This window comes from Punica granatum, chromosome 2 (genome assembly GCF_007655135.1).
Source record: "Punica granatum isolate Tunisia-2019 chromosome 2, ASM765513v2, whole genome shotgun sequence".
Classification (NCBI taxonomy): Eukaryota; Viridiplantae; Streptophyta; class Magnoliopsida; order Myrtales; family Lythraceae; genus Punica; species Punica granatum.
The window spans coordinates 8,949,691-9,080,018 of NC_045128.1; the positions used below are offsets into that span (position 1 = coordinate 8,949,691).

The following is a 130,328-nucleotide window of genomic DNA, read 5'->3' on the forward strand; positions in this document are numbered from 1 at the left end:
AAGTCGGCGAGATCACGTTTATTTGAAATTTGCGCGGCTAATTGTTGGAAACCGCCGACGTTTGATTGCTGCAAAGAGGATGGACCGGGTCACTTGAAGATGTAAGTTGGTGATTTTTTATGATATCTTCTACTACTCACGCCCAATCTTGTTTTCCTGGAATGAGATTTTATATGGAAATCCAAGTTCAATCATTGTATGATGTCAATGAGTTCAATCATTTTATAGGGAATCGTCTGATTTTATACGACTATATGCCATACTGAACATAGCCTAAGTGATTTTTATTTACTCTCTGTAATTGTTGTAATCTTTGCAGGTTTACATATATGGTGGTTATTGAGATAGAAGAATCGCCCCAGCTGCTCGTGGAGTGCTACGGGGAGCCAAGGTCGAAGAAGAAAGCAGCTGCCGAGCACGCTGCAGAAGGGGTACTTTGGTACTTGAAGCATGAAGGATACCTGCTCAAGGGCGGATGAGAAGACAAGGGAACGTAGTGAGAAGTACTCTCCCTCGAGATCTCTATTTTAGTATGGTCTCGGAGGTGAAGGGACGGGCAAGTGCTGTTAGTCGTGTAAGTGATTCGCAGTTTGTTGGGCGGGCAGAGTGTCTAGCGAATATTGGATTTGCATTTTGGGGGAGAAGCAAGCAGCAGCATTAGGATGGATTTGGTACAAGTTGTAATTACTACATTAATGAATCATTTTCTGGGATGTTGGTATATATAATTATATAACCGTATAAATAAAGATAAACTTGTTTGACTCGGATTCTGGCATTCTCAAAAATTTAGGCTGAAAGAAAGAGTTTAGTTGTAAGAGGTTGAGAACGGATTACATCTATTGGAAAGATTTTTTAAGTTGAATCTATCTGATACGTTTCAATCATATATATTTTTTATTGGAAGATTTTTGAAGCTGCATTTGTCTATTTGATATGCTTTAGCCATATGTATTTTTTTTTTTTACAGTGATCTTAATGGATCTGTTGTATTTTTATTTTTGTAATATACCATTTTGAACATTTTTTTTATTATCAATGAACATTTATTGATTTGTCAAAAAAATTAAGTGAGAGTATTCTCCTTTTCATGACATGTGATGTGACATCAATTTATAGGTTGGTAAAATCTTTATGTCATTTCAAAAATCTTTCAACTCTACTCCCTGATATGGCAAAAGTAGATGTTTGATATATATATATACGAGAAATTTTAATATGACTGTGTGTCCCTACAATATGAGATCTTTTCATCGTTGGATACTTAATGCACTGCAGAGTCCACATGCATTCAATGCAGAAGAAATCATGTTTTCATAATACGGAGTCATGCTAGCCGAATCGATATATAGAATATAATATATGATAAATTTATTATTTAGAAAATTAATTGTAATAATAACTAAGAAAGAATATATGGAAAATTTATTATAAAATGGGGAAAATAGACAAAAAAATGTATATATATTGATGTAAAAGTAGATGATGAATTTATTATTAAAAGATATATGTGAGAATTTATATTAAATGGAGAAAAAATTTTAAAAAAATAATGATTATTGAAAGAAAAATGAAATGGGGGTGGAGTGGGATTTGTATTCCACAACCAAACAAGACTATTATTTTCTTAATTCAAATTACATGATTTGTGAGATGGAAAAAAATAAAAATAATAATGTTCTATTATATTTTAAATTAAGTAGAGAAAATAATTCCTAAACAAAGATAAGAACAACAACAATAATAATAATATTGAGTAAATTATCTGGTTATATTTAAAATTAAAAAATGATATATATCGACAAAAAATTGATACTAATAAAACAATCATATAGCTAATTTTCGATATTGACTCTTGAAATATTGAATTGTTCCTCAAATAATATAAACTTAACTCATGAACTTAGAAAGAATTAGAACTATTCATTTTTTTTTATGTAAATACGCGATTGTTCATCAAAATAAAATAACAAATTGCGCGTAAATATAAGCTTGACAATAATAGAATATAAAGGGATAGAAGAACCTAAAGAGAGCTTGGATACATAGGAAACATAACATGAAATTTGTAATTATATATATGATATGATTTTATACTATTAATTTAAGAAAACGTAATAGAAAACGCCATATGAATTATTTCATTCTTAATCTCAAATTAGTAGATAACATTATATCGTACGTATTTCAAAATTTTCTTATAATATAATATTTTCTAGGTAAGATATGTATATATATATAGATAGGGTTAAAGGCCAAAAAATCATCAATTTTTCACTTTTTCTTAAATCTAGATGCGTATATATGTAAATTATTTCCTTAATGATTAATTTAAAATATTAATTTCTTTTTTGTTAAAAATATTCTATTATAACATCTACTAGTAATAAACCGGCGCTTCATTGCGGACTATACCTCTTTTTTCCTAACTCAATATTTTTTGGTGAATTCAATCTTAAAATTTTACTAAATATATCTCTTGCTATATATCCAAAAAGCACATGTGATTTTTCAGAACAACCATATATTGCGAAAAAATGATGACAGCAATATTATATCTGGTCGTATATTATTTATTATGGACTGTGTAGATATATACCTTTTTAGGCTAATTTTAAATTCTTTGGCACATTGTTGCGATTTCACTTGCAGGTACAACATTAGATCTTATGACTTTATATAAATAATTATATTATATTTGAAATTTAACTTTTCCTTTTAGATAAATCGTAATATATAACTTACATTAGTTTGAACAACTTTAAAACATAACTTTTCTACAGTAGTTTTTTTTCTTATTTTTACTTCTTACAATATCTTCTTTGGTTTACGTTATTCATAAAAAAAGTTATTTTAGCATTCTTGTAAAGTTCCATATATAGATCTGATAATTATATATAGTAAATATTTTTCTTCCATACTTGCAACTTAAAAAAGAATGAGAGAACAAAAAATAATATAATGAAAATGAGTGGAATGCATAAGAGGATTTCATGGGATAGTGTAGGTGCTAAAAGCATTGTTATCAGAACCGGATCGACCAGTCGGATCGGGACTCGACACCATGATCGGTTTGATCCACCTTCTGACCGGATATGCACAATTGAACCGTTGAATTCATAGAACCAACCGATTTGAATCTAAAAATTCACTAAATTGCCCATGAGTTTAATGGTTGAACAAATATATAAGAAAAATTATTGATGATGAAAGCTTTTAAAGCTCCAACCTCCCCCTCTATGTGCACGCCCACTAATCAACTAGGCAACAACTGCTTGTTGCTTTATTTCTTCCTCCATTACTTTAGTTGTTGCTTTATTTCTTCCTCAATTACTTTTGTTCCCTAGATATTATGCACTGTAAATGAATTTAGATAAATATTATGCATTTAATTATCATTAATACTACTTTAAATAATAAAATATTATGATTAATTAAATTTACGGTTCGACCCATCGAACTCTCGATTGAACCAATGAACCCATATTTTATCCGGTTCGATATTCAGTCCGGTTCTGATAACACTGTCTAAAAGGTCAAAGAAAAACTATAAATTTATTGATAGGATAGATAGATTAGAGGGTTATTTTCATTTTTTTTTTGTGTGAGTGAGAAAAAGTTCCTTTTACATTGGAGCTCTTACCCACATGTAGTTTTTATTATTGAAAAAATAATATAAAATTATAATATAAACTATTCAGAGTTTCTCTTCTTCTTTTTTGCGTGAAAGAGAGAAAAGTTCCTTTTACATTGGAGCTCATTACTACTTGTAGTTTTTACTATTGAAAAAATAATATAAAATTTGAATATAAACTATTGAGAGTTATTTCTGTTGGACCGGTTTCTCTCCTATATGGAGAATGGTGAGGGCGGGTGTTGGAAGTAATCCCATATGGAAAAGTTGAGAGAAAATCCATAGGTTTATAAGAGATAATGGTCTAGCAACCCATAGGCTTAAGCTTTTGGGTTGCGGATGAACCCGAGTCCAAGTAGGCCTGTGGATTTTACCCAACAAGTGGTATCAGAGCCTCGAGTTGGAGAAGTTTGAGTTTTTTCGGTGTTTTCGAGATGGAGGAGTCTAGAGGATCTATGTTCAAGTTGAATGCAACCAACTACTCTATATGGAAGTCTCGGATGGAGGATCTTCTATTTTGCAGGGATTTGTACGATCCCATTGAAGGGGATTCCGCGAAACCCAAAGATAAGGATGACAAGGCTTGGGAACGCACAAATCGGAAGACTATTGGTTTGATTCGGCAGTGGATAGACAATAGTATTTATCATCATGTTGCTCAGGAGACAAATGCAAAAGCTTTGTGGGATAAATTGACAAATCTCTATGCGAGGAAGACACCGCAAAATAAGGCATTTCTCGTGAAGAAGCTGGTTCATCTTCGTTTCCAGGATGTAGGTGATATGGCTGTGCACATGAGTAATTTCCAGGATATTATTAACCAATTGACGAACCTGGAGATAATATTACCCGATGAGTTGCAGGCTTGTCTACTTTTAGGGACTCTACCGGATAATTGGGACACACTTGTGGTTGCATTAAGCAATTCTGCGCCAAATGGGAAGCTATCGTTGGCCACGGTGACAGACAGTTTATTTAATGAGGAGACTAGAATGAAAGGCTCGAAGATTTCCATTCAGTCTGAAGCTTTGTTACTGAACAACGGGGGCGAAGTCAAAGCATAAATTTCTCTTCCAAGCATAGTAACTCACGTGGCAAATCGAGGGGTAGATCAAAGTCGAAGATAAGAAAAGGGGTCACTTGCTATCACTGTGGAAAAGAGAGACACTACAAAAGGGAGTGTAGAGCTCTGAAGAAAAATCAAAATGGCAACGGTGAGAGTAAGAAGGAAGAAGGCACTACAGCAGTGGCATCTGATTGAGAGACCTACATCATTTGTGATGAAGCTTATGTGAATTTCACTTGTCAGGACTCTACCTGGGTTGCAGATACAGGTGCCTCGTTTCATGTCACTCCACAGCGGGATTTCTTCTCATCTTACACTACCGGGGACTATGGTTATGTGAGAATGGGGAATGGACAATCATGCAAGATTGTCGGTATTGGTGATGTCTGTCTAGAGACCGAGCTTGGCTGCAAGTTGTTTCTGAAGAAGGTGAGGCATGTTCCATAAATTCGCCTTAACCTAATCTCGACGGGTCAACTTGATGATGAAGGCTACAGTAACGAATTTAGCAATGGGAGATGGAAGCTCTCCAAGGGTTCGTTGATTGTGGCACAAGGTCAGAAGACCGACACTCTCTACAGGTTGCGTGCCAGACACAACTCCGGTCAAATTAATGTTGTTGAGGATTATCCTATCGAGCTATGGCACAGGAGACTTGGGTATATCAGCGAGAAAGGTATTCAAATTCTTGCCAAAAAAGCAGTCTTTGCCCGTTAAAGGTATGCACTTGAGCACTTGTGATCACTGTTTAGCTGGTAAGCAGAGGAGAGTTTCTTTTGTTGGAAGTCGTCCCTCTAGATGCGATCATATACTTGATCTTGTGCATACTGATGTTTGTCATGTCGGATAGATCTCTTGGTGTGTGCTCTCTATTTTGTGACCTTATAGATGATCATTCCAGGAAGGTTTGGGCTTACCCTATGAGAACTAAAGATCAAGTGACTGAGATTTTCAAGAACTTCCATGTAGCAATGGAAAGAGAAACGGGCATGAAGTTGAAATGTGTTAGAGCTGATAATGGTGGTGAGTATAGGGGTCCTTTCGAGAACTATTGCAGGACTCGCGATATCAAACTTGAGAAGACGGTACTGAAGACACCACAGCAGAACGAGCTTGCAGAGAGGATGAACCGCACAATTGTTGAGAGAGTTCGTTGTATGCTTTCTCAGGCAAAACTATCTAAGTCTTTTTGGGGCGAGGCAATGAGGTCAGCGGTTGATCTTATTAATCTTACACCGTTAGTTGCACTTGATGGAGATGTACCCCAGTAGTTGGGACCGGCAAGAAAGTATCATACAAGCATCTCAGAGTCTGCGGTGAGGGCTTGTTCTTAAGAAGCACTCGATGGACAAAAAATGCTCTTCTGTTAGCCATGAAGACAACTCGATCAGGTTTTGACCCGATGGTGATTTTATCATTTTAGTTAGGGATGTTGTCTTGTTTCAGATAGAGCAAGATTGCAAGTTAAGAAAGAGCTCAGAGTCCTTTCCTGAAGGTTTGGGACCGGCAAAGATCCTGGGATGCATACTTATGACATCAAGTGGAAAAATTTGGCTTTTCAAGAGAAGTACATCGAGAAGATTTGGATCGGTTCAACATGGGTAATGCTAAACTAGTTTCATCACCACTTGCTTCTCATTTCAAACTTAGCTCGAAGCAATGTCCTACAAGTGAGAAGGAGAAAGAAGAGATGAAGAAAGTTCCTTACTCATCAGCTGTAGGAAGTTTAATGTATGCTATGGTCTGTACAAGGCCAGATATCGCTCATTCTATTGGTGTGGTTAGTCGTTTTCTCTCCAATCCGGGGAAAAAGCATTGGAATGCAGTTAAGTGGATCCTGAGGTATCTCAGAGGAACATTCAAGGTGTGTTTACACTTTGGCACTGGTAAGCCGGAGTTAGTGGGCTACACGAATGCGGATATGGCAGGAGATATCGATTCCCGAAAATTCACTTCGGGATACTTGATGACTTTTGCAGGGGGAGCTATCTCATGGCAATCAAGGCTTCAAAAGTGCATCGCTTTGTCTACAACGGAAGCCGAATACATTGCGGTGACCGAAGGTTGCAAGGAGATGTTGTGGTTGCAAAAGTTTTTGCAGGAGTTGAGCTTGAAGCAAGAAAGGTATGTTCTACACTGTGATAGTCAAAGCGCTATTCATCTTTGCAAGAATCCCACTTTCCATTCGAGGTCGAAGCATATCAATATCAAGTTTCATTGGATTAGAGATGTGTTGGAATCCAAACTGGTGAAACTAGACAAAGTGCACACTGATGATAATTGAGCTGATATGATGACAAAACCTCTCGCTAGGGAGAAACTTCATGTTTGCCGAAGTATAGCCGGTATGCTCGAAGCCTCCAAATAGTCGGGAGGGGGAGTTTGTTGGGTATCCCTCCAATTTGGAGGAAGTTTGGCTCAAATTGTATTGGGCTTTTATCGGGCTTTAATAGGCCCAAGGACCCACTTTTGTTAGGGTTTATTTTTCAGCAAACCAGCTGAGAAATAGTAGTAGCAAATCAGCACAGAATAACAGAGAGGAACAGAGCAGAATTCGGATCAATAGGGGCAGCGCGCAGCTGGAGATCAAACCTCGATCGGGACGTCAAACGAACTCCGATTGGGACGAAATTTTGACAGCAGCTTCACAACACGTGGGGCTAAGTTCTGAACGGTCAGAATTTCTATTCGAGCTCTATAGGTGCTGTTTCAGCTGACTTTATGAACCACCCGGTGTGGGTGACGAATTTAGTGTTTGGGTGATCCAAGAGAGTGTTTCTCTTGAGTTTGGTGATCCAAGGGTTTACCCTTGATGAAAGACATTGTATAACCTTCATTCATAGTGGATCGTTGATTCGGAGTTGGTCCCGTGGTTTTTCCCCACATCGGGGTTTTCCACGTAAAATTCTTGGTGTTCTTTTACTTTACTGCTTGTTAGTTGATTTGATTAGTTCCTATCTCGATTACACTAGTAGGGGAGGAAGATTAATTGCTGCGTTATTGTTTGGTTGAGTACATCCCTTCCCTAGGATTGTTAACCTGGCTCTGATACCACTTGTTAGGTAAAATCCACAGGCCTACTTGGACTCGGGCCCATCCGCAACCCAAAAGCTTAAGCCTATGGGTTGCTAGACCATTATCTCTTATAAACCTATGGATTTCCTCTCAACTTTTCCATATGGGATTACTTCCAACATCCGCCCTCACCATTCTCCATATAGGAGAGAAACCGGCCCAACAATTCCCCCCCTTCTCGACTATATGGAGGACTTCGAGCCGGGCTTCCACTTCCGGACTCGAATACCAATTGTCGAGAATGAGGGGGAATTGTTGGGCCGGTTTCTCTCCTATATGGAGAATGATGAGGGCAAGTGTTGGAAGTAATCCCATATGGAAAAGTTGAGAGGAAATCCATATGTTTATAAGAGGTAATGGTCTAGCAACCCATAGGCTTAAGCTTTTGGGTTGCGGATGGGCCCAAGTCCAAATAGGCATGTGAATTTTACCTAACAATTTCTACTCCTTAGTATATAGTATATCTATAGATAGATAGATAGCATGGATATGGATATAGATAATAGATAGATATAGAGATAGATAGATAGATATAAATAGATTAGTAAACTAATAATTTATCCTCAAGATATCAATATTCCGTTAAATTTAATTTTAAATAATTTTTTATATTAATTTTGGCCATGATTGATTAAATATAGATCACATTGCTCATTCCGTCGGTTCATCATTAATTAAAAAGTGCTGGAAAACAAAATATCAGTTTTGATTCATTTTATGAGTTTTTAAAATTCCATTATAATGTATTATCGTATTTAATCATATAAATTTTAAAAAGTGATGAGGTCGACGGCGGGGCAACGCCGCTGGCCCTCCAACTTGAACAGCCACTGAGCTCAGATCCGTGGCAATAACCTTCAGGCAGCCGCTGGTCCCTAGAGCTCTCGCAATTCCTATGGCAATAGCCCTAATGCCAGTCCCCAAATCAGCCCACACTCTGTCTTCGTCGTCGTCCAATCCTCCTCCTGGGGTCGACCAGCTTGGCGGCATCTGCGACCAAATCAACGAGGATCTTGATTTCAGGCCTTGGGATCAAGACCCCCTCTTAGACGGAAAGAGACAAATCTCCCCAATGCTCGCGCCCAACTATGTACTGGAGGGGCCTCCTCTCGTCAATCCTCTGCCTCCATAGGCTGTAGAGATCCTCGATGCCAACCTTGAGCTTAACTGGATCTGTCGGGGCGCCCGTCTGCATCTTCGTCTAGCGAAGTAGTGAAGAAAGGCCGGTAGTGCCTTCTAGGAGGGCGTCCTCTAGAAGTCACTCGAGTTCTCCGCAGAGGAGGGAGGAGTCGGGGCCCTTGTTAGAGTGGAGGAAGGTAGAACCCACCGAGGCGGCCAGGGACATGGCCCAATCGTGTCAGTTCTGGAGGTCGGAGAGCGGGGCAGCATAGTTGGGGCCTGAGGAATATGGGAAGTTGTAGTAACAGGGACTGAGAGTGAGAGTGAGAAGTCGGGGGGGAAGGGGAGGAGGAGGACAGCCAAAGTCAGGGGACTGGAGCAGAGGAAAAGTCGTTGCATTTCCTCTCCTTTCCTTTCTCTCTTTTTTTTTTTTTACAATTTTTTTGATAAATATATCCTTAAAGAATTAAAACAAAATCTTTGTTGTATCTAAGGCATATGCCTTCCTTTCCTACCAAAAAAAAAAAGAGTAAAACAAACTTATAACATGGAAAGAAGCAGACAGAAGAAAAGAATAAAATAATGAAGAAATAATAAAATAATGTCACATTGGACGATTTCGTCAAATTATTGACGGAAGATAGACGGAGGGGTCAATTCGACGTATATTTAATCGCTTAGGGTCAAAATTGATGTAAAACATTACTTGAGGTAAGATTTAATGGGACATCGATTTCTCTAGGGGTAAATTGTTAGTGTACGAGTAAATAGGCAATTTAGTCTATGATTTTCGCATGTTACGTTAATAAGATCTCTAACTTATTTTTTGCATCACTTTGATCCTTGAGTTTGTCTATTTGCATCAATTTGATCCCTACTTTTTCAATTTACATCAAATAGATTATTTTTACATCAATTACATCCCCAGCTAAAGGAAGTTACACCAATTACATCATCGGCTAAATAAGTTGACTCCTTATGACACAATATACATCAAACAACTTTTTTGCGGTACATCAATTAGGTCCTTCTGTCAAAATTCGCCTGATATTGTTAATTAAAGATTAATTGTTTAGATTCTTACTTTCTTTTTTTTCATTCTTTTTTTTTCTTTTTATAACAATTAAAAAAAAATGGGGGTCGGTGGGGGCTCTCTCGCCGACGACCTCGCCTTGGGGGAGGTCATCAGAGGCTCCAGTACCCAATAGGCAGGTTGCCGGCGGAAAGCACCCCATCGAAGATTCTCACCTCTATTCCCTCTGTTTTTCCTCTATTTCGAAAAATAGAGAGAACGGGGGCAAACTCCAATGGGGGTTCCCTTCAATTTTTTTTAAAAGACGACAAAACAATATCATTTTGAGTGGTGGACTCAATATGACGTCATATTAACCTTTTTTAAAATGACAAAACGACGTCGCCTGGTTCATTCCTCAAAATGAAGCCATTTTGTCGTCTTTTTAAAGCCTCAATTTTTCATTTTTTTTCTATTAAATAGGAATAAAGAACAACTAAAAAAACAAAGAAATAATCTAAATGATGTAACATGCTCCATAATTAACGTTATATTTAACTCCATGATTACGGAAGGACCTAATTGATGTACCAAAAGAATCTCTTTATGTATTTTGTGTAAAAAAAGACACAATTGATGTAGCGATAACTTAATTGATATAATTTTTTAGTAGATGATGTAATTGATGTAATTTCCTTTAATGGGGGATGTAATTGATGTACAGGGACCAAATTGATGCAAATTGACAAACGCAAGGACTAAATTGATGCAAAAAATAAATTCAAGGACCCGATTGACGTAACTTGCAAAAGTCAAGGATTAAATTGCCAATTTACTCATTATCAAACGACACCGAAAATTTTATGTCCTCTGCAACACAAGCTGCACGCGCCACGCGCCACCTTAACATTTCCCGCCAAATATTCCCGCCAAAATCCCCTCCTTCAACCCTCCGTCGCCGCAATGAAAGAGAGAGAGGAACCCATCATTTCTCTGCAACTGACAGAGAGCGGGGGAGAGGGAGAGAAGAAATTGATTTGACTAAAGCTTTTGGGTTTCAGCAATGTCTGGGTGGGACGAAGGGGCGGTATATTACAGCGACCAGGCGGCGGTGCTCGGCGATGGGTCGGCCGACAACCCCAACTCGGCCGCCGGGACCGCCACCCGTGACTCCGTCAGGACCCTCTTCAAGGAGTTCATCCGGAACAACGATTTCCGTTACAGGGAGAGCCTCCTCCAAAACCCTAAGTTCCTCCTCGTCCACATGGAGGACCTCTACGCGTTCAATCGTGATCTTGCCCTCGCCGACCTCCTCCGCTCCGCCCCTGCTGATTATTTGCCCCTCGTAAGTGTATAAAATTGGAGAAATCAGAGGTTTTGCTGCTGAAATTGAGAACGGTGATGTCATTTTTGAGGATTGTATTCACTGAATATGAGGTTGTATGTTTGTAGTTTGAGTCCGCAGCAGCCGAGGTTTTGGTGAGCTTGAGGTCGAAGAAGTCAGGGGAGACCGGTGAAATGGAGGAGCCCGAGGTCCCGCCAGTTCAGATCTTGCTGACTTCCAAGGAAGATCCCGTGTCTCTGCGGTCTCTCGGGGTTAGCATTTTCTCATCTCGCTGTTTGATTTTCTGGCACATATATCAGTGGGACTTTATGAATATGGTACTGAAGTCTCGTTTCCCAGTTAGATGGCTTTGGTTGAGAAGGATATTCTATGTTGTCGGACAATTCATGACAAGCAAAATTAACGTACTTTACATGTTTACTTCACAATGCCCTGAAGCTCGAGTTTGTTTTCTTGCTCTTTATATGATAGGCACAATACATATCGAAGCTGGTCAAAATATCAGGGATTACCATAGCTGCTTCCAGGACCAAAGCCAAAGCCATCACAGTGAAGCTAGTATGTAAAAACTGTAGAAATGTGAAGGAGGTCCCGTGTCGTCCAGGTCTTGGTGGCGCCATTGTTCCTAGATCGTGCGACCATATCCCACAGGTTCATAATATTTCCATTTCTCTGGACTCCTTGCGTTTTTTGTTTTCATTTTTAGTCTTGTTTATGATCTAACAGTGTATAGTGATTATAGTCTAATGCTTGTAATTCCTCTGTAGCCTGGAGAGGAGCCATGTCCACTTGATCCATGGCTTGTGGTCCCTGACCAGAGCATGTATGTGGACCAACAGACCCTCAAGTTGCAAGAGAATCCCGAGGTAGTATCTTCGTTGATATTTTGTAGTTTGAGATGAGTTACGAGTTTCTTCTGAACTGTTGGGCGGTCTTGCTATCTCAGGATGTGCCCACTGGTGAGCTTCCAAGAAATATGCTTCTCTCAGTGGACCGCCATCTTGTCCAAACAATTGTGCCTGGCACGAGATTGACCATCATGGGGATATACAGCATCTTCCAGTCTTCCAATTCATCAGCCTCGTAAGAATTTTTCATTTCAATTTTTTTAAATCAGTAAATAAATAAATAAATTGCCTGATTCTCGTAGTATTCTTGTGTGAAGTTTTGGGTGAGTTTTTATGTCTCATTATGTGCAGCCACCGAGGAGCAGTCGCGGTAAGACAGCCTTATATTAGGGTTGTTGGGCAAGAGGAGACAAATGAAGCCAGCTCCAGAGGTCCTGCTTCTTTCACTTCTGAGGAGGTAATATACAATAAACCAAATAGCTAAATCATCAATTGGCTTACCTAGATAGAAAAAATTAATGATGTCCTGGTATGTCATGCACCAGTTTGGTTTATTCATCAGATGCTAAAATAGATTGGACCAGTCAAAAGACTCGGCAGGAATGTCATTAATCTGAGATACAATGAGGAGCTCATTTTGCTAATCAAGTTTTTGAGGCAATAAATAATTTTGAGCCGGGTACAGCCTGTCTAAACTTGGGTATGGTTTCTAGGTTGAAGAATTTAAAAAGTTTGCATCAGAACCCGACGCATACAAACGCATATGCTCCAAAATTGCCCCATCCATATTCGGTCATGAGGATGTGAAAAAGGCCGTGTCCTGTCTTTTGTTTGGAGGATCAAGGAAGGTATGTCATCAGCTTTGATATTGAGAGCATCTCAAAGACACATCTAGATATTATACATGTTTCTGTAGTAGGGGACAGTGGCACTTACACTTTTCTTTTTTTTTTTTGCAAGTGCAGATTTTGCCTGATGGTGTGAGGCTCAGGGGTGATATAAATGTGCTGCTTCTTGGGGATCCATCCACAGCCAAGTCACAGGTTATGCCTTGCTTTGCTTCATTCTATTGAGTGCTCCGAATAATTGATAGGCTAGTAAATTCTTGACATGGATGCTTATCATTTGATTTGCTGACCTGATAGTTTATATGCAGTTTCTGAAATTTGTTGAAAAGACAGCGCCAATTGCTGTTTATACTTCGGGAAAGGGTTCATCAGCAGCTGGTCTTACGGCTTCTGTGATTCGAGATGGCAGCTCAGTAAGTTCCTCATCTCCTACTCTGAGAGGGCCTATTCTCTCTTTGATGTTATGAACAACTTTTTCGCATTATCTGACTTCAAATTTGTACTCTTTAGCGTGAGTTCTATCTTGAAGGAGGAGCCATGGTTTTGGCTGATGGAGGAGTAGTATGTATCGATGAGTTCGACAAAATGAGACCTGAGGATAGGTAACTGGAACTTAATCCTGTTAGCTTTCTATGTTGGTTTTTTCTAAGCAGTTTAATAGTGCTACTCAAAAACTTAATTTGGACTTCCTTGTGGGCTATAGGGTTGCTATTCATGAAGCCATGGAGCAGCAAACTATCTCTATTGCCAAAGCCGGCATAACTACAGTCCTGAACTCCAGAACCTCTGTGCTTGCTGCTGCTAATCCTCCATCAGGACGCTACGATGATCTTAAGGTCTGTGGCATGTTTGCAGTTCCATCTTGTTGCTATTCTGAGGTTTCAATGACATTTTTCTTGAATTCATGAGTACATTTCATGCTGCAGACTGCACAGGATAACATTGATCTGCAAACAACAATTCTTTCTAGATTCGATCTGATCTTTATTGTCAAAGATATTAGGATGTACAGTCAAGATAAGGTAATTCACAATCATCTCTCAGTTGATTATACCTCTTGAATAGACTAATGAGCATGAAAGGACCCTCCCATTCTCTGTAGAATTTCAGAATAGCATTTGTTTTCGCTTAAATATTTGGAGTTTGGTTTTCAAGAACTCAATAGGGAACCCTGGCTCAAAAATTCTCTTGTTCTAGATTATAGCAAGCCATATCATAAAAGTGCATGCATCAGCTGATGCAATCTCAGCAGACAGCAGACCTTCTAAGGAAGAAAATTGGCTGAAAAGGTACTCAACTGTGAAGGATCTCCATGTAATTCTGTTTTGTCAAATAATTGGTAGGTCAACTTACTCTTGCAGCGGAATCTTAACAGGTATATTCAGTATTGTCGAGCTCAGTGTCATCCCCGTCTTTCGGAATCTGCATCTACGATGCTGCAGAACAGTTATGTTACAATTAGACAGGTACATTTATTGGCTTAACGATGGACAAGTGATATCATGCCATACTCAGTTAATTATCTGAAAAATACTGAAAAAATAGATTGAAAGAAGCTCAATAATTTGTGCAAAGTCAAAGTAGTGAATGAGTTTGCAGCTGCATGGATTTGGATATATTAAATTACGTTGACGAATGGATTGTGCGAACATACAAATTGAGCAACAGAAAATGGTCACATGTGCCGTTGCTTTGTGTTGCTTCAGGGAACTAATTGTTTTGTTATACCTAGAATTTGCGAAGCATATGTAGCCAGGGAACTTTTCTTCCTGGCAAACTAAATTCAGAAGCCTAATTTGTGTTGATATTTACCCCGACGGTTTGTTTCTTTGGCAGGACATGAGGCAGCAGGCTAATGATACAGGTGAAGCTGCAGCTATTCCCATCACCGTAAGACAGTTGGAGGCAATTGTTAGGCTAAGTGAGGCACTAGCAAAAATGAAACTGTATGTTCAAATCCCTGAACTTCTGTCGCATCTTATAACTGTTTCATTAGCTCAAATCTTTAATATTGAGCAGTGAGCGTTAGGGGTCTTTTTCGTTAGATTACATGCTCCATATGCAGATGGTTCTGTCGGATTTGAGGAAAGTGATGAATGTTCTGAAACTTGTATTATAGATATCCCAGTAGCATTGCATGTGCGTAGACGAAAATAGCAGAGGAATAGAAAAATGATTTCTATCAAAAGAGGGTGTAGTGCAGTGGCGCATACCCTTGCCTGTTGACTTAGAAGTCGCAGGTTTCGATACCTAGTGGGACTATCCGTGCCCTTTATTAGTACATTAGGATTTCTCTTTCATTGTATTAGGCATTGGGCCTCCTTTGTAACCAAAAAAAGAAAGAAAAGGGATTTCTAATTCGCTTAGTGTTTACTTTCATATGATAGTTCTTAGTGTAAATATTGTGGAGGGTATGTTGTCATTTACATTTTTCCTCCTATTCATAACTATTCCCACTTCTATCTTAGTAGATTAAATACAAGCATTTTACTTCCTTATCATTTTATTCTCCATTGCTTGTTTCCATTCTTCATGTTTCTTCAAACATATGGAGAGCTTGCATCGCTGTTTGGAGTTGCTGAATGTGGCTTCCTCAATCATATAACTTTGGAGTAAGTCCTTAGAACTGGCAATGACACCACTCTGCTGTTCTCCATTGAACAATATTTTTCAGGTCCCACATCGCTACTGAGGAGAACGTGCAGGAAGCAATTAGACTCTTTACCGTATCTACAATGGATGCAGCTCGCTCTGGGATAAACCAGCAATTGAATCTTACTCCTGAAATGGCAAATGAGATAAAGGTTCATTTTGATGTTTTATCAAACCCCCCGGTCTATGTATCCTTATGTGATTGTATCTGCCACTAGATAACCCTTTTTCCTATTTTTCTGGCAATGAACAGCAAGCAGAGACCCAAATAAAGAGAAGGGTTGGGATTGGGAACCACATATCAGAAAGGAAGCTGATCGATGAGCTCGTCAGGATGGGGATGAATGAGTCAATAGTAAGTACTTGCTTCGACTTTTTTACATCCTTTCTTGTAAGTGTCACCTCGTCAATTTTTGCACATTTGCTTTCCAGAAATAAAGATCTATTTTCAGCATGGCTGTTGTTACCATGAAATGCTTCATCCTAATCTCTGCCAGTAAAAACCTGCATATCTTCCAAGAATATTACATTTTTTCAAGCAGATTCTCGTACGTAATTTCAATGCGTAAAGGAATCACGACTGACAGATTTACATCTGAGTAGTTCACAATTTCACATGACCTATCCAAGTTTCTTGCCTTGTAAGATCGACGTTGATCATTTTTATGATTGGTGTGACAGGTGAGAAGGGCTCTTATAATCATGCACCAGAGGGATGAGGTTGAGTATAAGCGGGAAAGGCGTATCATCCTTCGAAAAGCTTGATGCAATTCATTATTGGGAAATGACGAGGGATCCGAGGAAACCCTCTACATGCCTGCCATTCTAATTTGGAACAAACGGTGTTAGATACTGTCAAACTGGCCTTTACATGTACATGAGACGAGTCCTTCAAAAAATTATGTATTTCGAGAGATGCCAATGAGAAGGGCTGGAAGGGTTCATAAGGGCTGATATGATGAGATTATGTAGCTGAAGAGATCTTGGATTAGGTGATTTTAGGTGAGAAGTTTGGGAGGCTCTTAGAAGCCGATGAGATTAGGTTGCTATCTGAATTTATATGTACGCGAGGTTGCCAATCGGAAAAATTATGCAGTTTTCGAGCTCTCTGTGATCTGAAAATTGCTACATCAGCGCTCGCTTGCCATTTATTATTGTCGCAAATTTAGTCAAACAGCTCAACTAATAAATTCAACTGATGGAAGTTGAAATAATTTCTGGCAGAGCTCAATTAATAGATTTAATTGATGGAAAGTGGCGACTCCATGAAGGGCTCATTCAACAATGTCGAATCAGAGAGCCATTCTAGTCCATCACAATGTTCACAATTTTCCAATTGCGTAACTTTCGGGGTGCTGTGGCGTCACGTCGATCCCTTCCCTGTTGCCAGAAATCATATTCCCACTGCCATTCTTCCTTCTCATAATCGGACGCGCTGAACTTCCTAGTACTAAAATTGGCCTAAAGAAATAAATCAAATAAAAAGGGTCATAAAAATAATGATATTTCTAACATCACAAATAAAAAGAGGACTATTTAAACTAATGATAAATTGAAATAGGTTTTCTATCATTGTAGGTTGGTTTAAGATGATTCGGCATTTATGAGAAAATATTAAATGATCCTACTTCACACTGACATGGCGATAAAGAACCAATAAGAATTATTTAGTGAAAAATATTTATGGCAATTATCTGAGTAATTAGCACAAATTCCTCTATTTCATGCAATTTAATCGGTGCTTCTTATCGCCACATAATGAGGTAGGATCATCCAATAACTTCTCGGCATTTATCCTCCTAGAACAGAGTCCCAAATGCAAGTCTTTTTAATGCGTTGACATCACTCAAATTCAAATTAATCGAACCTATTAAACTTTTAAATATTAGACAATACACCAAAAAAAGAGAGCATTATTTGATTTTACCAAATATATAAATTAAAAAGTGAAATTATTTAAAATTTTAAAAAATGTGGGGTGGTTCCGTGCGAGTGGGGAAATCCCACCCCACTCTTTGTGGCGGGGATAAACCCACTTTCATATCTCGTGTAAGCGTTTCCCGTTTGGCTTTAAAAATTTTTTAATTCAATTTCGTTTATCTTCAATTCAATAACACAATTATTACTTTTCCCTTTTTTCTTCAATTTTTTTAACCATTTAATTCAATTTTTAATACTAAATTCTCTCAATTGTTCATTACTTTTTCCATAATTTAACAACACAATCATTAATTTTTCTCATTTATTCATTACCTTTTCACACTTTTCTTACAATTCAACAACACAATCATTATAAATCAATTAAAACCAAAACTCAAATCTAAAACCAAACACAATAATGTTTAATTTTAAGACAATAAATATAGGAAGTTCTTACTATATTATATCTTGAGGATACTTCCTAATACACAGCAGAGCTAACTTTAAGGAATAAATTTCAGCTGGAAGTAAATCTACCAAAGAGGAAGGAAGTAAATCCGTGTTGGCATGTTCCCATGGTAAATAACAGAATTTTCATATCAAAGCTTTATAAGAGTGAGTTCCTCTCTTCACCTCATCCCTCCCGTCAATTGATGGTGGAAGAGCATTGGATTGCATGGATTTTATATATATACCACTCCCTCATTAAATTGGAAGCATTATTATAATATGTGATTACTAGTGCCAAGCTTACCGGAATTTTTATTTTAAATACCCTTGCATGCATTTCACAAATTTTGTTGTTCCATAGACATCCAAACGAGATTAGAATCACGAGAAATTAAAAAATAATAATACTAAATATACGTGGTAAAACCCTAAAACGGAGAGAAACATCCACGAACAGAGCAAGAGTATCAACTAGATCGAAAAAATCGGATATTATAACCGAGATATCACTCGTGTTTCCCAAACCCCTTAATAACATGAACCTCACTTAGAAGAGTCTTTCCCGACCTCTCAATCCTCTCACCTTTTTTTTTTTCTCTAAAACCCTAGAGTTATAGAGAAAATATTCCCGAAAAAATTCCCAAAATATCTCACCCAACATTCACCATCTCTCGCAACGTTGTTCGCTTGAGTACAAAACTCATTCCCTATATGTAGATACAATACCACTCATATTTTAAAGATACCCTAAATCCTTTTAGAATAATCTACCCTTTGAGATATAGATATTTCGCCTTTTAAATAATCTAAAGATATCTTAGAAAAATCCCTAATTTCTCATATGAATATTTCACTATTCAAATATTCAAAAGATACAACGAAATCCCCAGATAATAAGAAATATATCACACATTCCTCTTTTTGACCAATCTTGTCGTCGCCTACCGGGTCTTCGATTCTTCGAGTCTTTTTCTGGCTTGATGCAAGACATCTCAAACATATCTCCACCTTGGCTCGCACTCAGCCAAGCACGATCAGCCTCCTACTTGACTGCTCTCTCATAGCCCTTACCGGGCTCCACCTCACCTTGCATGTGTGCCGCTCCTGTCCAAGCCACCGTTGGACTCCTTTGAGGTGCCAAGCTTCCTCAACTCTCCTTTTGTGCGCACTCCAAAGTTGACTTGTGTACAAGTCGTATCCCCGACTTCAGCATTACTTGAGACCACCAACTATGCGAACCCAAAACTATCCCGCGGTCTCACATGCTCCCTTTGCCTGTCTCTTGTTCGCGAACTAATCCATAGAGATTGTTGTCTTCCCTAAAAACTTCCCATCTGAACATCCTCTACCATCACAAGCTGAGTCTCAAGAGTTTTTAAGTCTTCCACCATGAACTCAACCTTCTTCACATGTTTCTCCACCTGTCCTTCAACTGCTGTTCTTATACTGCTCCACCAAAACAGGTTTATCAAAAGTAATAACTCGATTGAAAATGAATTTCGAGGACTTATTGATCGAGCGCAATGATCTGCACTCATCCACCTTGTCAAGGTCGAGATCACCCAAGTACTTTTCTTTCGGAGTTGACCTCTCGAACGTTGTCATAGTACTAGCTTTACCTTGCAAAACATATAACTCGTACCGCAACACCCTCTTCATCACCACGAGAGCTCCTTTCGAGACCTTCAAAGTTCCACCTTGGCCCATGTACTTATAACCAAGTGCATAAAGACTTCCTAACGAGATCAAATTTTTCGTTATACTTGGGGCATGTCTAACATCTGACAATATTATCTCACTACTATTATACATCTCAATTCCAACTCTACCTACCCCAATAATATTACATGACTATCCATTCTCCATGAGAATTCTACCACCCTCTGTCGATCGATAAGTGGTAAGCAACTCTCTATCATGACAAATATGATAAGAGCTATTCGAATCGAGAATCCTCGGTGTACCTGACCGACTCAATGTAATGAGAGTCCTTGTCCCTATCCACTGTTACTGAGAGAATGTCTCATTCTCTACAGCTTTGCTCTGCCACCCCTATATTTGTCGATGCCTTGACTTTTTACCTTTGACAGTCCTGCTTGAGATGGCCTTCCTCATTGCAAATCCATCAAGTCCTTTTTTGGCACCTTGACTTGCTTATGCAATGGGACCCCTTCTCGATCGACTTGCCCCCTGCAATAAGCCCTTCACCATCGCTCCACCGGTAACTGGTCATCTTCTTCTGCAACTCCTTCGAGTTCAACGACGCCTTGATGTCTTCCAAGGTGATATGTGTCATCTCGTAGAGCATGGTGTCGACAAAGCTCTTATAGGACTCCGACGGAGAGTTGGACATACAAAGTTAAATAGACATCGCTTACACAACATTATATGTATATAAATAGATGTCCTTTACACAGAAATTTAACAATATATTTCCTTTTACAAAGACGTGTTAGTGTCTGTGCGGACTTTATATGTATATTGTGTTGTATGTGCATCCACTATCAACACCGATCTATATCAATTTGATTGTTTCAAAAAGGTTTCTTTAGGTTTTTCTCTTCCTTTACTTTATTATGATATTTTGCTCAGAGAGATTATTATTTTCTTTTGGTTGATATATATGCTCACATGTTTTCATTAAATTCATCTTTTCACACATTTGTATGAGAATTTTTATTTTCTTTTTCTTGATATATATTTACTCATATATTTTAATTCAATTCTATTCTTTTCACGTAATCTATCAAAATAATTAACGTGATGTTTGATTCATAGGAATCGGAATTCCCATTCCGAGCCGGTTCCCATTCCCATGTTCCTCAGTGTAAATGGAGTGAGATCGAAATACTCTCGGCACCCCGATTCCGTAAAAACGGAGAATTGCGACTTCCTCCATTTTAAAAAGATTTGTAATTATGAGCTATGGTCCCTCCATGGCTCCCGAGCCTCGATTCGCCCCAATTGAGGCCTCGCAAACCTTGGGGTCGGCTCGGGAGCTCATGGCAGACCAGACGCAGCGGTCCCGGTTGAAACCGTTCATCTTCCATGGGGCCTTCCGTCCATGGCCGTCTGCTAAGTTACTGTTCATCTTTTTTTGTGAGAGGAGGAAAATGAACAGCAATTCCTTTTATTTTATATTATTTTAATTTTTTTTTTAATCCTTAATTTTATTTTTTCCTCCAACAAAACCAATAATTTTTTTTTATATTTCAATTTTATTCCCTTGGAATTCTATTATCCGTTAATTCTAATTTGAATTTCCATTCAACTAGTTGCCATGAAGAACAAGGGACCGGTTTAGCAGTTTTTTCCTGGGAAGACAAATATGCCTTCTTGACGGAGAAGAGAATCCTGCTGGGAGGGGACAGATGCAGTATCCACGACTCTCTGTCCGGCTGGGTCCCCCCTCGGCTTCTGCTCTCAGCAACATCCCTTTCGATAAGGGTAGTGTTCTTTTTCCTAAAAGCAAGGAACTTGTCGGTGTCCGAAAACGGAGGCTGAAGAGGTACTCCAGTCTGCTGCAAGCATTTGCTTCGAGGGGGTCTGTAGCTGGTGGGCGGGCGGTTCATGGTCATCTGCTGCGACAGCGGGTCGAGTTAGATTTGCACCTTCGTGTTTCCCTGCTGAACTTCTATGCAAAATGCGGCAGCCCAGCTGTTGCTCGTAGGATGCTCGATGAAATGCCTCAAAGGGATGTTGTTTGTTGGACAGCCGTTATTGCGGGTTTCGTTTCAAAGGGGTGTGGAAAGGACGGGGCTTTGCTCTTTTCTGAGATGATAAGAGGCGGGGTGAGGCCGAATGAGTATACTTTGGCTACATGCTTGAAGGGTTGCTCCGCATGCTCTGATTTTCTGCTGGGGAAACAGGTCCATAGTCAAGTGATAAGATTGGGGTGGGCTGCAGATTCTTACGTGGGATCTGCCCTCATGGAAGTGTATGCAAAATGTGGTCAAATGGAACTTGCCCGTAGTGTATATTCTAGCTTGTCGAAGCAGAACGTTGTCCTGTGGAACGTGATGCTTAATGGTTATGTTCTCACGGGAGATGTGGATGAAGTGATGAGACTATTCAATAGCTTGAAAGAGTCTGAAATCCAGTTCGAGAACTTCACTTTGAGTTCTGTCCTCAAGTGTTGTGCGAGTTCGGGGAGACTCAGGGAGGGAAGGATCCTCCATTGTGTAGCCATTAAGGTAGGTTCTGAGACTGATAATGTCATTGGTTGCAGCCTCGTTGATTTATACTCCAAGTGCAATGAAGTAGTCGATGCCTTAAAGGCATTTTCAAGGATCAAAGATCCTGATGTGGTGACATGGACCACTATTATTGCTTGCCTTGACCAGCAAGGTGATGGTCCTGAGGCTGCTCGTGTGTTTAACATTATGAGGCAGAGAGGACTGAAACCAAATCTCTTCAGCCTCACTAGTCTTGTTAGTGCTGCTGGTAATGTTGGTCATCTTAACTATGGCAAGAGTGTTCATGCCTTGATATATAAATATGGGCATGAGCATGATGTATCGGACATAATGTTAAGTAACTCCTTGGTGTCGATGTACATAAAAAGCGGGTCTCCACATGATGGTCTTCAAGCGTTTGATGGAATGAGAAAGAAGGATTTGGTTTCTTTTAATAACCTTTTGCTGGGACCCCAGGGACCTCAAGTTCTCCATCAGATGCTATCCTGGGGCTTAAAACTGAATGATTCCACCTTTGTTAATGTTTTAAGGTGTTGTATAGGCTCTGAGAATGTGAGTTTTGGGAGACAAGTTCATACCCTTGTTGTGAAACACAACATGACAAGGAATAAGTTTGTTGGAACCACTCTTATTGACATGTATGCAAAGATCAGATGCGTAGATGAAGCGGTTTTGGTTTTCAGGTCATTGAAGGATAAAGACATTTTCACTTGGACAACAATAATTTCTGGTCTCATGCGATGTGATCAAGTGGAGAAGGGTCTTAAGTACTTTGTCCTTAATGCAACAAGAAGGTATAACACCCAATGAGAATACTCTTGCCACCTGTCTAAGTGGCTGCTCCCAAATTGCATCTCTCAGCAGCGGTAAGCTGCTCCATTCTATGGCTCTGAAGGCCGGTCACTTATGGGACACATTTATTGTAAATGGGCTCATTAATTTTTATGGGAAATGCGGGTCCATAGAAGATGCCGAGACCATGTTTAAGGGATTAAATTCATGTGATTTGACTTTGTGGAACTCGATGATATGTTTATATTCTCACTATTGCCAAGGACAAAAGGCCCTTGCAGCTTTTAGATTGATGTTACAAGAGGGAATTTTGCCTGACCAAATTACTTTTCTAGGTGTACTTGTTGCTTGTAGTCGTATAGGTTTGATTGATGAAGGAAAAATGCACTTCGAATCTATGGGTGAAACTTTTGGCGTTGAAACCACGATTGAGCATTGTGCTTGTATGGTGGATATGCTGGGACGAGCTGGTAAATTCAGTGAGGTGGAAAGTTTTATTAAAGAGATGAAAATTCCTCCAAGTGGGCCCATTTGGGAAGCACTTTTAGGGGCTTGTGAGATGCACAAGAATGAAAATCTTGGAGAGAGAGCTGCAGAAAGGCTTCTCAAGCTCGACCCTGAGGAAGCATCAAATTATATATTGCTCTCAAACATCTTTGCAGCCAAAAAACGTTGGGATAGTGTGAAGGAGGTCAGGGGCTTGATGACGAGGAGAGGGGTCAAAAAGGAACGTGCATGTAGTTGGATCGAGATTGAAGGGACAGTGCATGTTTTTTATCCTCAAGACTTTTCTCACCCAAAGTTGGCACAGATTTATGTGAAGTTGGAGGAACTGGGCAAAAAACTGATTTTAGCGGGTTATAAGCCTAGAACAGAGTATGTACTCCAAAATGTTTCAGATAGTGAACAGAAGGAATATCTTCATCACCACAGCGAAAGGCTGGCACTGGCTTTTGCCCTTATGAGCAGTAGTTACACGAGAAGAATTCGGATTTTCAAGAATAACCGCATATGCGGAGACTGCCATGAGATGATGAGAATGATCTCGGACATTATTGATCGGGAAATTATCATTCGCGACGCTTATTATTTCCATAACTTTAGGAAGGGTGTCTGTTCTTGTCAAGGTTCATGATGAATTCACTTGGTAAGAGTTCGAGATCAGGGGAAGAGACTTCTACATGGTCACCGTGCGCTGTTGAAGTCTTAATGTAGAAGCAGTTAAATCAAGGGCAAAGAAAGTTGATATTAGCATTTGGGATTGGCAGTCATTTTCTTTAATGACAGAGAGTCTCCCGTGGAGCCAATTCCATACTTTAGCATGACTCACTAGCCCTCAGATCCAGGTCAGTCTTCAGCCAAAGTTTTCAAGATGGCCCAACTTTGTTTGGCTTATGACTGAGAGATGGAAAAAATTATAAAATACCTCATTAATAAGAAACTTCACTATGTTTTCTATGTCATAGCTGCAACATTTGTAATTTGCGGCCCGTTTGCAGGGCAATATCCATATGTGGCTTGTTGAAAATGAGGCTGAACTTCATTGACCTTGTGTATACATGCTTGACTGATGATCCAGCAGGGTTGGCTTATTGGTCTAGAAGCAGGGTATAATCGCTATTAGCAGAAATCACCTTAATAATTAAGATTATTTATGATGTAATTTGCCTTTATAATTCTCTTTTTATCATTTCGCAGGTTCCTCCATTCAGGACATCATGCTCGAGATTGCTCCAAGTTCGATGGGAGTTTAATCTGCAAAAAGTTTTTGAGTAGCAGGTTCGCTTCATATTCTGACTATTAATGGTGACGTGGTGTAATAATAAATGCTTAAGCCTCAGAGTCTTGGTTGCATCTCCTATCTTTTTCTTATGAAGTAATTGCCGAGTTGACATGATGCATGATAAGAACTTAAGTGGGAGGCCCTCCATTTTTCTTAGGTGTCAGCATGGGTCTTGTAGGTATTGTGCAATTCGTCAAGTATATTATTCAAACAGCATTTCTCCTGCTTCTTTCGTCAAGCTAAGTTTAATACAGTTCGCACATTGGCTAGGAGAAGCGACTGGGAACATTTTATGTGCCTATTTCCATTTAGCTATAAGCCCGTGGAAATTGAGGTTCCGTGGCGTCACAACCCTGAATCTGAATTTAAAGTTTTTGTTTGAATTCCTTATGATATGCAAGTGAAACAAGTTCTGGCTAATTGTAAAAAAATTGATACAATTTTCTCTCGGTTCAGTTCAAGCTCTATGAACTGAATCTCAAGTTTATTTTTCTGGTAATCTGTGCAGTAGGCGCAATACATATTAAGGCTATTACCTTGGATGTTGTGTTATACTTTGAGATATGAATTTCTTCTGTAACTGTTGGGCCCTTTTGCTATTGCAGGATGTGCCCATTGGTGAGCTTCCGAAAAATATTCTTCTTTCAGAAGATTGACCATCATGGGGATCTACAGCATCTTCCAGTCTTCCAAGTCATTGGCCTCATAATAATTTCTGACATCCTTTTGAATCAGTAAACTGCTTGATTCTCTCATATTATCTTGTTCGGAAGTTTTGAAGGGGTTTTATTTAATTTGTGCAGCCATACAGGAGCAATAGTGGTAAGACAGCCTTATATCAGACCTGTAATCATATCTGCGAAGTAATGAACATTTCAAAACTTCTTTATTAGATCCCTTATCGTTGCATGTTCATATGCAAAATTGGGGGGAGACAGTCCCACCTCTTCTTGCCTTGCAAAGAAGTTTGAGAGTGATAATTATTTATGACTTTTTGTGGCAGGTGAGGAGAGATCTTATAATTGTCCATCAGAGAGATGAAGTTGGGTCTAAGTGAGACAGGCATGTAATCCTTCAAAAAGCTCGACATAGATCATTATCGGGGAATTCTTGACAAGATACCGAAGGAATTCTTGCACATTATAAGCACCGTAATGCTCTCAGGTTCTTCCATTGACCTTTAGAAGAGATGGCTAATTCATGTGGAGAGATGGCAATTGACGAGTCTTTATCAGGAAAGGAGCTCGTTTAGAATATGGTTCGAGAATTTACCCCGTTTGCCTTTGTGCTCCAGAAAGCTTGTACATTTGCCTTAGCTCATGAGAATCCCCGCGAGAATGGATGAATTGTCTCAGGCCTTATTATTTTCGTGTCCGTTTCATATCATTGGGTTTGTACGATTGTGTTTGATCCGTGATGCATTAGCCAGAACTGTATGTATGTTTTAGACTGCCCTGAGCAATTTCTCATAAGGGCATGATCGGTGATATCTCAGACTTTAGAGGATCCCACCAAACTGTGACTAGTTTATGGACCAAACGCAAGTATGGGTTGTGATGAGGCAGGTTAGGGGTAATATTGCAACAATAGAATACTAAGATCTAAAACTTCGATCTCGTGACTTTCTACAAATATTCTGCCTCTCCATTACTACTTACGCATCATGTTATGTCACGAGAGATTAATTATATTTGGACTCTTGCAAAGTCAGCTTATTGATCAGCAAACCCGAAACCCGAATGGCCGGAAGTAGCTATTCTTTCTCTACGAAAACTCGAATCAACCAAACCACCCGAATCGTCCGAGAGAGAAGTAGAGGGAGCAATCCCCCTTTTTTGCTACCATTACATCCACAGAACTGCTTTTCAGGTTCTCCCCCAAATTTTCCCAAAATTGTGCTGTTTGGTACGAAACTGTTCGAATATATTACTATTGCCCCATAACTTTAATGGAATGTCAATCTATTGGATCGGAGAGAAACCATTATCAAAAGCGAAGGGCGGGAGGCTGAGCTGAGTTGAGAGCTCCGAAATGCTTCTCTCGCCATTGAAATCTCTTCATTCTCCCTCTTCACTGCTCGAACGCAGTCGAAGAAGAAGAGCTGCTTCACCTCTGTTTCCTACGTCTTCGTCTTCTTCATCATCATCTTCCTCGTCTTGTTCAGTGCGATGTTGCTCTTCTTCTCTCTCTCGCTGCCCACTCAGGTAGCCTCTCGCTGTTGCTCGGCGTCTCTGCTCGTTGCCTTAACGATTAAGCTTATGATTCAGCCGAATTGATTGGGCTTGAAATGCAGGTATGCCGTCCTTGGTGCTGGCTTCGCTGGCCTCTCTGTGGCTTGGCATCTCCTTAAGGTACTCTCTCTCTCTCTCTCTCTCTCTCTCTCTCTCTCTCTCTCTGATGATTTGAATTTATGGTGCTCGTCTACTGTAAATGTATATATTGTGCGGTGGAATCAACATGCACGAATTCGACGGAGAGCAGATTCGATCAATTTGGCCATAAAAATTCTAAATGCTTTTGGGATTTGTTGAATTCTACTGGAAAAGAGTTAACTTGATACGGTTTGAGCCGCTAGCTGACTAGTTTTGTTGACAATGGCATTTTGCATGTTTACTAGCAATAAGCAGAGTTTCTTGTTGTCTAGCTCATCGTCCTATGCTGTATGAACTTATGAAGCATGCGAATTCAATGTTAATGTATTTATGTACCGAAAAGGAAAAGCTGTGAATAGAATGAAGAATGAAGTAAGTGGCCCCATTACTTCTGTGGAAACTGCATATTGGGTAGGACAGTTTTGCATGTGGCTCCATGCACCATGCGGCATTTGCTTAGCGTGTCTATTGATGTCCAAATGCGTTTTCAGTAAATTGTTGCTTCGACTTTCTAGATCTGCTAGTTGGTGTGATTCGGTAAGCATTTCCTTTTGCAGCACTGTCCCAAGGATCTCCACCTAATTATCGACATATATGATGAAAGTGGAATTGGAGGTGGAGCATCAGGGGTTGCAGGAGGACTTCTCCACCCATATTCACCCAAAGGTTCTCTTCATCACTGTCTTTTTTAGTGTATCTTCTGTACTAGTGACAATAAGCTAAGAGTTAAAGATGCAGTAAAAAAAAAAAACAAAGAGAGCTTGTCCAGTAATGTCGGTTCCAGTGAAACTTCTTTGGCAGGGAGCTAGTTGCTGGAGAGAGTGTTTGAAGCTTCTAAGCATCGCGGAAGCAGCAGTAGGATCCAGGGAATCAACTCTGGGTACCCATGAATGTTCACGTGAGAAAATCATCCACAGAAGGTATAATTGGTTCTTAGCTTTCCTATTTTCCTCTGTAAATGCCATGACCATTGATCAGTTTTCAGCCTCCAACAAAAAATCTGCTGTGTTGCTGGCAAAATTCTAGTTGATTGGGAGAGAGGTCTAATTTGTAGAATTATTAAGTGCCAATGGGCCAATTATTAAGTCCATATTTTCACTTTTCTAATCTACTCTCCGGCTTCTGTCCATAGCTTTAGTGTCTGGGTGCTGACCCTTTCTCTCATAAATATTTTAATCTATTGTCGCCTGCTCAAGTCTTAAGTAAATCCTTAAATCAGATTATTCTGGATTATTGAGCATGTTTATGTTCTTTAAATTGCTCATTAGACAAAAAAATTCATATTGGATTATTATGCATGCGGTTCTGATTTTATGGAACTACTCTATGCAGGGGCATATTAAGACCAGCGGTGGACGCCAAAAATTTGGATATACTGAGTAAAGTAATTCTCTTTCCTCTATGATTAAAGGAAAGTTCCGTTGCTGGTATATGAACTTAAGTGTCTGTGTCACAGAATGCAGAGAATTGCCTACCCAGTTGCAGAATAGATTCCATTGATAAGGAAGCTGCAAAAACTCTTGTGCCTGATATACGTGTACCTTTTAACTCGCTCTTCTATATGCCAGAGGCCTTAAATGTTCATCCTCTGAATTATCTCCAGGTTAAGTGAACGGACTCACCTCTAGCAATTATTAATTCTGTTTATCACCACCTTCCTTCTCTTCTTCTGATATCGTTTGTATGTAACTGATTGGTCCAGGCACTTTTCATGGCTTGTGAAGATTTGGTGAAGGAAATGTCTGCCTCGGGTTCTGGTAGCAAAGAGTTATATCTGCACAAGAGATCGATCAACCAGCTTAGTGATTTGGCAGGTAATATCTGTCATTCACTTTTAAGGTGCTTCCTGTCTATACCTAACTGGCTTTGTTGTTTGAAGCATAATTTTAGCACGATATCAAAAATGTGGAACTGCCTGAGCAAGTGGTTTATCAATGCATCCAATGGCTTGTCCAGCTGGGTTAATTGGTAATACTTAAAGAAACCATTTCAAAATACCAATTTCATATATATTAGGAAAATGAAGAACTAAAAGCAAGAGTCGAGCAGATCACCAAGAAACAGCATTGTAGAGTGAATGTTTAACATTGCAAGTCCGTTTTTCGAATAGCCAGCATGACCATTGATCTGTTCCTCACTCAGACTGATCTGACCGACGTGTAGGCGTTATCAAAAGAAATGGTTACAAATCACGTTCTAATTGAATGTATTAGTTATCTAAGTTGGTCAACACAACTGGTTTGCTGGATCGTAGAATTACTTTACTGATCAATTTGGAGTAGAAATATACAATATCTTGACTTCTATACATATAATTTTCTTGCAGGGGAGTATCATGCAGTGGTAGTATGTATAGGTGCAAAAGCCAACCTCCTTCCAGAGCTTGCTGGGAAGCTTCCACTTAGGATGTGCAGGGGCGTAATAGCTCATCTCCGGCTTCCTGATCATGTAAAGTAAGTGCTTTCTCTGATCTCTTAGTTCAAAGTTACGCTCATAATTCAACTTTAAGCAAAACATTTTGTCGTTGTAGTAATTGCATCTTTGCAAAAATGCCTAGAAGTGAAGATTGAATACAAGAAGTTGATTACCACTTGGTGTTGGCTTGAGACAATTCAATTGCCCATAATAAAATCCTTCGTTAGACCAGGTTCAAATGGTAATCTTTAGAATTTCAGATCATCTCAGTTACCACCTTCAATTGTTGCAAGTCCCACAGATTGTAATGGTTATGCCTGCATGTATCTGTTTTAGTATGGAATTTTTCAAGATCTGGTTGAGGAAACAATTTCCCCTTGCAATTTCTTATGCAAATTTGTACCTTGTTCTGTCCAGAGAAAGTTACCCGGATCACAGCCCCTCGATACTATCAGATGCTTGGCTCGCAATACAGGGTCCCCGAGATCTACTTGTAGGATCAACATGGGACTGGAAATCGAACAATACCTCACGAGAAGTCCCAGCAGAGGAAGCCTCGCAAGCCCTTGACAAGCTTATACCAAAGGCATCAGCTGTTTACCCAAAAATCAAGGACTGGGCTTTCATCAGAGCAAAAGCAGGCCTAAGGGCAATGCCACCGCTCACTTCTGAAGGATCACTTCCTCTACTGGGCAGAATTGATCATATAGTGGACTTTAATCAAGATTGCAAGTACTGGTTCTTTGGAGGGCTTGGTGCTAGAGGCTTGCTCTACCATGGGTTGCTCGGGAAGCTGATGGCGCAAGCCGTTCTTCAAGGAGATGACAGTCTGTTGCCGTCAGAACTCACCTCTTGGAATAAGTTAAAGTCATAAAAAAAAAAAACCGATTTCCCATAGTTATTGACATCTTGTCGCTTTTCATATGCGTATCTTAGATATAGTTTAGGGATCTGCATAATATTACCTTCAATTACATTGGAGAAGTCAGAAATGAAAGAGCACTACCGAAAAAAAATCGGAAATGAAAGAGTCTAAACACAAGCTGATTTCATCTGGGCAGCCATGGTCCAAGAACCGACACAAAATACAATGGCTTTCTACAACCAGTTCCAGTTGGATCTAAAACCCATAGTTACATGGCAACAAAGTACACAAGATCACATCATTTAGGATAGCAAAATCACAATAGATTAAATAAAGCCATCTTTAGCAGCAGCTAAGATTGTCAGTGCAAAATCCACAGGAGATCACAAAAGCGACAGCAAAACCCACCTCCCCCCCCCCCCCCCCCCCCCCCCCCCCCCCGGTCCAATTCTAATGGAAGGATCTAATCCAAAGGATATACAAAATTAGAAACGACCTAGTTCTATTGCAAAGTCCAAGTATAGACCTGCCCACCACTTGTTGCTCCTGCAAGTGTCCCGACCTCAGAGGGGTGTGCAGCAAACCTGCAAGGGATTGCAGTTATATACGGGCTCTCTAGCCTCCAAATTATGCTCTTCCTGCTCTGAGAGATGATGTCGACTGCTCTTTTCATGTTCCCGGTGAAGATGTATGAGTCGTCCCAACCCCAAATTGCCCTGGAACCAATTTGCCATAATTAGCAATTAAACGACAATAAAGATCATCTAAAACTTCGAGAGAGGTACGCATCCATACAACTCGTGAACTGCACCCTTCCGGAAGGAAAAGGAAGTTCTTGAAAGTTGAAAGTTAAGCTCCTTAACAATACGACCGACGTTTAGCAATTTGATGGAAGGACTTGTACTAAAAGGAAAATGTTTGTAAACGTAATGGAATCCATACTTGAAAGAGGAGATCCATCTGCTTGTCTTGTTATTGTGGAACACCACTGAAGTCTCCTCAAAATCAGTCCCGCTCGCTATTCCGACTGAGTTGTCAAAGCTGCATAAAATTGCAGAGGTTAGTTCGTAATGACCACTGTCTAGAGACTAGAGCAGAGGGTCAAACAAATGGTTGCTTCTGATGAGTGAGCAAAGAGCAAGTATTTCTTGTAGTACACTGGAAGGTAAACATAAGACAGCAAATGTCCACGATCATATAAGCAACTGACCTTGAAGTAGCAAGAAAGCTACCAGATGGAGAGAAGTAGGCGGAATGTACAGCTTTCTTGTGGTCCACAGATCTGATATTTTTCAGCCTACCTCTGCCTATATTTCTCAGATCCCAAATGCATGCCGTCCCATCTGTGGAGCTTGTTGCCATGATGGAGGGATTTTTTGGGTTAAAATCAATAGTGTTGATCCTATCTTCATGCAAATCCCAGGAGGATGAGGACTTCCCTGTCCTCTCGTCCCAGAATTGAAGTCCTCCCCGACCCTCAGCAAAGTACAAGCAACTCGCATTGTCAGGTCGTTGGCAAAGAGAAAATATAGCCTCATCAGTGACATACACCAGATCAAAGATCTCTTTCTCAACATCCATCAGCCGAAGGAAACCATCATAGCAGCACGTAAACATCTGCACAGAGGATAGTAAATCAGCAGATGCATAAGAGCATGCATGTCCAAAAGGCAAATTAAGAGTTGGGATTCAGAATTTGTCGTGAAGATCACAAGTTAGCGCACCAATATCATAGCATTCCTTTTGGAATCGGAATAGATATCTAAAGACAGAGCAAATAATGAATCCTTTCATTTTTAAGAACAGCTAATAAGAAAAAATCAATATCAAATTCTTCACCTGTCTCTAAGAATTTGTTTTTCTTTCTATAACTTTATGCCAATTTCTAACTAATACTGTTACACATGCATGCCATACATCTAAGCAAATAACATCGACTGCTACCAAGAATTCCATTTACGCGAAACTTATAGTCCAAACAAAATGGCTATAAGTAGCTCTGAACACCACGAAAAAAAGAAACCATAACACGGACAACAGTCATTGCTGGATATTTCAAACTGCAAGTCATAGGATTACCTTGGACAGATTAAATTCTGGTATGGAAATCCCAGAAACAGGACCGGAATGCGTGTGGTACAAGTATATCCCATCTTCATCATCATCTTCAGGGGACTCCATATTCCAGAATCCCACATTCCCAAATTTGTTCCCCACAGCAATCATTCTCATATTGGGAGTTGGGAAGAATTTAATTGACATTATCCTTCCAGGTACGACCCTCGCAACATTCTTCTTGTTCAGTGTCAATCGATTGATATCCATCAAAGCCTTATCATCACCTTGACACACGATATCAAGACTCATAGGCAAATTATCACTCTCATTCCTTTTCGGATCACACAAAGTTTCCACTTTGCACCCCTCCGCTCCATCAGACTCCTCTTTCTTGGCGATGTTCTCCACTTTCAGCACCGAAGAACCCAAAGCTTTATCACCATTCTCCCTCTTAATATTGTGAATTGAAGGGAAGCTTTCACCGCCACCCACCTTTGAATCAAAGGGATTCTCCTGTTTACACCCCTTAACTCCATCCGACTCCTCATCCATCGCCATATTATATCGTCTCCCCTCCGACAAACCAACATCAACTGAATCCCCACCATCATTTTCCCTCTTGACATTTCCACCAAGACCTACAGCTGAACCACGCAGATCTTCTCCTTTATGGCCCTTCAGTTTATCAAATCCCTCTGGCGACGAGAAGCCAGTCTCGTTACTTTCAGAAAACCTACTAACTGTCTCCCTAAATGCATGATCAGAGCCTAAACCACGATAAGCATCGCGCATGGAAATGGGGCCGGCATCCCTGGGAGAAACCTTGGGATTTTTTTTCGGGGATTCGGTGACAGCCACTGGACTACCAGAATCCTCATTGCTAAGACCCTTTAAATCAGGTGGCAATCCTCTCGTACGGAGCGAGCGCCGCATCACGACCGGAGTCTCCACCTTCGGCTTCTTCTCCGCATCAACCTTATAGGTTTTGGTCTCAACTCTGCAAATGACAACAAAATAACAGACCCATAAACCATGCAGAAACCCCAATACAGCAGAAAAGGAGAACTCCCCCTCAAAATGACACTTCCGCACACAGACAGACATAGAGACAGGGAGACAAGAGAGAGAGAGAGAGATACAGAGAGAGAGAGAGAGCAGGGGATTTGTGGGAGTACTTTTGGCGCTTCGAGGCGGCGGAGAGCTCGGCGGCGCGGGATTGGAGGTTGAGGGCGGCCATCATCTCGCCGTTCCGCCGGATGTTCTCGAGCCTCTGCCGCTCGTACTCCGTCATCTTCACCTGCGGTGCCATTGGAACAGACCACTGAGAAGCAGAGAGAGAGAGAGAGAGAGAGAGAGAGATGAAGAGTTTTTCTTTCTTCAAGAAAAAGGAAAAAAAAAGGGCTTATTTATGGAATTTATGAGCGGTTTCTTATCAGAGAGAGGGAAAAGGCAAAATTAAGGTCTGCGCGGGAACGAAAATTTGTGGGCCACGTGGCTGGTTCATGGCCGTCCATTTTCCACGATCAATCCGGGTCCTTTGTGGGCCGGGATGGACCGGCCGGTTTGTCACTGCTGGCCCGGAAGTGGGCCGAGCCCTCGGTCGGACGTAACCTAGCCGATGGTGCCTGCTGTCGAGGGGCAAATGAAAACTCGGAATATACTTACATGCGATACGTGGCGTTTGGTGTATTACTATTTAAAATGATTAGTAATTTAGAATTAGGCCCCCCACTTTTATAATTACCGATAATGTTACATTAACATATTTTTTTTTTATATTGATTGCTGGTGACATTGCTGGTAGTATGGATAGCCATCCCATGAAAGTATATTACCGGCTGACTGAAAATGTGTATTACCTTGCATATTCAGATTATTGGTAATCTGTTCCGGCCAAAGATGGTAATATGATGAGTGCAAGGAATTTAAAATTAAATTCCCAGTAATCCATATTGCAAATGGTTAGGCTTTGGTACCGGAATGTGAATGCGAATGCAAATGCGAATGCGAATGTGAATGCGAACGCGAACGCGGATAGTGAATATGCACTCCATGTCTAGAAGTCTCGACTAGTGAATGTCAAGAACCTATGACAAGAACACCTGAGCGGGCATCCTTCCTAAACTGTATGGATATTGTGAATGTTGTGGGAGCGATTAATTCCCAGATCAGTCATGTCCAAAATCATTCTCATCGTCCCGTGGTAATCTGGCTTATGTAGTTATTCTCGTAAATCCGACTTCGTCTGGTGAAGCTAGTGTCAGCCTTTAGCTGTGGCGAAGCATGCTTTCTGCACTCAACTGTGGCGGGCTTGGAAAGGTTGTTTCATGATCACGACAGAAGTGGTGTGCTCGATGATCATATATATGACCATGATTAATTTGCTTGGCCCTTGATGATTATTTGGTTGTTCATGAAAGTTTCGTTCATCAAATGAAACGATATCGGCGAATCATTTTTCTCTAATAAATCTGGTACTAACTATCATTTATATAGCAGCAGACACGGGGAAAAAAATTATGTCTTGCTCCCTCAATAACGTTGATGGTTACATGCTCTGGTATTTCGGAGTTTTGGCGGCAGACACCATTTTCTCATAGGTCCATGGCGAGTGCGGGCTAATACAATGGACTAAGTAACTCCGACTCTAGATTGGTATTGCCAAGCCTCAAGCCTGTGTGGTCATTTTCGCCATCTCTGCTCTTCTCTTTGCTTGGTCGGCAAGCTCAGAGAGCTCGCGGTAATTCTTGTCCTGGAACAACGCATCGGCGTGCTTCAAGCCGTGCAACGTCCTTTGAGCTTGGGCCCACTGTGCCTCCCTCTCGTTCTTTCCGTAGTCCTTCTTGGTAGAGAAAGCGGTCTGGCACAACAACATAATGTATGAGGAGTCAGTTTAAGAATGCGATCGATTATGATATGCATGAAACAAGACGGAAATGTGGTTGTTAGCTATGATCAGGATCGGTTGTTACGTGGGTCTGGAAGAGATTGTCCCAAGCTTTGCCGCTCAAGGAATAGCGGATGATGAACTTGAGGACGTCGAGGGGAAGGTATGTGACAATGCTGAAGACCCAGATGGCTCCTGCCCATCCCCACCCGATCCCTTCAATCCTCGCGAATAACCAGCTGGCGTACACAGCGATCACTGTGGCCACCTACAAGTTTATAATTCGGGAACCATCATCAATAAGGGGAAGATCAATGCTCGAGCAACGATGATAAGGTAAAGATCACCCTGTCATTTTGAGCAGATTACGTATGTATAACACGGGAAGGAGCACCTACAAGCTGAGCAGCGATGAAGGCACCAACGAGCAAGAGGCCTGGGCGCTCCACGAAGGACCAGCTGCGTGAGCGGGTCACGAAGATGAGTGCCTGACTGATGATGCTCACTTGAAGGTAGAGTGCGGCAGTGAGCTCATCAACGTTGTGACTAATTGACCTCACTCCGAACACATTCTGCGATATTAAGAATCAGCATATATTAGTCCAAATTTCCGGTTCATATCCTAGAATTTTTCTGAAAGGAGAATGACGACAAGCAAGATACCAAAGTTTGCCTTATGGATGTAGCTCTTTCCGTTCCGGAAGACTTAGTCCATGTGATTTTGTTGAAGTTGATGTTCAGATAACTTACCGAGAAGAAATCAGTGTCATGAGCAAGCCAGAAGAAGAGCACGCTCATGAGGGCAAGGTAGGTCCCAATCACCACCCCAGTGGCAAAGATCTCATTGAGCTTCCACGAGTCGGGGACTGGAGATGGCTTCACCCTGTCCTTGGAAATGGTCATGATGGTGCCGTCATTCAAGATAGCAATGATGAGCACCATGAATGGGGAGAAGTCGAACTTCCAGATGAGGGCAATGAGCAGGAATCCTAGCACAATACGAATGGTGATAGAGACCGCATAAATTGTGTAGTTCTTCATCCTCTGGAAGATGGCCCTGCTCGTGAGCACGGCGCTGACTATCACGCTTAGCCCTGGCTCTGTGAGGACAATGTCAGAGGCGCTCCTTGCAGCATCGGTGGCGTCTGCCACTGCAATCCCGATGTCTGCCTTCTTCAGGGCAGGGGCATCGTTGACACCATCTCCCGTCATTCCACATATATGCTTCCTCTCCTGTAGTCTCTTCACGATCTCGTACTTGTGCTCTATACACATCCCATAATTCACATAAGGTTATGAAAACATAAGCAGGAATCTTTTCCAACTAAAATTTTTCATTAACATTTCCCCGGAAACAAAACATTGATTTACCAGGGAAGACACCGGCAAATCCATCAGCCTGTTCAATGAGCTCATCAACAGGAAGTGAGGCGACTGCGCTGTCCTTGCTCTCACCGAGGAGAGATGATGAAGGGTACATGTTGGTGCCCATCCCGAGCCTGCGGCCTGTCTCTTTGCCGATGGCAAGCTGATCACCCGTGATCATCTTCACATTGACACCAAGGTCAAGAGCCCGACGGATGGTCTCTGCACTGTCATGCCTCGGGGGATCAAACAGGGGCAGGAGACCGACGAACTCCCACGGCTCTCCTTCACTCTCCTTGGTCTTCTCGAGAACTGTCTGTTGGTGGAAAAGGGGAGCAATATGTCAATATACTGTGTTTAAGGAGAAGTAGATTAAAAAAACAAAAAAGGAGGGAAACAAAATAGAAAGACCAGAAGATTTACTTGTCGGGCAACTCCAAGGGAACGGAGACCGCGCTCGGCGAAGTTGTCGATTATTTTATGAGCCTTTTTGCACGCTTCGCCCTTGAGGCCACAGAGCTCAATTATCTAATTATGTCACACAATCGAGTTGATTAGAACAAAATGACGAGTGATATGTTGATTTATAGAAATATATATGATGATGAAGATATAAGTCAATACCTGTTCCGGTGCACCTTTGCTGCAACGATGCCAATCGCCATTGCTGTCAATGTAAGTGATCGCCGTGCGCTTGTCCACCGGATTGAATGGTAAGAAATGGACCTCTGTGATCCCTGCCCTTGCCTTTTATCCAATAAAAAGAATCCAGAAATGAATAAAATTCATGTACTTTAACCAGCTTATACTATGTATATATGTTTCACATAATATTTCTCGTAAAGATCCGCAGCATGTCTATTGTTGCTATACCTCCTTAGGATCATTCAGCATTCCGACAATCGAGGCATCGATGGCATCCTGGTTCTCAACTCGGGATGCCCTAGCAGCCAGCAGCATAAGATCATCCTTGTCCATGTCCTTGGGGAAAACCTCAATCAAGGACTTGTCGACGGTGAGCTTGTTGAGTGTGAGAGTCCCGGTCTTGTCGCTGCACAGGACATCCATCCCAGCCATTTCCTCAATGGCGGTCATCCTCTTTGTGATGGCTCCCTGCTCCGACAGGCGGTGTGACCCAATGGCCATTGTTACAGACAGAACTGTTGGCATAGCAATCGGGATACCTCCGATGAGAAGTACGAGGAGGTTGTCAATGCCCTCTCTGTACCTCCTGTGCTGGATCGGGTACATGACTATGATCTCTACCAACATTCCAATGGCAATAGAGCAGATGCAGAAGTTACCGATCGCCGTCAACACCTGATATGAAGATTATAGCAAGATTTCTCTTAGTTATCAACGTCCATTGGAAAATATTAGCTTCTGCACATTCAATACTAGGACATGATATACTGCATATTAGAATGCACGAAAGTCTCTTTTCTACTGGTTGTCCCATATGGAATTGGCTGTTCTCCTGTGACACCTCGACGAAATAGGGCACTCTTCTTACTACGATAGTCAAGATTGCCGTGTCAGTTGGAATTATGATGTACCTTCTGGAAGTGACCGACTTGGTTGGTGCTGTCCACGAGGTGGGCAGCCTTCCCGAAGAAGGTATGGACACCAGTGGCGATAACAACAGCCTCGATCTCACCTTGCTTGCAGGTGGAGCCGGAGAAGACCTCATCACCAGGGTGCTTTGTTACGGGTAACGATTCACCTGTGTGATCAGATGAGACTTCTTGTCGGCAAAACTGATGCAAGGATGAATAACAACAGCAATATTAGGAATTCAGGAATTCAACAACAAACCTGTGAGGGCAGACTGGTCGATCTTGAGGGGATCTCCTTCCAAGAGACGAGCATCGGCGGGGATGATGTCACCCAACTTCACACTGATCACATCTCCCGGCACCAGTATCGCTGCCTCTTGTTCACTCCACTTCCCATCTCTCAGCACCTTAATTAACAGTAGCTCGTGTCAAAAGATGAGCGTAAAATAAATCCATACGACGTGCAAAAGGTACAGTGGCGCAGCGCTGAATAAAATAGCACCTTGGTCTTAGGGGCAAGACCAGCCATCAGAGCGGCAGCGGCATTTCCAGCGTTGTTCTCTTCGATGAAACTGATGGTGGAGTTGATGATCAGCAACACTACAATACCTATGAAATCTTGCCAATCCGGAGGCTTTCCCTGCAAATTTTGACTCATCAATTCCGTATTCATTCATTTGTTAATCCGCTACTGAGCCTGATATGTAAACGATAACTAAGATTGGTTATTTTTAAATTCCTTGAAGGGACTTACCCCTCCATTGGCCAAGGCAATGGCCATGATCGCTGCACACTCCATGACCCATGATAGGGGATTCCACATAAAGCCCAAAAACTTGAGCAATTTGCTTTCCTGTGCCCAAAAAAAAAAAAACACACACACACACATACTTTGAGTAATTAATCAAATAATTGATTTTTTTCAAAATTTTTAGCTGAAATATCGATAGAAAAAGACAAGGAAAAATTTATAAAAGAAATGATGATATATATATATATATATATTATTATTGCCTTTTTCTCTTCAAGCTTGTTCTGGCCGAAGATTTGGAGCCTCTTCTGCCCTTCTTCGGTTGTCAAACCTTCTCTTGTGCATTTCAGCTGCTCAAACACTTCATCCACAGGTATTCTCTCCTGCAAACACGGCGAGAAAAACGTTCACATCCGCAGAAATAACCGTAACTACACGTGAATTCCCCAATCTTTTAAAAAGCGAATGGGGATGTAAATATGATGTCCTACGAGGTCGATGTTCTCATTCTTGATCTCTTCCAAGGTGAGGTCGGTATTGGAGGACGCCATCTTCCCCAAAGGCCAGGGGACGCGAAACTAGATGCAGTGGCAGCCCTCGCCCTGGTCGACCGAAGAATGAGAATCCGTTCGAGGATTACGAATGAATGAATTTAGAAGAAGAGATTGTCTCTCTCCTTCTACGCTTCCATCAATGGCCTCCAAGAGAAGTCAAGGGGAGATATGAGGGACAAGGGAGGAAGCCTTAGGCCAAAGAGCTTACTTCAATTTATAGGCAGGGTGGAAGAAGGAGAGAAAGTGGGAGACCAGGCAACTTTTGCGGGCATGGTGGAGTTGGAGACAGTTGAAGTCCTGTGGCTGACCAAAGTCCCCGCCATTGCCATTGTCTCTCCTTTTCCTTTTCCTCGTTTGTTTTTTCTGTTTTTGGGTCGATTTCTTGGCCATGATTTGTTGGGTTGGGGGGCATTGTATATTTCCGTATTTGATTGATTCATATCTCTGTCTCTTGCTAAAAATGTAAGTGCGATAATATGTCATGGAAATTGGAAGAACTCGATCGAATACGCATGGACATGTCCGATCGAGTTTAGGTCGGATGTGTTGGAACTGACCTACAATAACTATATTGTAGATCTTTACCCAAAAAAAAAAACCATATTGTAGATAACAATAACTTCAAATCCTAAAATAACTATATCAAAGTTTAGTTAATTGAATTTTAAAAATTCGGAAAGATAATTAAATCTAGGAGCTAATCAGATTATTTAAGAATTAAAAGAGTATGTTATTTTCAAAAATTAAAACAAAATATGTTTTAGGAAAAAATAATTTAATATCCTACTCCTAATAAAAAAATTATCTGAAAATTTGAATTACTCCTAATTTAAATTAAATTCGTACAAAGTACAAGTTAATTTAGAGTATACTCTTAATTTCCCTCTTGATCACATTGATTGGGAGCTCTTTACCACATAAATCTTTTGTGTCATTCTTCTCTTCCCTGTCCTCTACTTGGTCGTTTTCGAGTTTGATTTTTTTCGTTTCTGCTCATAACAAAAAATTATCAAATAGCCTAAAGAAGCCAAATTAAGAATATTTATTGGTTAATTTTTATTAGTTTAAGAAACAAATTACTTATTTATACAAATACACTTTTTTCCGTTATAAGGGAGGCATTTCGACCGGTGACCAACCCCCTAACCGAAGTCGCTAGCTGGCTCAGACCGAGCTGCACGTCCCTCGGCCAGTGGTAGGGCTAGCGAGGCACCCCCATTCAGTCGAAAGAGAGATAGTGCACGACGGACAGAGAGATCTGAGAGTCAAAAGATAGGTAAAAAAGACCATTTAAAAAGAAGAAGAATTATTTATTTATTATGTATCATTCATAATTATTATTTATTTTTATTTTCTTTATTTTGCTACGTCACCATTTGCTAACGATACTAGTCCATAGATGGCTCGGAAGTTTACCAATTGCCTAACCGAAGTCGCACTTGGACTGCGTGTGGTGGGGCCACCAACGAGGCACCCCCATTCAGTTGAAAGAGAGAGATGGTGCACGAGGGACAAAGAAATCTGAGAGTCAAAAGATAGCTAAAAAGAGACATTTTTTTTTAAAAAAATATTTGTTTATTATTTATCATTTATAATTATTATTTATTTTGTCATCTTATTTATTTTTTATTTTATTATGTTACATCAACATTTGCTAACTATGTCAGTCCATAGCAGTAGCTGCCTTGGTCGACCGAAGAATGAGAATCTGCTCGCAAACGATGTCAGTCCATGGCAGCAGTTGCCCTGGTCGACCGAAGAACGAGAATCCGTTTAGATCAGTAATCCACAGAAGGAATAAATGAATAGGAGAGACTATATGCGTCCGGTTTGTTTGCACAATAGGTGATAAGATCCATCATTCAATTTAGGTGTATTAATCTGCAATGCTAACGTATTCTTTTTGTTGGGTATCGTTGGGTAGATATCGAGTGAATTAATTTCCATTCTGATATCTATTTGTGTAAAAAGCTTCCTAGATGCACCTTGTCCTAGGACTTTCTGCAAGACCAGTACTCAACCATCCATAGTTCCCATAGTGGCAATATTCATCAACTTTGGATGCAAGAAAAATGATCAGGGGAAGGGAACCAAAATGAGGTCATGATTTGCACATAACATGATATCATAGGACCGTAAATTTACTGAAGATAGGATTCACTGGTTAAACAATTTCAAAAGGAAACACTTCTAGGAATACCAGTAATCTAGAATCGAGCCCTAGTCAAACCCGCATTCTCAAGTTCTACAAAGCAAATCTTGAGTCGTATTGAAAATTGAACAAAGGCCATCCGCCTTAAAATCCCAACTTGGTGCGGCGCCAATGCCTACGCTTCGCATTGTACCTGATACCAACACACATACAAGCCCTCATCAATGTTCGAACTTGGGTTAACGAAATGAATAAGTACACAAAGGTTCCTGCATTCTCTCTTTAAACATTCCAGACATTACAGTTACCCCTCAAAGTTACTTAAAAAATCTAATGTTTCTTCATCAAGACACATAAGGGCCCTAATCATATTTCGACTCGTAATCAAATCCATGATTACCGATAGAAAATACTACTAAGTAATTGTCCCAAAGATTCTATACCTATCTATTTGAAGAAGGAATCATGTAAGAAAGGGGATTCCTAATTGTACATATGGTACTCCGAACTTGGAAAGAGCAAGAAGAAATTTAACGACCGCAACTCATTTTCTTATCATACAAAGCCATTTGCAAGCTCTCATCAATGCCCGAACTGAGTGAATTCTACAAGACGGTATCACAATCTAATACCTAATCATGCAAATCATTTGCAACCTACTCGAACTGCACTTTTTGCAGCACCTATCCAAAACCAATTCGCATCGATTTTCGAAATTGTGGAGTAAAATCGAGACCTTTCACCATGAAACTTCATCTCTGCTATTCTAATCACATCCACCTATATCACATTCTATCTATTGAATCTCCACGCTGAAAAAATTAGGGCACTCTACAAAGCAAGCAGCTCAAACGCAGGGGCAGTTCTTCCGGTTTTCATAGAAAAATCAAAATTAAACAAAGGGAAGGTATTCAAGGATGCGAACCTGATGGTGTTGTCGGTCCTCATGCGGATCCAGTGCGGGATCGGCCTGTTCTGCCTCATCTTCTTCGCCAGCTTCTTCTTGATCCTGAACGTCTTGTGCGACGGCTGCACAAACCAGGCCACAAATCAGTAATCCATCACCAACAGAAACCATAACCGTAACATCAAAGCGTACTAACAATCGAGCCAGAATACCATCTTCGCTGCTGCAGTGGATGGGCGACGCCGCGGGACTGAGCTGAAGGAGCGAGCTGGTGGAGGTAAACCCTAGCCACCGAAACCCTAAGCTTTTATACCTGAACGAACGAGGAAGGAGAAGGGGAAAGAGTATGGACCAGAGGCCCGCAATAGATGATTATTGTGGGCCGAGCCCCAGGGCCCAGCTCTTTCGGCCCATCACAGTTCATGCACGTGATAGTTTATGACGCTCGAGTATCCCACACCGAGGAGTCTTCTAATGCTTGGCTCCCGGGGTGACTATAAGAGGGGACGTGCAAGAGCAAATGGAAATCACGCAGCCACGCGGTGAGCACAGAGCGAACTATTCTTTCGCCTTTTACTAAAGAATACCGTGTGCTCGCCGCATATAGTGGCATACGCCAATTTTTGGAGAGCCGTCGCCTTTCGGTGAAGGCTCAACCAACTCTTAGTCGAAGCTTTAATTTTAATTAGGTTTTTTGGCTGAAAATAGCTTGAGCATCTAATGTATCTGGGAACTTTAATGGGTATGGATGAGTATAAATAATCAATCCCATTTCAAGTTTGAACTCTTAAGGCCACTTGTCAGGTCATTTGGTCCGGTTTATACATTCCGGGTCGAGGTTCCTAATCTCTGAGGAATTTGATCTCTTGGGAATTAGTAAGGCGAAACCCAGATGCATTTGGGAATGAGATGTATGCTTGTATGTATTCGCTGATCTCCTGGGAATTAGTAAGGCGAAACACATATGCATTTGGGAACGAGATGTATGCTTGTATGTATTCACTACTTTGGCTGAAAGTAATTTTTTAGCATCTAATATATTTGGAAATAAGATGGATGCTGTATAAATATGATGTGGATGTGATTTCGATCAGATTTTGTTGATCACGTGAGAATAGTATAAGGCTATGTTCATGGTTGGGATAAAATTTTGAAAAGTTTAATGGCTTGTTTGGTTTCAATCCTACTTTAACTTAATTCTATCCTTAACAAAATAAAATAACTTATACAAAATCAAAGGGTGAGTTCCATTTATACCATTCTTTTTTCACAACAAAACAAAATAACTCATATAAAATTAAAGGGCGGGTCCCATTTATGTCACTTTTTTTTAAAATCAAAATCTGATTTTAAAATCCTATTTTGAAAACAAATACAGTATAAAAAATTAGGATTGAGTTTGGTATCAAGCTCGATAAAAGTATTAAAAAAAATCATTCCCATTAGGAAGGGTGTGATAAGTATAAGGCTATGTTCATGGTTGCTCAAGGGAAGGGAAGGACTGGCGGTGCCTAACGTCGGTCAACCCCTCTTCGATGAGCTTCCCGGTCACCTTTAGGACTTCGGCGATTTTAGGGGCGGTTGCAGCCTGCTCCTTCCATTTCCGGTCTTCTTTTTTATTTTTTTTTCCTTTTCAATTTTCATATAATTTCAAAATGTATATTATTTTTCTAAAATTAAAAAGAATATTTTCTTTCAGGGCATGCATGTTGTTCAGTTTACTCAAATATCTTTGTTTCTAAACCTTGTTCTGCAACAAAAGCACAATTGGGATATCCGATGTCCTGATGATTTTAATTCCAATATCACCCCACTTCTGTATCCCATCCTAATCAGACTACCAAACATAGCCTAACATTACGTTTGGTTCGTTGAATTAGAATTGATGCTGAATAGAATGGACGCGGATAAGAATTAAAGTGGGAATTGATTGAAATTTTGATGAATTTTTGTTTAATTGGTTGGAGAGTAGAAAAGCTTATAACAAAATTTTATATCGGGTCAACCAAAATACACTGTAAATACACCATAAACAAAGATAAAAAGACATAATACCCTTCTTTGTAAATATTAAATTACAAAAAAGAGTTAAAAAAAACCAGCTTTATCATATCTGGCTAGACGTTGAATCAAGGGGGTATGGATTCACGAGTTTATGGGTCAAATTGGAGATTCTATGGATCAAACTGCACGTTTAATTAAATATATTAACGATGAATATATCATTACGAAAAGTTATAGTAAATCACTATAAAATATTAAAAGTCAGGATGAACCATCTACCGATGCCATGTAGAATGGAGGGGGCTCTCCTCACATGACCTTTCATATGATCGACAACAACAATTTGACAAGTTGCGAAGTGTCGTCATGCCACCTCACTTCTCGAAATCAATACCATGAAAGATGTAAAGACGACACCATAGTTATGGACATTCATTAAAGAAAAGAAACTATAATCATAGAAAAAAGTACTGGGTAGGAAGTTCTCGATGATCTGATAGAGAAGGGATGGAATCATTGGGTTTTCTTCGTCGTCCCACAATCATTGGTTTTTCTTGGCTTTACTGCTACCCAGCTTACTCCTCCAGTTTACCTTATAAGAGCTCATGATAATATAATATATTTCAGTTTAGCGTCAGCAGAGATATTCTTCGTTCGTAGTTTATAATTTCTCAATTCACAATATTAACAGAATTCATATTTGCATATTTGAAAAATATTAAAACAAGAAAATTATTCAACCTAATCATTCTTGTGCGGGCCTATTGTCTAATTAAATATAAATACACAATAATTTAAATAATTGAAAATAATGAATGAGAGGAAATATTCTACCCAATCTTGTTCTCTCTTTGTTACGTTGTGATGACTTAAAAGGAAAAAAAAGGCCCAAGGGAAAAAAAAAAGTGAATGTTGCCGAAATGGTTTAAGGTATAGGCATGCATTTATTGGGAAGTTGGAGGTCCTTGATTCAAGCCTCCATCCAACCAATTAGATTTTGTTAATATAAAAGGAAACCCAGAAAACGGTCCGGTTCATGCGGGATTGGTGCATTTAACTAAAAAAGCGCTCGGTGTAATGGGTTCACTGGCCTAATTGTCCAACCTCGATCCTTGAGCAGAAACAAATCGGGCGAGGTGCTACTTTCCAGTTGAACTGATCCGACTGGCCAGTCGAATTCAATTATGATAACATTTAAAAAAAACTACTATCAAAAGAAGATGAACAATAGGTACAACAAGCCTATGGCACCCGAGTCGCCCTGGGCTCGCTAGCCCCATAAGCGGGCTTGCCTTGGGTTTACGAATCCGGCCCAAAGGTCGAGAGACCTCGATTTCAATGAACCCCAGGCTAGGGAACCCTGGGTTTATAGAGAGAGAATCATGAGCCCCGGGTGGCTCGTGAGCCATCAAGCAAGAGGCTCATAAGCCTTTTGGTGGTTCGTGGTTGTACATTCCAGTCGAGATCTCAGTCTCCAAGGTCATATTTAGCTTTTCGAGGTTGGATCTGGCTTCATGACCTTGAGACTGGCTAAGAATGGTGGAAGCCGCCGCTGGAGGTGCAATAACATACTAGCAGTAAAAGAGTGCAACACTGGAGTGACTGAGCTTTGGAAATAAGATAACTAGCCAAAGACTTATTGGTAATTGCAACATCCGTTCCCTAAATTGCCATAGAAGATGGTGGGGTTACTATAAAGAAAAATACCTAAGGAGCTGGTTTTTAGGCTTTGGCAAATGCTTTTAAGCGTCGAGAAAACAAGCGTTAGCCAATGTTCCATTGGTACACGTATAGACCAACACAATTTGATATTTTTAAAGTGTTGGCATAGATTGGACTAAAGGTAGTAACACTTAAACTGCACTGCCTTAGGCCTGTTGAAACGCCAGCCTTGCCCAAGCTGGGTCGACATTTTTATGTGTCGGCCTTGCTTAGGCTAGGCTGATGTTTCAAAGTGTCGAGCCAATTTCAGATAAGTGAACACTAAAACGGCATCGGCCTTCGTCAGGCTGAGCCAACGCTCTAGAAAGGTCAGGCTTGGCTCACAAAAACCCACATCCACGATGGTCCCGGGCTTACTACCTTTTAGTCAACTTATGACAACTTCTTTTCAGCTCATTAACAATTACAACAAATCAAGAAACACAAATTTTAAGTACTTAATTAAAATATAAGAGGTGCAACTATATCATAATTTATCATGCGTACTATTACAGGACCTTATAAAGGTCAACGTCATAATATCATTAACAATATAGTCATTAGCAACAACACAACTGAAAAATGTTGATGTCAACACATGTCAATAAAATCATCACAAAACACGAAAAGTACTTATCCGGTCGAGCCATGATTCGAACCTTCACTTCCTGAGAGTTATCTTCATCAACATTTATTTAATGACGTTATAATTAATCATGTCCGTTAACAAACAAAAGACTATACAGTTATAGTAATATTTCACTTACTCAAGAGCTTAGCCTTCAAGAATCTCCTATAACTTGAAGAAACTTAGCTTCTAGAGTCGGCTTCTCAAGCTTTCGCCTTCGCATGAAATCTTTCTTTTATATCCGCTTCTCGAGCTTGTTATTCGGCTCGAATTTCTTCTACTTGCTTCGCATTCGAGTACTTTGTCAAGGGATGGGCCTATTTCACTTGTTTGACTTGAAGAACCACTATGCAATCTTGATTGCGTTATCCCACATTCATATCCTGTTACCTTTCCATGCTTGTACAGCACGAAAACTTTGGTGGGCACATCATTTTTCACAACTGACTTGATTGATGGATGTGTCATCAGTTGACTTTGGGGAGACGATCCTCGACGCCGTCGGTACCTTTGTCAGAAGGCTCATTTGCAGCTGGAATGTTGAACTTGAGGGCATCGGTGATGACTTCTCTTACATCTAATTGCTCATTTGGTGGCTGTCAATCAATTGGTGGACTTGTTATAGATTGTGGGATTTGAAGTGGTGACCTCTCGATGGGCTCTCCATGGAAAATCTAATGCTTGTAATCTCTCATTATACCATGGTAGACAAGATGATGATGTACAGTATCCAGTGTATATAATCCCCCGTCCTTGCATCAATTGCATGGACAATAAATCTTCCCGTTAGATGGAGAGTTGTCAACTGCATATTCGACAAAACTTGCTATCCCGTTCATATAAGCCGGGATAAACCTTGGCGTCTCAAGCCAACTTTTATCCATGTCCTGTTATAGTAATGAATGGCATAACTTCTTTCATGTTCAATAAAGATGAGGAGCAATGAAGATAGTGGAAAAGGTCAATATATACCTAATTACGCACTTCATCGTACGCCTATAGGGTCTTATTGAAAGACTATCGCATGTTACATACAACTAGTTATATCACTACCAACCCACAACAAATAATGCATGCAACGCATATACATCTCTACAACTTCATCAAACATTCATCTTGACATTAGATGAAAATGCAATAGGTTCAAATAGGCAATGCAAATTTCTATGTATTTATTGTATCTTTAGAGAGAAATAGAGAAATAGAAATAAGTACCTTGAAATGGAGTAATCGAAAAAAGGGATGAGGTTTGAAGGTGGAGGAAAGAAGAAGTGGGATGTGGTGGTTTGAGGGTGTGGAAGATTTGGAAGAAGTCCATGATATGAAGTCTTCCTTGTAAATTTATAAGCAATGGGCGAGCCTTTTTGTTCGGGTCGAAAAATAGACTGTGTTTTTACTGATATGGATTGATTCAAACAGTTCACCGCTTATTCCGCTTAAGCAGTTCTGCCCACCCAACTTATCCCTTCTTTTGACATTCTTGTGTGTTTGGATTTATAAATTTTTTTAACTCAACTCAACTCAACCCCACTCCACTTATCTTCAATTCAATAACATTACTTTTTCCATTTGTAAAATTTTTTAACCATTCAATTTAATTTTTAATACTAAATTCTTTAAACTATTTATTACTTTTTCAACAATTCAACAATACAATCATTACTTAATCATTACTTTATCTCAACTATTTATTATTTTTTCACACTTTTTCTCATAATTCAACAACATAATCATTACAAACCAATTAAAATCAAAATTCAACTCAACTCAACTCTAATACTAAACACATTCTGTGTGTTTGGATTTTAAGGCCTGTTTGTTTTCCCAGTTAAAATCACAAAAAAAACTTAACTTTAACTTTAACTCAACACACTACACAACAAAAACACACATTTCTCAAGTCAAAAATGTTAACTTTAACTTTAACTCAACACACTACACAACAAAAACACACGTTTCTCAAGTCAAATTTATAATTTCATCTCATTTGTCATTTTCCACAATCAAAATCAAAATTACTTTAATTCTGAAATTAAGCGCACTATAAAATTTTTTTAACTCAACTCCACTTATCGTCAATTCAACAACACAATTATTACTTAATCATTACTTTATGTAAACTATTTATTACTTTTTCACATTTTTTTTCATAATTTAACAACACAATCATTACTTAATTATTATTTTATCTAAACTATTCATTACATTGTCACATTTTTTCTCATAATTCAACAATACAATCATTACAGACTAATTAAAACCAAAATTCAACTCAACTCAACTCAACTCTAAATCCAAACACATTCTTAATCTCCTCCACCAACCCAACTTATCCCTCAGACCACTCCTCAGCCAACCCACTATTAAAGTAGCCTCCCCTCGTTCTCCGTGCCAAGCTTCAAACTTTCCCAAATGCTCCCACTCTAGCTCAAGAATAGCTAAGAGGAAAACCATCTTGGATTTCTCTTGTTGTGTCTTTCTCGACAGAATCTTGATTTTGCTCCTTTTCCATCTTTTCTTGCCGAGGTATCTCAAGTGGGTTGGTCTCAATTTTGAGCATGGAGTCTACAATCGATAGCTAAGCTGAAGACTAGCTCAAAAAATCCCAACTTACTTTCTTGGTTCCTTCTCCGAGCCCACGATCCTCTGTTCTCGGCTATCTGGGCATGTAAACACACAATAACCCACCGAGAAAGCCGAGAACAGAAAATCGTGGGATCGAGGACAGAACCCAAAGCAAGCTGGGATCTTTCGAGCTAGTCTTCAGCTCAACTGACGATGGGGGACTCCGCGCCCAAAATTGAGACTGACCCACTTGAGATACCTTGACAAGAAGAGAAGGAAAATGAGTGAATTCAAGATTTTGTCTGGAAAGACACAGCAGGAAAAATCCAGGATGGTTTTCTTCTCAGCTTTTCTTGAGGTGCAGTGGGAGCTTTTGGGAAAGTTTGAAGCTTGGCACGGAGGAGGGGGGGGAGGGCTACTGACAACATGCTCTGCCAGCTTGTTGACAACATGTTGTCAGTGTAAATTGTGTTTGAGTTAGTGAGAACATGTCCGATAAGTGTCAACGTGTTAACATTGTTTGACAAGTGAGTAAACACCGTTTGATGCATTCATTGGGTCGACAAACATCTCCTTATCTTGACGCTTATAGAGGGTGCTTAAGTATAAACCTCGCGAGTGTCAGCCAAATTCGGAAGCGAAGCAAGTCTTGCCCAAACCCTTACCACAATTTGTCTTCCAAGGCTGCTCTTCGTCGTCTCTTTACCTTGAAATTACTCCTGAGTTTCTTTCATGAATGTTAAACATAACATGTTCAAGCCAATATTCTGATAACTACTTCCAATCTCATACCCCTCCACCACAATGCAAGCTCTATTTCCCTCGACCAATCTTCTAGTGGCTGTAAATACATAGGGGCCCTGACTATTTTTCCAAAACTCTTCTAGCATAAGGGAAAGTGAAAAAGATATTTTCGCGATTGAGACCTCTTCTGCATTACAAAGCACGTATTCGGTGTCACTGTCTAGAGAACCCTATTAACTAGATATTTCATATCTCCAACTTTATAGCTAAGCTAACCATAAACCATAGGCTTTGCAATTTCTCTTAGCTTGAACAATTTTCTCTGAAAAACACGGTGTATTATTTTACCGGATAGCCCGACATAACTTATAAACGCCATAATCCTGGTTTAAGATTCTAATGTTTAACTAGCATGAATCGGCCTATTCAAGATATAAACGGGTTACTGGCATGATAATGGCACGACTTTTGGAAGCCTAAAATTACTTTTGAAATCAAGAAAATAAAAATCCGAGATCCAAGATGATTCTGTAAATGGGCTAGTCCAACATGTAATTCTTGATGGGCTAATGAATTGGGCGAGGTATTGTCGAGGGACGACACAAATTTTTGTTTAACTATTTGTTAATTTATTTATTACTATTTTTGGATAAGCTCCTTGTTTAATTTCACTCCCGATAAGTTACAGCATCGGAACATTAATGAATGTGAATGAGTTGGTTGATTAATCAATAACTTATTATATGTGGATCATTCTATTAATGTTTATTTTTTTGGTTGGTATTTTCTATCCCTTTTTTTATTCCTAATGAGCTCCTCATTTTATAACAGGCAAGTACGAACCACAAAAATCCATAAGTTGTATATTTATTGATTGAGTAATTCGTAACTTAATTTTCATGTATGGATCTTTCGATCAAGTTCTTTTAATTGAGTTGTAACCGAAAAAAAGTTCTTTTAATTGAGTGCTACTAGTTTAAGGTAGCACAAGTAGAACCCGTTTTACTATAACCCCTTGAGTTAAAAAAAAGAAAAAAAGCAAGTAAAACTTTGAGAATCTAGGGGCCTGTTTGGTTTCCCAATATTATTTTAGAATTACAATTTTAACTTAACTAAACAAAATAATTCATACAAAGTCAAAGAGTGGACCCTATTTATACCACTTTTTTTTCACAACAAAACAATATAACTCATACAAAGTCAAAGGGTGGGCCCCATTTATACCACTCAAAATCAAAATCAAAATCTAATTTTAAAATTCTACTATGAAATCAAACGCAACCTAGATGATTGAATAAAAGGGGGTGAAACTTCACAACTGTGTTTTCTTCTACAATCTAATTTGAAAAAATTATCATATAAACACGGTTCAGTTCACTATGTTAACAATAGATGATTGAATAGTTTACTGACACACGTGTAAATAAAGTGCCCCATCATTGATCGTAAAAAGTACGAGTTGATATCGACTAATAGAGTATGTGCCGACTGGGTTAGAATAACAGGTTACTTTAGCATTTTTCTTAGTTGACGAACTGGACCTGGTTCATGTCCTCCTCTCATGTTCTTAGTTAATGGGGGAACTAACTACGATGTCATAAGGGCTCCGAGGAAAATTAGTTGCAATTTGGAGGACCGTTGCCATAAAATTATATTCCTGAAGGGTCACTTCAAGTAGTACTTAAAATTATGGTTTGAAATTAATTAGTATTGTTAATACTTCGAGAGCAAAAGTCTCGCAGCCTCGGACATACAGGAGAACCGTTCGTTCCGTTGTCGGTTACAGAACAATTTATTGAATGAAAGAATATGATGAGGAGGAAAAGGAAAGAGATGAGAAAGAACAGGGACTGTAAAAGAATTTCGTAAAACTAAGCGGCATATGTAGTGTGGAGATATTTCATGAAACAAAACATAGTTAAGAGCTGAAAGAGATCTCTTCATCACTCTTCAAGGATCCATCCCCTTGACACTGCAAAATCATAACACAACAAACTAATGTCATCAATTACATGTTTTGTTTCTAATGATTGATCTCGGAAAGAGATAATTAACTAATTAAAGATTGTGATCATCAGTTGATCATATGTTACCTTGGGATGCAATCGTCCAACCGTTTTCGAAGCTGAGGGCCCAGAAGAAGTAGCCACGGAGCTTCAGGGCCTGGGCGTAGGCAATCTTCGCAGTCAGGGTGGCGATGTTGTCATATGTGACCCAGTAATTTCCCGCAAAAGAATAGACTGATATGGTGTCCGGGTCGTACACCACCGTGGCGCTGAAGTTCTTGTTGAATTCCTCGACCTGGGAATAAGTGAGGATGCCGTTTCCGGGGCCTGCGTTGACTGCCGGGGCCCCGATGCTGTGGACATTCGGATCCTTGAGAGTCCAGGTCCTCCCATAGAGCGCCAGGCCCATGACCAACTTCTTCCCGGGGATGCCGGCTTTGAGCCAGGACCTCAACCCGTAATACGAGCTCAGTTTGCTCTTCGGATCAAAGAAGGCCGTTTGGGCCCCTGTGGCTGATGGGTCCCACGACCCATGGTAGTCGTAGGACATCACGTTGATCCAGTTCAAATACTTATTTATTGCCGCAGTCGGGTACTTCTGTGAGCCCCCAGTCGCGGAGAAGTCGGATGAGAAGTAGACGGCAGCCGTGAGCAATAGCTGGGGCTTGTTTGAGGCCTTGGCCTCCTTTCTAATGGCAAGCCTCCACTCCTTCAATAGGACGCCAAAGTAGTCCATTTCCTTCGGGGTCTGGGGGTACTCCCAGTCGAGGTCGAGTCCGTCGAACCCGAACTTCCTCGCAACCTCCAAGGACGAGTTTATGAAGGCGCCTCTCGAGGAAGAAGAGGAGGCCAGCTTGGCAAACAAGGGCCCTTCTCCGAACCCACCGATGGACAGAAGGGTCTTTACCGTCGGGTACTTGTACCGAAGTGTAGTAGTGAAGTTCGAGAGCTGTATCGCTGTCGTGTTCGACAGCTCAAACTTGAATGTCACGTTGCTCGGGGAGAGGAAAGCGTAGAAGATGTGAGTAAAGAGAGTCGTGTTGATCGCGGATGGAGGAAGGTTCGCGTTCCACGAAGGGTAGTAAGTAGCTTTAATGATGCCCCGCGGTTCGGAAGAATTCGAATGAGAAGAAGATTGGACGCAGCTCACTGCCATGAGAAGCATTGAGAAGACAAGGAATAGGAACGTCCTAGGAAAAGCCATTTTCGAGGTCGAGGGGATGGTCGTGTCTCTCTTTGGAGTATTCCAAGCCATGAAACCCTAAATATAACATAAGGAAGGTCTTTGGGGTGACAAATGGATCATTCAAGAGGGTGACGTTAGATGTCATGTTTCTTATTAAAAGTTCAGTTTTGGAAGATAGCGTTTACTATCGACTTGACTAGGGACAGATTCTTAAACCTTAATTAATTGATTGGGGTTTCTATTAAGACGGCTGTGGATGTCATTAATTAAACCTTGGCATTGGATTGATCTCTGTTGATGAATATTCCATTGTGAAGAAATTAATTATGTGTTTGGAGTTTCACTATGTTGCTCGAGAAACAGACGGTATCCTAAGGCGTAGTTGTCCGATTTAGACACTTTATATGAGCGTGGAATGTGGCATGGATGAGCTATTAATCTTGTTCTATGTGGTTTCGGTTTTATTGAGGTTTTTAAGATATAATTTATTGATTGCACCTCGAGTGTAGGCCGAATGTTTCTCTTAGGTAATTTATGGTCGAATATCGCTTTCATATAGCATTGATTTTGGAGAGTTATGTCCTGTTCTTTGTTTAAAAAAATGAAGAATAAAATAAAGCCAAATTAATTCAGGAAATGAATCAATATGTAGGTATTAAAGATGAACTGCATGTTACTAGAACTCTAGTGTTCCAGCACGGATTTGCTTCCACATAACAATTAATCACAATTTTTAAAGAGAAATTTACTTTTTAGGAATAATAAGGAATTTCAACAATAACTGGAATTTTGAATGGTATTCATACTATATTAGAATTTTAAGTTGTATAGTAACAGTTATGCTACTGATTCTCTTATGTATAGTGCATTTCATACTTATTTCACCATTGACATTATACAGATTTATTACAAAAATTAAGTGCAAATGCAGAATATTGATTTTTCAAATTCATTTTTGAAAAATAATGTTTTTTGATATCCTTATTTTTATTTATTAAATTTTTACTCAATATGAAACCTAATTTCATGAATTAGTATCTCGTAATAGTATCTCTCTTTTTTTTTTTGAAAATCCTGCATATAGGTAGCTAATTATTTAATTTAATATGTGTTGCATATTTATTTGATTGTGCATATAATACAAAGGTGTGTAAAAGATATTTCGTTCTGGCATACAAATTTTTTTCGCACATTTTCAAAATAGAAATACGTATTCAAAAGCATTATTTTCACACGTTAAATTTCATTTTTCTTTAAAAAATGGAATGATCATATTTTGATATAATCAGTAAAGTATGACAATTTATATATATGCTTAATTAATTTCTTATAGATTAATATATTATCTATTTTCATTTTGTTTATTTAGATAATTTATTCTTTACAAAATAATTTTTAAGTGTATTAGTTTTATTTATTGATAGCATTTATTCTAAAAGGAATTTTCTACATTATGGTATCCTATTCGTGCGCTACACGGGCGTTTACATAAATTACTTTTCATAATTAGCAAAAGTATTTTCATAATTTCAATATCTAGGTTGGATATTCTTTTATACTTATTTTAAATAATTTCTAAGAAAGATTTGATCATGGCAATACATGATTTTGTATTTATTTTACATAATATTATTGAGAAATTAGATTGCAAATTCAGTGGACTGATATTTTCGATAAATTACTTAGTGTAATTCATGTACTAAGTGGACGAAATCAAAATTTTATGTTTTGTTTGGCATTTAAGTTGAATTTTAATTCAACTTTATTTTAACTTTGAATATATATAAATTAATTGTGTTGTAATGATTGTGTTCTTAAATTATGAGAAAAAATGTGAAAAAGTAATAAATATTTAAGAAAAGTAATGATTATGTTGTTGAATTGTGGAAAAAATAATGAATAGTTGAGAGATTTTAGTATTAAAAATTTAATTGAATAATTAAAAAAATTGAAGGAAAATGAAAAAATAATAATTGTGTTATTAAATTGAAAATAAGTGGAGTAGAGTTAAAAATTAGTTGTAAAATCAAGGGTTAACTTAACATATATATATATATATATATGTTGTATATAAATATTGAGGAACAGTTTTGACCGTATACATACCCACATGTATATGTATATATATATATTGCACGGTAAAAAATGCATTGACCGACACTTGCATCATAGGGCGGTTATTTGCATTGGTAATTGGCGGCAAATAAAAATATCCCTTCCTGGGAAATGTATAAAAGATACGTCTTTTCTCTTCAATAATGCATATTGAACATAAATAAATAGAGGTTATCGTGCCAAAAGTCATAATCAATTAATCGAAACAATTTTAGAATATTCAATGAGTAAGGTGTTCTACAAGTTTGCTAATAGTAGTACACATGAAGGCTTCGTTATATTCTCGAAGAGACTAGCCGAAATCCTTTAGTAGCTTTGTATGGGAGCGAATAACTCTTTTCGGAAAGCGTTAACCCGTGTTTCGGAGTAATTGTTCAATATCGAAGATCATGTTGGTCATCTGACTTCAAGTTCATGATTGGCATCGTCTTCTTCGACCGTCTCCGAGTTCGTCTTCTCCGAATTCGAATTCGGTTCCGTCTTTGTCTCCGAACCATCCGCCCTAAGGTATAAGGCCCCAACACGTATTGCACAATTTCAGTCTTATATAATGAGACATATATATTTGTAAATTTTCATTAATTTCAAAAAAATAACTGCGTAGCAATAACGCACTTAATATGGTTAATTTAGTATGGATGTGTACTTGCTTATATGATTTTAAAGGCAAGTGGAAGTAAACAATCTCTTCGAACGCTCTCAAAGTATTTGTTATTTTTAGGTCATGTACCTCCAATATCGTAAGAAATTTTAAGTTATTATATTTTTGAATAAATTGTAGTGCAGTGATATTTATCTCAAAGATGTTTTCTAAGAGTTTGTAAAAAATATCTTATAAATCGATTTCCCCTACATAGTATCCAATAATATATATTGCATAGCCTTTTTCATATTTAAATCTCAGGAACTTTAATTAAAATATCTTTTGCAATAATTTTCTCATTAATTTTTATTTAGATATATTTACATTTACATAAATGATTAGAACACGTAGAAAAATATAATATGATTTTTCAACATGAATTAATACATTTAAATTTTATATTTTTAGCTAAAAAATTTAAAATTTCGATTTTGAGTACCTAAACAACTATATTTTGTATCTTCTTATCTTATATATGAATTCATCACAATTTATTTTTTCATAGTAATTATGTTTATGATATATTGATTATAATTGTCGATACTTAAATTAAAATATAATATAATATATGAAATTAGATTATTTATAAAAATATTGCTCATTTAATGTACGGATCATGAGTCACTATATATTTATTTTATGTCTAATATCATATATAGATCTAAGTTATTGTCAATATTTCTGTGTTCACCAAATTTAAATTAAAATGTTGAATCATTCACGCAAAATTAAAATAATTAAGGTATACATAAATGTATAGTCCATGCAAAATTTCATTACAAAACTATGCAATGTTTTTTTTGATAAGTGGATATATTTGTCATGATTAATTACATGTCCAAGGACCTCTTATTTTCGATGATCTTCAGAAAGTACTTTATTTCAAAGGTGTAGTTTTTATTGATCACTTTTAGATTTTGTATAATTAAACCTTACATTAGATTCTGTAATTTCTTACTGTTGCATAAAGTTATATTGTTTGATTCTAGACTTGGGCGCAATTCCAAAATTCAACTCTTAGTTATACTTTAGTTTGTATTACATGGAGTAATTTTCTTGACTAATAATATAAGTTTCATGAGATAGACTATAATATTTATTTTTTCCCAATCAAATTCTTTAATAAATTACTTATCCAAATAATATTTCATCAATAAATTGATTTAAAAGTATATACAAGTATCTTGACCATAAAAATTGATAGATTCTTTAATTTAGATCCTAGAGGCAAACTGATTACATCATTTAAAAATCTATTTTTCATATAAGTGGGATTTTATATTAAATATTTAGTGTGATAATTTATTAACATTAATTTCATTTCAAGTGATTTTGACTATCTGTAAGATTATTGGTTATCTTTTTTTGCTTTTTTTTTTTGCTTGGCAAAAGGGAAAGCTTTCATCTGTTAAGTCAAATGCCCATTAAGATTAAGGTAGATTAAACTTTTTCCTTAAGCGAGAAGATTGATCAGTGATAGTATTTTCTGACTGTTCATCTCAATTCTTCCTTGACGTAACCGCGAACGTTTTGAGTTTTGGAAATAATATACAATTGGGATTAGACTTTAACGATGAGGACGAGTTGACCGACAAGAAAGTTTCAAATAACATTTCCTAAGAAACATAACCAAAAAGAAAAAAAACATTTAGCAATGTGAATTATGCATCCAGCTGGTGTAAAGAATCAATTCTCATCTAACTCTTTGTGGATGGCTCTTTGTGCACTGTCCTCTTCAGATGTCTGCTACTGCTCAAATCTAGTAGTTCGGGAATCGAGAGCTGAGCTGACACGAGGAAGATGCAGAATCAAAGCGGAGATATATTTAATATTTTTGTGGTACAAATTCTTCTTTAAGAAAAAATATAATTACAGTTTTGTTTTCCGATTACAAAGAAGGTTCATGTGTTCAATACAATAAAATAGAAATTCTAATAATTAATAGAGGAATACGAGCAGTCCCATCACGAGTATCAAATCTGGAACCTCTTGGTTATCAGACGAAAAACATGAAGGCGAAAGATGTGAAAATTAAAGGCTTCCCCAAACAATCTTATATATACACCTAATTAGCATGAACATTTGGTTTTTACATGATATTGAGGATACCCATGTTACATGATATAGAGAAAGAGATATTGATACATGGGAGGAAAGAGAGATGAATATCAATATCAAATGGACATTATTATCCTTCAACTTTTTTCTTTTATTTTAAATTTTATGATGATATTCGAACTAAAAGTATAGGATATTTTCATTAATTCAACCATCATACACATGAGAAAATTTGTTACAAAATCAAACTACTCCTTAAATAATAGTATATTATATAAGAAGATAAGATAAGATAAGATTACGCACATGCTCAAAGAATTTCAAACTCAGCGTGAGATAATTTGGAAACTGTAGCATCATGTATACATACGTAATAACATATCCTCGAGCTAGCGTATTACATTGCCACCTCATCAAAATTAAAACCATCTTCTCTTATGCTTTCACGTAGGGCCGGTAATATTTGACACGAAACGATAACTCGACACGGATACGACACGGAGTTAAACGGATTTGGGTTGGACATTTTTGGTATTCGGTCTAAACGGGTCCAAACCGTTTAGACACGGTTAATAAGCGTGTCTTATCGGGTTGAACCCGTGTAACCCGATTATACACAATTAAACCTGTTTATTTAGACGTGTTTAATCATATTATTTAATCGTATAACCTGTTAACCCGTTTATCTAACTGAATTTACCAAAATACCATTCCACTAACCCTAATTTTGAAATTTCATCTTTCAGTCCTTGCACCCTTCCTCCTTCCGTTCCGCCTCCACCTCAATCAGACGAAGCCTCCACCACTCCACCGTCCACGGTCCCAAATCCTTCCACCGTTCCGCTCGACCTTGACCTCGGCTCGACCCTGCGACCTCGGCCTCGCGACCACGACCCCGCGACCCTTGACTCGAGCCCTCTCTTCGACCTCAGAGTCTCAAGCGAAGCGACATCAACTCGGTCTTCGACCTCAGACGAAGTCAACCTCGACCTGGGCTCGGCCTCCGACCTCGATCCCGGCTCGACCCCGCGACCTCGGCCCAGCGACCTCCATCCCGCGACCGCGACTGCTACCCCGCGACCTTTGAGCCCTCGACCTTGACCCCGGCTCGACCGCGCGACCTCGACCTCAAGTATCCTTGCTGGCTGCTCTACAGACCCCGCCCCCCCACACTCCCCTTCCCTACTCTGCTTTGCTGCTTGTTTTATTTCGTCCAATCTATTCAGCTCTGCTTTGCTGCTTGTTGATTGTTGAACTTGAATACTTGCAATTTAACTGATTTGTGGAAATTCAGTTAAATAACTTACTTGAATACTTGCAATTGAATACTGCTCTGCTGTTATTGATCAAGGAAATGTCTTTGGTATATTTATGGGATCTATCTAGTCATGTAAGCCTGACTTGGGATGAATAGTTGACATGAAAAATTGTATATCTGCTGCTGCTGCTGCTTCTTTCCTCTATATGCCTGACTTTCCTCGTTTTCGTGCTGCTGTTGTTGCTGCTAATTGCCAATCATTTGTTGTTGGCTTCTATACACAATTCCTTTCTGTCTTTAAACGAGAGGAGCTGCCTATTTATTCCTTTCCCGATGCCACGGTTGTCATTGGTTTTGAGTTTATTGTACTTGAGTGACCAGGTGATATGATCAGATGTCTTTTTTCTCTCTTCTATTGTATATTCTTCCTGAAGCATATAAGGTCAAATGAATGTTCAAAGTTGTACAGAGTGGATATATATATGAGTCATGATCAGGTCGTGTTAAACGGGTAACCGGGTTGGATAAACAGGTCGTGTTAACGTGTCCGGATAACCGGTTATAATTGTGTCGTGTATGGATACGTGTACCTATTATGACACGTTTCGATAAATAGGTTTAAACGTGTCGTGTACGGGTTGACACGGATATAAACGTGTCGTGTTCGTGTATGTGAAACCTGACTCATTTAATAGTCGTGTCGTATACGGGTACTGACTTCGATGACACAAACCCGTTTAAACACGACACGATACGAATTGCCACCCCTACTTCCACATCATTGGAATTCTAAAAGTCCTTTCATGTCACCATATCAACATCTTATATTTTAAATATTTATTATAAGTGATATAATTTCAATATATATTTTCCTATTAAAATAGACTTTTCTACTATTATTATATGCGATATGTTTTTTACATGATATCAAAAATAAATTAATCGTCTATTTTAAGAAAATTTTGTTTGATAAATAATTGTCATATAAATCGGTTGAATATGCTATACATATTAATAATATATAGTTGATAAATACTCATATACATAAGTCTATTTATGATTTTATTAATATATGAATATTTATAGTTGAGATAGTTTATGTAAGTATGTATCTTCACCTTAATTATGTCAACAATTAAAAAAATTAATATGCATCAATCAAAAAAAATTCAGTTTAAATGGTATCATAAACACAGGGTAACAAAACATAATTTAAATGAAAATTAGTCTACTTAATTACCTATCTCCTTATCCAAAGTTTTTTTTCAATGAAAATATATACGAAATCAAATGAGGTAAAAGATGAAATTAAATTAGTATACCAAAGGCTTTTTTTTAAAGGCATTTAAATAAAGTCATATCCTCTAGACTCATGGATTTATAAATAATTTTCTCCACTAAATAATAAAAGAAAATTATTTGTCAGTTCCCATACAACATACGGATATTCATCTAGTTTATAGAATAAATTGGTTCGATGGACTATCTTCTTTCTTCTCATTTTCATCCTCGTCTTTCTTAACGGAGAATAGTTCCATTTCTAAGCACGGAAGAGATCTCTAACATCGAAGGCCGGTCCATGATGGTGACTAATACAATCAATTCAAGAACACCAAATGAAAGGACATTACCAGTTTGGTCATATCTGTATGATCCCAAAAGAAAGAACATACATTGTTTGTAATATTCTTTTTCGTGTTGCAAGCTCGTAACTGATCATACTAAACTTATACTTCGAGCCATGTAGTCAGTGTATGGACTTTATTTGAAAGAAGTCTCAGTTCAGTTTTCATTTGTGAGACTCTAATACCCTTTTATGTCGCCTCCTTAGTAGGCCTGGGAGTCTTCGTTAATAGAAAAGGATTACTTCTTTCCAACCATATGAACATTTTTCTCGTGGTAATTAGTAACTTTTGGCACAAGAAAACTTAGGTTTTGTGCATTAATTGATCTATCATGGCAAATCCAGTAACCTCTGTCTATTTGTGCACTCTTTGTTTGTGTTTCAGAGTGACCTTGATTAAAGTATTGATGGTCGGTATCGAGCCACCACCGTCCCTTTGATAGGAGAGGAAGTGATGAACCAGCAGCTGTGGTGGCCTGGAAGATGCCGGCGGCGTGCATCTGCACTGATGAATTAAGAACAATAGAACACTTTGCACAAAGAAAACTACGACACACAACCAGCTTAGAGGCAAACAATTTATGTCAAAGTCGTCTGCCAAAATTTTGTTCTCACATGATTTAAGATTATGTACACACACTTAAAAGAACTTCGAGCTCATCGTGGAAATAATTCAGAAACTGTCACATCATTTACAGAGTAAATTGTCTCTGATATAGTATCTACTTTCGTCTCACCTCCATCTTTGTCTTTCTTAACAGAGAATGCAGGTCTCTTCGGGGTGGTGATTTCTGAAGTTCCGTTTCTTAGCATCGAAGATATCTCCAACATTGAGGGCCTGTCCTCGGGATTTTCTTGCACACATAAGAGGGCTATCTGCATGCACCTTGCAAGCTTGCAGGACGAGGCCGAGTCGTCCAGTGATGGGTCGATGAACTCCATGCCTTCACCGCTTATCCATGTCTCGTAAGCCTGACAATCAACACGTGAACTTATCTCAGCGCAGCTGTAATATTTGCTTCAAGTCCTGCATATACCCTTTATTTTGCAGGAAATGCAGCAAGAATCTCAGCGATATTAATCATCACTATTCTTGTTCTATGTTTCAATCAATTGAAATTGTTCATTAAATCCAGCTTTTGGAAAATTTCATTTGATTCGCATTGCCAGGAAATTTATAAAGTAACAATGTAATTCTCAAATTATTGCTCGAACAATTCTGGTGTATGTGTACGTTTAAGTTCGCAGACAACATGGATCCACCAGAATCTTTACAACTGAAGGGGTCGAGTGCCCTTTATTTCGTGACAAAACTATGAGGGAGAAAAATATCATCAACATGACGGGAGTAGTTTCTTCAGATTAACTTACATATTCAAGAAGGTGCAGGTTCTCGTACAGGCCATAGTAACAAGTTGTCCTCTTGCTGCTAATTATTTGCAAGAGAAGTACTCCGAAGCTGTAAACATCGTGCTTCATCGAGTATATTCCCTTCCTCACGTATTCAGGAGGAACATAACCGCTGCATCACATGAATTATCTAAAGTCATTTATCAAGAAGGGAAAAGAAACAAATTATGTGTCTCTGAGATAATAGTAAGTAAGAGGCAGTTAAGTTTTCTCACTAAGTCCCAACAATCCGTCCAGTGTTTGCTTCAAGTTCGTTCTTCCGAAAGATTCTCGCAATTCCGAAATCTGATATCTTGGGGTTCATCTCGCTGTCAAGTAAAATATTGCTGGCTTTCAGATCCCGATGAATTATCGTGAAATTCGAGTATTCTTGCAGGTAAAGAAGCCCTTGAGTAACCCCTTCTATGATGTGCAATCTTTTCTCCCAGTCCAAATAGTATCTCCTAATGGGATCTGCATCGATTCAGTATTGGTAAATTCTTGCTAAAGAACATCTTAAAATTATAGAAAACAAAGAGAAGAAAACCAAGAAATGTTCAGCATGTAGCCCAGAGTTTAAGCTCTGATAATAGTTCCAGACCAAACTATAAACCTGAGTCGATAATTGCTCTCTTAAAAAATCCTCCCAATATCAGCTTTAGATGTATTTTTAGGGATTCCGTGACTAACCAATTCAAGAGAAAGCAAATAATTTAAGGACAGTGAAAACTGGCTCGAACCGAGTAGGTAGAAGTCCAAGCTTTTCCTTGGCATATACTCATAGATCAGCATCTTCTCTTCCCGGTCAGTGCAAAATCCCAAAACTCGAAGCAAGTTCACATGTTGAAGTCTTGCAGTTAACATGACTTCATTCTCGAATTCCTCGAGACCCTGGTTCGAGTTTTTGGACAACTTCTTCACTGCTATTTCCTGCCCATTGCGCAACTTACCCTAGAAGAAGCATCAATTAATGTTCAATAATCAACAAATCTTATAATCTCTACGTCACTCTCAAGTAGGAGAATAGTGAATGCAAGAACAAGCTTACTTATTTTGAAAAAGAGATTTTTCCAGTTTATTATATTTTCTTTCAATGAGAAAGATTCCAATCGCTTCTGAAGTTCTTCGGATTCAAGGATAATAACGGAACAGGGTTGCGTACTTTACCTTATAAACAGGTCCGAAACCACCCTCTCCAAGCTTATTTTCAGCTGAGAAATTATTGGTTGCTGCTTTGAGGGTAGCATAGCTGAATACTTGCAGATTAGGAGTATCACTTTCAAGACTTTCACGAGACCATATACCGCATTTCGATCTTTGGATTAATCTCTTTATCACTCCCAAGAACCCTTTACTCACCAAAACAGAGCAAAGATCTTTTAGAACAGTACCGTTATAGGATGCTAATAAATAGAAATTTTATGGTTTCCGAAATTTACCTCTTGATATGCGTCTGCCTCGCAAGTAAAATATCACACCAAAAAGCAGGAGGATACCTAAAGCAGCTGCAGCAATGGCAACAGGCAGCAAAATTTGGTTCGTTTTTCGACTTTCACTTGCTTCCATGGCTGTCGAATTTGTTTGATCCGTAAATTAGATGTGGTTCTAAAGATACAAATGTTACAAGTAATCCATAACAAGATTAAAGTCTACTCGATTGCCGTGCTGCAGCTCATAGTTGAAGTGGATGTGTGCAGAACAATCATCATTTAACTATGAAAAACTCCATCACCGAGAACAGCCAGAAAGCATTCAACACAATGGCTTCTTACGAGAACTAGCCACGAGTTAACAACATTTCGAAAATCATAACAAAGAATAAATTACAACATCTATCCCTTCATCAGCGTAAACTTTTATGAATTTCCAGAAGTAATAGAAAACAGAAAAATTACCTGCTCGAGAAAGAACCCAGTCAGCATCATTTGCGACTTGGAACACATTGTAACCCAAAAGTCCCTTTTCCTGTGCATATGCAACTTTCCTTCTGATTACCTCGGGACCATCAAAATTAATCCAAGTAGACCCTTTGATGAAAAAATCCACAACGTACGTGGAATTATACACCGATGTCGTCCCATACCCGATTTCCCGAATATAGGACTTCACGATCTTATACCCAATGGAGCCATCAGCTGTGAAAACGGGACCGTCTGCTGGGGACCCAACAGAATTTTCATTCACATTCTCCAGCTTCCATTCGTATCCATGGAAGGGGAGGCCAAGCACCAACTTGTTAGCAGGAAATCCTCGAGTTATGTAACCAATTATACAGAAATCAGTGTTGTTTTGGCTCTTTGGGTCGAAAAGAGGGGCGTGCGGGTAAATGTATCTCTCCTTGGTGGGCAAATGGTAGTCGTAGGCAATAATATTGAGCCAATCCAAGCTCCGACTCATCGAGTCGATTGGGTCGATTGGGAGACTCACGTCAAAGACTTTTTGGCAGTAACCGGCCATTGTCAGAAGCAACCGGGTTTTCTGAGATGTTTTTGACTCAGAATCAGTACCTTCTCTCAGTTCATCCAGAAAAGCACCGAAATTTGTCATGTTGGTGGTCTCACTGGGAACAAACCCAGTCAGATCGAGCCCATTGAAGCCAAAGGATCGAGCTGCTTTGATTGAGGAACTGACGAAGACCGGCCTTGAAGAAGAATTACCCACCTATTGAAGGAGACAGGAAGGATAAACATCGAATTCTATCACTAACATCAACTGAAATCAAACATGTCCCAGAGAAGTGAAAATACTTTTCCTCAGCCGAACTCAACCTAGTTTTTCTCTAGAACAATCCAGTATCTATTCTATCAGTCACAATTATTTTAATAGGATAGAAATAATATGTCATTTCTGATCATCATTACCATGGACTCGAAAATGGCAGGGTCATCTCCCCCAGCCCAAACGGACAAAAGGGTGATGATCCTATCGTTCTTGCGCCTGACGGTGCTCGTAAAGCTCGAGAAGCTCGGGAGCTCTGAGGAGTTGATGGAGAGCTCAAAGGTGGAGGAGTTGATGTAAGCGAAGGAGCATATGAGGTGGGTGAACAGAGCAGAGTCGATGTCAGAGACGGGGATTTCGCTGCCTGAGAAGTAGTAGCCGGAGCGAACCCATTGCTGGGATATTGACGAGGAGAAGAAGTTGCAGAGGAGGAGGAAGAAGAAGAAGATGCAGAAGCAGGTGGAGAGGGAGGTGGGGGTCTTAGCCGCCATTAGAGAGAGAGGGGAAGAAGGGAAAGATTTTTCTCCCATTTTAAGGAGAAAATGAGAGGGAGTTTCTGCTGAGGAGACGACAAGGACATGTTGACGACTTGGTCGTGTAAGGATTCCGTTGAGAAAAGGTTATATTACGTGGCGGGAGTGGCAGCATACTATCTTGGGAAAATTACTTTCCATATTTGTCCTCTACCGTTAAATTAGAAATGGAATTGCATGTGAAGTTTCATTCCATCAGACTGCACAGATCAATTTGAGGCGAATTCCATATTGACCGATAATGCTCAGCACGGGCAGCCATAAGGAAAAATATAAGCTTAGTGCAAGGCAAAGACATATCAGATATTGGGCAGGCATTTAAATTGAACAATCGTACCTCTTGGAGTCGAGTGATCCGAAGAAGATGGCAGTAACAGGATCTCGCAGTTTTATCCTACTTTTCTTAGGGTTGGCTTGATTGATTGGAAACCACTCCAAGTGAAAATAAGATGCTAGACGAGAAGCAATCAATTGCCACCACACGGTTATCATCAGCGAGAGAGGAAGGGACGAATACTTTTTCTCGTAAAAGAACCCACCCGGATCAATTCGCTATTGTTTTAACAATGTATGCACAAACGCAAGTGCGCTGAAATTTTGTTCTCACACTAGATAAGATTATAGACACACCTGAGGAACTCCAAGCTCAGCGGGGAAATAATTCGGACACCGTCGCATCATTTATAGAATAAATCTCTTCTGCTGCACTACCTACTTTCGCCTCACCTCCATCCTCATCTTTTTTGATAGAGAATGCAGGTCGCTTCGGAGAGGTGATTTCTGAAGTCCCGTTTCTTAGCATCGAAGAGATCTCCAACATCGAAGGCCTGTCCATGGGATTTTCTTGCACACATAAGAGGGCAATTTGCAGACACCTTGTGAGCTTACAAGACGAGGCTGAATCGACCAGTGATGGGTCAATGAACTCCATGCCTTCACCGCTTATCCATGTCTCGTATGCCTGAAATTGATGAAAACATGACTTTTCTCGTAACTGCTGCAAATGTTTGCTATCAAATCCGAGGTTAGGAGATTTCATTTGATTCACATCATCAAAATATTCAAAAAGTAACAATACAATTTGAAGTTATTGGTCAAACTACTCCAGTGCATGCGCATATGGAAGTTTAGAGACCACATGGATCAACCTGAAGCAGACCGATAAGTTAAGGAGATAAGTGCCATTTATTTCATATCAAAACTGAGGGCGAAAATCGCAAAAAATATGACGGAAGGAGTTTTTTCAGATTAACTTACATATTCAAGAAGGTTCAGGTTCTCGCTTGGGCCGTAGCGACAGTTCGTCTTCTTGCCGCTGATTATTTGCAAGACAAGTACTCCGAAGCTGTAAACATCGTACTTCATCGAGTATATACCCCTCCTCACGTATTCAGGAGGAACACAACCGCTGCATCACATGAATTATCCAAACTAAAGTCATTTATCGTGAAGGGAAAAGGAAGTAGCCTTTTGTGTTTGAGATAATAGTGAAAGGCCATTAGTTCTCTCACAATGTCCCAACAATTCGACCGGTGTTTGCTTCAAGTTCGTTCTTCCGAAAGATTCTCGCGATGCCAAAATCTGATATCTTGGGGTTCCTCTCGCTGTCAAGCAAAATGTTGCTGGCTTTCAGATCCCGATGAACGATCGTGCAGTTTGAATATTCTTGCAGGTAAAGGAGACCTTGAGTGACCCCCTCGATGATTTGCAATCTTTTATCCCAGTCCAAAATATTTCTTCTAACTGGATCTGCATCGATTTCATATTGGTGAATTCTGGCTAAACGACATCTTAAAATTATAGAAAAGAAGCCCAAACTGTCCACCTGAGTCTCTAGCTATGAGTGTAGACTAAGAATTAACTCGATTCCATTCGATCAACTTTGAGCGTAAAAGAATTATTTTCAATGATTATTCTTTTCAAAAATCCTCTCAGCTGTAAAAGAATTATTTTCAATGATTATTCTTTTCAAAAATCCTCTCAACATCAGCTTCAGCATGTCTTATAAGGAATCCTCTCACCAACCAATTCAAGAGAAAGCAGATAATTTAAAGACAGCGAAAGTTTCACGAACCGAATATGTAGAAGTCCAAGCTTTTCCCTGGCATATTCTCATAGATCAACATCTTCTCTTCCCGGTCAGTGCAAAATCCCAAAACTCGAAGCAAGTTCACATGTTGAAGTCTTGCAGTTAACATGACTTCATTCTTGAACTCCTCAAGACCTTGGTTCGAGTTTTTGGACAACTTCTTCACTGCTATTTCCGGCCCATTGCGCAACTTACCCTAGAAGAAGCATCAATCAATGTTCAATAATCAACAAATCTTATAGTCTCTACGTTACTCTCAAGTGGGAGAATAGTGAATGCAAGAACAAGCTTGCTTACTTTGAAAAAGAGATTTTTCCAGTTTATCATATTTTCTTTCAATGAGAAAGATTCCAATAGCTTCCAAAGTTCTTCGGATTCAAGGATAATAACGGAACAGGGTTGCGTATTTTACCTTATAAACGGGCCCGAAACCACCCTCTCCAAGCTTATTTTCGGCTGAGAAGTTATTGGTTGCTGCTTTGAGGGTAGCATAGCTGAATACTTGCAGATTAGGAGTATCACTTTCAAGACTTCCAGGAGACCACATACCGCATTTTGATCTTTGGATTAATCTCTTTATCACTCCCAAGAACCCTTTACTCACCAAAACAGAGCAAAGAACTTTTAGAACAGTACTGTTAGAGGATGCTAATAATGGGAAATTTTATGGTTTCCGAAATTTACCTCTTGATATGCGTCTGCCTCGCAAGTAAAATATCACACCAAAAAGCAGGAGGATACCTAAAGCAGCTGCTGTAGCAATGGCAACCGGCAGCAAAATTTGGTTCCTTTTTCGACCTTCACTTGCTTCCATGGCTGTGGAATTTGTTTGATCCGTAAATTAGATGTGGTTCTAAAGATACAAATGTTACAAGTAATCCATGACAAGATTAAAGTCTACTCGATTGCCGTGCTGCAGCTCATAGTTGAAGTGGATGTGTGCAGAACAATCATCATTAAACTATGAAAAACTCAATCACCGAGAACAGCCAGAAAGCATTTGGAAAGTCATAACAAAGAATAAATTATAGCATCTATCCTTTCACCAGCGTAAACTCTTAGATGAATTTCCGGAAGTAATAGAAAACAGAAAAATTACCTGCTCGAGAAAGAACCCAGTCAGCATCATTTGCGACTTGGAACACCTTGTAACCCAAAAGTCCCTTCTCCTTCGCATATGCAACTTTCCTTCTGATTACCTCGGGACCATCAAAATTAATCCAAGTAGACCCCTTGATGAAAAAATCCACAACGTAGGAGGAATTATACACTGATGTCGTCCCATACCCGATATCCCGAATATAGGACTTCATGATCTTATACCCGATGGAGCCATCAGCTGTTAAAACGGGACCGTCTGCTGGGGACCCAACAGAATTTTCATTCACATTCTCCAGCTTCCATGCGTATCCATGCAAGGGGAGGCCAAGCACCAACTTGTTAGCAGGAAATCCTCGAGTTATGTAAACACTTATACAGAAATCAGTGTTGTTTTGGCTCTTTGGGTCGAAAAGAGGGGCGTGCGGGTAAATGTATCTGTCCTTGGTGGGCAAATGGTAGTCATAGGAACTAATATGGAGCCAATCCAAGCTCCGACTCATCGAGTCGATTGGGTAACTCACGTCAAAGACATTTCGGCAGTAACCTGCCATTGTCAGAAGCAATCGGGTTTTCTGAGATGCTTTTGACTCAGAATCAGTACCTTCTCTCAGTTCATCCAGAAAAGTACCGAAATTTGTCATGTTGGTGGTCTCACTGGGAACAAACCCAGTCAGATCGAGCCCATTGAAGCCATAGGAGCGAGCTGCTTTGATTGAGGAATTGATGAAGAACTGCCTTGAAGAAGAATTACCCACCTATTGAAAGGAGACAGGAAGGATAAACATCGAATTCTATGACTAACATCAAGTGAAATCAAACATGTTCCAGAGAGGGTTTTGGTTCATGGTTTACGCGTTTTCTTAAATTTATTTTATGTTTTTTTTGTCAAATATTTCTTATGATTTACATTTTGCATGAAATTCATTCTGCCATTTTTATTGTCTATTAATAAAACGTTAGTATACTCAAATCTATCCATAATTTCAATTTTGTTCCAAATGTATCATATAATTTTTTTCATGATTTTAATTTTTTGTCAAATCTATTATGGATAAAAGGGATTACTGTAGCAAAATCATTAGACGTTGACGAAAATATAACAGTGAATAGATTTGAAGTAAAATATAAACCATGAGATATAGTTGACAAAAAAAAAACATGAAATAAATTTGATAAAACGCATAAATCATGGATCATTCGGGTTAAAAACCCCTTCATAAGGGAAAATACTTTGCCTTAGCCGTACACAACCCGATTTTCTCTAGAACAATCCAGTATCTATTCTATCAGTCACAATTATTTTAATAGGATAGGAATAATAAGTCATATCTGATCATCATTACCATGGACTCGAAAATGACAGGGTCATCTCCCCCAGCCCAAACGGACAAGAGGGTGATGATCCTATCGTTCTTGCGCCTGACGGTGCTCGTAAAGCTCGAGAACTTCGGGAGCCGTGAAGAGTTGATGGAGAGCTCAAAGGTGGAGGAGTTGATGTAAGCGAAGCAGCATATGAGGTGGGTGAACAGAGCAGAGTTGATGTCAGAGACGGGGATTTCGCTGCCGGAGATGTAGTGGCCGGAGCGAACCCATTGCTGGGATATCGATGAGGAGAAGAAGTTGCAGAGGAGGAGGAAGAAGAAGAAGATGCAGAAGCAGGTGGAGATGGAGATGGAGGTGGGAAATTTAGCTGCCATTAGAGAGAGAGGGGGAGAAAGGGAAGGATATTCTACTGTCCCATGGCTCAACCTTTAGCTGATCAAGTGCGGAAAGTTTTCGTGCTTGAATAACATCATTTCATACCAGTGAAAGACGTTCTTTTTCTTTAGCGAAAACTTTTCGCGCTAGAAAAAACAATATTTAGTACAAGAGAAATCCTTCTTCTGTACTAAATGAAAGAGCTGTAGTGCGAAAACTTTTCGCACTTTGGCTCCAAAGTTTTGTGCAAAGAAAAATTTTCTGTGGTGTGCTTCTTTATACAAAAACATTGTTCCTCCTGTGCAGAACTTTGAACAGCTTTCAGTAAAAATCCCAGGAGACCGGAAGACTTTTTTATGGTTTTAGGAGTTTGCTATTTAATGTAAAAATTATTTGGTTGTATAAAGATTTGAACTCATGACCTCTTACTTCTCATACTAGCATATTAGCAACCAAACCACCACCACTTTTTTATTCTTTTAACTCTACTTTTAAGTAGTTATTAAAATAAAATATTTATTTTGAAGTAAGAAATATTAAATATAGATACTTTCTTATACTACTGTTATATTTCTTTAAAATCATCATACTTTTATCTTAATTATCATAATTTTTTTAATAATATGAATATTTATTTTATTTTAAATAAACGTTCAGTCCGACCCATCGAACCCCCGATTGGACTCAGAAACCCTTGAACCCTTACTCTTTCCGGTTCATCATCCGATCCAGTTCTGATAACACTACTTTCTTTCCTCCCATTTTGTCATGTGAAAATTACAGAGAGTTTCGGTTGCAGAGAAGACGGGGACTTATTGACTATTTTGTCATGCAAGGGAAGGATACTCTACTGTCCCATGGCTCAACCTTTATTTATTTATATTTTTTTGGTAGAATAGGGGCCATCGACCAATAAGAAAACATAAATTACATTAAACATAAGCGGGGTAAGGAGGCCCTAGAAAGATCACCCAGAAGGAGCGGTAGAACGCTACTTGGTGGGTGGGCATAGAAATAAGATCCCGATGAGAGACGAGTCGCCGACCGGCCCATCCAATCCGCACACGCATTGCCCTCCCTATATGTATGATAGATTTGCACCTACCAATCCCGTTCAAGTAACTCCCGGATGTCTCCACTAAGAGCTCGGTAGAAGCCGCAGTTGGGGACGGGCGAGTGATCATCAGCTTCACGACCTCCGAATCCACCTCCAATATAATCCGCCGAAGTCCTAGATCCCAAGCGTATTGAAGGCCTATGAGAGCCCCTCATAATTCGGCGATGACTGAAGTCGCGAATCCGACATTGTGCGCAAAACCTCCAATCCATTGCCCATCCTCCCCACGTATAACTCCACCAGCACTTGCAGGCCCCGGATTTCCTCTGAATGAGCCATCGGTGTTAACCTTGATCCACCCCTGCTGTGGCCAAGCCCACCGAATCCACTTCCACACTTTTGGATTTCGGAGTATGGTTCTTATGGTCTCTGTTCGACTAAAACTTGCAGTCATCTTTCTAGCAACCAAAGCACCATCTAAAGGCCGAGAAAAATTCTCGTCAAAAATTTCTTGATTCCGCCACCCCTAGATAAGCCAACATGCTATTCCAAATATGCAACTCCAGCCTCCAGCCTCCAGCCGAATTCATCAAGTTATTCAACATCCAATCCCGTAAAGGCATCGAGAAAAATAATGAATGATTCGCTATCGGAACTAGCCGAATCCACGTGTCACAGGCTCGAGGGCAGTCTCATATAGCATGAAGTGTCGTCTCCATAAAATCAGCACAGCTTCCACATGCACCCGATACTACAATATGCCTGCGCATACGGTGTTCATTTGTGAGCAAACGGTCGTGGCCTATCAACCATAGAAACTATCGAACACGCTGAGGACCGTGCCATCGCCATATAAGCTTGCATAGGATATCTTCCGCATCCCAATCTTCTTCTGCCATGAGTTGGTATACCGATGAGGTTTTGAATCGGCCTGTAGTTTCCATCGTCCAGTAGATTGTAGTTTCCATCGTCCAGTAGATACTATCTTCTCCTTTATCCAAGCTAGGTGGTTTGAGCCGCAACTCTGAGCATAGTTGTGCTATCAAGGAGGTTTTGGATCAAACTCCAATTCCATGATCCACTCGGTTGAGCAAACTCCGCAACCTTCCGGTTGAGAATGGCCTCATCAGGCGTTCTTATGATGTGTTGCAACAACGGTCCACAACCAATGACACACTTATCTTCCCAGAACATCACACACTGTCCATTTCGGACTATCCAGGCTGCTCCTACTGCAGCTCGATTCCAGGCTCGAGCTATGCCCCTCCATTGCCAAGAATCCGAACTGCAAATCTTTAGTTGAAGGGAAGGTTCCAATCGGTTTATATACTTACCTTTAAGCACTCGAACCCATAGAGCCGAGGGATTCGTGATTACTCCCCATCCCAACTTTGCCAGAAGAGTATCATTGAAAAGATTAAGGTCTCGTAGCCCCAATCCCCCACTAGACAAGGGTTGCATTATAGTTCGCCAATTTACTAAGTGGATCTTCCGTGAATCCGATGAGTGACCCCAAATGAAGTCACGATAGTGTCTATGGAGCTGTTCACATACATTTGCCGGAAGTCTCATAACCTACATTGTGAACGAGGGAATAGCTTGTATCATAGATTTCGCCAACGTGACTCGACCAACCATAGAAAGAGTCTGTGTCGTCCACCCATTGATCTTATCCTGGACACGAGAGCTAACCTGCTCAAAATGTTCCTGACGGAGACGCCCATGAACTATTGGCACTCCCAAATAGCGTCCCAACGTGCTTTTCCCCTGACACTGCTCAAAACCGGTCAAGGATGGCACAAACAATGGCGATTTGGTTCTCTGAGACTTTCGCAAATAGTAATATATCATCAGCGAACATCAAATGAGAAATCCACTGTCCATTCCGGCCTACGCGTATTGGTTGCCACACTTCTACTTCTACCGACTCCCTAATTAAATGTGATAAGCGCTCGACACATAAAACAAACAAGTATAGTGAGAGCGGACAACCTTGTCTTATGCCTCGTCTCGGTTTGAATCCTTCAGTAAGGTTGCCATTCCAGAGAACATTCGTGCCCACTGACGAGATGCAATCCCTGATGATGACCTGCAACTTCTCTGGTACCCAAGCCGCCACAAGAGTATCAACAATGAAGTTCCAGTTTAGTCGGTCATAGGCCTTCTCTAAACCCACTTTAATTGCCATAAACTTCTTTCGACCTCTCATTCGATGCATTGAATGGACTAGCTCATGAGCAATCACAATGTTATCCTGAATGTGTCGTCCCGGAACAAAACTTACTTGATTCGGGGAGACTAGTTCGGCCATGTATCCTTGAAGTGTGTTCACAATCACCTTCGTTATCAATTTATAGGACACGTTGCATAGGCTAATCGGCCTAAACTGATGTATCGACTCCGGGAGTTCCACTTTCGGGATAAGAACTAGTATAGTATCATTTACATTGGACACGGACAAACCTTTGTCAATCACAGATCGAACAAATTCCACTATAGATGGCTCAACCACTGTCTAGTGAGCTCGAAAGAAAATTGCAGGGAAGCCGTCGGGTCTGGGAGCTTTGTAGGGACCCATTGCGAACAGGGCGGAACGAACCTCCTCACTCGATGCAGGTCGAACAAGCGCTTGGAAGTCAAAGATCGCTGCTCGACTAAAATAGTTGGGCAGCCCCAAGTTTGGACTGACTGATTCCTCCGTGAATAATTCGTGGAAATGATCAATAGCATGGCGACTAAACTGCTCATCCTCAATGATCCAGTCGCCGTTCGAGTTCTTCAAAGCCTCTATTTGAATGCGCTTTCTATTCATCATTGTTTTCGCATGAAAATATTTTGTGTTTCTATCCCTGATTGCACCCATTCCGCACGAGACTTTTGGAACCAAAGTAATTCCTCTTGTGCAAGCGTTTCATCAATCTCGGCTATCAGTGTTGCCTCTAATTCCATGAGATATCTATTGGGTCGGACTTGTAATGCTCTTTGCACTCCATTAAGCCTCCTGGGAGCATGATTTTTTCTCCATATAATGTTCCCAAAGACCACTTTATTCCAATTATTGATTTTCTCCTTGAAGCCAGCCAAAGATTCGGGAAGTCGTGATTTGTTGTCCCATGCCGTCTCCAGAACTTGGTTAAAGTCTGGGTGTGAACACCAGGCATCAATGTAGCGGAATGGCCGGATTCCACGTTGTCTCCCCGGTTGCTCTGTAAATTCAACCGCAGTGGGTGGTGGTCCTACTTTACACGTGGTAGTACATGTATTGTCGCCTCCGGAAAAAGAATACGCCACTCCGTATTGTAGACAGCGCGATCCAATCTTTTGAAAACCTGGTCGTAGCCTTGGAAGAGAGGACCCCTCCACGTGCAACGTGCCCCCGTGCTTCCCAAATCCATAAGTCCCGCATGGTCCAGCGCTTCTCAGAAACTTATGGTCTCGTTTGGATCGAATGGAGCTCTTCCCATCTTTTCAGTTGCCTCGAGAATTTCATTGAAATCACCTATAACCATCCACGGCCCTTGGATACGGGAAGAAAGATCTCGAAGCAATTGCCATAAGTCTCTGCAGGACGATTCGGTCGGACTTGCCTAGACCACGGTGAGTGCCCATGTGTTTCCATCCTACTGCACTTGAGCATGGAAGGCTTGAGTGTGGAGTTCAAGGATAGAGACTTGTAATTCGGATGCCTTCCACCATAACCATATACCTCTAGAGAATCCCTAGGCTTCTATTCATTCACTCCTGAACTCCGAGAATTTGCGGCAGACCTTATCAGCCTTCGCTACACTAATCCGAGGTTCAGCGATCATGACCATCGCCGGTTTTTCCACTCTGATATACTTCTTCATAGACCGAACAAATTTTGGCCCACCAGCCCCTCTACAATTCCAAAATAAAAAACACATAAAATTATTTTGAAAAAAGGAAGAAACACAACAACATTTCCGGTTGACCAATTTAGCAGTCTGCTTTCAAGAGTGGCGAGGCATCTCCTCCTCCATCTCTTAGTTACATCGGAACAACAACCCCTGAGTCTCGCATATCCTTTACGATGGAAGCCTCCATTAGTCCGGGCGGGTTAGACTCCTGATGTGTAGCAACCTCGACACTTGGTCGGTTGACCACCAAAATAATGCCTCAGGTTCTCGTAGGATCAGGGGCACGACCAGGTTTGGATGGCGTTTGCTCCATCCCCTTAACAACCCTCTCTGCTTGGGGGGATTTCTGTGCATTATTAGTGGGCTTTGGAGTAGGATCTTGTCTGTAGTCCGCCGATAAATGGGTCGCGGTAGTCTATTTTTGTTGAACAACCGGCAATATAGTTTCGCTGGCCTTGGAACGGGCTTGGGTTTTCTTCTTTGATGGGGCCGGGCCAGTGGGCTTAGAGCTTCTTGGACTCGTAGTGGATCTTCCCACATTCTTAATAGGTTGGGCCTGAAAAATCCAATTACCTGGGCCTGTTTGACTGGAACGGTTATCCTTAGGTTTAGCATGGGATGAAGTTAATTTGGAAACCCCTCCATCTATGCTGGTAACAACTGGCTGCTTTCCAGAAGGATTAAGATCCTCCTCTTGTAATATCGCAAATCTCGATCCATTTCTTGATTCTCTTCCCCTAATTGTTGGCTCCACGGTTGGCGTAATCGATGGCTTTTCGATCACCTGCCGTGATTTGCGAGACTTTCCCTGAACATGCATCCATGGCCCAAATCTCGTAACCACCTCCGGCGCCGACCTCGCCGTAGCGGCGGTTTTGTGGCCGACTAATTCCGCCTTAGCCTTTAGTGTGTTTAGTATTAGAGTTAAGTTGAGTTGAGTTTTTGTTTTAATTGGTTTGTAATAATTGTATTGTTGAATTATATGCAAAAAAAAATGTGAAAAAGTAATGAATAGTTGAGATAAAGTAATGATTGTATTGTTAAATTGTGAAAAAGTACTGAATAGTTGAGATAATTTAATATTAAAATTAAATTAAATGATTAAATTTTTTTTAAAAGTAATAATTGTATTTTTAAATTAAAAATAAGTAAATTTGAGCTGATTCATCAACCTTTAGCTGATCAAGTGCGGAAAGTCTTCGGGCTTTGAATAAACATCATTTTCATTCTAGTGCAAAACGTTCTTTTTCTTTAGCAAAACTTTTCGTGCAAGAAAGAACCTAATTTAGTACAAAAGAAACCCCTTCTGAACTGAATGAAAGAGCTGTAGTGAGAAAAGTTTTCGCACTTTGGTTGAAAATTTTTGTAAAAAGAAAATTTTTCCCTAGTGTGCTTCTCCGTACAAAACACCGGCTTCCTTTTGCGAAACATTTTTTGTTTTTTTCGGTTGACCCAAACTTTGAACAGCCCTTTCAGTAAGAAAGGAAGACTTTTTTTTTTTGGTTTTTCTTTCTTTCCTCCCATTTTGTCAATGAGAGAGAAAGCTTCCGTTGCGGACAAGACGAGACTTTATTGACTATTTTGTCATGCAAGGACTATTTTGTCATGCAAGTATATAGACTAGAACCAATCGATTAAGATTTTTTCTTATATTTTAGGATAATTGCTTTCCATATTTATCCTCTACCGTTCTTCTTGACTTGGTCATTTCGAGGTGAATTTTCAATCGACCAACAGTGTTGAGGAAGCGCCCCCCATTAATTCAAGGCAAAGATATATCAGATATTGGGCAGGTATTCTAATGGAACAATCATACCTCTCGGAGTCAAGTGACCCAAAGTGGCAGTTATATGATGAGAGTTTTGTCCTACTTTTCTTCGAGTTGACTTGATTGATTTGGGATCATTTTGTGAGACCCGGTATCTATTTTACAAAAAAAAAAGTATACATACACATATACGTACACATACTTATATATTATATATATATATAGAGTCGGTATCTATTTTTCCAAAAAAAATGTATACATACACATATACGTACACATACTTATATTATATATATATATATATATATTAAATTTACGTGGCGGGAGGTTAAAAAGAAAAAAAAAAGATGCATGGAATGGGCTCCACGTGGTCCTATGACCACTCCCCTTTCTACTGCCATTTACTTCTTTCTATGTCCTTCTTTGTTCTGATTTTGGGCTAGAAAAGTCGAGAGAAAAACAGAGGGAGAGAAAGGGAGGAGTGGCAAGAGAAAGAGAGAGAGAGGCTGTGAGCTGGGGACAAAGCAATGGAAATCGGAAGAAGATGGGATACAACAGAGGGACCAAGGAGGTTGAATTCTTGCACTCGGAAGGTGCGACCGACTGAGCTATATATGTATGTTATGTAAATATTCTAGTCTTTTGTGAAATGATGTGTTCTAAATATATAAATTGTTACAAAGAATATTGTGATAGTTAGAGATTAACAAATCGGTCTTGCTATATTATATGAATTGATTAGAGAGATATTGCCATTTTATGTTTATTTTGATTTGAGATATGCAACGTGATTGTATATGTTGATTGTGTATGAGATATGTGATGATAATGTGATACCATTGTAATGTGATTGAGATTGTGCTTTTGTATGATGATATATGAGGTGCGATGGCATGGTTGCAATTGTTTATGCTTGTGATTGTTGTTTGATTATAGCCATGGGATTGCTGATCCGGTGGTATATAAATAGGACGCCTAGACCGCTGATCCGGCGGGATATAAAAAGGGACGCCTAGACCGCTGATCCGGTGGGATACAAAAAGGGTCGCTTAGATCGCTGATCTGGCGAGATACAAAAATATATGCCTAGACCGCTGATCCGGCGGGATACAAAAATGGACGCCTAGACTCATACTTCCGAAGGATAATGGGCAGCCCCCGCTTATGAGATATGGATATTGAGAGTTGAGGATGATATGAGTGAGATGTGTGGGGTCACGGTACCGTCATAACTCTGTTGCGAGGAAATGCAACCCTATGGCTATATGGATTTGGTTGTGTTGTATATTGTTTGTTTGGTTGGATTGCTGTAAATGTGATGATTGCTATGATTGTCTGAATTATTATGTGGAGGCCGTTTTGTTGCTAATTTGATTTAGTTAGGCTATGAGTGCAAGATGATGTTGGGTTAAATGTTAATTCTAATAATAGTTTTATATGGTTATAAGGGCAATTGATTGTTGATGAATGAACTTAGTAATCAGTTGTACGTATTGTCTAATATGTCGTGTTGGTGAATTAATTGATAGACTTGGTTATGCTACTACTATCTATATGAATACTTGGTTGTCTAAAATATATTTATCAATTAATATTATTCATTTTGCTTTGGAATTTAGTGCTTGTTGAGATGCAACTCACACCCTGCATACATTTTTCCAGATAAGCTTTCGATTGCGCGGCGGAACCACTTTTGATAACGGGGATCCGCTTGGAGAACTATGTAGGAACCTTAGTTATTTGATAGAGATTCTTTTGTATAGAATATATTTGAATATGTTACGACCTGAAATTTTTATTTAGTTGGATTAATGATGTGAGGAAAAAAAATCTATTGAGAAGTATATGTATACATATTAGAGTACTGGTTTGGTAATATATATATATATATATGTTTTAGGATTTTATGGGAAGTAGGTTTTCTTTTATATAAATCGTTATGTGATAATGGTTATTGTTGGAGTATTGTCTCAGTGCTGCTGAATTAATTTTATCTTTGTCGTTCTGCTTTGTTAAGCAGTTGTGTTTATCTGCATTTAAGTTATTAGGTTGCATTATCTTTTACTGTTACTTTTAGTAGCTAATTTTAAGGTTTGTAGGACAGGTGTGCAGAAGCAGTTCTGCAGTTATCCTGTACGTGAGGACAGTTTCTGTACTCTCTCCTTTTATGTTTGTTTCTTGTACTCAAAACTCTGTTCTGCAGATTAGTGAATATACGTTTTCTTTATTCCTTCACCTCTCTCTATCTCTCTATCCTTGTGTGAGTGTGTGAGTGAGTTTGCTGCAGAAACAGTAAAATTACACAACAATGGTATCAGAGCTTCCTTGATCTTAAGGGACCTGTGTGGGCGAGAGACTTGTGAGGTTAATTGAGTGTTTTGGCTGCATCCGTTGAAGTTCAAGGCAAGATGGAGGCAAGTTCGAGTTGATTCTCTGCCATGGCACCACCTGTGTTCGATGGGGAGAATTATCAAGCATGGGCTGTGAAGATGACAGCTTTTATGGAAGGTTGTGATTTGTGGGAAGCAGTGGAAGAAGACTACGAGGTGGCTCCCCTTCCTAATAATCCAACCATGGCTCAGATCAAGCTGCACAAGGAGAAGAAGACCAGGAAGGCAAAGGCAAAATCGTGTCTTTATGCTGCTGTGTCACCCACCATCTTCACCAGAGTCATGAGGCTTGAGTCAGCAAAAGCTATATGGGATTACTTGAAGGAAGAATATGAAAGAGATGAGAAGATTAGAGGTATGAAAGTGTTAAATTTGTTGAGAGAATTTGAAAGGCTTCAGATGGAAGAGAGAGAGACTGTGAAAGAGTTTGCAGACAAGCTTGTGGAGATAGCAAACAAGATAAGGGTGTTAGGGACTGATTTAAGTGATAGCAGGTTGGTACAAAAACTACTTGTTTCAGTGCCAGAGAGATATGAGGCAACAATTGCCTCTCTTGAGAATACTAAGGAGTTGTCAGATCTAAAGTTTGCTGAAGAGAGAAGAGCCAGTAGAGGGTGCTTGCAAGCCAAAGTGAAGCAAGGCAATCTTCCAAACAACCAAGGGAGCACGAGTTTAGATGCTGGAGATGGCAAGGTTTATACAGATCCTTGTAAGCACTGTGGGAAGAAAGGTCATCCTCATTTTAGATGCTGGAGGAGACCTGATGTAAAGTGCAGAAAATGCCACAAAATGGGGCATGTAAAGAGGATTTGTAGGGAGCAACATCATCATTTTGGAGAAGCACAGACTGCAGCAGCAAATGAGGTAGAGCATCTGTTTGTGGTCTCCTGCTTTACTTCAAATGCATCTTGGGATGGCTGGCTTGTAGATAGTGGTAGTACTAACCATATGACAGGCAATGAAAGCTTGTTTTGTAAGTTAGACAGATCAGTAAAGTCAAAAGTGAGAATAGGGAATGGTGATTTCATTGCTGTTGAAGGGAACAGAGATGTATTGATTGAGGGTCCTGGTGGTACTAAGCTGATTACTGAAGTGTTGTTTGTGCCTCAAATCGACCAAAACTTACTTAGTGTTGGTCAGCTTGTAGAGAAAGGATACAAGGTGATGTTTGAGGAGAAAAAATGTTTGATTTATGATTCAAAGTGTCAGAAGTTATTTGAGATTCCAATGAAGAATAAGTCTTTTTCTTTGGATCCACTGAAGATGAAGTCTAAGGTGGATGATGATCAGTCTATTAAAGGGATTACACTGCTTGCAAACGAGCAACAAAGCTGCAATATTGCAGATGCAATTGCATTTTTAGAAGTTGCAGGAGAAGTAGAAGGCAAAGCTGATAAAAGAGTGATGGTTGCAACCAAGGAGGAGTTGGCTATTTTAGAGCCCAATACAAAGTTTGATCTTGAGGGCTCATCAAAAGTTTTTCAAGTGCTAAAGCGGGAGAATAGAGTTTATGAATTAAAAGAGACTCCTACAGCTTGGTATAGCAAGATGGATGAACACTTCCTGAATCTAGGCTTTGGAAGAGGCATGAGTAAGAAGACATTGCAAGTTAGAAGGGAAGTTGGTGCAGTCCAACTTGCACATAAGGTCAAATGTTTCATGCAGAAGTTTGGAGTTTGTAGCAGCATCTGATCCAAGGAGGAGTTTGTTGGAGTATTGTCTCAGTGCTGCTGAATTAATTTTATCTTTGTCGTTCTGCTTTGTTAAGCAGTTGTGTTTATCTGCATTTAAGTTATTAGGTTGCATTATCTTTTACTGTTACTTTTAGTAGCTAATTTTAAGGTTTGTAGGACAGGTGTGCAGAAGCAGTTCTGCAGTTATCCTGTACGTGAGGACAGTTTCTGTACTCTCTCCTTTTATGTTTGTTTCTTGTACTCAAAACTCTGTTATGCAGATTAGTGAATATACGTTTTCTTTATTCCTTCACCTCTCTCTATCTCTCTATCCTTGTGTGAGTGTGTGAGTGAGTTTGCTGCAGAAACAGTAAAATTACACAACAGTTATCGAGAAAATTTAGGGTAAGTTTTGCCGAAATTTCGGATCGTGACACATTTAAGCGGACTTGATGCTATACGGGAAGCAATCAATTGACGAGGGCTTGAGTGATGGACGCTCAACTCTCCACAATTCTTGGCCATAGCAATTGAGTCCCGGTTTAGCTAGTGCACTTTCTCAAGTTCTGACATAGACGGGCAATGATGGAAGCACATGGAGGCTTGGTTCGCGCACATGGTGAAGGCAGGCATTGACCTTAAGAACTGACCTTTTGCCAGTTTGAGCCTCAAAAGTCCAGACTCCACTTCCTCAACTTCCTTGACATAAGGAGCGGTCCGCCCGTGCAGTAAGGCCACGCCGGGATTATCTGCCAAGTTCTGGAGTAAACCCAACTGAATGCGCATGCAAATGCTGTTTATGAGGAGCCTCGGACAACCAAGATTTGTACTTGCGGGATGAGCTATGGAGATCTGAATCAGTCGAGAGAAACCACTCGATCCCAGGACATAGAAAGCTCTTGGCAGTACTAGGCACAAGCTTTGCATCGAGAGAAGAGAATGGCTATCTGTACACAGACATGATAAATATTACAATGAAGATCACAGTGGAAGCATCATTATCCTCCAAATGACTGGTAAATTCATGAAATCTCCACAGTAGATTGAATAAGATTTCACAACATACAACAGAAAAACATTGTACACCTGAACTTCACATCCTTTCCTCATCCTTAAGGACGCTCTTATAGGCTACAAAAGGTCCTCTTTTTCTTCAAGCTAATTGAGCAAAACCAAGCCCTTATATCACCAACAAAACTCGAAATGGAAATACCTTTTCTTTCTCTTTCTAATAAAGAACCCTTTCTCCGAATACCAGACACTAAGACGAGTACTGGGATCTGTCTTTCGGCAATAAGAAATAGTGAGAGCGCTCTTGGTGCATAGAAGGACATTAGGAAAATGCCTAACCGCTCCAATTGATAGAGTGGGTGTAGGAGCTAGTTTTGGTATTTCCCACGTGCTATACTAACATAGAGGAGCTCATACGATCTCACACCCTGCAGAAAGAAAGGGAATTTAATTAGGAACAATGCCCAGTGCCCGAAAGATAGGCTTTTTTTAGTTTGAGTGAGCACCCGGTTTTGAAATAGAGGTTTTTCCTAGCTTTCGACCTTTCCTTGATTGCCTTTATTCCTTTCACTCCGCACCTTACCTTGCATCTAGAATAGAATCTATGACATTCTAATTTTATAATATAGAGATTAGGGACTTTCACCCCAGATAAATACGGTGGCAAATTGGAATGAGACCAAGCCTTACCCTTCGAACTTAACAGCAGCATCAAAGCACTCGAACTTTCTCGATGGGATTGGATTTATAGCCCAGTTTCGTACAAAAAAGGGAATAAACTTTCCTTCTTCTCTGACGAGGTAGAAAGAAACCTAGGTTCGGTGTGCTTCGTCTGTAGTTCTTAGACCTGGAACTGAGACCTTAGCGCAACTCGCCTTTTTCAAGGATTAGCCTTTTTGAGTTGAGCCTATTTGGTGACAGATAAGCCATCTAACCATTCATCAGACCATAGTTATGCTTTCTTTGCTCCAGAGGAAAGGAAATTGTCTCAGCTTCCTAGCTCTTGGAAGCGGCTACTTGCTTTTTTCTTCACAGCTAGGAGTGAAAAGCAAAAAAGACGATTCTGTGCATCTTCGATGTGTCAGACTAGGCTATGATTCCCAGATCGGAAGAAAGAGCATTCGCCACTTCAAACTAGTCACTATAACTCCCTCCTTACTTAGATCTTCGTGACCCCAGGGATAAGTTGGCTTATGGAACTCACCAACTTACCATACTTCCTTTTTTTTTTCTTTCTCCTGTTCTGCGCTTGAAGGCAGTCCAATAGCACCGGATTCATTATTCCTTCTTCACCCCTGAAAAGGGATTCGTGAACAACTGCAGCGGAGATTCCAAAAAGACTAGCTTATGCTCTACCATAAAAAAAGAAGAAGAAAAAAGATAAAGTTAAAGAAAGCCCTAAACCCCTATAGCAAGAGTAGTGAAAATAAGCGAAGAAAAGAACTTCTGCATTGATTGACCAAAGCAGGAAGAGCAGCCCTTCTGACTGAACGAAACCTCCGAAACGGAGGGGACTAAATAGGAACAAGAGGGATCCACCGAAGAAGATCCTTCTTCTTTCCTTTTTTCTCAAAGTCTAAAAGGCTAAATCCTTCATAACCCTACTTTATTACTCACGGGGCTGTAATTGAGTAAATAAGCAAGTAGCATTTAAAACATAATCAATAGCAGATAATAAAAGAAAATGGAGTAGCGTGCGGGCTGGTCGATCACCCAGTTGGAGTCAACTTCCCCTTCTCTTTCTTGGACTACTTCTTTCTTAGAAGAAATATCATAGGAGAAGAAAGATCGTAGCGTAGAAAGTGAAAGTCTTTCTTCCTTTCTCCTCCATCTAAGGTTGAGGAGGTTGAAGCTACCAAGAAGTTGCTTAGCGCAAATAAGCTATTGGCCTATATGCTTAACACATGCAATTCGAACGAAGTTTTCTTGGAAACCTTTTTTATTAGGTGAGTGTTCCGTGCACCCACCTACTCACTCGCGGAAGAGAAGAATAGATCAGATCCATTGGCGGGGGTGACTAACCATGATTCGGCTGTCGCCCTAAGGTTACGATCCCTTGGGTTGGGAAACCAACCTGGATCCACTTTCCTCCAAGAGCCATACCGACTGAGAAGGATATAAAGTTGAAAACAACCGAGATCGGATCTCTCACGGAAATTGTGAGGCCCCAATGTGGTCATTACTTATGTCATTCATGTACCAAATTGAAAAGAATACCATGCAACCCACAGAAAATTATGGGAAGATTGATAAAAACTCTTTCGCAATTTCAAAATCTTTTTGTTCGATGATCACAGAGGACAGCATGGTCTACCGTTCAGGGCAGGCAAAAACGGAACATGCGAAAAGCTGTACAATTTCTGCATTTTTTGTTTGAGAGATTGGAGATGTAACGTATAATCATATATCGTCTCTCAATGCCCCAAATTCCTTCTCTCATGATCACGAATTCGCACGATGAATAAGGTAAATGGGGCGCGAAAACAATATGTAGCCGCTGCCTCGTCCTCATTCGGTGAATTGAACTTTCATCACTCCCGTGGACAGACTCATTCGCTTCAGTGATGAACTCCTCATCCCTCGAGAGGAATATCCTCGAGTTCACGCAATTTGCCCAGGCAAGTCCCAGGGCAGCACAGACTTGCCTCCCCGAAGTATACAGGCTCCTCAGGTTCCCCACCCTCAGGCCATTTGCGCCTTCGCTGGGGCCAACCAAGTCCACCACTTGGTTTGTGATGAAAACCGCTAAATCGAACTTCTTAGCAATTGACCTCAATCTCCCCGAAATCTAGAAGAACATGGATGACCTCCGCTTGAGGTCAAGGGGTGTGTTGTCGAATTCCGACCGAAATAGCTCGGCTATGGAGTCGATTATGATCAGCTTAACGGGCAGTCGGGTACTTGAGTTTTCCAGGAAAGACACTATCTTTTGCATTTCGTCAAGCAGATGATCAGCGGTGTGGAGAAGGTGGACGAATATGTAGTACAGTGGGTCGTCTGGAGGAGTGAACAGGCTGCGATGAGTTGAGAGGAAGGCTTGGGCGAGTTGGCTGAGCCGGCGAGAGGGGAAGGGGAACTCGGAGTGGAGGAAGAGGGAGGCGGCGGAGAGGCCGACGAGGAAGCGCGGGAGCTGGGCCGAGAGGGCGAGCTGGAGGCAGAGCTGGGTCTTGCCGGAGCCGCTTTCGGCTGTGATTTCGGTGATGAGGCCGCAGGGGAAGCCGCCGCCGAGGTGGCCATCGAGGACGGGGCAGCCGGTGGTGAACTTCGGGGTCAGACGAGGACGGACAAGGAGTGTTTCGTGTCTCATCGTTCCGGTGGCGAACGAGGAGCGTTGTCGGGTACGATGATGACGAAACATAGCCTATTTGCCTATTCAGCAAAAAAAAAAAAAAACTTATTTGCCAAGTTTTGCATAAAGGAAATTTTTGTGGCATTTGGTAACACTCCATTCAAAATATTTACGTATATATTTAAGTGGAGTTATAATTATGATTAGCAAAAAAGAATATGCGTGAAAATTTATTATTAAATTGAATAAGAAGATAAAATAATAATTATTATATTATTGAATTGATGAAAAAATAATGAATAGTTGAGAGAATTTAGTATTAAAAATCAATTGAAATAATGGTTAAAAAAATATGAAAGAATTTATTATTATATTGAAGAAAAAATTTGAATAAAGTAATGATTATGATATTGAATTGATAAAAAAGTAAAGTAAAGTTAAGTGGAGTTAAATTTTAAATACATTAGATTATCGAGAACGTAAATAATAATATAATTTTTTTTATTTTTACAAAAATAAGAAGTTGGATTTATAGTCTCAAATGTAATCACTTTACAGCCATGCTTGTAAAGTTTTAACTTCAAAAAAATTACGGCGATTCACTTTACACACAAAGACCGTAATAGTTGATGGAAAATTGAAATTTTCCTAAGAAAGTGGGCTTAATTCGGCTAACCAAACAACCCCTGAGGGGCAATTTGGTCGGTTGATTCTCATATTACTAAGATTCTGAGAAAATCTGACTATCCAATCACGTTAAGTTGGTTATACATTGAAATATGAGATTGTTATGTTTTATGATTATATTGGATTACTAGGAACGCGGGTAGTAATATAATATATTATTGGGAAAATAGCTCTATATATCATAATTTTTACTTTATTTTCACTTCCTAACACTTTTTTAAAAGTTGTCACGATCTAGCACGAATCGCCATGTTATTCTTGGATCTAGCACGCCGTTAAACTCCTTCTAATAATCGTTAAACACCGTTAGATGGAGTTTAACGATGTGCTAGATCCGGGAATAAAATGATGATTCGTGCTAGATTGTGACAACTTTTAAAAATGCACTAGGAAGTGAAAATAAGATAAAAACTGTGCTATATGATGTAATTTTCCTTTTTTATATTTGAATATTTACCTCCTAGAAAAATCTGAAAATTAGTGTGGAGCTTTATAATAATATCAGGAACATGGGTTAAAATTTTAAGCTATTTTTTAGATCGGACGGTTCACAAAAATTATCAAGATCAGAATACCGAAAAAATGGGTAAATATTTTTTATCTGAAGATTCAATGCCCAGAAAAATCTGAAAATCTGTGTGGAGCTTTATAATAATATCAGGAACATTGGGTAAAAGTTTCATCTCATTTTGGGATTGGACGATTCACAAAAACTATCAAAGTCAGAACACCGAAAAGATAGGTAAATATATTTTATCTGAAGATTCATTGCCCAGAAAAATATGAAAATTAGTGAGGAGCTTTATAATATGTTAGGAACATGGGGAAAAAGTTTCATCTCGTTTTGAAATCGGACGGTTCACAAAAATATCAAAATTAAAGTACTGAAAAGAATGGTAATTATTTTTTATCTGAAGAGTCACCTCCCAAAAAATTTTGAAATTTTGTACAGGGCTTTATAATAATATCAGGAACATAGGATAAAAGTTTCACATCGTTTTGAAATCGGACGATTCACAAAAACTATCTAAATCACAACATCAAAAAAAGAGGTAAATATTTTTTATCTGAAGATTCATCACCCAGAAAAATTTGAAAATTTGTGTGGAGCTTTATAATAATATCAGGAACATGGAGTAAAATATTTATCTTGTTTTGAGGTCGGGCGATTCACAAAAACTATCAAAATTGGAACATCGAAAAAATGGATAAATATATTTTATTTGAAGATTCATCGCCCAAAAAAATCTAAAAATCTGTGAGGAGCTTTATAATAATGTTACGAATATGGGAAAAAATTTTCATCTCATTTTTAGATCGGACGGTTCAAAAAAATTATCAAAATCAGAGCACAGAAAAGAAGGGTAATTATTTTTTATTTGAAGATTCACTGTCCAGAAAATATTTGAAATTTTGTGTGAGCTTTATAATAATATTAGAAATGTGGGGTAAAAGTTTCACCTCAATTTGAGATCGGACGATTCACAAAAGCTATCTAAATCACAACACCAAAAAAAGAGGTAAATATTTTTTATCTAAAAATTCACCATCTAGAAAAATCTGAAAATTTGTGTGCAGCTTTATAATAACATCGGAAATATGGGGTAAAAGTTTCACCTCGTTTTGAGATCATACAGTTCATAAAAATTATCAAAATTAGAATACCGAAAAGAGTGGTCAATATTTTTTTAAGGGAAAATAACCTCATGTAGCACAGTTTTTACCTTATTTTCACTTCCTAACACGTTTTTAAAAGTTGTCACGATCTAGCAAGAATCACCATTTTATTTACGGATCTCGCACACCATTAAACTCCGTCTAACGGCGTTTAACAGTTTTTAGATGGAGTTTAATGGTGTGCTAGATCCGGGAGTAAAATGGTAATTCGTGCTAGATCGTGACAACTTTTAAGAACGTGCTAGGAAGTGAAAATAAGGTAAAAATTGTGCTATATGAGGCTATTTTCCCTTTATTATTTGATTTTTACAAAGAAAAGAGATTGGAGTTATGGTTGTAATATAAAATATCACGGGATCGTTTGGTTCGATATGAAGTTCTCACTTTACATTGTAAAGTTCAATTACATCGTATTTTATAGTGCTTAGTCATAAAACTAACCATTGTAATTATTTCTCTGAATTAAAACTTTACAACCGTGGTTGGTAACGATTTTGCATTTGAAACACATGGAATTGTTAAATTACAATAGATATTATAATCGTGGGACCCATCTCTTATCTTCGTAAAAATAAATTATATATAATGTTATCACCTACATTTCAGTATTTATCAAACATAATAATCTTACGTTTTAGCTTACAATCCAAGGAAATAATCTCAGGGTTAAATTTTTCCTTCGATCTTGATTTTTCATGTAATCTAACAATATTCGACCCAAACTCCCCCAAGTGTTTTGGTTGTAATCACTTTACTGACACACCCATATATTTTTAACCCAGAAAAACATTTATGGTGATTCACTCTACACAAACACCATGATGGAGAATGGAGAATCGAAACTTTACTGGAAAAGCAGTTTCAATTCGACTAACCAAACACCCCTCGATCTTTACCCTATTAGGATAAATTTCATTAGGGAGTTGGTATGAAATAATTCGTATCAATTATTAGGAATTCGATTTTAAGTATAATATAAGTTCTCATATAATGACTTGACGATGATGTTAATTAATATTTTGTAGTTATATAATGCAAATTATATATTACGCTACTGATTGGCGGATTTATTCGTAGTATTGATATTCATAGATGATTTCGGTTGATTCAATGGAACCGCAGCAACGTGCGAGGGTTTTACACTAATATAAGCTAATGGAGAGTCTAAAAAATACTCTTCTTAGCTTTCCATATGTCATGTCCTAATATATTTATAGATTACACACATATAAAATTGATGACTCAGGTTCTTAGAATCACGATACGATTCTACGATTCAAGGGGTGGATACCGATTCCAATTCTATGGCATGAATCGGGAAGGTAGAATTGTGATTGAATCGCGATTTGAATGGCAGAATCATAGAATCGGACCGATTCTACGATTCTAGTTTCAACCCAAAGTCATATGCTTCCTTTCTCTCCCTCCTCATCTCTCTCATTGTGCAACAATATTGTTGATCGGTTCTCTTATTTTATGAAAAGTTTGAAACTTGTCTCCTGGCTATTAGTAATAGGGACTTGGAAAGTTTCTGGAACTACTTCGAATTAGGTTTCAGTCGATTCCTGATTGCCGTCTTGTTTGAGATGATTTAAGCTGAAATTGTTTCGACTTTTTTAGGTGCAAAGATGATTCCAAGAAGGGACAGACTAAGAAGAAGTTATGGAGGAAAAACAGTTTTGTCTACACGATCCGTGATCACAATACTATATTAATTTTCATTTGAGGTTGTTATAATGTGAGTGCTCTCTTGTGAATACTAAACACTATCTGATTTTGACGAACGATATAGGAAGCAACAAGATTTATATTTGATGTTTACTTCTACTATTTCTGACATGATATTTGATATATATATATATATATATTTTAATTACAGGTAGAATCTTACGATTCACGATTCGATTCTACGATTCATGATTCCACGACCCTCGACCAATTCTAAGAAGAATCGCAATTCTGACAACCTTGGATATGAGTTTTTTTCCTCCCCTTTCAACCACTACGTTGATATAACATTTTATTATTTTTCATTTACAACTATTTTATTGTCTTTATTTTATTTTTTTTGTAACTTTACCTATTGTAAAGCCTAAATTTGAGGAAATACATGATCTCTCTAATTCTTAAATGAAGATTTTCATACTTTGATTAGTTTTTTCAATGTCTACCCTAGTATCCGAAAGCCCATCGGGCCCCGACTAATTAGCTTTTAGATTCTCGCTATTCAATTTTTATCCATAACTCCGACAATTTTTTCTTAGTATCTTATTTATGAAATTACCTCATTATATTTTATGTTAGTGAACTTTTAAAATTGAGGAAAACATTACTCTCGCAATTCAAAGAAATTAAACATTAAATGTTATTTCTCCTCTCAATAAGTGCACTTCTTAGAACTTAAACTCCCAAAATATTATACGTCATTATATTTTTAACGTCATACTTTTTGGAGCATTTTATATGTCCATATAAAAAATATTGCCAAAATTTGAGATAACACACTTATAATTCTTTTATATTTTTCTATATAAATTTGGCTCTCTCATTTTTAGTTATATCAATTTAATCTATTGTAATCTAAGAATATATTAACTATCTCAAACTCCTATCATATCAAGTGTTTTCAATTAGTGGTCACTTTAAAATTTTATTTTTATATGTAAGTTTAATTTATCTTAAAAGTGTCATAATATTTGTATAACACACCAAAATTATGACAAATTTATTCAGTTATTTTTCCCTTAGAATAATAATTGGGGAAGAGTGACATATCAAAATAATGAATTATACCACCGCGAAGCACGGGATCCAACACTAGTATATGTTCAATGAAAGGTGCTTATTATTGTCAAAAAATATTCACATTTATTCTATGATTAGATCGTAGAAACATCAGTATACAGATGTGCAACTAGCCAATGATTTAAAGCATGTAACTATGTATTCCTTTGTTTTATTTTATGGAAATTTATTCCTCTTTACAACCTTTTTTCTTTTCGGTTACATCTTTACGACCTTTTAAATTTCGCATATTCATTTACATGGTAATTAATTTTATATTTACATTGCATAATTTTTTGTTTGGTAATTGCTTAATGAATTAGCAAACCTTACATCCGGCAACCAAATAAAAAAGTGGTACATTTGACGAACAAAATGTTGGGTGAGCAATACTAGTTTGAGTTCCGAGAAGCGCATTTGTTGGGAAGGGAATAACCTTAATTTTGATCATCTGAAATTGTGAGCAATTTCTCTCGCAATTTTATTAAAAAAAGTATAGTGTAATGGCATATGCTCTCACATGATAATCAAGAGTTTTCATATTCTATACTTATATTGGGACTATTCGTGCCATTTTATTAGCTATTATGATTTCTATTTCATTGATTAGATCTATGCGCCTTCTTTATAATTGAAAAAAATGATATATTTGTTTTTTTTTGGGCAGGTGGGAAAAGTCACATGAAAAGAAAACTAGAGTACTAGTTATAATGTCAGTTCTTCTTCACCAAAAAAAAAAGAAAAAAGAAAAAGAAAAGTTCGTTCTTACTATGGCAAGTATGTTAAGTCCATATATGTCCCATTTACTATTCAGTTACCATCGTAATGCGCATATATACCGCGAGAGACGCACCGTATTAGCATTCACCTCCTTCATTTTAGATCCGCATAAAACATGGCGAGTGCCCGTAAGCAAACTCGAGGGAGGCAAAAGATAGAGATGAAAAAAATCAAGGATAATGATGATCGATTGGTAACTTTCTCAAAAATGAAGGTCTGGTATATACAAGAAGGCGAGTGAGCTTGTAACGATGTGCGGTGTAGAAGATGGGATGGTCATTTTCTCACCAATTGGGAAGCCATATTCGTTCGCCCACCCCTCAGTGGAGTCCATAATGAACAAATTCCACAAAAGAGGCGCGGGATCGAGTACAGATAGCAGGCTGCAGGCCATATTTGATACCCATCGTAAATTGAAGTTGCACCAACAGAATGATATAGCTACAGCGAGTTGCTCGAGCAACTACATGCAGAGAAAGACAAAGCCAAGGCTCCGAAGCAAATAACTCGAGCAACGAAGGAAGGGAACCCCAAGAATCGGGAGCTTGGGTGGTGGGAACAACCCCTTGATGAGCTCACCCTACCTGAGGTTGCGAAAGCAGCATTGGCTATGGAGGCATTTCCCAAGGATATATGCAGCTACCTCAACCATTCAAAGGATCTTGATGCCCCTAATACCCGAATGGTTAAACCATTCAAAGGATCTACCCGCCCCTGCGTACGATATCTTATCTCAATGGTTAACCATTCCAATAAGGATCTAGCTGTCGCATCCCAATGATTAATGTGTTTGATTTTTGAGTTGAGTTGAGTTTTGATTTTAATTGGTTTGTAATAATTGTGATGTTGAATTATGAGAAAAAGTGTGAAAAAGTAATGAATAGTTGGAAGAATTTATTATTAAAAATTAAATTGAATAGTTAAAAAAATTGAAGAAAAATGAAAAAAGTAATAATTGTGTTGTTGACTTTTGTTATGTAGTGAGTAGAGTTAAAATTAGAGTTAAAATTTTAAAATCAGATTGCGAATCAAACGAGTCAAACCATAGAATCAACTCGTGGTCTCAATGACAGCTACACCACATAATAATTTGGAAAATAAATTACATGTATTTTGATTGCAAATTTAAGATCAAATCTCTATCTCTATGTGAAACTAATCTACGACCATGCGTGGACTACTACTCCTCACTAACATATGTAGAAAAAAAGTTAAAAGAGAAAAATTATTTCTGATACTTTTTTTCCATCTGTACATTATGTGATAATCAATAAATCAACATGGTTTAGAAAGAAAGTGTATAAATATATATATATATATATATATATATATATTGTGGGATTTTGCTACCGATCTTTCCAAAGTTATACCATTTCTCCCTACCTATATATAGTCCTTCTCCCCGATTTGAAAACAGATCGGTCCATAAGCCAAGAGATTAGGTCGGACCATATTTACAATATCTCACGATGAGGTATGTTATCCCGCTGTTCTTCATGATGCTTCTCGCGCTTGCTATGAAGAAGGGGGTCTCACAGGACGTGCCTACAACGACTGTTATGTTAACAGATGAATTGGAGGCGGAAAGAGTGGACGTCACAGTTCACTGCTGGTCCCCGGACGAAGACTTCGGTTCCGAGAAGCTCCAAAAACACTACGACTATATATTCAAGCTCCAATCAGATACAAAAGTGGTCACCTGTACCTTCGATTGGCTCTGGGGATTGTTCACTTACGATGTCTATGTCCCGAGTAGGGACCGGGACCGATGCACTAATCACTTATGTCGGTATATCATAACAAGGCGAGGCCTGTGCTTGCACAACCCAATAACCCTCCTCTTTGATATATGTGAGGAGTGGAAAGAGCTGCCACCCCCGAAGGCGTGATGCTTTTTTCATAACTCAAGTGGTCCCCTCCCCCGTTTACTTTTGAATAAAAGAATTATATTGCATTAATTATAACATCTTATATAAATAAATATATATTATGATAATAATTTTAGATATTAATTGCTTCTTATTTCAATTTTACCCTCTGGGGGTCCAAGGAATTTTCGGATATGCTTGTCTTTCACGATCTCCTTACCTTTGATCAGAATTTTCTCTGACTCGTCCCCAATCTACCATCTTGGGAGCAGAGGGGATCCAATCTATTACTACAGAACCCCTTGATTTATTGCAATTCATTTATTATGAAGGTCCTAGGTGAACTAGTTGTGGCGATGTACGCAGGGGAGAGGGGGTATAAGAGAAAAATTATCTTATTGCCGCCTAAAGATGATTGGTGTAAGGCATTTTTGTCTTCTAAATAAGAGAAAAATATCAATTTGATTCTCAAAAGATCATATTACCATCAATTTAGTCTTTCAAAAATTTTTACCCGCAATATGGTTTTTCAGAGATCATATTACCATCAATTGATCCTTCAAAGATTTTTGCCATATTGCCATCAATTTAATTCTTCGTTAAAAAACTGTTATAATTGCTTAATTCCATCAAATAATTTCTATAAAAAAATAAAAATAAGTACAGGCTTGAAAGTGAAAGCCTGGGCTCGAGCTCGGCTCGTGTTCGATCGAGCCTGGAGAGGTGAGCTCAAGCTCAGCTTGTGAGCATTTAGAGCAGCTCGAGCTCGGCTTGTCAATTTTTTCGAGCACAAGCAGCTAGGGCTCAATAAGCTTGATCAGCTCGAGCTTGACTCGGTTGAACTTGACAAAATTCTAATTTGACAAAAATTACAATAAACGCATCCAAAGTCTCGCTAAGGCTCACGAGCCGCTCGAGCTGAGCACACCCAAACTAGAGCTTGGTTCGTGAGACTGTTCGGCTCGGCTTGAGGTCGAGGTTGCTTGTGCCCCCAGCCATCAGGCCCCATATCGAGGACAAAGAGAGCAAGGAGAGGGAGTATGGGGGGAGATTGCCAGTGACCTTGTGGGTTCGATGGTGCTCGACATCCATATATCTCTATCTTCCCCTCCTTACTCTCTCTACACACCTTCTCTCTCCTCAGCAGGCTGTCAATAGCCTAAACAATCCCTACAACTCATGGGGTGATTAATGCCAACAGCAACCAGAGTGCACAGAGGGATGGGCTTGTAACCCCCATGTGCGTTTTCTTTTGAATTTACTTTTAACCTTTTTTTCTTGAGTCACATGCAATACATGTGACTTTCCTGTCCAAGTCGATGGAAACTGTAACTATGGAGAGTATATTTTCCCTTCAACACAATTCGAGGGGCGAATGTGTCCAAAAAACATTGTTCAGGGAGGAAAAGTACTACGGATCCATAGTCTAGGGGGCACCAAGATTATTTTTCCTATATGTTAGACTAGGGGTGTGCACGGGTACCGAGTGTACCCGGAATCGGTTGGAACCTACCTTAACGGGTAGAGTTCGGGTAGCTCGTATTGAAAATAGGATAGGTTTCGCGTATTAAAATTAAGAACCTATGAAAATCGATTTCAATTCCGGTTCCAGTTCCTGCTTACAGGATACCCGAAACCGGTTATTTATTAAAAAAAAAGAGGAAAGAGTAAAGTTACTATCTCCTCTAATGAATTAGAACAGAGACATTTTGTTGTGTGAGATCGTATTATGGATGTTCAATTTTGTCGATGGATTGAAGAGGCATATTATTATTTCATTGTTGTGAATTAATCTAAATTTTATTGATATTCTATTTGGCGTGATTACTGATTATGTATGTGATATTTTCGATTTTATTTAGCGGAAGAAAAAAATTTACAAGTTTCAATAGGGTACCCGGAACCTGTGGTATAATACAGGTTCTGGGTAGGTTCCGGTTCCATGATTCAACAGGATAGGATCCGGTTCCAAAATCTTGAAACTTATCCCTTACAGGGTAGGGTCCGAGTATTATGAAAAATACAGGGTACTCGGAACCGATCACCCCTATGTTAGACAAACCAATAAATGATTGTGAAAAATATATGCCACAATAAATCTTTTTGCTTTTGTGTCAATTTTATCATAATCTTTTAAAATTACACTATATAGCACATCGTTTAGGGTGTAATATCAATCATAGTACAACATTTTATTTTTATGTCAATTTTATCACAATCTTTTAAAATCATACTACATAGCACATCATTTAGGATGTAGTTTTAATTATGTCATGCTCTAAATTTTTCATAAAAATTAAACGGAAGGCTAATGTGACACACACATTGATGAATAGTGAGTCCAAATTCTTATCACATGCGAGATAACACGTATTTCTACCCGTCTGGTACCCTTTTACCCACCGACTCCCTCACTATCAATACTTGAATCCCATTCATGCCCCTCTTCACACATCTCTCACATCGCTATAGTTCCAAATTTCTTTTCAGTTCAGTACTTTGCCCTTTCTCTCCCCTCTTCACTTACGAGCTTGTTAATCTCTCTTTTTACACTTTTTCCCTTTTGTTTTTATAGAAGAAAACAAATTAAAATTTACATTTCATTTTACATGTATGAGCTTCTCTTTTCTTTCTAATAATTTTTCACTCATTATTCATTATATGAACTGCAATAAGTTCAATATGTGATTTTTTTTATTTTATTGATAGTGTGGTTGTTTTCAAAAAGAGTAATTACGTATGAGAAGATGCGGGTATTAATGGTGAGGGTGTCAGGTGAGTAAAACGGTACTGGACATGTCAGAATATGAGTTATTTTGTATGTGACGAGAGTCTGAACTCAATATTCATTCGAGTGAGTCTTATATCAGCTTTCCGTTTAATTTTCACAGGAAATTTAACGTTGGACTATAATTGATACTACACTCTAAACGTTGTGTTATACAGCGTAATTTTTAAAAGATTGTGATAAAATTGACACTACAACAAAAGGTCACATATATTTTTTTTCTAAATAATTGAATGAAAAAAAGGGGTAAACGAAAAAAAATATTCAGGACACCAATGCTGACTTACGCTTCGCGGCTCTTCGGTACCTGCGGGTCTTCTCCCTCCTCTGCTTCCAAGATCAGCGCAGCTCGTGCTCCCATGGCGTCTCCTTCCTCAGTTAGGATCGCAGTCGTCGGCGACGTTGTAAGCTCTCTCTTCCCTCCCCCCTCTCTGACGAGCTTGTTCCTGCCTTGAAGTAGTTCGTTACCAATCGATGGACTTAGCAGCATTGTTCTGCAGAAAAGTTCTCCCTGCTGCCCTTTGAAGTTCCTTTCTTTCTGATTGGTAATTATTCCCCTTGCAAGTCAAGGGCAATGCTTGATACTAAAATTTTCTGACGATTGCTTTGCTCTGTGAACTCAATTGCATTGAAGCACGACCAATGGAATCTTGAAGAAGATACTAAAGCGCTCCAGTTCTTGAAGGTACTGCTCCGTTTAATACCAATTCAGTGCTCTTTATAAGGTGGTCTTGTCATATGTTTCGTTTAGATAGATTAGGAAAATCAAATGGGCAGCCTAATTAACTGTGATTAGTGAACTCCAGAGTTTGTTTTGATGTCTCCCCGGGTTAAGTATATGTCGCTCGTTTTGAGGTTTTTATTAAGGTTCCATCATAGTTGTGGTATAGTTTATTGCCATGTTTGCTCAAGATGAATTGTTGGGGCGTCGAGCGTGGTAACATTGGTAAGGAAAGCAGAAGCCTGGTAGAGGATTATCTTGGGTGTGAGAAGCCACTATGTATTATTTGCAGAAGCTTCAGAGAGATCCAGTGTCTTTAGATGTCTCATTGCCAATTTTGTGTTAACTTGTTCTGCTGCTCTTCCGTTTCATGTGACGATTCATTTTGGGTGCATTTCTGCATGATTTTAATCATTTATCATAATTTGAACCACTAATTACTCTAGCTTCTAATACGTGTCCTCGTTTATTGATGTGTAGCCAGATTTGGTGCTCTTCACAGGTGGCAGCCTTTTCCCTCTTGATTATCTTACCTTTGATTTCGTGACTTTCTTCTGATCCATCCTTTGAGCGAGCATTTTGGGTATCTTGTGAGTTTTTCTTTGTGACAGTAAGCACTAGTTCAGTGGATGTTATTTAGGCCCTGTTTGTAGGGAAAAGTTCTTGCTTAGGGAATGCAGCAAAAAACTTGAAAATGCGTTTGATTGGCTTGCACTCTAATAAATGTTTTAGATGGAAACGTTCAAATATACTTCCGTTTTCAGAAGAAAGGAAGATTGGAAACTTTGTTTTCCAAAACAACTGTATACTTTCTTTTTTTTTTCAAACTAGAAGGTAGGTTAGAGTGCTTGGTCTAATCTGGATGTAATATATGTCTGCCTGTTTAGAAGATTTAAAGTAGTTCTGCATTCATTGTTGAACAATTCCCGTTTCCCCTACCAATGAAACCCATCTGTAAGTACTGCTTGTTTTGATTAGAACGGAATTTGATAACAAAAGGATGCAGTGCAAATTAAATCGTTAGATTAGAGAGGAGCATAAACTAGAAAATCTGTAAGGTAACAGGGATATTTATACGAGATGAGAAACAAACTTTAAAAGTAAGATAAAGATCAGGATATAATTTGTGTAACATGATCTTGTCATCTCTTGTGCAATTTGTCAAGTTTCTTGATAATATTATTCTTGAGCCTGTCCTTTTTTTTGTTTTTTTTGTGAAATCATTTATTTATGAGGTTGGTTCAGGATTTTGGCAACGAGAATGTCGAACTTGTTCGAAATGTTGCAAAACTTGATTTTGCAAAAGCTGTAATATTGGGAAACCATGATTCCTGGAAAACGCAGCAATTCTCTGGAAAGTAAGTGTTCACTTCTTGTTACATCAAGCCGCCTGTTGTGATGTAACGGTATGGCATGAAGGTGTCTTTAGTGGAGGACATTCTTTCATCATGATATTTGCCATTGTAAAATCCGGATTAGGCAAACTGAATCTTCAAATATTTTGGTTGGGAATATTACCAGAAAAGAAAAATCTGTCAACTCTTTCAGGTTGTTATAAATCTTCTTTCATCACTTCCTCCTATAATTACTACCAATTTCTTTGGCATTTAAGGTTCATAGACGTATGATATCTCAATAAAGGAAATAAGACCTTTTCTTTTTTCATATAGGAGAAAAGATAATATTCGGCAGCAGCTAGAATGGTGAGTAGTTCAGGTTTCTGAACCGAGCTAGCACGTGTTAGGCCCTGACCACACTCTTCCTTGGCAACAGCTTGGGTTGGTCCGCCGCGGCCCTCACCCCCTTCTCATTTTCCCTTATGGGACACAGCACCATCAGGTCCATTGTTTGAAATCTTCCTTGTTTCTCCGGGTAGTACCATCAATGTAGCAGTTGCTGGAACGTCAGGGGAATCTGAGGGAATATTCTCCTCCACCAAAGCAGCAAAATGTGATCCATATCCCGATTCTTTCGCCTGACTATGCGACTCCTTTCCCCCAATAGGTCCTGATCTTCCTGCATGTTGCCTTGATTTGCGGTTTTTTCCCTGGACGTGCATCCATAGCCCAAAGGCTGTAGCATCGGCCGAAGCCGCCACCCCTTGGCCATCCTCCGCCGCCCACTGGCAATCTTGCCTTCCTTCAATCTTCCTCTAGTACTCTCATTTTGTTCCATCATTAAGGACATCATCTCTACTTCCTGGTCACCGCCTTCCCCAATCACCTGGTTCGTGGCATCCATCGATAAGCATGTCTCCTTCCCGTGTCTGTATCGGCCACACTGGAAATAGATGAGGTGTAGCCCCTCGTACTCCACCTAATATTTCTTGCCATTGACATAATTGCTGGCACCAACGGCTGCCCGAAGTCTACCCAATGCAGAGGCGGGTGTAGTTTCCCCGAATGAGACCTTGAGTATGCTTATCAATGACCCAATGCATAACCAATTCGACGTAATGATAGGTTAGTGTAGTAGTCCATTGGCAAGTCTGGAATTCGTACCCACACTGCAGTCTTAGCAATCCTCGACACCGGGGGGTCAAAATCATGGGTCCACTCCTGAACCGTCAAATAATGCCCTTGTATGATCCACGGTCCTTCGAATATCACCCACTCCTTGGCAACCTGGCCGCGTAGAAATTGTTTGGTAGGTCCACAAGGTCGAAATGGCGATCAGACTACACAGCTAGTCAAGCCTCCTCTTTAGCGTGGTGTATCCAACATTCCTACCTAACACCTTGATGATGATAAAGCCTCCGAATCGAGATCGCAGGCAAGAGAGTTCCTCCTCGGTGTGTAAGATCCTCAATCGTAAGGGGTTCATAAAGTCAACTATCGACTTGGCCTTCTCCTCAGATTTCGAACCCCCCATAAATATGCCACTGCCCGCTCCAGTCTGGCTCCCCAGTAGCGCTACCGCGTAGCCCACCTTTAGGCCATTTCCCACCCCCTCCGCACCTTTGGGTTGGCTTGATTGATTTGGGATCATTTAAGTGGACTTGATGCTATACAGGAAGCAATCAATTGACGAGGGCTTGAGTGATGGATGCCAGCTCCATAGCAATTGAGTTTCAGTTTAGCTAGTGCACTTTCCCAAGTTCTGACATAGACAGGCAATGATGGAAGCACATGGACGCTTGGTTCGCGCAGATGGTGAAGGCAGGCATTGACCTAAAGGACTAACCTTTTGCCAGTTTGAGCCTCAAAAATCCAAATCCACTTCCTCAACTTCCTCGACATAAGGAGCGGTCTGCCTGCGCAGTAAGGCCGCGCCGGGATTATTTGCCAAGTTCTGGAGTAAACCCAACTGAATGCGCATGCACATGCTGTTTATGAGCAGCCTCAGACAACCAAGATTTGTACTTGCGGGATGAGCTATGTAGATCTCAACCTATCGAGAGAAACCACTCGATCCCAGGACATAGAAAGCTCTTGGCAATACCAGGCACAAGCTTTGCATCGAAACAATGGCTATCTGTACACAGATATGATAAATATTACAATGTAGATCACATTGGAAGCATCATTATCCTCCAAATGACTGTTGGCAAATTCATGAAATCTCCACAGTAGATTGATTAAGATTTCATAATATACAACAGAAAAACATTGTACATTTGAACTTCACATTCTTTTCTCATCCTTAAGGACGCTCTTATAGGCTGCAAAAGGTCTTCTTTTTCTTCAAGCTAATTGAGCAAAACCAAGCCCTTATACACCAACAAAACTCGAGACCCAGTTGCAGAGGACAGCATGGTCTACCATTCAGGGCAGGCAAAAACGGAACAAGCGAAAAGCTGTACAATTTCCTTATTTTTTGTACGAGAGATTTGAGATATAACATATAATCATATATTGTAAAGATACGAGATTGGGCTGAAAAGCTTGCGTTTGTTATTGATTCCATTGGTATGTATACAACTCAGTCTTGATCAATAAAAGGAAAATTATGTCTATAGCTAAAATAGGCTATCCCAAGTATAGTATACATAGATATGTACAAGAATACAGTAGGAAGAAATTCCTTCCATAATACTCCCCCTCAAGTTGGAGAATGAGAATTCCCAATTCCCAATTTGCTGAGGAGAAAATGGAATTGATCGCGACCAAGTGCCTTAGTGAATATGTCAGCCAACTGAAAGCGCGAAGACACATGGGAGGTGGCGACAACTCCAGAGCGCAAATGTTGCCTAATGAAGTGGCATTTCAATGTGTTTGGTGCGCTAATGGAAAACTGGATTAGAAGCAATGTGAATAGCCGCTTGATTATCACAAAATAAGCGCATTGGACAGGCATGATGAACACCAAGAGAGCTGAGGAGAGAGCGAAGCCATAAGAGTTCACTAACTGTTGCTGCCATAGCCCGGCATTCTGCTTCTGCAAAGGACTTGGAAACCGTCGTTTGCTTCTTGGTCTTCCATGAGATGGGACTACTACTGAGGGTGATGAAAAAGCCAGTCAAGGACCGCCTAATCATAGGACAACTGGCCCAATCTGCATCACAGTAAGCTGTTAAGGATAGAGAAGTTGGACGAAGAAAATTCCTTGTCCAGGAGATTGGTTGAGATAGCGGAGTACTCGGATGACAGCGTCTCAGTGACCTTGGCGTGGGTCCTGTAAGAACTGTGATAAGATATGGACAGGATAGCTGAACTCCAGTCTAGTGATAGTGAGATATAGGAGACAACCAATAAGACGACGATACTGTTCCGGATCAGAAATGGAATCACCCCTATCCTGAGATAATCGATGTTGTTGTTCCATAGGAAAGTAAGCAGGCCGAGAACCCAATATACCAACCTTAGTGAGAATATCCAGAGTGTACTTCCGCTGATTGAGAAAAAACCTGAACCACTCCGAATGATTTATATCCCCATAAAGTATGATAATGGTCCAAGATCCTTAATACGAAAGCACTAGTGAAGATAATTCTTGAAATGGACACAGGAGGCAGAGTCATTGGTCACGATGATCATATCATCCACATAAACGAGCACTACAAGAAATACACCATCACGAGAAAATGTGAATAAAGAGTGGTTTGCCTTAGATTGCTGAAAACCATATTGGATGAGGGCATTGGCAAATTTAGAGTACCAATTGCAAGAAGCCTGGCGAAGACCATATAATGATTTTCGCAACTGACAAACCTGACCAGTATGAGAGGAGCGAAAACCAGGAGGAAGGGACATGTAAAATTCTTCATCCAAGTCCCCATGGAGAATGCATTGTTGACATCAAGTTGATGCATCTCTCAGTTTTTAGCAACAGTAATGGTCAATAAACAGCGTACCGTGACTAGTTTGGCGACGGGAGCAAAAGTCTCATGGAAATTGACACCTTCAATTTGAGTGAATCCTTTTGCCACAAATCGAGCTTTATAACGTTCCAAATTACCATCCGCCCGCCTTTTAATCTTGAAAACCCATTTACAGCCAATGGGTTTCTTCCCAGGGAGAAGCGACTAGACAACCCAAGTACCGTTATCCTCAAGAGCTGAAATTTCTTCGGCCATCGCAAGGCGCCATCGTGGATCCTTAGCTACTTCTGAGTAAGTCATTGGCTCTATGTCGGAATCAATAGCAGCAAGGAAAGATAATTGTGTTGCATCAATGTCAAAATAGGTAAGATAATGCTCGAGAGGATGAGACGTACCTGGAGAGTGCAATGGCGTGGGTGATTTTGTGACGGAGGGGTAATCAAAACAACAAGCCGTGTGAGAGACAAAATCTTTGAGCCAACTCGGTTGATGAATATTTCGGGGGGCCTTAGAACGAGCAACGCTGTCTGCTGGAGGCTCTGAAGTAGATGAGACAATCGGGTCGGTAAAAAATGGAGCAGGAGCCGGGTCAAGTATTAAAACGGGCGGAGCTGGTGGAGCTGGAAATAAATCAACCGGCTCAACGGATGAGGACTGGGCTGGAGCAGGCCCAGTTTCCACTGGGTCGGGTGGAGAAGCAGAGGGAAAATGCGGAACGGAAGATTGGGCCGGATGAGGCGGAAGCCCAAGTTCGCTTACGGCTTCAACTGAACTGGGCTCAGCGGGCCTGAATGATGTGCCCTGGATCGGATTTGAACTAATCGGGCCAAAAAACTCCCCTTGAACAGCTGGACCCGTAGTATCTAAAAATCGGATGCCGGTGTTAACTAAATCAGTAGATTGCTCCCTGCTGAATGGAAAATCAACCTCATTGAAGCAGACATCTCAAGAAATAAAAACCTCATGATTCTCCATATCATAAACTCGCCAATCTTTCTTTCCAAAAGGATATCCAATAAAAATGCATCTCTTTGAACGTGGCCAAACTTATCCTTAAATCGAGGATTATAATGTGCATAACATAGGCATCTAAAAACACGAATATGCTGATAATCCGACTTCTTACGAAAAAGTAGTTCATAGGGTGTCTTGCCCGATAGGACACTCGAAGGTGTGAGGTTGATGAGATGTGCCGCAGCAGAAATGCATTCCCCCCAAAAATCAATGGGAAGCGAGGCTTGAAACATCAGAGCCCGGGCTACATTGAGGATGTGACGGTGCTTGCATTCGATCCACCCGTTTTGTTGAGGCGTATCGATGCATGAAGTTTGATGGATAATCTCATTATCAAAACAATATTCCTAAACAACCCTACTAGTGAATTCTGATCCATTGTCACTTCGCACAGTTTTCACTATTCGGTTGAATTTATTCTTAACCAGCTTGCAGAAATTGATCAAGAAACCTTGGGCCTCTGACTTATCTCGAAGAAGATAAACCCACACACCACGACCAAAATCATCCACAATTGATAAGAAATAACGAGCATCGGAAATCGATGAAACCTTGTAGGGCCCCCATATGTCACAGTGGACTAATTGAAATTGAAAGAAGCTTTAGTTGAACTTATTGGGAAACTGGAGCGTGTCTGTTTTGCTCGGCAACATACATCACAAAGTGCGTTACTATCTGACCGATGCATAAAAATGGAATTACTCTCGAACTTAACCCGGCAGGAAGGATGTCCCGACCGCTTATGCCAAATGTCTTCAGTATATGCTTTCATTGCCCGTGCTCTCTGAAACGAAGAAAACACTTGTCGCAGAAGCCAGATCCCCCCGTGAAGTTCACCCACTCCAATCGTACTCCCTGAGGTGCGGTCCTGAATCAAACATAGATAAAAAATATAGTGTACACTACAATTAAGTTCCCGAAGTAATTGAGCCACGGACAATAAGTTGCAATTAAAATCTGGCACATAGAGAACATTACGAAGGACGATACCATCTCCAAAAGAGACCTTCCCAATGAAAGTGGCCTTTGTTGTTCCATTCGGACCATGAATAATTGGACCATCATTAATTGGAATAATATAAAAAAGATTGTCCAAGTTACCAGTCATATGTCATGAAGCTCCGAATCAATGATCCAATCAAGTTGTGAAGTAATGGGCATAAAATTCTCACCACTTAAACGATAAACCTCACCATCGTCTCGTGAGACTATCGAGACAAGTTGCTGTAATTGGACCTTAGAGAGATTTGCTAATTTGCTGAGGTGCTGTCTGTTCGCAATGAGCCTGGGCCTGGCCCGCTAGATGGCCTGTTGGACTCTGGGAAGAAGAATGTTGGGCCGATTGAGTAGGCCTCCACTGCCCACGACTCAATTGGGCTGGATGCGTCCGGAATGGGCCGCCCAAATAAAACCTGCCCGATTGCCCGAAGTTGAATGAATCGAACCCGGAACTCCTCCTCCATGCATCTGCTGAACAGAAGACGAGGAAGACTCAAAGTTTCCTCCTGGCCGAGACTGTCCCGACAAATTTCCTCTCGAGCTTCATTGATTCGCTTGGTTGGAGTTTGGGTAACCATGGAGCTCGTAGCAGGTGGCTCGGTGGTGGCCATTTTGCCCACAAGAGTTATAGAATGGGCAACCTCGAGGCTTGAAATCGCCTCGGTTGGAACTAAAATTAGGGTTATTGCACTCGGAATCAATCGCGACTTTGGCTGCAAAACCCATCACTTGGGAGCTGGAATCTCTTCCTTGAGCAATCAATCGTTGAGCTTCATCATGCCCGACCATCGAATGGGCTCGATTGACGTTCGGCAGGGGATCCATGTTCAGGATTTGCGATCGAATGGTTGAAAATTCGAGGTTAAGGCTGATTGGGAACTGACCAACATTCTCCTTCTCCTTCCGGGTAGCGATTTGAGCACTGGTGTCACAGGTGAGTGCCGGCAAATCAAGGTACACCTTGTATTCACCCGGCGTCACAGAGTTACTGTTGCCTGTATTCTTCGACATTTTGAAGATTCAATAATGACGCTCAGTTCAAAAGGAAAACTGGCAGAAAGAGAAGACAAGATCATCTCTCATAAAATCCTTCCATAATATATATCATCTCTCAATGTCCCGAATTCCTTCTCTCGTGATCACGAATTTGCACGACGAATAAGGTAAATGTAGCCGCCGCCTCGTCCTCATTCGGTGAATTGAACTTTCATCACTCCCTTGGGCAGATGTAAATATAAATTAGAGAGAGAGAGAGAGGGGAAGAAGGGAAAGGTTTTTTCTACCATTTTGTTGTCACGTAAAGGAGAAAATGAGAGGGAGTTTCTGACAAGGACATGTTGACGATTTGGTCGTGTAAGGATTCCGTTGAGTAAAGGTTATATTTCGTGGCGGGAGTGGCAGCATACTATCTTGGGAAAATTACTTTCTATATTTGTCCTCTACCGTTAAATTAGAAATGGAATTGCATGTGACGTTTCATTCCATCAGACTGCACAGATCAATTTGAGGCGAATTCCATATCGACCGATAATGCTCAGCACGCGCAGCCAAAAGGAAAAATATAAGCTTAGTGCAAGGCAAAGACATATCAGATATTGGGCAGGCAATTAAATTGAACAACCGTACCTCTTGGAATAGAGTGATCCGAACAAGATGGCAGTAACAGGATCGCAGTTTTATCCGACTTTTCTTAGGGTTGGCTTGATTGATTGGAAACCACTCCAAGTGAAAATAAGATGCTATACGAGAAGCAATCGATTGCCACGACCCGGTTAATATCAGCGAGAGAGGAAGGGACGAATACTTTTTCTCGTAAAAGAACCCACCCGGATCAATTCGCTATTGTTTTAATATGTCCTGTACTGATGAACAATCCTAGAGACAAACAATCTATGCCCAAACTCAAGTGCGCTGAAATTTTGTTCTCGCACTAGATAAGATTATAGACACACCTGAGGAACTCCAAGCTCAGCGGGGAAATAATTCGGACACCGTCGCATCATTTATAGAATAAATCCCTTCTGCTGCACTACCTACTTTCGCCTCACCTCCATCCTCATCTTTTTTGACGGAGAATGCAGGTCACTTCGGAGAGGTGATTTCTGAAGTCCCGTTTCTTAGTATCGAAGAGATCTCCAACATTGAAAGCCTGTCCATGGGATTTTCTTGCACACATAAGAGGGCAATTTGCAGACACCTTGTGAGCTTACAAGATGAGGCTGAATCGACCAGTGATGGGTCAATGAACTCCATGCCTTCGCCGCTTATCCATGTCTCATATGCCTGAAATTGATGAAAACATGACTTTTCTCGTAACTGCTGCAAATGTTTGCTATCAAATCCGAGGTTAGGAGATTTCATTTGATTCACATCATCAAAATATTCAAAAAGTAACAATACAATTTGAAGTTATTGGTCAAACTACTCCAGTGCATGTGCATATGGAAGTTTAGAGACCACATGGATCAACCTGAAGCAGACCTATAAGTTAAGGAGATAAGTGCCATTTATTTCATATCAAAACTGAGGGCGAAAATCGCAAAAAATATGACGGAAGGAGTTTTTTCAGATTAACTTACATATTCAAGAAGGTTCAGGTTCTCGCTTGGGCCGTAGCGACAGTTTGTCTTCTTGCCGCTGATTATTTGCAAGAGAAGTACTCCGAAGCTGTAAACATCGTACTTCATCGAGTATATACCGTTCCTCACGTATTCAGGAGGAACCAACCGCTGCATCACATGAATTATCCAAACTAAAGTCATTTATCGTGAAGGGAAAAGGAAGTAGCCTTTTGTGTTTGAGATAATAGTGAAAGGCCATTAGTTCTCTCACGATGTCCCAACAATTCGACCGGTGTTTGCTTCAAGTTCGTTCTTCCGAAAGATTCTCGCGATGCCAAAATCTGATATCTTGGGGTTCCACTCGCTGTCAAGCAAAATGTTGCAGGCTTTCAGATCCCGATGAACGATCGTGCAGTTTGAATATTCTTGCAGGTAAAGGAGACCTTGAGTGACCCCCTCGATGATTTGCAATCTTTTATCCCAGTCCAAATAATATCTTCTAACTGGATCTGCATCGATTTCATATTGGTGAATTCTGGCTAAACAACATATTAAAATTATAGAAAAGAAGCCCAAACTGTCCACCTGAGTCTCTAGCTATGAGTCTAGAATAAGAGTCAACTTGATCCCATTCGATCAACTTTCAGCGCAAAGGAATTATTTTCAATGATTATTCTTTTCAAAAGTCCTCTCAACATCAGCTTCAGCATGTCTCATTAGGAATCCTCTCACTAACCAATTCAAGAGAAAGCAGATAATTTAAAGACGGTGAAAATTTCACGAACCGAATAGGTAGAAGTCCAAGCTTTTCCCAGGCATATACTCATAGATCAGCATCTTCTCTTCCCGGTCAGTGCAAAATCCCAAAACTCGAAGCAAGTTCACATGTTGAAGTCTAGCAGTTAACATGACTTCATTCTTGAACTCCTCGAGACCTTGGTTTGAGTTTTTGGACAACTTCTTCACTGCTATTTCCTGATCATTGCACAACTTACCCTAGAAGAAGCATCAATTAATGTTCAATAATCAAAAAATCTTAGTCTCTACATTACTCTCAAGTAGGAGAATAGTGAATGCAAGAACAAGCTTACTTATTTTGAAAAAGAGATTTTTCCAGTTTATCATATTTTATTTCAGTGAGAAAGATTCCAATAGCTTCCGAAGTTCTTCGAATTCAAGGATAATAATGGAACAGGGTTGCATATTTTACCTTATAAACAGGTCCGAAACCACCCTCTCCAAGCTTATTTTTGGCTGAGAAGTTATTGGTTGCTGCTTTGAGGGTAGCATAGCTGAATACTTGCAGATTAGGAGTATCACTTTCAAGACTTTCACGAGACCCCATACCACATTTTGATCTTTGGATCAATCCCTTTATCACTCCCAAGAACCCTTTTCTCACCAAAACAGAGCAATGATCTTTTAGAACAGTACCGTTCTAGGAGGCAAATAATAGGAAATTTTATGGTTTCGGAAATTTACCTCTTGATATGCGTCTGCCTCGCAAGTAAAATATCACACCAAAAAGCAGGAGGATACCTAAAGCAGCTGTAGCAATGGCAACCGGCAGCAAAGTTTGGTTCCTTTTTCGACCTTCACTTGCTTCCTTGGCTGTGGAATTCGTTTGATCCGTACATTAGAATGTGCTTCTAAAGATACAAATGTTACAAGTAATCCATAACAAGATTAAAGTTTACTCGATTGCCATGCTGCAGCTCATAGTTGAAGTGGATGTGTGCAGAATAATCATCATTTAATTATAAAAAACTCAATCACCGAGAACAGCCAGAAAGCATTCAACACAAAGGCTTCTTATGAGAACTAGCCACAAGTTAACAACATTTCGAAAATCATAACAAAGAATAAATTATAACATCTATCCTTTCACCAGCGTAAACTTTTAGATGAATTTCCAGAAGTAATAGAAAACAGAAAAATTACCTGCCTGAGAAAGAACCCAGTCAGCATCATTTGAGACTTGGAACACATTGTAACCCAAAAGCCCTTTTTCCAGTGAATAATCAACTTTCCTTCCGATTACATCAGGACCATCGAAATTAACCCAATAAGACTCCTTGATGAAAATATCCACAACATAGGTGGAATTATACACCGGTGTTGTCCCATACCCAATATCCCGAATATAGGACTTCATGATCTTATACCCGATGGAGCCATCACCTGTTAAAACGGGACCGTCTGCTGGTGACCCAACATAATTTTCATTCACATTCTCCAGCTTCCATGCATATCCATGGAAGGGGAGGCCAAGCACCAACTTGTTAGCAGGAAATCCTCGAGTTATGTAAACAGTTATACAGAAGTCAGTGTTTTGGGGGTCGAAAAGAGGGGCATGCGGGTAAATGTATCTCTCCTTGGTGGGCAAATGGTAGTCATAGGCAATAATATGGAGCCAATCCAAGCTCCGACTAATCGAGTCGATTGGGTAACTCACGTCAAAGACTTTTTGGCAGTAACCTGCCATTGTCAGAAGCAACCGGGTTTTCCGAGATGTTTTTGACTCAGAATCAGTACCTTCTCTCAGTTCATCCAGAAAAGTACCGAAATTTGTCATGTTGGTGGTCTCACTGGGAACAAACCCAAACAGATCGAGCCCATTGAAGCCATAGGACCGAGCTGCTTTGATTGAGGAATTGATGAAGAACTGCCTTGAAGAAGAATTACCCACCTATTGAAAGGAGACAGAAGGATAAACATCGAATGCTATCACTAACATCAAATGAAATCAAACATGTTCCAGAGAAGGGAAAATACTTTTCCTCAGCCGAACACAACCTCAGTTTTCTCTTGAACAATCCAGTATCTATTCTATCAGTCACAATAATTTTAATTGGATAGAAATAATATGTCATATCTGATCATCATTACCATGGACTCGAAAATGGCAGGGTCATCTCCCCCAGCCCAAACAGACAAGAGGGTGATTATCCTATTGTTCTTGCGCCTGACGGTGCTCGTAAAGCTCGAGAACTTCGGGAGCTCTGAGGAGTTGATGGAGAGCTCAAAGGTGGAGGAGTTGATGTAAGCGAAGGAGCATATGAGGTGGGTGAACAGAGCAGAGGCGATGTCAGAGACAGGGATTTCGCTGCGGGAGATGTAGTAGCCGGAGCGAACCCATTGCTGGGATATCGACGAGGAGAAGAAGTTGCAGAGGAGGAGGAAGAAGAAGAAGTTGCAGAAGCAGGTGGAGATGGAGATGGAGGTGGGAAATTTAGCTGCCATTAGAGAGAGGGGGAGAAAGGGAAGGATATTCTACTGTCCCATGGCTCAACCTTTGGCTGATAGAGTGCAGAAAGTTTTTGTGCTTGAATAACATCATTTCATACCAGTGAAGACATTCTTTTTCTTTAGCGAAAACTTTTCGCGCAAGAAAGAACAATATTTAGTACAAGAGAAATCCTTCTTCTGTACTAAATGAAAGAGCTGTAGTGCGAAAAGTTTTCGCACTTTGGCTCAAAAGTTTTGTGCAAAGAAAAATTTTCTGCAGTGTGCTTCTTTATACAAAACATTGTTCCTCTTGTGCAAAACTTTGAACAGCTTTCAGTAGAATTTCCAGGAGAACGGAAGACTTTTTTTTTTTTTTTTTGGTTTTACTTTCTTTCCTCCCATTTTGTCATGTGAAAATTACAGAGAGTTTCGGTTGCGGAGGAGACGGGACTTATTGACTATTTTGTCATGCAAGGGAAGGACATTCTACTGTCCCATGGCTCAACCTTTAGCTGATCAAGTGCAGAAAGTTTTCTTTCCACCCATTTTGTCAAATGAGAGAGAGCTTCCGTTGCAGAGAAGACGAGACTTTATTGACTATTTTGTCATGCAAGGACTATTTAGTCAATTAAGTATATTGACTAGAACCAATCAATTAATTCTATTTTTGGAAAATTGCTTTCCATATTTGTCCTCTACCGTTAAATTAGAAATGGACTTGAATATCTATTGTATTTGGTTTTAGAGTTGAGTTGAGTTTTGATTTTAATTAGTTTGTCCTAATTGTGTTGTTGAATTACGAAAAAAAATATGAAAAAAAGTAATAAATCGTTGAGAGAAAGTAATGATTGTGTTATTAAATTATGAAAAAAAAAGTAATGAATAGTTGAGATGAAGTAATGATTATATTGTTGAATTGTGAAAAGATAATGAATAATTTAGAGAATTTAATATTAAAAATTAAATTGAATGGTTAAAAGAATTGAAAAAAAATAGAAAATTAATAATTGTGTTGTTGAATTGAAGATAAGTGTGGAGATAAGTGGAGTAAAGTTAAAAATTGTTTTAAAACCAAACACACCTGGACTTGGTCATTTCGATGTGAATTTTCATTCGACCAACAATGTTGAGCAAGCGCACCCCATTAATTCAAGGCAAAGAAATATCAGATATTGGGCAGGTATTCTAATGGAACAATCATACCTCTCGGAGTCAATTGACCCAAAGTAGCAGTTATGCGATGAGAGTTTTGTCCTCCTTTTCTTCAAGTTGGATTGATTGATTTGGGATCATTTAAGTGGACTTGATGCTATACAGGAAGCAATCAATTGACGAGGGCTTGAGTGATGTATGCTCAGCTCTCCACAATTCTTGGCCATAGCAATTGAGTCCCAGTTTAGCTAGTGCACTTTCCCAAGTTCTGGCATAGACGGGCAATGATGGAAGCACATGGAGGCTTGGTTCGCGCACATGGTGAAGGCAGGCATTGACCTAAAGGACTGACCTTCTGCCAGTTTGAGCCTCAAAAGTCCAGACTCTACTTCCTCAACTTCCTTGACGTAAGGAGCAGTTTGCCCGTGCAGTAAGGCCGCGCCGGGATTATCTGCCAAGTTCTGGAGTAAACCCAACTGAACGCGCATGCACATGCTGTTTATGAGCAGCCTCAGACAACCAAGATTCGTACTTGCGGGCTGAGCTATGGCAATCTGAATCAGTCGAGAGAAACCACTCAATCCCAGGACATAGAAAGCTCTTGGCAGTACCAGGCACAAGCTTTGCCTCAAAAGAATGGCTATCTGTACACAGATATGATAAATATTACAATGTAGATCACAGTGGAAGCATCATTATCCTCCAAATGACTGTTGGCAAATTCATGAAATCTCCACAGTAGATTGATTAAGAATTCATAATATACAACAGAAAAACATTGTACACCTGAACTTCACATCCTTCCCTCATCCTTAAGGGCGCTTTTATAGGCCACAAAAGGTCTTCTTTTTCTTCAAGCTAATTGAGCAAAACCAAGCCCTTATCTCACCAACCAAACTTGAGACCCAGTCACAGAGGACAGCATGGTCTACCATTCAGGGCAGGCAAAAACGGAACATGCGAAAAGCTGTACAATTTCCTCATTTTTTGTTTGAGAGATTTGAGATGTAACATATAATCATTATCATCTCTCAATGCCCCGAATTCCTTCTCTCACGATCACGAATTCGCACGATGAATAAGGTAAATGGGGCGCGAAAACAATATGTAGCCGCCGCCTCGTCCTCATTCGGTGAATTGAACTTTCATCACTCCCGTGGACAGACTCATTCGCTTCAGTGATGAACTCCTCATCCCTCGAGAGGAATATCCTCGAGTTCACGCAATTTGCCCAGGCAAGTCCCAGGGCAGCACAGACCTGCCTCCCCGAAGTATAAAGGCTCCTCAGGTTCCCCACCCTCAGGCCATTTGCGCCTTCGCTGGGGCCAACCAAGTCCACCACTTGGTTTGTGATGACAACCGCTAAATCGAACTTCTTAGCAATTGACTTCAATCTCCCCGAAATCTTGAAGAACATGGATGACCTCCGCTTGAGGTCAAGGGGTGTGTTGTCGAATTCCGACCGAAATAGCGCGGCTATGGAGTCGATTATGATGAGCTTAACGGGCAGTCGGGTCCTTGAGTTTTCCAGGAAAGACTCTATCTTTTGCATTTCGTCAAGCAGATGATCAGCGGTGTGGAGTGGGTGGACGAATATGTAGTCCAGTGGGTCGTACGGAGGAGTGAACAGACTGCGGTGAGTTGAGAGGAGGGCTTGGGCGAGTTGGCTGAGCCGGCGAGAGGGGAAGGGGAACTCGGAGTGGAGGAAGAGGGAGGCGGCGGAGAGGCCGCCGAGGGAGGACGGGAGCTGGGCCGAGAGGACGAGCTGGAGGCAGAGCTGGGTCTTGCCGGAGCCGCTCTCGGCTGTGATTTCGGTGATGAGGCCGCAGGGTAAGCCGCCGCCGAGGTGGCCATCGAGGACGGGGCAGCCGGTGGTGAGCTTCGGGGTCAGACGAGGGCGGACAAGGAGGGTTTCGTGTCTCATCGTTCCGGTGGCGGACGAGGAGGGTTGTCGGGGACAGATGATGACGAAACATAGCCTATTTGCCTATTCAGCAAAAAAAAATTAAAAAATTAAAAATAAAAATTAAAAATCCTATTTGCTAAGTTTTGAATAAAAAAATTTAGGTGACGTTTGGTAACACTCCATTCAAAATATTTATATATATATTTAAGTGGAGTTGTAATTATGATTAGAAAAAAAAAATATGTGTGAGAATTTATTATTAAATTAAATGAGAAGATAAAAACTTAATGATTATATTGTTGAATTGATGGAAAAATAATAAATAGTCGAGAGAATTTAGTATTAAAAATTAATTGTAATAATAGTTAAAAAAATATGAGAAAATTTATTATTATATTGAAAAAAAATATAAAAAAAGTAATGATTATACTATTGAATTGTGGAAAAAGTAAAATGAAATTAAGTATAGTTAAATTTTAAATATATTAGATTATTGGGAATGTAAATAATAATATAACTTATTTTTTTATTTTAACAAAAATAAGAAGTTGGATTTATAGTCTCAAATGTAATCACGTCACAGCCATGCTCGTAAAGTTTTAACTTGAAAAAAATTGCAGCGATTCACTTTACGCACAAATACCGTAATGGTTGATGGAAAATTGAAATTTCTTGAGAAAGTGGGCTTAATCCGGCTAACCAAACAACCCTCGAGGGGCAATTTGGTCGGTTGATTCTCATATTACTAAGATTCCGAGAAAATCTTAATATCAATCACTTTAATTTGGTTATAGATTGAAATATGAGATTGTTATGTTTTATGATTATATTGGATTACTAGGAATGCGGGTAGTAATATAATTTATTATTTGATTTTTACAAAGATAAGAGATTGGATTATGGTTGTACTATAAAATATCAAGCGGTCGTTTAGTTCGATATAAAGTTCTCACTTTACATAGTAAAGTTCGATTACATCGTATTTTATAGTGCTTAGTCATAAACTAACCATTGTAATTATTTCCCAGAGTTAAAACTTTACAACCGTGATTGGTAACGATTTTGCATTTGAAACACATGGAATTGTTAAATTATAACAGAGATTATAATCGTGGAATCCACATCTTATCTTTGTAAGAATAAATTATATATAATGTTATCACCTACATTTCAGTATTTATCAAACATAACAATCTTACGTTTTAGCTTACAATCCAAGAAATAATCTCATAGTTAAATTTTTCCTTCAATCTTGATTTTTCATGTAATCTAACAACACTCGACCCAAACTCCCCCAAGTGTTTTGGTTGTAATCACTTTACTGACACACCCGTATATTTTTAACCCAGAAAAGCATTTTTGGTGATTCACTCTACAAAAACACCGTGATGGAGAATGGAGAATCGAAACTTTCCTGGAAAAGCATTTTCAATTCGGCTAACCAAACACCCTTCGATCTTTACCCTATTAGGATAAAATTCATTAGGGAGTTGGTATGAAATAATTCATATCACTTATTAGGTTCGATTTTAAGTATAATATAAGTTCTCATGTAATGACTTGACGATGATGTTAATTAATATCATGTAGTTATATAATGCAAATTATATATTACACGACTCATTGGTGGATTTATTCGTAATATTGATATTCATAGATGATTTAGGTTGACTCGATGGAACCGCAGCAACGCGCGAGGGTTTTACACTAATATATGCTAGAGGAGAGTCTAAAAAACTCTCATTGGCTTGCCATATGTCACATTCTAATATCTTTATAGATTACATACATATAAAATTAATATGATTTTTTTCCTCCCCTTTCAATCACTACGTTGATATAACATTTTATTCTTTTTCCTTTTCAACTATTTTATTTTCTTTATTATTTTTTTTATCACTTTACCTATTGTAAATCCTAAATTTGAGGAAATACATGACTCTCTAATTCTTAAATGAAGTTTTTCATACTTTGATTAGTTTTTTCGGTGTCTACCCTGATATCCAGAAACCCATCGGACCCCGACTAATTAGCTTTTAAATTCTCACTATTCAAATTTTATCCATAATTCCTACAATTTTCTCTCGGTATCTTATTTATGAAATTACCTCATTATATTTTATGTCAATGAACTTTTAAAAATTGTCAAAAATATTACTCTCGCAATTTCAAAAGATTGAACATTAAAGGTTATTTCTCCTCTCAATAAGTGCGCTTCTTGGAAGTTGAACTCCCAAAATATTATAAGTTTTAACATCATACTTTTTGGAGAACTTTATATGTCCATATAAAAAATATTGTCGAAATTTGAGATAACATGCTTATAATTTTTTTATATTTTTCTATATAAATTTGGCTCTCTCATTTTTAGTGATATCAATTTAATCTATTGTAATCTAAGAATATATTAACTATCTCAAACTCCTATCATATCGAAGTGTTTTCAATTAGTGGTCACTTTAAAATTTTATTTTTATATATCAGTTTGATTTATCTTAAAAGTGTCATGATATTTGTATAACATACCAAAATTATGACAAATTTATTCAGTTATTTTAATCCTTAGAATAATTAGTGGGGAAGAGTGACATATCAAAATAACGAATTATATTGTCGCGAAGTGCGGGATCCAACATTAGTATATGTTCAATGAAAGGTGCTTATTATCGTCGAAAAATATTCACATTTATTCTATGATTAGATCGTAGAAACATCAACATATACATGTGCAACTAGCCAATGATTTAAAGCATGTAACTATGTATTCCTTTTTTTATTTTATGGAAATGTATTCCTCTTTACAACCTTTTTTCTTTTCGGTTACATCTTTACAACCTTTTAAATTTCACATATTCATTTACATGGTAATTAATTTTATATTTACATTGCATAATTATTTGTTTGGTAATTGCTTAATGGATTAGCAAACCTTACATCTGGCAACCAAATAAAAAAATGGTATGTTTGACGAACAAAATGTTGGTTGACCAATACAGTTCAAGTTTCGAAAAGCGCATTTGTTGGAAGGAAAATAATTTTAATTCTTGATCATCCGAAATTGTGAGCAATTTCTCTCACAATTTTATTAAAAATAGTGTAGTATTGGCGCATGCTCTTTCATAATAACCAAGAGAAACTAGATTATATACTCATATTGAGACTATTCATGCTATTTTATTAGATATTATGATTTTTATTCATTGATTACACCTATGCACTTTCCTTATAATCGAAAAAATGATATATCTGTTTTTTTTTTGGGCATGTTGAGAAAAAGTTACATGAAAAAAATAGAGTACTAATTATATTGTCTATTCTTCTTCACAAAGGCAAGCCTGTTAAGTCCATATATGTCCCATTTACTATTAAGTTACCATCGTAATGCGCATATATACCGAGAGAGACGAACCGAATTAGCATTCACCTCCTTCATTTTAGTTCCGCATAAAACACGGCGAGTGCTGGTGAGCAAACTCGAGGGAGGCAAAAGATAGAGATGAAAAGAATCGAGGATAATGATGATCGATTGGTAACTTTCTCAAAAACGAAGGTCTGGTATATACAAGAAGGCAAGTGAGCTTGTCACAATGTGCAGTGTAGAAATTGGGGTGGTCATTTTCCCACCAACTGGGAAGCCATATTCGTTCGGCCTCCCTTCAGTGGAGTCCATAATGAACAAATTCCTCAAAAGAGGCGCGGGGTCGAGTACAGATAGCAGGCTGCAGGCCATATTTGATGCCCATCGTAAATTGAAGTTGCACCAACAGAATGATATAGCTACAGCGAGTTGCACGAGCAACTACATGTAGAGAAAGACAAAGCGAAGGCTCCAAAGCAAGTAACTCGAGCAACGAAGGAAGGGAACCCCAAGAATCGGGAGCTTGGGCGGTGGGAACAACCCCTTGATGAGCTCACGGGACCTGAGCTCGCGAAAGCAGCCTCGGCTATGGAGGCATTTCACGAAGGATTTATGCAGCTACCTCAACCATTCAAAGGATCTTGGTGCCCCTGCCCCTAATACCCGAATGGTTAACCATTCAAAGGATCTACCCGCCCCTGCGTACGATATCTCAATGGTTAACCATTCCAATCAGGATCAGCTGGGCTCGGCTTCCCAATGATTAAACCCATTCAAAAGATCTAGCTGCCCTCGTGCCTTATATCCCAAACGCATATCGCGAGCCTGCATCTATTGAGCTTGAAACTCGTCCTAGCACTTTCGGGGTGAAATGCTCATGCTGATGGTCTACATTTTGGGCGAAATAAGCATTGATACCTGAAGACTTTTTAATGGGAATATTCATTTCTTGTTATGATAATAAAGCATTTCTTGCTATGTTGTCATTGTATCAATTTACTTAAGTTCATTCAACTTGATTGGGCCATGTAATTCGATATATTCATGAATAAATGAAGAATTCTAAGAAATTCCTTTTGAAATAAAAATAAAAATTGTGTGTTTCATATTCTCATTAGACGGATCCTAATAGAAATGTATGAAAAATACTGAATAGTGAATACGGACTTTGGTGGCAAAGCCAAGTCCGTGTCCCATACTCTTCATCTTTCGAACTCCATATCCCCTTGACTTGACGTGGCGAGTCATGGGATCCTGAGATATTGTAAGATTGCTTTAGCGGACTGCATCCTAGCCTATTTGTATGATTGATAATTTATCTCTCCATGCGTTTACCCATGTCTACCAAAATCAAAATCTCCTTTAAGAATCCACGTCCCCTAAGCAACTTCGTAGTTGTAATTTATCCTCCATGCGTTTCCCATGTTAGCCGAGGTCCTCCTAAGTCACAAAGTCCTCGGTGTCCATATCCCTGTAGAATCAACTCATCCCTCGATGTGAAAGAATAATAATCTACGACATGATAATCCCATAGAATCGACTCGTACTGCATAATTTAGTTTTAGATGAGGCATATACTTGGAGTTCCAGAGGACTAAGAACAATTGTCGGACATTGAAGGGCAAGCGTGTGGCTATTACCAGGAAGAAGAAGGCTCCTTGTTGATATGTAGATATATCATGTTTGGATGTACTAAGACGTTTGCATGTATGTTTTCCTCCTTCTATTGTTCAATATGTACTGCATATGTCCCTTTATTTTGGGATGAATGTTGTACTGTATATGTTAATTTTCAAGCAAAGCGTAAAATTTCTTTTCTTTGTTCTTATCACATTCTACCTTGAGCATTTGATTACGAAATTTGTTGGACCAGGGAGCGAAACTTGTGCTGGTGTAACGGTGTTGTTCTCCGGAAAATCTATGAAATTCGAACAAAGTAACTTTGATCGATAATCGATTTATTTTTCAATTCTTAACGTGAAAATAGAGTTGCAAATAAATTCTCATCAAGGAATTGTGAAAAATGGATTTTAAAAAAGATGAGCATGTGAAAAACTACAATATTGAAGATTTTAAATCCGAATGGGATTAGACTCGGTCCCTGGAAAAATAAAATTATTGTAAAAAGACAATTATAGTAAGGAATCAAAAATCCTAAGAAAAAACTGGCTATTCTTCGTTAATTATTTAATTAATAATTAAATTATAATGTACGATAATTTTTTTATTGTAAGAGAATATGTTTTTATTAAGAAATTTTTTTATTCTTTAGATAATTATGCATGTTAAATTATTAAAATAATTAATTTTATTAATAATCATAATTTTTAGTAATTTAATTAAAATAATTAAAATTTAAAAATTATTCACTTTTAAATTATTTAAAATGTTTATTTTTTATTAATTATAAAAATTACCATTAAAGTTATCTATTTATCTTATAAAACCCATTAAATTTAGCATAAAGGACATTTCTGTCATTTTATCCTATTTATGTTCTATTCCATTTCTTATTCCAGTCAACCAAACATCAGAATTATAACTCTCACTTTTGCTATTCTCTCCAACCAAACAAAAAAATTTCATCAGAATTTTCATTATATTCCATGTCTATTCTAATATCTGTCTATTCTATTCTCTGTTTATTCTAATCATGCGAACCAAACGTACCCTTCATCTTTCGGACTCCATATCCCCTTGACTTGACGTGGCGAGTCATGGGATCCTGAGATATTGTAAGATTGCTTTAGCGGACTGCATCCTTAAGCAACTTCGTAGTTGTAATTTATCCTCCATGCGTTTCCCATGTTAGCCGAGGTCCTCCTAAGTCACAAAGTCCTCGGTGTTCATATCCCCGTAGAATCAACTCGTCCCTCGATGTGAAAGAATAATAATCTACGACATGATAATCCCGTAGAATCGACTCGTCGCCGCAATGAGAGCTACACCACATAATAATTCAGAAAATAAATTACATGTATTTTGATTGCAAATTTAAGATCAAATCTCTATCTCTATGTGAAACTAATCTACCGACCATGAATGGACTACTACTCCTCACTAACATACGTAGAAAAAAAAGTTAGAGTTTTATAAAGAAAATTGAGAAATGGGGTGTAATGCAGTGGCTAACACTCTTACTTGGTAACCTAGAGGTTACGGGTCCAATTCTCATCAGTGGGACTACCCGTGCCCCTTTATTTAGATTTCCTTTCCATTTTCTTGTACTATGCCATGAAACTCCTATTGTAACAAAAAAAAATTAAATTTTTGGATTTTATTGCGCCCCTTCCCTTCACAACCACAGCCTCACAACTTAAATACATGTTACGGAAAATTATCTACTTGCCGCTTAAAAACTATTGTTGTAGGGCATTTATGTCTTCTAAATAATCTTTTTGAACATTCGCCCCCAAACTATTGAGAGGGAAAATTTACCCCCTACTATTACAATTTTCAAAGATTTGGACAAAGTCAAGTGTAATAACGCACATTAATCAAGAAAAAATTGTAAAAAAGAAAAATTATAACTTTTTTTTAGAAAAATGGATCACACAGAGAGGTCTCAAGCTCATCACTTTGTGCACTGTGGTCATAGCTGGCACCATCCACTCCACTAGTCGCCAATGCACCCAGCCGTCAAGCCCCATGTCGAGGATAAAGAGAGCGGGGAGAGGGAGTACGGGAGAAAAATTATCTTATTGCCGCCTAAAGATGATTGGTGTAAGGCATTTTTGTGTTCTAAATAAGAGAAAACTATCAATTTGTCATCGAAAGATTATATTGCCCTCAATATGGTCTTTCAAAATTTTTCCCTCAATATGGTCTTTTAAAGATCATATTGCCATCAATTTGGTCATTCATAGATTTTTGGCATTAATATGGTCTTCAAAGATCATATTGCTATCAATTTAATCTTTCATTAAAAAACCGTTATAATTACTTAATTCGGTCAAATAATTCCTATAAAAAATAAAAAATAGAAAATGTTTTTTAGATAGGAAAAAATTTGTTCTCTCTCAATGTCTCTCACACTCTCGTTGTAACACTCAGTATGTATTTGTTCATATTGGAAATGTATGTGTCTGCTTTGTTTCTTTGTTCTTCTCAATATCAATGGAAAAGATGAAGATGAATGGAGATGGAAGTGGAGATGGAGACTATCAGCAGTTGACAGAATCACGACGCATGTGTTGGAGTGAGAAATATTGTCGGTTTTTTGTTTCTGATGGATTTTTCTTTTTTCTTTTTTTTTTTTATAAAAATTATTTGACGGAGTTAAGCAATATTAACAGTGGCTTTAACAGATGATTAATTTCATGGACAAAATGATCTTTGAAGGACCATATTGATGGCAAAAATTTTGAATGACCAAATTGATGGCAATAAGATCTTTGAAAGACCATATTAATGGCAAAAATATTTGAAGTAACAAATTGATCGTAATATGATCTTTGAAGGATCATAGTGATAGTTTTTTCTCTAAATAATCTTTATGAACATTCGTGCCTTAACTATCGTGATGAAAAAATTTAACCCATATTATTACATTTTTCATCCATTTTTTTGAACTAAATTGGGGAAAAAGTTTTAAAAAATAATAATAAATAATTTTTTTAAAAAAGATCACACCGTAGTACTGGTCATTGCTAGCAACATCCCCTCCAACAGTCTTTCCACTATTCTCTCTCTCTCTTTCCCCTTCCTGTATTATTCTCTGTTTGTTCTCTATCTCCCATTTAGGGGTGTAGTCGAGCCGAGCTGAGCTCGAACTCAAGGGGCTCAAAGCTCGGCTCAAAAGTGAAAGCCCGGGCTCAAGCTCGACTCGAGTTGGATCGAGGATAGGCGAGCTCGAGCTCGACTTGTGAGCATTTCGAGCAACTCGAGCTCGCCTTGTCAATTTTTTTGAGCACGAGCAGCTTGAGCTCAATAAGTTTGATAGGCTCGAGCTTGACTCAGGCTTGACTCGGTTGAACTCGACAGAATTCTAATTTGACAAAAATTACAATAAACACATCTAAAGTCTCGATAAGGCTCATGAGCCGCTCGAGTTGAATACACCCAGACTCGAGCTCGGTTCGTGAGACTGTTTGGCTCGACGCGGCTTGAGCTCGACTCGAGTTCTATAAGACTGAGTCGAACTCGAACTTTCAGCTAGCCGAGCTTGAACAGTTTGCAAGCCGTATCGTCTCACTTACGCCCCTACTCCCATTTCCCTTCGTTTCTTCCTTCCTCAATTAGAGCAGTTACTTAATTATAAATTAAATTTCTTTTTCAAATTTTTATAAAAATTACTCTTATTTTCAAAAATCATAAAAATTGGTTTTACTTTTACTAGAGATATCAAAATAAAATGCATTACATAATAAGTTACATTTAAAATTTGATTAGAATAAAAGAGGTACTTGTATAATCAGCGTATAGCGTGACCACGAATTTAGCATAATATAATTAATATATAAGATGATATAAAATGAAAAATATCACACCACATAATAATTTCGGAACCGAAAAACTGCATGTAGTTCGATTGCAAATATGAGGTCAAATCTCTTTGTAAACTAATCTACGACAATATATGGGCCACTTTTCACTAACATGTGTAGAAAAAAAGTAGAGTTTCGAAAAAAAAAATGATTTTATTGTGCCCTTCTCTCGACAGCCTCATAACTTTAACATATGTTAAGAAAACCTATCTTACCGCCGCTTAAAGGCTATTGCTGTAGGGCATTGTTGGATTCTAAAGAATCTTTTTGAACATTCGCCCCCGAATTATTGCGAGCTTCAATTTACTCCTTATTGTTACAATTTCCGTCGATTTGGACAGAAAAGTCAAGTGTAATGGATATGAATTGAGAAAAAAAATTTACAAAAAGAAAATAATTAAAAGATAGAATTCAAAAGAAAAAGGATCACATAAAGGGGTTGCAAGCTCGCCACTTTGTGCACCGTGGTTATCACTGATACCAACCACTCCACCAGTTGCCAATGACTTGAGGCAATGGGGAAACTCGTGGGGGTGGCTGGAGGTCGCTTGTGCCCCCAGCCATCAAGCCCCATGCCGAGGACAAAGAGAGCGAGGAGAGGGAGTATAGGGGGGAGACTGCTGGTGACCTTGCGGGGTCGATGGTGCTCTACATCCATATCTCTCTCTATCTCCGCCTCCTTACTCTCTTTCCACACTTCTCTCTCTTCACCAGGCTGCCAATAGCCTCAATGATCCCTACAACTCATGGGGTGATTAATGCCAACAGCAAATAGAGTCCATAAAGGGATGGGCTCGTAAACCCCATGTGCATTTTCTTTTGAATTTACTTTGAACTTTTTTTCTCCAATCACGTGCAATGCACATGACTTTCCCATCCAAGTCGATGGAAACCGTAACGATGAAGAGTATATTTTCCCTTTAACAAAATTCGAGGGGCAAATGTGTGTGCAAAACATTGTTCAGGGAGGAAAAGTACTACGGATCCATAGTCTATGGGGAAGCAAGATAATTTTTCCTATATGTTAGACAGACCAATAAATAATTGTGAAAAATATATATCATAGCAAACTTTTTACTTTTGTGTCAATTTTACTACAATCTTTTAAAATTACATTATATAATATATCGTTTAAGGTGAAATGTCAATCATAGCACAACATTTTGCTTTTATGTCAATTTTATCACATTTTTTTAAAATTACACTATATAAAATATTGTTTAAGGTATAATGTCAATTGTGTCATGACGTCAAATTTTTCATAACAATTAAATGGAATGTTGATGTGACGCACACATTAATGAATAGTGGGCCAGACTCTTATGACTTGCGAAATAACCCATATTTCTGCATACCCGGTGCCTTTTTACTCACCGACTCCCTCACCATTAATACCTGAATCTCATTCTCGCCCCCTCTTCACACATCTCTCACCTCACTATAGTCCCAAATTTATCTTCAGTTCAACACTTTGCCTTTTCTCTCCCTCTTCACCCACGAGCTTACCAGTCTCTCTCTTTACACTTCTCCCTCTTTTATTTTCTTAGAATAAAACAAAATTAAGTTTTGCATTTCATTTGACAGGTATAAACTTCCCTTTTCTTTCTAATAATTTTTCACCCATTGTTCACTATATGAACCGTAATAAATTCAATATGTGATTTTTTTTTCATTTTATTAATGGTGTGGTTGTTTTCAAAAGGAGCAATTCTGTATGTGAAAAGGCGAGAATGATATTTAGATATTGATGGTGAGGGTGTGGAGTGAGTAAAAAGGCACCCAACATGTATGAATAGGGGTTATCCAACATGTGTTAAAAGTTTGAGTCCACTATTTATTCACGCGTGCCTCACGTCAGTTTTCCGTTTAATTTTCACAGAAAATTTAATGTTAAACTAAAATTGACATTATACTCTAAACGTTGAGTTATATAGTATAATTTTAAAATATTATCATAAAATTGATACTATTGGAAAAGATTGTGCTATCACATATTTTTTTAAAAATAATTTAATGCAAAGAAAATCCTAAAGAAAAAAAAAATATTCAGGACACCAATGCTGGGAACGTGGGCTTACGCGCCGCGGCTCTTCGGTACCTGCGGGTCTTCTCCCTCCTCTGCTTCCAAGATCAGCGCAGCTCGTGCTCCAATGGCGTCTCCTTCCTCAGTTAGGATCGCAGTCGTCGGCGACGTTGTAAGCTCTCTCCCCCCTCCCCCCTCCCCCCTCTCTAACGAGCTTGTTCCTGCCTTGAATTAGTTCGTTACCAATCGAGGATTTAGCAGCATTGTTCTGCAGAAAAGTTCTCCCTGCTGCCCTTTGAAGTTCCTTTCTTTCTGATCGGTAATTATTCCCCTTGCAAGTCAAGGGCAATGCTTGATACTAAAATTTTCTAACGATTGCTTTGCTCCGTGAACTCAATTGCATTGAAGCACGACCAATGGAATCTTGAAGAAGATACTAAAGCGCTCCAGTTCTTGAAGGTATTGCTCGTTTAGTACCAATTCAGTGCTCTTGTTTTATAAGGTGGTCTTGTCATATGTTTCATTTAGATAGATTAGGAAAACTAAATGGGCAGCCTAATTAACTGTGATTAGTAAACTCCCAAGTTCGTTTTGATGTCTCCCCGGGTTAAGTATATGGGGCTCGTTTTAATGTTTTTATTAAGGTTCCATCATAGTTATGGCATAGTTTATAACCATGTTTGTTCAAGAGGAATTTTTGGGGCGTGGAGCGTGGTAATATTGGTAAGGAAAGTAGAAGCCTGGTAGAGGATTATCTTGGGTGTGAGAAGCGACTATGTATTATTTACCTAAGCTTCAGAGAGATCCAGTGTCTTTAGATGTCTCATTGCCAATTTTGCGTTAGCTTGTTCTGTTGCTTTTCCGTTTCATGTACCGATACATTTTGGGTGCATTTCTCCATGATTTTGATCATTTATCATAATTTGAACCACTAATTACTCTAGCTTCTAATGTGTCCTCGTTTATTGATGTGTAGCCGGATTTGGTGCTCTTCACAGGTGGCAGCCTTTTCCCTCTTGATTATCTTACCTTTGATTTCGTGACTTTCTTCTGATCCATCCTTTGAGCTAGCATTGTGGGTATCTTGTAAGTTTTTCTTTGTGACAGTAAGAACTAGTTCAGTGGATGTTATTTAGGCTCTGTTTGTAGGGAAAAGTTCTTGCTTAGGGAATGCAGCAAAAAACTTGAAAATGCGTTTGATTGGCTTGCACTCTGATAAATGTTTTAGATGGAAACGTTCAAATATACTTCCGTTTTCAGAAGAAAGGAAGATTGGAAACTTTGTTTTCCAAAACAACTGTATACCTTTTTTTTTTTTTAACTAGAAGGTAGGTTAGAGTGCTTGGTTAAATCTGGATGTAATATATGTCTGCCTGTTTAGAAGATTTAAAGTAGTTCTGCATTCATTGTTGAACAATTCCTGTTTCCCTTACCAATGAAACCCATCTGTAAGTACTGCTTGTTTTGATTAGAACGGAATTTGATAACAAAAGGATGCAGTGCAAATTAAATCGTTAGATTAGAGAGGAGCATAAACTAGAAAATCTGTAAGGTAACAGGGATATTTATACGAGATGAGAAACAAACTTTAAAAGTAAGATAAAGATCAGGATATAATTTGTGTAACATGATCTTGTCGTCTCTTGTGCAATTTGTCAAGTTTCTTGATAATATTATTCTTGAGCCTGTCCCCTTTTTTTTTTCTTTTTTTTTGTGAAATCATTTATTTATGAGGTTGGTTCAGGTGATTTTGGCAACGAGAATGTCGAACTTGTTCGAAATGTTGCAAAACTTGATTTTGCAAAAGCTGTAATATTGGGAAACCATGATTCCTGGAAAACGCAGCAATTCTCTGGAAAGTAAGTGTTCACTTGTTGTTACATCAAGCCGCCTGTTGTGATATAACGGTATGGCATGAAGGTGTCTTTAGTGGAGGACATTCTTTTGTCATGATATTTGCCATTGTAAAATCCGGATTAGGCAAACTGAATCTTCAAATATTTTGGTTGGGAATATTACCAGAAAAGAAAAATCTGTCAACTCTTTCAGGTTGTTATAAATCTTCATTCATCACTTCCTCCTATAATTACTACCAATTTCTTTGGCATTTAAGGTTCATATACGTATGATATCTCAATAAAGGAAATAAGACCTTTTCTTTTTTCATATAGGAGAAAAGATAATATTCGGCAGCAGCTAGAATGGTGAGTAGTTCATTTGAAAGATTTTATCATGTCAATTCTTACCGTTTGCTTGTTTCCTTTCACAATCAGAATGTGTAGATTCAGTGGTTATAATGAAAAAATTATCACATTTTTTTTTATTACTATCAAATGGTTTGGTGCTTATAAAGGCCTGGTTCTCGCATCGGTGTAATTAGACTTGTATTCTGAACTAACCATGTCATTCTTATCTCTATGGTTCCCCTTACATTGATCGAAATATACTAAATCATAATGATGTTTTTCCTATATAACATGCTTAAAAAGATGAACATAAAATTTTCATATTACTACATTACTAAGCCTCGTATTTACCGGGGTCATTATACGAATGTAAGTCTGAAGATTAACCCAACTGGGAAACCTTAGAAAACTGATGAATTTTCATGCCCTTTTTGGGGATTGTCAGTCTTGGCGAGGAGCATGTGGCTTATCGACGGTTGGATTTTCCTCAACTAAAGCTTAGCATTGTGGGGGGACGGCCATTTTCTTGTGGCGGTGAGCAGTTGTTCCGTAAAGACTTCTATCTTCAGGGTGCGCCGTTTGTTCTTTTCATTCCGATTAACCCTTTGTTTATAAGACTACTGTTTTCAATGTCATGGTGTTTTATTTGTCGAATATTGAAGTGCATCTATAAATTGCGAATGTAAATAGCGCGTACTTTTTCTGTTTTAGTCTTTTGTGAATTTTCTCAATTTGGATGGGTAATTCATTCAGAAACCTGAAGTTTGAGGGTGGTCTTAAAACATACCCTTAACTACTGCTCGTCTCAGCTTGCTTCCTGAGCTTTGCATGACTCTCTCATGTTGCCCCAAACAGATGTTGGAGATTTTCAAACTGCTCTCAAGGTACCAGGGCATTTTGAGACCACTTTCAAACTGCAGTGTACAAATTACAACTGACACTCCACTGGCCCGCTGACCAATTCCCCTATTGGGAAAGGATCTCTGGAGCAAGATTAACTTTTCTTAATGGTATTCAAGTTGTTAAACAAAGAAATGCCGTCTAGAATAGTCAATCACATTTTAGCTAACTATTGTTCAGAAGAGCAACCATTTTTTCCTTAAAGAGCCAATTGCTCGTAGTTGATTGCAGAGGATTGCAACCCTTCCATATCTGCCTCATTTCAATTTTGCTGCTGTATTGATGTTTATTTGTAGCTTTTTTCACATCCATTGGCATCATGACCCGAATCCTCTTTCTGAATATATTTGATCTCTGGTTCTATCCACGGAGTGTTATGCTAACTATTTTGGTCGAGCTTTAATGAGAATTTCCCGATGAGGAATCTGCATTTAGTACCTTTTGCTTTGGCCCTATGATTTATAGATGTGTCATGTTGCTTGTTCTTTTAGTTATGGAGTTGAAGACATGGAGCAAAGTGCCCGGAGAATCTACAAAGCCACCATCGGGGCTCCAGACGATCATTTAGTTATATTTCTTACCCACAGTGGACCTACAGGTTGGTGAATTCCTTGGAGTCATATATATGTTTGCTTGTATGCATATATATTCAGAAAATTCCATTTTCACCACCTCATTTGTTTACAGTCTGCATTGTCATCTCCTCAAGCATTTGCTAGTCCACTCTGGTCTTTCGTGAGTTTACATTTGTTCTCAAAAAATCACTTCACCTCTTCTCAAAGATTGCCTCTTCCTCTTCCCCCGCTGGTAGATGAAATTCATGTATTTCACTGTCATAAAAATGCTGTCAACATTATTACTGAATGTCATGCAAGGGAAATTTATACATCAAAGAAACTTAGTTGGGATAATGCGACAGTAAGTTGACTGACCTTGACCGAGTTCAAGTTTATCCTAATTGAGCTTAAAAAACGGCCAAGTTGATGTTGCAATTAGTGTTAAGTATTGGATTGTTTATGGGGGGGGTCCGATTTGCCCCGACTATTTGACACTATAATTATCGCAAACGGGATCTATGCATAATTTTTTTCCTTTATTGCTTGAAATTCAGGAAAGGCTTTTATTAAATGAAATAGGTGTCAAATTGTTGTGCAGGCCTTGGAGCTAACATTGATGACATCTGTGGACGAGATTGGGTAGATGGTGGTGGGGACCATGGTGACCCAGGTACTGAAATCCTAATTCTTGATGCATAGAATCTCAATCATGAATCAGGAGGAAGTACTTTCTTGAAGATTTAATGTAACCCCCATATGCAGATTTAGCGATGGCCTTATCCAGGTTGAGAGAGACTGCTAATATCCAAATCCCACTGGTTGTCTTTGGGCACATGCACAAGCAGCTAGCACACGGTAATGGGGTTCGGAAAATGATAGCATTTGGGCCCAATGACATGATATATCTCAACGGTGCTGTCGTTCCCCGGGTGAGATGGTTGACCCGACCATTACCCAGTAAGGATCATGTCCAAAATGAAGCCGGGAATTCTCAGACTGACCAAACAGGCTCTGCTCGAGCATTCACAGTAGTTGAGATTAGGGAAAGAAAAGTGACTAAGATCACAGAAAGTTGGGTTTCTGTTGTTGCTAATCAGACCCAATTAGAAGAAGAACATATTCTTTTCTAGAGACAGCATGTAATGATCCTTATAGCGGAGCCAAAGCACCTCATGTATTCAAAGGCATCCGGGAATGATAAGCAAGCTTACGAGAATCTTAGGTAGGAAATGCTTTCTGGTGAAAAACGAGCTAGTCATGTTGCATATGATGCACTTCTTGTTGTGTGGTAACTTTCAAGGACAGCTTTGTCTATACTTTACAACGACAAGCTGATTGTGAAACAAAGTAGTACATAGTTGAGGTCATATATTCGTGCTGTGTCTCTCTGTCTCTATATTCGGCAAGACTTTTTGGAATCCTCCCCCGGGTGATTTTTTGAATCGTCTTCGTCATGTCAACACTTAATTACTCAGCGAAGATTGCACGGAGATAGTCATAGTGCGTTTCTTCTGGAAGACACATCGAGCTCATTGAAGTTCTTCTTTCCCCGATACTGTGCATATGGGCAGCTCAATGAAGAGATCCTCTACTTAATTTGCTCGGCCTCGGTTCAACTCAAACATAAATACATTCTCTTCAGGAGAATAATACATTCTTTTCAGGAGAATCGATCTCCACGAGGAACGATTTTTCCTTGGCTCAAAGGGTCCAAAAAACCATCCTGGCAAAGGATGGGATAAATTTTCCTGATGAAAAGAGATTATTCAAGGGAGCTATCAAGCCTAAGTAGACCACATCCTCTAATTTTCCCATGGGTCTACTTGTCCAATTCTTTAATGTACAGATGAGCTTTTTGCATCTTGTCACATACAGTGAAGTATCAAATCTTTAATCTTACATATAACAAGAATTTGTGTTAACAAACTTGATTTGCCCGGTGGTCGAAGGTACAATTTCTCGATAAAAATCTAAATTAGAGTGTGAAATCATTTAAAAGAATACTTTTAATATTCAGCCACATAGAAGCTCAATGTTGGCAGAACTAATTTAACCTGTGGTCTTGCAAAGTATTCAAATGAAATGTACAGGTTAGTCCATTAAGTTAAATACTCCTCGTTATCAATCGTATATATAAATATCAATTTTTGTTAGAAAGGAGGTTCATAGATATTGTACGAGAAATACAAATCTAAGTAAAGGAAAACTAGTCTTATTGATAAAAATCGAATTAAAAACCTCTTTATTGCTAAGTACGAGCTTATACACTGCATTATGATCCTTTTTCCTTGTAAATAATATTATGTTCTAAGTATTCTCTGGTCTTTTGTCCATATCCACTCCTAAGCTAACTGTCGAAGATTATTTAATTATTTAATAAGATATTATTGATTATGGAAAAGGTAATAGTCACATGAAAGCTATAATCATTTCCTAGATTTCTTCAGTTACACATCTGTAAAGATTTCCACTAAGTACATTATTATTCATCTAACTATCGTTGGTTGTGCTCTTTTTCCCTGTCAAAAGGTTTTCAAGAGTTCCATCTTTAGTGCACAAATAATACATAGGAGGCAGCTTTCTGTCTTCTTAATTTTTTTCCTTTAGGACCCAACTTTTGTTGGCATTGCACCAACTTCCAAGCA

At 39.1% G+C, this 130,328-nt stretch overlaps 13 protein-coding genes, 1 long non-coding RNA gene, 1 other non-coding gene and 2 pseudogenes across 21 annotated transcripts in view; 8 read left to right on the plus strand and 9 right to left on the minus strand.

Moving 5' to 3' along the window:
• Positions 1 to 770, plus strand: part of LOC116196252 (dicer-like protein 4) — a 12,932-nt gene extending 12,162 nt beyond the window's left edge. Inside the window, 2 exon segments of the mRNA XM_031525889.1 lie at positions 1 to 101; positions 320 to 770. The exon segment at positions 1 to 101 is cut by the window's left edge and continues 14 nt beyond it. Coding sequence (XP_031381749.1) covers positions 1 to 101; positions 320 to 479 — 261 coding nt within the window. The 3' untranslated portion in view covers positions 480 to 770.
• A 10,051-nt stretch (positions 771 to 10,821) lies between these two features.
• LOC116193921 (DNA replication licensing factor MCM5) lies at positions 10,822 to 16,732 on the plus strand. The gene is made up of 18 exons (XM_031522663.1): positions 10,822 to 11,251; positions 11,359 to 11,502; positions 11,723 to 11,902; positions 12,019 to 12,117; positions 12,198 to 12,334; positions 12,451 to 12,556; positions 12,813 to 12,947; positions 13,065 to 13,142; positions 13,256 to 13,360; positions 13,458 to 13,549; positions 13,651 to 13,783; positions 13,874 to 13,969; positions 14,145 to 14,236; positions 14,323 to 14,413; positions 14,784 to 14,893; positions 15,622 to 15,751; positions 15,853 to 15,954; positions 16,281 to 16,732. Exons 1-18 carry the CDS (start codon positions 10,970 to 10,972, stop codon positions 16,362 to 16,364), a joined length of 2,196 nt encoding a protein of 731 aa, XP_031378523.1. The 5' UTR covers positions 10,822 to 10,969; the 3' UTR covers positions 16,365 to 16,732.
• A 4,176-nt stretch (positions 16,733 to 20,908) lies between these two features.
• LOC116196561 lies at positions 20,909 to 26,152 on the plus strand (annotated as a pseudogene).
• Positions 26,153 to 26,697: 545 nt separating this feature from the next.
• On the plus strand, positions 26,698 to 30,566 carry LOC116196562 (putative thiamine biosynthesis oxidoreductase ThiO). 2 transcript variants are annotated; one of them, XM_031526347.1, is made up of 9 exons: positions 26,698 to 26,944; positions 27,034 to 27,091; positions 27,670 to 27,778; positions 27,897 to 28,032; positions 28,445 to 28,496; positions 28,569 to 28,715; positions 28,815 to 28,926; positions 29,439 to 29,565; positions 29,945 to 30,566. In XM_031526347.1, the coding sequence occupies exons 1-9, from the start codon at positions 26,772 to 26,774 to the stop codon at positions 30,399 to 30,401; spliced, it is 1,371 nt and encodes a 456-aa protein (XP_031382207.1). In that variant the 5' UTR covers positions 26,698 to 26,771; the 3' UTR covers positions 30,402 to 30,566. The 2 variants fall into 2 exon arrangements, with proteins under 2 accessions (XP_031382207.1, XP_031382208.1); XM_031526348.1 differs by having other exon boundaries at positions 26,855 to 26,944; positions 27,914 to 28,032.
• A 268-nt stretch (positions 30,567 to 30,834) lies between these two features.
• On the minus strand, positions 30,835 to 33,835 carry LOC116194157 (WD repeat-containing protein 76). The gene is made up of 5 exons (XM_031522904.1): positions 33,626 to 33,835; positions 32,472 to 33,447; positions 31,603 to 32,009; positions 31,335 to 31,433; positions 30,835 to 31,108 (listed from the first exon to the last, which is right to left on the minus strand). The coding sequence occupies exons 1-5, from the start codon at positions 33,757 to 33,759 to the stop codon at positions 30,895 to 30,897; spliced, it is 1,830 nt and encodes a 609-aa protein (XP_031378764.1). The 5' UTR covers positions 33,760 to 33,835; the 3' UTR covers positions 30,835 to 30,894.
• A 1,125-nt stretch (positions 33,836 to 34,960) lies between these two features.
• On the minus strand, positions 34,961 to 39,732 carry LOC116194240 (ATPase 8, plasma membrane-type-like). Its single transcript, XM_031523000.1, has 14 exons — positions 39,501 to 39,732; positions 39,273 to 39,392; positions 39,013 to 39,111; positions 38,761 to 38,898; positions 38,518 to 38,665; positions 38,259 to 38,425; positions 37,576 to 38,022; positions 37,327 to 37,449; positions 37,126 to 37,230; positions 36,709 to 37,018; positions 36,088 to 36,602; positions 35,736 to 35,909; positions 35,423 to 35,605; positions 34,961 to 35,310 (listed from the first exon to the last, which is right to left on the minus strand). Exons 1-14 carry the CDS (start codon positions 39,558 to 39,560, stop codon positions 35,119 to 35,121), a joined length of 2,781 nt encoding a protein of 926 aa, XP_031378860.1. The 5' UTR covers positions 39,561 to 39,732; the 3' UTR covers positions 34,961 to 35,118.
• A 1,917-nt stretch (positions 39,733 to 41,649) lies between these two features.
• LOC116194245 (60S ribosomal protein L39) lies at positions 41,650 to 43,085 on the minus strand. Its single transcript, XM_031523006.1, has 3 exons — positions 42,835 to 43,085; positions 42,641 to 42,744; positions 41,650 to 41,908 (listed from the first exon to the last, which is right to left on the minus strand). The coding sequence occupies exons 1-3, from the start codon at positions 42,835 to 42,837 to the stop codon at positions 41,860 to 41,862; spliced, it is 156 nt and encodes a 51-aa protein (XP_031378866.1). The 5' UTR covers positions 42,838 to 43,085; the 3' UTR covers positions 41,650 to 41,859.
• Positions 43,086 to 43,155: 70 nt separating this feature from the next.
• On the plus strand, positions 43,156 to 43,275 carry LOC116198280. Its single transcript, XR_004155221.1, has one exon. It is a non-coding gene; the product is annotated as a U5 spliceosomal RNA (small nuclear RNA).
• An 8,687-nt stretch (positions 43,276 to 51,962) lies between these two features.
• On the minus strand, positions 51,963 to 53,491 carry LOC116197320 (class V chitinase CHIT5b-like). The gene is made up of 2 exons (XM_031527417.1): positions 52,358 to 53,491; positions 51,963 to 52,236 (listed from the first exon to the last, which is right to left on the minus strand). Exons 1-2 carry the CDS (start codon positions 53,472 to 53,474, stop codon positions 52,208 to 52,210), a joined length of 1,146 nt encoding a protein of 381 aa, XP_031383277.1. The 5' UTR covers positions 53,475 to 53,491; the 3' UTR covers positions 51,963 to 52,207.
• An 8,194-nt stretch (positions 53,492 to 61,685) lies between these two features.
• On the minus strand, positions 61,686 to 69,338 carry LOC116193621. The gene is made up of 15 exons (XM_031522364.1): positions 68,983 to 69,338; positions 68,568 to 68,699; positions 68,296 to 68,477; positions 67,869 to 68,079; positions 67,306 to 67,543; positions 67,052 to 67,202; positions 66,444 to 66,755; positions 65,405 to 65,878; positions 64,439 to 65,204; positions 63,983 to 64,111; positions 63,711 to 63,892; positions 63,284 to 63,494; positions 62,780 to 63,017; positions 62,526 to 62,676; positions 61,686 to 62,126 (listed from the first exon to the last, which is right to left on the minus strand). Exons 1-15 carry the CDS (start codon positions 69,194 to 69,196, stop codon positions 61,812 to 61,814), a joined length of 3,906 nt encoding a protein of 1,301 aa, XP_031378224.1. The 5' UTR covers positions 69,197 to 69,338; the 3' UTR covers positions 61,686 to 61,811.
• Positions 69,339 to 84,727: 15,389 nt separating this feature from the next.
• On the minus strand, positions 84,728 to 85,871 carry LOC116196463 (annotated as a pseudogene).
• A 7,274-nt stretch (positions 85,872 to 93,145) lies between these two features.
• LOC116193623 (S-protein homolog 2-like) lies at positions 93,146 to 93,565 on the plus strand. Its single transcript, XM_031522365.1, has one exon. The coding sequence runs from the start codon at positions 93,146 to 93,148 to the stop codon at positions 93,563 to 93,565; it is 420 nt and encodes a 139-aa protein (XP_031378225.1).
• A 3,012-nt stretch (positions 93,566 to 96,577) lies between these two features.
• LOC116196465 lies at positions 96,578 to 100,956 on the plus strand. Its single transcript, XM_031526198.1, has 5 exons — positions 96,578 to 96,736; positions 96,967 to 97,017; positions 97,534 to 97,557; positions 98,299 to 98,411; positions 98,724 to 100,956. Exons 1-5 carry the CDS (start codon positions 96,608 to 96,610, stop codon positions 98,758 to 98,760), a joined length of 354 nt encoding a protein of 117 aa, XP_031382058.1. The 5' UTR covers positions 96,578 to 96,607; the 3' UTR covers positions 98,761 to 100,956.
• A 2,955-nt stretch (positions 100,957 to 103,911) lies between these two features.
• On the minus strand, positions 103,912 to 105,652 carry LOC116196466. Its single transcript, XR_004154830.1, has 2 exons — positions 104,521 to 105,652; positions 103,912 to 104,195 (listed from the first exon to the last, which is right to left on the minus strand). It is a non-coding gene; the product is annotated as an uncharacterized LOC116196466 (long non-coding RNA).
• A 478-nt stretch (positions 105,653 to 106,130) lies between these two features.
• Positions 106,131 to 110,942, minus strand: LOC116196460 (class V chitinase-like). 6 transcript variants are annotated; one of them, XM_031526190.1, is made up of 8 exons: positions 109,777 to 110,938; positions 108,829 to 109,576; positions 108,370 to 108,498; positions 108,098 to 108,279; positions 107,673 to 107,862; positions 107,159 to 107,251; positions 106,906 to 107,078; positions 106,131 to 106,609 (listed from the first exon to the last, which is right to left on the minus strand). In XM_031526190.1, exons 1-8 carry the CDS (start codon positions 110,128 to 110,130, stop codon positions 106,409 to 106,411), a joined length of 2,070 nt encoding a protein of 689 aa, XP_031382050.1. In that variant the 5' UTR covers positions 110,131 to 110,938; the 3' UTR covers positions 106,131 to 106,408. The 6 variants fall into 6 exon arrangements, with proteins under 6 accessions (XP_031382050.1, XP_031382049.1, XP_031382054.1 ...); XM_031526189.1 differs by having other exon boundaries at positions 107,673 to 107,883; positions 109,777 to 110,934; XM_031526194.1 differs by having other exon boundaries at positions 106,367 to 106,609; positions 106,906 to 107,055; positions 107,673 to 107,883; positions 109,777 to 110,942.
• Positions 110,943 to 111,965: 1,023 nt separating this feature from the next.
• Positions 111,966 to 113,241, minus strand: LOC116196464 (DNA repair protein XRCC3 homolog). The gene has a single exon (XM_031526197.1). It carries the CDS (start codon positions 113,189 to 113,191, stop codon positions 112,292 to 112,294), a length of 900 nt encoding a protein of 299 aa, XP_031382057.1. The 5' UTR covers positions 113,192 to 113,241; the 3' UTR covers positions 111,966 to 112,291.
• Positions 113,242 to 124,052: 10,811 nt separating this feature from the next.
• Positions 124,053 to 129,061, plus strand: LOC116196622. The gene is made up of 9 exons (XM_031526450.1): positions 124,053 to 124,212; positions 124,449 to 124,499; positions 125,017 to 125,038; positions 125,785 to 125,899; positions 126,212 to 126,244; positions 126,672 to 126,803; positions 127,618 to 127,724; positions 128,282 to 128,353; positions 128,446 to 129,061. The coding sequence occupies exons 1-9, from the start codon at positions 124,075 to 124,077 to the stop codon at positions 128,811 to 128,813; spliced, it is 1,038 nt and encodes a 345-aa protein (XP_031382310.1). The 5' UTR covers positions 124,053 to 124,074; the 3' UTR covers positions 128,814 to 129,061.
• Positions 129,062 to 130,328: the final 1,267 nt, after the last annotated feature.

What these genes read in the sequence shown, in the direction of transcription:
- LOC116193921 (XM_031522663.1), top strand. Translation starts at nt 10,970, where the DNA reads ATGTCTGGGTGGGACGAAGGGGCGGTATATTACAGCGACCAGGCGGCG. An exon ending in AGTTGCAAGAGAATCCCGAG is followed by an intron (nt 12,118 to 12,197) that starts GTAGTATCTTCG and finishes TTGCTATCTCAG; the next exon opens with GATGTGCCCACTGGTGAGCT. An exon ending in TGTTTGGAGGATCAAGGAAG is followed by an intron (nt 12,948 to 13,064) that starts GTATGTCATCAG and finishes TTGCAAGTGCAG; the next exon opens with ATTTTGCCTGATGGTGTGAG.
- LOC116196562 (XM_031526347.1), top strand. Translation starts at nt 26,772, where the DNA reads ATGCTTCTCTCGCCATTGAAATCTCTTCATTCTCCCTCTTCACTGCTC. An exon ending in GAGAAAATCATCCACAGAAG is followed by an intron (nt 28,033 to 28,444) that starts GTATAATTGGTT and finishes TACTCTATGCAG; the next exon opens with GGGCATATTAAGACCAGCGG. An exon ending in ATCCTCTGAATTATCTCCAG is followed by an intron (nt 28,716 to 28,814) that starts GTTAAGTGAACG and finishes TGATTGGTCCAG; the next exon opens with GCACTTTTCATGGCTTGTGA.
- LOC116194157 (XM_031522904.1), bottom strand. Translation starts at nt 33,759, where the DNA reads ATGGCACCGCAGGTGAAGATGACGGAGTACGAGCGGCAGAGGCTCGAG. An exon ending in GCCGCCTCGAAGCGCCAAAA is followed by an intron (nt 33,448 to 33,625) that starts GTACTCCCACAA and finishes TGTCATTTGCAG; the next exon opens with AGTTGAGACCAAAACCTATA. An exon ending in CAGAATTTAATCTGTCCAAG is followed by an intron (nt 32,010 to 32,471) that starts GTAATCCTATGA and finishes TCCTCTGTGCAG; the next exon opens with ATGTTTACGTGCTGCTATGA.
- LOC116194240 (XM_031523000.1), bottom strand. Translation starts at nt 39,560, where the DNA reads ATGGCGTCCTCCAATACCGACCTCACCTTGGAAGAGATCAAGAATGAG. An exon ending in GTCTTGCCCCTAAGACCAAG is followed by an intron (nt 38,666 to 38,760) that starts GTGCTATTTTAT and finishes CTGTTAATTAAG; the next exon opens with GTGCTGAGAGATGGGAAGTG. An exon ending in ATTTGCCGGTGTCTTCCCTG is followed by an intron (nt 36,603 to 36,708) that starts GTAAATCAATGT and finishes GGATGTGTATAG; the next exon opens with AGCACAAGTACGAGATCGTG.
- LOC116194245 (XM_031523006.1), bottom strand. An exon ending in AGGACCGACAACACCATCAG is followed by an intron (nt 41,909 to 42,640) that starts GTTCGCATCCTT and finishes TGTTGGTATCAG; the next exon opens with GTACAATGCGAAGCGTAGGC.
- LOC116197320 (XM_031527417.1), bottom strand. Translation starts at nt 53,474, where the DNA reads ATGGCTTTTCCTAGGACGTTCCTATTCCTTGTCTTCTCAATGCTTCTC. An exon ending in TTGGACGATTGCATCCCAAG is followed by an intron (nt 52,237 to 52,357) that starts GTAACATATGAT and finishes ATGATTTTGCAG; the next exon opens with TGTCAAGGGGATGGATCCTT.
- LOC116193621 (XM_031522364.1), bottom strand. Translation starts at nt 69,196, where the DNA reads ATGAAGTCCTATATTCGGGATATCGGGTATGGGACGACATCAGTGTAT. An exon ending in CTGCCATTTTCGAGTCCATG is followed by an intron (nt 65,205 to 65,404) that starts GTAATGATGATC and finishes CTCCTTCAATAG; the next exon opens with GTGGGTAATTCTTCTTCAAG. An exon ending in GGACGGATTGTTGGGACTTA is followed by an intron (nt 62,677 to 62,779) that starts GTGAGAAAACTT and finishes CATGTGATGCAG; the next exon opens with CGGTTATGTTCCTCCTGAAT.
- LOC116193623 (XM_031522365.1), top strand. Translation starts at nt 93,146, where the DNA reads ATGAGGTATGTTATCCCGCTGTTCTTCATGATGCTTCTCGCGCTTGCT.
- LOC116196465 (XM_031526198.1), top strand. Translation starts at nt 96,608, where the DNA reads ATGCTGACTTACGCTTCGCGGCTCTTCGGTACCTGCGGGTCTTCTCCC. An exon ending in ATTTGGTGCTCTTCACAGGT is followed by an intron (nt 97,558 to 98,298) that starts GGCAGCCTTTTC and finishes AGGTTGGTTCAG; the next exon opens with GATTTTGGCAACGAGAATGT. An exon ending in ACGCAGCAATTCTCTGGAAA is followed by an intron (nt 98,412 to 98,723) that starts GTAAGTGTTCAC and finishes TTTTTCATATAG; the next exon opens with GAGAAAAGATAATATTCGGC.
- LOC116196460 (XM_031526189.1), bottom strand. Translation starts at nt 110,130, where the DNA reads ATGGCAGCTAAATTTCCCACCTCCATCTCCATCTCCACCTGCTTCTGC. An exon ending in GTTTCGGACCTGTTTATAAG is followed by an intron (nt 107,884 to 108,097) that starts GTAAAATATGCA and finishes TGCTTCTTCTAG; the next exon opens with GGTAAGTTGTGCAATGATCA. An exon ending in GGTCGAATTGTTGGGACATC is followed by an intron (nt 107,079 to 107,158) that starts GTGAGAGAACTA and finishes AAATGACTTTAG; the next exon opens with TTTGGATAATTCATGTGATG.
- LOC116196464 (XM_031526197.1), bottom strand. Translation starts at nt 113,191, where the DNA reads ATGAGACACGAAACCCTCCTTGTCCGCCCTCGTCTGACCCCGAAGCTC.
- LOC116196622 (XM_031526450.1), top strand. Translation starts at nt 124,075, where the DNA reads ATGCTGGGAACGTGGGCTTACGCGCCGCGGCTCTTCGGTACCTGCGGG. An exon ending in AAGCGCTCCAGTTCTTGAAG is followed by an intron (nt 124,500 to 125,016) that starts GTATTGCTCGTT and finishes ATTGATGTGTAG; the next exon opens with CCGGATTTGGTGCTCTTCAC. An exon ending in TGGGGACCATGGTGACCCAG is followed by an intron (nt 128,354 to 128,445) that starts GTACTGAAATCC and finishes CCCCATATGCAG; the next exon opens with ATTTAGCGATGGCCTTATCC.